We start from the raw sequence: 115,682 nt of genomic DNA on the forward strand, positions 1-115,682 counted from the left end.
AAAAGATGTTTTTTCTCATCATCGGCCGAGTGTCCAGACCTTTACAAGGCCTAATGGTGACTCCTACAGTGGTTAACACCGACTACCATGGGGAGATAAAAATCTTAGTCTCCGCCATGCAGGGACAACTTACCCTTAGGGCTAGAGAGCGCATAGCCCAAGCCTTACCACCCCCACTATTCAGCCATTTCCCTTATTTGAAAGAGGAGCAAGGACCATCCTCCCTGGGATCCTCAGAAGTCTACTGGGCACAGAAAATAACTGATTCATGGTCCATGCCGACTTTGTTTCTAGAGGACAGTTTCAAGGGCTCCTGGATACCGGGGCAGATGTGACAGTAATTCCCTCAACACATTGGCCTGCAGCCTGGCCCTTACAGCCCACTAAGGGATGGTGTAATCCACTGATCATAAAATTTACTGCTAAGAGGAGGAACTTAGAGGCTTGAAAAAGTTCTCACCCTCTCACCTGGGGCCTAAGATTGTATCAAGATAACTATGACAATGGCCTGACTTTTAAGGTTCCGCTTCTAACAATCATAAAGGATCCATAGGACTTCCAGACACCCGCCCCCCTGTTCCTGCCCCAGGGTGTGCTACGACCCTGTTTCAGCCCACTCTCCCTGCGGGGAGGCCCCCCTCTTCCACTGATTTACTGTGGTCAATATTGAATGCTTCTGCTTTAGCCTTGTTGTATAAGACACAAAGAGATAATGCGTCAGAATCTGAAGATTGTTGGATGTGCTTTTCTGCTTCCCCGCCCTTTTATGAGGGCATAGCCTTATTTGAAAATTTTACCCTGCTTTCAGACGCTAGGCAGCTTCCCCTTGAGTCAGTTCAGCTTACCTTGACAGAACTCTCTGGGGTAAGAAGTTGTGTGTTGGGCCCAGGCATGCTTCGAGGCCCTTGCTAGAGATTTGCAATAACATGTTTAGAGTAAATAAAAATGGGTTTTAAAGAGACTTTGTAAAGGTCAAAAAATTCATAGATTAGGTTTTATTGGAAGTTAAAAAATCATTTCCTAAAACATATATAATTCATTTTGTCAATGGTGTTTTTGTTGGTTGCAGAAAATAGAGAGCGTTTTTACAGATGCTATAAAATATTTAACTAAGTGTGGACTAATAATGACTTCAAAAAATATTTAGCATGGTAAACTTTTAGGCTATTTGAGACATTTAGCGTATAGAGATTGTGTGTTTTCTCAAATTCGCCCTCAGATTAAATAAATTAAAAGTTTTAGATGCTTGCCAGAAGCTGTTAGAAAATTTTGGATTTTAATCTTGGTTTGACAAGCTGCCTCTTACAAGCAGGAAAGGAAAGAAAAAAATAGAGAAATGGATTTTAAAACTCTCCCAGGGACAGAGAGAAATCGGGGGACACCCTGTTTTATTCTCTCTGGCCCCTACAGGAGAAGCTCTCTACCCTCTTTCTATTGTCTGGTTGGTGCACCAATCACGTGTCAATTCATGTATGTTTTCTGTTTCGTTGTCTAAATGATTGTTTCATTGTCTGAATGACTGGCTGTTTTATGTTTCATGTTAAAAAGAAAAGAAAAAAAAAATGGTTAAAACTTTACCTGCTGAATCACTCTCAGTTTGCACAACTGAGGCTGAGAGGCCCTTCCCTTTAGCCAAAATCAAGCACAGCAGGAGAGGTCCTGCTGAAAAACTTAGAATCTACAACCTCTTAGTTCTAAGGCAAATAAGCTGATAGTTATTTTTTCCTAAAAAATTCTCTGCAATTTTGTGATTATTGTGTTTAGCAAATGACAAAGTGTGTTTTTATCTTATAAGTATAGCTATAAAAAAGTAAAAGTCTTTAATTGATCTAAATTTATAGGATTCGTGAAGCCACTTCATTTGGTTTTTGATTGGTCTTAAAGGTATAAATATGATCTGCATATCTTGGTCATAGAGAATTGGCTTATAAGTTATTTGGGTATGATTAAAAAGGTATAACACTGGTTACAAAGTTAGCTTAAGTAATAACTCAAGGCTAGAGTCATTTTCAAACAAAAACACCTGGCATAAAACAGACCAGAAAACTAGTCCTCTAAAGATACTTCTAAATTGAGATAAAATTTTGTGTAATTCTTATCCTAAAAAATAGACTTATAGAGATAAGATTTTAAAACAATGTCTCTTTAATAGAACATTAAAATTTACACTGTCATGCATTCATAAATTAGCAGCCAAACTTCGTAACGTGATAGTGATGTTTCTAGTATTGATTTAAAAAAAAATATATTGTTTAAAATTGGGTCTTGCTTTCCAAAAGTTATAGATACATTCTAATATTACAACGAAAACTTAAAAATTATGGTTAAAATTGCTAGTGTTCCATTGACTGCAGCTTGCAGTTTGATTACAAATTTAAGATCTTTAATTCACCTGTATATTGTAATTAAGATAATTATAAGAGTAATCATCCTTAAGAAAGAGTATCAAAAATTAGAGGCATAGACAGTTAAATTGTCCCTCTAAAACTGGTCCTTATTACAGGAGGGCCAAGATGCTCAGATTTAAAAATATTCTACGTTTAAGTTAATGTAGCCCAGAGAAGATTGTGGCCTTCTTTTATTTAGCAAACAGTGCCTAAGAAAGTTTTTCCCTGTGTTCAAGAAAAGTTCTTTTTAGCTTTGTTACAGATCTATTCAAATGTTTAAAATAATGCTTAAATTCAAAGAGTTTTACTTTTAGTGAACTGGTGATCACTAGATAATTTTGCTTGTAGGTATGGCTAACATAGCTTTACAATATGTATGAAATTTTTATTGTCTGCTTCAATACAAGAAACAAAGTTTAAATCTTTCAGTGTATATTGTTTCCTAAGTGAAAAAAAAAAAAGTATTCTATTAGCTAATGCCTCCAAAGAGAAGTTTAAAGTTCTGAAAAGTAATTGTTGCTCCATAAGACTTAGAGGCAACATATTTTTAATATTTAGGATTTTAGTTACAGAAAATCTAAAAAAGAAAAATTTATTTGCTTCAAAATTTTTATTTTCAAAACCTCCAAAAGATGTTTTGTCAACAATTTAATGTTACACATGTTACTGAGATTTTATAATTCTCAAAGACAAGGTATTGTAAAACTTTAAAAACTATACCTTCTTTAAAAACAAAGAAGGGGGGAGAGAAATTATATCCCCGTGCACATTATTTGGATCACATATTTGTTTTGGAAAAACTGGATAGAATAGTGTCTAGGGCAGATAAAAAGGATCCACTTATTGGCACTTGCCATGATCCTGTTCAGATACTTAATATGGGGAAAAGGGGGAATGTTTCTGTTTTTTCCACAGAATGCTACAAGAGCATGCTAGCTTCCAATGTGACAGGCTGACCTGTGACCTGTGAGTGCCCTGACAGTGGTGACCAAAAAGCTGTGCTGAGTACACAAAAGAGGAGAAATCAGAGAGCATCCACTTACAAACAGATAAAGAAATTTCGTATCTCCACCATGGGCTGCAACAAGGAGTACCAACCTGGTGCCAACTTAAAATACAAACAACTAAAAAAGCTGACTCGTGAGGCAAAAAGACTGGTACAGAGAATGTACAAGATGCTTTCGTCAGAGACACTGTTTTTGGCCACTCAGGCCAGCTCCTTATAGCTATGAAAGTTTGTGTACCTTACCTATATGCTTATTGTTAGATAATTTTAAGAGTTAAGATCGCCAATCTTGGCAAGTCTTTTTATATTCATTGTAATTCTTGTCAATTAACTAATTGTGTAGATCCTAATTTAGATAAGGAATCTACTGTTATGTTTTTGTTAGAGACCTGCTTATGTTTTGCTGCCTATTAGAGTTAGAAAATGATCCTTGGTTTTAAAATCTGAAAATGCAAACTTTAAAAAGGTATCTACCACAGCTTTAGATCAGCAGCTACATACTGTCCATTTTGTTAATGATAAGCATAGGAATATTTCCATAGCTTTGTCAGAGCAACATATTATATAGATAAAAATTTAGAGACAAAAGATGTCTTAGAAGTAGTAGTCTTAGTAAAAAGACAGGATATAACAAAAATTAAGGCTAGAAAGGTGGAAATTTTAGACATAGCCAAGCCTTGACCGGTGTTCCACTGTCCTAGAAAGTCCTTGAACAGACCATGGGTTTAGAATTCAGGAAGAAAGTTGACTATTCAGTGACATTCAGAATTGCCTCTGGCATTACACTATCACTTTAATAAAAGCTAGGTCATTGCCTTACACAGGAACTTACCATCAACTAGGAAAAAGGAAGTTTAAGACCTAAAGAGGAACCAGAGTAGATACTTAGAACTGTAGATAGCTGAGTTACACCCATACACAAGTATTTACAATGGCCTAGAGGGAAGGTAGACTACCAAAACTGGTTTTTCAACCTCCCCCTGGCTTTCGACCTTGTTGCCCTCCCTTTTGGGACCCCTATTGGAATTCCTATTATTGATCTCCTTCGGTCCTTGGGCATTTCAGAAATTGACCTGATTTGTTAAATCTCAAGTTGATTCATCTCTTTCAAGTGCATTTGTTTCAGTTCATTACCATCGGCTAGACGTTGGTGATAACAAGCAGGTTACTGGAGAAGAGGCAGACGTGGATACCGCTTCATCACCCTCTTCTCGGGGAGAGAGACTCAATTTCCATAAAATGCTTAAGTAAGATCATTCCCCTCCCCCTAAATTCGGCCATCAGTCTCATGCCACAAATCATTTATAGATTGCCGTAGTCTGTGCTTTTCCGACATGGTAATACACATTCTCGCCACATTGAAAACTAAACAGTCATCCAAGGCTAGACACATCAAAAAATTAGAACTTGAAGCCATCGCCCGTGAGAGTTGTAAGACTAAGTACTGCACAGAGATTAGTCTGAAAGCTGTTAGACAGTCTCTGAGAGGCATGTCTGATTGCATAAAGGTTGAGTGCCCCAGGGACCTTTCTCCAGAAAAAACGGCACAGGAGCAGGTCAGGGTTACTCTGGGTAAAGATCTGTGGGCCTGAGAGTCAATCCTGTACATGGCCCCTAACATTAAACACTGGGGATCAGACCTCTACCTCTACCCACGGAGCTTGCTTCATTCCTAATTCCCTTGGCTAGCCCAGGTTATACCCAACAGACTGGGACCATTAATTCAAGCCTCATAGATGACTTGTCCTTGTGTCCTTCGTGGTTTTAGAGAATCATCCGGTGAGCAAACAGACGTTTAGGTGATCGTTAAAAACGTGGCTACAAATTTATTATACAATATGCCTTTATAAAAATATTAAAACGGGGGAGATGTTGGGAGCCATTAAGGCAACGCTATTGTCCTGATCTCTGAATTGGGCCTCTCCCCCTGAGAAGAAAAGAGGGTCAAAGGCGGGCCACCGACACATGGATTCTGAGAACTACCGGATGTTTCAGCCCTGGGTCATCACCGCTCTCCTGACCACACCCTGACACCACCAAGATCCTGCTTCCCCATGTAACTGCCTAAGAATGTGCAATTCTATTGCCCCCCCTCCCACTGATAAATACTTCTCCTTTTGCTTGTATTGCCCTACCCCTCCCACTGATAAGTATCTGTACTTCCCCCTTTGCTTGTGCATTTAAACCTTGGACCTTTCTCAATACATGGGGGTCTTGATACAACTTCAGAACGGTTTCCGTGTCGTTATTCGTACAAGACCCTCGTCTCTCTCTACCCCCCATTTGGTTATTAGGAGGAGGTCCCCTCGAGATCCTCGAATAACTGGACCTGCTGGACGGGTCACTACTCTAGTTCCAATTTTCATTACTGTTGTATGTGTAAGGGAGAGAGCAAGCACATGCATGTGCCACAGCATGTCTGTGGTGGGCTGAGGACAACTTTTGGGGAGCCAGTTCCATTTCACCGTGTGGGTCCTGGGAATCAGGCTCTGGTGATCACCTTGGCAGCAGAGGTTGGGAAGAAATACTGTAACACGGACTTTACCAGCCGAGCCATCAGGACTGGTGAGATTTAGTGATGCTGTGTTTATAGTTGTGAATTATCTTGTACTTTTTTTTTCAGACAACTCTATCACTGGAAAATAATTTTATTTTTAATCTTTATGTATTTTAAACATCCAGTCATACTACTTTAGAATATTACTGTGCTGTCAGAAGACTATTTAAGATGCATAACACAATGTTTGAATAGAAATGACAATGAAGCCGGGCGTGGTGGCACACACCTTTAATCCGAGCACAATGGAGACAAGAGGGGATAGGAGGGTTGGGTGTCTGCTTGTGAAATTGTGTCTTTTGTAATGACAGGAAAAGCATACCCCTGAAATCTCAACAACATGGCTGCCTAACCAAGCCCTGAGTGATACGATCAGTTGGCATGTCAGCAGCAATAGGGAAATCCACAAGGTCCCACCTCTAGATGAAGCACTACAAGAAACTAATGGCTGCTAAGACAGAGAGAGACAGAGAGGGATGAGCCTCCTCACTGGCTGTTCAATCCCAAGTGGTCTGTCCTACAAATAAATATATAAGAGCAACACTCAATACTAAATGGACGCAGCAGGTTGTACTTCTATATTTATTATAAGAAAAAGGGGCTAAATATGTAAGAGGGATGGGATGCGCAGGAGGGGTTGAAAGAAAGAGAGAAAAGTAGGAAATTACGTAAATACAATACATATATATGAAATTCAAATAATGAATGACTGGCACACCCCTGTCTCAGTCCTGCGCTAAGGGGAACGCCTTAGGCGTCCCAGGATTAGGGAAATGTTTGCTGTAGGCTTTGGACGATTCCCTTCATCGAATTCAAGAAATTCACTTTTCCAACTTTACTAAGAAGTTTTGTCATGAAGGGTGAACGTCTCTGAAAATACCTTATGCCTGTACCATGGTTTCTTTTGTGTTGTAATATAATTGAATAATTTACATGTTACTTTGAAATAGTCAACGGATGTTTCCTTCATTACATAATTGACATTTGGTCATGAAATGCTCTTAAAACTCACTGCCTGATTCACGGCTAAGCTTTTGCGTAGACCTTTGTAATTGAGTTTGGTTCTTAATCATCCTTTTCCATTCTGTACTAGTCCACTGAAGAAATAAAGGTTAAAACAAGGTGAGGAACACTTCCCCTTTTCTATTGCATGATATAAGGTGCCTGCATCTTGAATAACTGGTTATATATGCTAGTTGTATCAGCCAGGATTCACACAGGAAGCAAATCAGAGGATATTATATAACAGGTAATTTATTATAGAAATGAAATGCTGTATAATTTCAAGAGGCATTAGGAAAGTCAGGTCTAGGAGGAGGAGGAGAGCAAAGTCACCTCTCAGGACTTGTGAGGCAACGGGAGACATGGGCAAGTGAGAGCTGTGGGAAAACCACGGGCTAGCCCCTCACGCCCAGTGGTAGCATGTAACAGGGTAGGTTTGTGGGAGGCTGATGCATCTGGGTGTGGTGGCGGGCCTGAGCCCACTGGTTCTCATAGGATCCATAGAAGGAGAGATAGTTAAGCAAAGGACATGAGGGTGCTCACTAGATGCAGCGCTAGGGAGAGCGGGCCGAACCTCACCTGGGCAGCACAGCAGGGCTGGCCCTGGTTGTGAAGGTGTAAAAGGACCAGCCTCATGGGCATGAAAGAGGGAGAGCTGGTCCTTGTCTGGACAAAGTGAGAGTCAACTGTGGTGGCACAGGCACAGGAGAGTGGGTGGGCTGAGCAGCTTAGTTTCCTCCCAGGCCCAGATCCAGAGCCTGAGTTGGCTCACCTAAGCATCTATCTCATCTATGAACTGCTGGAGTATAGGATGGGGTCCAGCCTGTGGATCCAGAGCTGCGGGATCTCCATGACACAAGGCAACAGCAAAATATCTGAGACGCATCCCAGTGAGGATCCAGGATTGATAGAGTAGCAGACACCAGAGGCCTCGAACCAGACTAGTGGCTCATGTCAGTGAACATTTGCAGGTTAAACTGTTTGGGCGAAAGGATATATACTTTATAACACATTGCAGCTTCCACAGTGAGATTTTATTTGTCATTTTTTAAAATTTACTTATTATATGTAAGTACACTGTAGCTGTCTTCAGACACAGCAGAAGAGGGCATCCGATTTCATTACAGATGGTTGTGAGCCACCATGTGGTTGCTGGGATTTGAACTCAGGACCTCCGGAAGAGCAGTCAATGCTCTTAACCACTGAGCCATCTCTCTAGCCCCGAGATTTTGTTTGTTTGTTTGTTTGTTTATGGAGGTTGCCAGGGCAGAGGGCAGATACAAAAAAGGTGGGGAGATGAGTGGTATTGGGGTGCATGATGTGAAATTCACCAAGAATCAATGAAAAATTTCAAAGTCGTTGGGGGTGATCGACAGCCTGGCAGCAGTCACTGTGAGGCAGAGTAGGGGAGCAATTGTGCCTGCGCCCGCGCCCTTCTCAGTGACCAGCTGCGGACATAGCATGTAGGATGAGAGCTTTTACCTGACCCTGTACACCACTACTAGAGTGGGAAGCCTGCTGTTTTCCTGGTTGCCACCATAGGGCCTCTAGCTGTGAAAACTCTGCCAGTGTTCTAATAGGAAGAGTTCCACTTCGGGCGGGCCTGGACGAAAGAGCTTGGAGCTGCACAGAAGAGAATTCTTGTAAAGACATAAAAGAAACACGACAAAGCACAAAACTCATTTTGCTAAATGAGTTTTTAATTCTCCTGGTCAACTAGTTTTGCTTAGTCGTTTTGGGGCGGGTATGTGAAGGGTTCTTATAGATGACACTTGGTGGTGCTGTAACATTCTCAATGGCCATACAGTGATCATATACTTGTGTGAACAGGGCACTTTATATCCAGGCAAAACTTGGATTCTAAAATCTTGCTAAGTGCCGCAGAGGGCAGAGTGTTCCTTCCACATGGGGTAGGTGACAACAGAGACTCTCCCATCCGGTACCAGGTACATCAAGACCATGAGAGTTAGAAAATTAAATGTAGTCTCGGAAAGATATCAATCAAAGACCTTAGACGGAAATGCTTTTACATGTGTATTTTCAAACAAATGAACACATGCCTCTTTGAGAGATGAAGACAGAAGGAGGGAAGGCACATCTCCAGGGTGGCAGACTGACCTGAAGACCACCCAGCAGACCAGAGGCTGCTGGTGTGGCCTGAATAAGCATTCACAGGGGTTCCTATTTCTAAGGTTTCCTCATTAGTGCAAAGCTCAAAGGAAGTGAGGGTTTTCTGGTTCAAACACAGATATATATTTTGAGGGACTGTGGGCTCATAGTCCATTGGCTATCTTGAGATGCTAAAAGAGGTACATTCAATGGACACAAATGGAAGCCAATTTGTGAAGGCTTCAGAAAGGATGACTTATTTTTCTGGGGTCGGTTTACTTATCAGAAATAAAAAACAGGTCTTATGAGCTTTCAGGCTATCCATTGTCCACTGAAGCAAAACTAAATTCAGAAAAAAAAAAAAATTGGAAGAAAGTGTCACTGAAGAACTGGGTAAGGCCCTCAAGCCTGAAGTCACCCTGCCCTCAAATGCCCACACATGTCCACGTTGAGAACATGGGTGCCCAGGCCTTATTATTCTGATTACGTAACCCACATCCTAAGACTCGGGAATAAATGAGTGGTAAAGATAAACAGGGGCAGGAGTTAATGCCTGGCCTGCACAGCCTGAAGCCCCGGACTGCCTGGGACATAGTGTGTATACCCCGAATCTTCTGTGTTAGCCACGCCTTGAAGATGCACCATTAGAATCACAGTTAGTTCAATCTTCTTTACAGTGAAATACTTGGCTCAAACGATAACAAACGTCATCAAACTGTAATAAAATGCTGATGCTTTAGGGTGATTTTATTTAAATAATTAGGATAAAATAAATCAAGCAATTTGTTTACAATCTCATGTCTTAAAATAAATTAAAAATTCTATGGAAACAGCAGAATTGAGCGTTTTCACTGGGAAAGACTTCAAGAAGAAAAGACAATGATTAAGGTAATGTTTTTAAAGTTAAATATTTTCATTCGAAGATTTTTATAGTATAAAAAGATGATCTAATCCTGAATAAATCAGATTCTAAGTTACAGTTTTTTCACTAATTTATCACAATTCAGAAAGCACAATTATGAGCATGGGCCACACTTGGCAGTATATCATAGCAAAAGTTATAGTGTTCCAAGCGTTCCTGAGAGTGAGCTAAGACTTCTATGTAGATCACATCATTTATTCAGGGGTTGACAGAGCATGGGGTCACCTGCTTTAACCCACTCCTTCTGAGGCAAAAGGAAAAGAGGCAAACCGTCCAGTGAAGAAGACACAGCTTATATATGAATGTCTTGACTTTGGTTTCTAATGATTTTCTCCACTTCTCTTTTGAGTATCTTCAGTGGAACTGCTTAAAGCAAGAAGCAAAAGTCGCAGCTATCCCGCTGTGCAGCTCTGCAGCTGTGCAGCTATCTTCAGGACCCTGAGCGAGCAGTGATTAGCCGTGGAAACTGGAGTACCAAGTCTGTAGCATTCTACCATCATCAGCCTGGTTTGTTATTTTCCCTTCTGTACCTTCTGTCTACTCCCAGTTTCTACTGAACTGGCTCTGTCTGCCGTGGCAGGTCTGGAGCCCTTTCGTGACACGATCCATTAGCTGACTGGAGAGAATGCAGCTTCTCCGGCCCCACAGGTCTGTAGGAGGGTAGGTGGGAGTTTCCCTCTATTTCCTGGGGTCCTCTGTCACTTGATGGTGGAATCCAGCAGCTTTGCCCTGTGCCCATTCCATCTATGTGGGGCTTCTGTCTCCATGAAGTCAGATGCACTGACCCTGTTCAAAGAAGATGGGTGGGGGACAAGAGAGAAGAATGAAGGGGAAAGAGAAGATAAAGGGAGAGGAGGGGCGGAATAGATATGAAGAAGAGATGAAGGAGAGGAGGAGATTTCATTGTTCACAAAGACATCCTTGTAACAGTCATGGGATAATAGACTTAAAACATACGAAACAAAGGAACCCATTGCAACCTATCTGGGGCTCAGGGTTTTTTTGTTTGTTTGTTTGTTTGTTTTTTTAAAGATTTATTTACTTATTATATTTAAGTACACTGTCGTTGTTTTCAGACACACCAGAACCTGTTACAGATGGTTGTAAGCCACCATGTGGTTGCTGGGAATTGAACTCCTGACCTTTAGAAGAGCAATCAGTGCTCTTAACCGCTAAGCCATCTCTCCAGCCCCTGGGGTTCAGTTTTGAAAACTGGCAAAGCATCAGTTGGTTGAGATGATCCAAAGAGCTAAGAGTGCTCCCTAGCCTTTCCTGTGTACACCCCACCTCCACATCAGGACCATACATGCCTTAGAACATTGTTTAGGTTTGAAATACATTTCCTTCCTCCCAGCTCGGTCCTCTTTCCCTAACCCTCACCCACTGGTGCTGGCTGGGGTCCATGACGATGTCTCTGTGCTCAAACACTACTACTATGATTCCATGCCTTTTGTGTGTGTGTGTGTGTGTGTTTCACGACAGGGTTTCTCTGTGTAGCTCTGGCTGTCCTGGAACTCATGCTGCAGACCAGGCTCGCCTCACACTCAGAAATCTACCTGCCTCTGCCTCCTAAGTGCTGGGATTAAAGGCGTGCGCCACCACTGCCAGGCTTCTTCCACGCCTTTCTAGGAGAACCAGTTCAGAGCCAAAGCTGACCTTCAACTCCTTCCTCACTCTCCCTCCCACCCAAGCTCCGTGTGTGCTTTCTCTGTAAATACCTATGAGGTGGGAACACGATGGCTGGTCGGACTACTCACATGGGAAGCTAAGGAGTGGATCAACTCATTTGCTGCTCAGTGCATAACAGTGTTAATGTTCAAACCCCGCGCTCTCAGCCTTCCCAATGCTGCAGCCGTCCATACAGTTCCTAAAGCTCTGCTGGCCCACAACCATAGCACTGTTCCCATGGCTACTTTACAGCTGTCATTTTGCTACTGCTATGAACCTTCACTACTACTGTCCAGCAGTCTTAGGTGTATGTGACCTCCAAAGGGGTTGAGAACTGCTGCTCTAATCCATTCTGCCCTAACAATGTGAATCCCCCACCTCTGGTATAACTACATTTCTGTCAAATCTTTGAGCTTTGGGTTAAGTTGCAAAATCTTACCACATGTTTCTTCTAAGCATATTTTCTCTGAAAGGGACCCTGTGTTGTTGGCTGCTCAAGGAAAAGTAGTAACTACAAGACAGCCCTTTACCTTCTAATAGTGCTGGCAACAATACCTCGGCAACTATTGAAGATCTGAGTTTTAAGAGTATACAGACAACAGTCACCATACATAAACATTTATTACAGTTTTCAGTCAATCCCTTAATGAGCCTTATTAAACTCGTCTTGCTCAAATTATGCAATAATTTTTTTCTGAATATAGTATTTTAGGTTACAGCACAGAGCATGTTCAAAATGGAAATTTAGAATGAGTTTTCTGTAGTAAGACCCCAGGTTCTCCCTACTGGAAACCGGAAGAGGGTATTATGGCGGTGTGTGTGATGGGAACTATCAGGAAATACAAGTAGCACTGACACTTAGCCGGCTCCTGGCACTAGCAGGGAACCTGTTTTTATTGGCTCAAAGATTTCCTTTGCCTTCCCAATGGCTTAGGACACAAAGCATGTTCAGTGCTGCCCTCTGGGCTGTAAGGAGGATAATGATATCTGAGCTCCAAACCCAAGGGACAGATCACAGTACAAGTCCTGGCAGAGGGACCACAGCAAAGGACGCAGAGTACGCTCCAGGGGAGCTTGAGAACTTGGCTCGGATCTATGGTCCCTTAGTGGTCTGACTGGACTTCTCAGCCTAGAGCCTGGCTGAGGGTTAGCTCCCGGTAAGACTAGAATATGCTGAAATCCCTAGAACAAAGCCAGATCAACTTTCATCAATAAGAACACTCCCTCCAGGCCACGGAACCTGTTTGGGGAGAGCTATTTCCATCCCCGGGGGAGCTACACTCGAAGCAACGACTGAGAACCAACACTAGGGATAGCCTGCAGTCCTAAGCAGCTCAGGGGCTAAGAGAAGAGGAGATGCAATCAAATGTGTTTCTCTCGTGGTGTCAGTGCCTCCCAGGGCTCACTCAGCTTAGACAAGGCCAATGGCCTTTTGTGACTAGATGACATTTCTCAGTGGAAAACACTTTTTTTTTTTTTTTCCTTGAGACAGGGTTTCTCTGTATAGCCCTGGCTGTCCTGGAACTCACACTGTAGACCAGGCTGGCCTCAAACTCAGAAATCCACCTGCCTCTGCCTCCCAAGTGCTGGGTTTAAAGGTGTGCACTGGCACCACCACCCGGCTGGAAAACACTTTTGATCAAGGTAAAATACCGACTCACCGAGCTGCAGGGAGGGAGACAGGCCAGCATCTACTACTGCACCATTCGTACCATCCGCAGGCAGACTCCCATTCTTGGGGTCTTGGTGTTTCTCTAGGACCACAAACTGCAGAACAGAAAAGCAAAGGGTTCAGAGGATAACTGCTGTGATCTAGAAGCCACCTTGATAAACCTTCAACCGTAGTCGAGCTCACCCACACAGAAGGTGAAGCTGGAAAGAAACGCCTTGTCAACTGTCTCCAGCTAAACGTACATTTTCCTTTTTACAGTTTTACCATGTATGTGTACAGGTGTTGTGGCTGCATGTATATCTATCTGTGTATGTGTGTATGCCTGATGCCCATGGAGACCAGAAGAGGGCACTGGATCCCCTGGAACTGGAGTTACAGATGGCTGGCTATAAGCCAGCAAATGGGTGCAAGAAATCAAGCCCCAGTCCTTGGAAGAGTAGTCCGTGATCTTAGTACAGTGTACTTAGATATAATAATAAATAAATCTTTAAAAAAAAAAGAATCTTGGATCCATAGAGGGTCCTGTTTTGCTGCAAATTATACAAGTGTCCTTAGGTATCACCAGTACTTGCCCATCAGCCAGGCCATATATGTGGGTTTGGGCTACCGCTGTTTGTGTGTATGTGTGTGTATGTGTCTATATATAATTCATTTAAGCATGCTATCAAGTCCCAGGTAATTACGACCGCTAGTGAGTATGGGTAACTACTATCTTGCAGGGATCCCCAAGCTGTTCTTTCATAGGTGGCAGCTCAGAAGGCAGAGTGCTGAGAGAGGCCCAGATAAGCACAACAGCACTTCTCTTTACTCAACAAACCATTTTTGTCATTGTTTGCATGGTTCAGACTCACGGCACACTTGCAATGCAGGCTGAGCAGAGCCGACTGGCCTGCACTCAGGCCAGACAGGTTAGGTATTAAAAGAAATCAAACAGAAAGAGGAAGAACAGAAGTAGGCCATGCTCTGGGCACAGGACCCAGGCCGGCAAAGTCTTTCCTTATCAGTAAGTGACCGGGTGAAGGACTGCCCCAAGGTTTGGACTTCTGTGTAGTTCAGAAAGGAGCCCTCCACAGGGAGGACCTAGAACTCAACAGTAAAGAGCATAGAAAAAAAAAAAATCTGTACCTATCTTTCTCATCAAGGGAAGGGTAGGGAGGTTTAGTGAGTGGAGTCAATCAGGGGATAGGGACAGTGATGTTGGGGATGAGGGTGACTCTCAGGAGCTGTTTTCTCTCCCTTTCCATTCTTCACAACACTCGTCACCCTTAGTCTCCTCCTCCTCAGTGGTCTTTCTGCAATGACGTATTGCAGAGTCAATATAGCGGCCTGCTGTGTGAGGGCATAGGCTCCTTATTTCTAGCTCCAGCCAAGATGCACACTGCAAATCTTCCAACCATGTGCCTCTCTGCTAGAAAGAAGCGCCCAAGCTCCAGGGCTCTGGCTGCGGTGGACGGCAGCTGATAGGAGCAGATTTGTTTTTGCTGCTTCTCCTCCGGGTTTGGGAACTGGGTTCTCCCCAGCTCTCTCTGACGTGTGCAGCGGCAGTTGGTGTGGACGGCAGTTATGACAGCTGGGGGGGACGGGACACACAGCTCAGCAGCCCTGGCTTCTGAATGAAGTTCAGAGCCAACAAGCTGCTTGCTACTGCAGCATGGAATTTTGATTTTTTTAAAATTAAATTTTTTTTATTTAAAAGAGACACACATGCAGAAACCATTTCTCCCCTGTTATGATTTAAATGAGATTAATTAAATGTGCAATCTAATTCTCTATAGCCTGTCAAGCGCCATGAAGGGAATTTAGCTATCCACAAAGTCATGAGACCTCAAGGAACTGAGCACTGCCCGGGTCCTAAATCACATGGCGTTTATGAAGCTGGATCTTAGAGTTATACAGAAGAAGATGAGAGGCCCAGAGGTTAAACACTTGTTGAAGACTGGCTGGGCACTAAGGCTAAAAGACATTTTGAGAGCAGTTGGCAGCTGGAACAGAGTTCAGTTTCTCTGAACATCAGGAAGGAAGAAGACAATGAGTAAGAATACTTATCAAGCAATTCATAGCTCATGTACTGATAACACTACCCAAGGTTGGGGACAAGAAGCCACAGCTGCCCCGCTGCTGCTGTTGGGTCCGCTGCTGCTCACACTTCCGCTTGGCTCATCACAAGGGTTCTTTGGGGGGTTTGATAGCTGCTTCCGAGTCCTGAGATAAAGCCAAAAAAATCTGAGTCAAGCTCAAAATAAAAACAAAACACCCATCCCACTCCGGGATAACCCGGAGCAACTGTGTCGGTCGACAAGTTAGATCTACAGATGGTACAGTCAGTCAAAGCACACAGCTGAAAACCCCCAGGCCTCTAGGGGGCAGTACTGGTAAGCAAACAGCTCTAGGGATGCTCAGAGGGACTTAACGTAACTCTGGGTGCACTGCAATCACAAGAGCTCTGACAAGCCTTTTTGTCAAGCAATAGTCCTTACCAGTTGTGTGTGTGAACATGGGTTTGTGTGTGCGCACCTGTATGGGAGTGTGCCCTTGTATGCAGGTGAAAAGCCTTGCACCTCTTTCTCAATTGCTCTACGTGTTGTGTTATTTTTTGAAACAGTGTCTCCAGTAAACCCAGTGTTTGCCACGAAGCCCCAGGGATCCCCCTGTTTCTATCTCCCCAGTGTTACAGATGTAAGTGCACAGTGTGCCCTGCCGTATTGTATTGTATTGTACTGCATTGCATTGTATTGTATTGTATTGTATTATACTGCATTGTATTGTATTGTACTGCATTGTATTGTATTGTACTGCATTGTATTCTATTGTACTGCATTGTATTGTATTGCATTGTATTGTATTGTATTGTACTGTATTGTATTGTACTGCATTGTATTGTATTGCATTGTATTGTATTGTACTGCATTGTATTGTATTGTACTGCATTGTATTGTATTGCATTGTATTGTATTGTACTGCATTGTATTGTATTGTACTGCATTGTATTGTATTGTATTGTACTGCATTGTATTCTATTGTATTGTATTGCATTGTATTGTATTGTACTGTACTGTACTGCACTGTACTGTACTGTATTGTATTGTAGTGTATTGTATTGTACTGCACTGTATTGTACTGTACTGCATTGTATACATAGGTGCTGAGAGCTGAACTTGGGCCCTTAGGCTTGTACGGCAAACACTTTACCGACTGAGTTATACGTGGGCCCTTCATCATTTTTGCTATTGGGCTACAGCAGTCTGAAGCTGAAACCCACCATCCATCCACCCCTGGCTGTCAATCCCCACCCACCGCTGCTCAGGCACGCTTACTGGCGTGTCCATGAAATCAGAGCCCTGAGGCTGAGGCAAAAGAACCTTGAGTTTGAGGCTAGTCCAGGTTACATACAAAGACTTGTCTTAAAAAAAAAAAATCAAATTTCTGAAAAACATTAAGTTATGTGTTAATATATCAAAAAACCAAAAATAATTATATCATGTGCTAACTTAAAATTTTCTTTCTCTTTCCTTCTTTTGAGATATGGCCTCACTATATATGTATATATGTATGTGTGTATGTGTGTGTATATATATATATGAGCATATGTATATACGCAGCTCTGGTTATCCTGGAACTCACTCTCTACACCAGCCTGGCCTCACAGAGATTCCTCCTGCCTCTGCTCCTGAGTGCTGGGATTAAAGGCAAGCACCACTATGACTGGGGAAGGTTTTTGAGTTTCCTTGTTTTCTTGTTGTTGTTTTCTTTTGTTTGTTTTTTACATCTATCTTTCCAGGGGAACAAGCCGCCGATGACTTAAAGTTCTTTTTACGAATATACAGAATCCAAACAATAGGCTAAAAAGTGCAGTGATGGGCCACCCAATTAGAAGTTCAAGAGTTTCCCTGGGGATCTTGTCTCCCAGAAGTGATGGAGGTTTTTAAATATATACGCCTCTTATTAGGAAGATTATTATTCATATAAAACAACAGCAGTGTTTGTTATACCCACTACACCAGGCCTATGGTAAACTCCACACACTAACTCAGCCTCACAACAACTCTTGTAAGAAGCATTATCATCCCATACCTCATAACAAAGAAAACCAATGCCCACAGATGAGAAGGCGCGCCAGGGGGCTTAGGTGCTAACTTGGATCGGAGCTATACAAGCTGCTTCCAGAGCCAATGCTGTTTACTGCTAAGTGTGCTATATAGCAGGGTCTTTGGGGAGAGCACCTGGCTGATTATGCTCAACTTTGCAGGATATGAAACAGTTGTAACTTGAGTGCTTGCTCAGCTTTGGTAAATGTGGTTGGATATTTACCTTGTGATGGCAGTAGGTACCTTCCATAGCACCAGAACGCTGACACCTGGTAGCTAGGTGGGCCACTGGACAGTTTTATAAAGCCCCTTCAGCAGGAGTCTTGTGATTCCATGATTTTTGTTTTTAACAGCACAGACTATTATAACACTTCCTAAGCTGTTTCGACCGATGACAGTGTGACATCATCATTTTAAAGGAAAGGAACAGGAGCCCTGAGACGCCTGCTCCCCGACGCTAAGGTAGTGCTTTTACATAAAATGTACGCTACCGTCTCACGGTTTGAAAACCCCTAACTTTAAATTACTGAAAACAAAACCCAATGACCAGAATTTCTTTCCAAGTTAGAGAAGATCATGATTTCTCTCTAGCAATAAGTAGGTATTGTGGGTAATTATCAGCAGGCAACCATGAAAAATGATAGTTATGCCGGTTGATGTGGGCATGCGATGCTAAAAGAAGAGTCTGGACTGCAGTAGTGCATTGTGGGAGATAAGCACATCTGATGTGAGGATGCAGCACACGTGCAAGGTCCTGGGCTCAGTCCTCAGCATCACCAAAACGGAGGACCACAGATCTTACACATGTGTAATGACTGGAAAGGAAAAGTAGGAACACTGATGTTTTTGTACAGCCAAGTCCAGGCTTGTGAAAAGAGCTCACTCCTCCTTTTAAATGCAGTATTTTGCTCAAGTTCATCCCAAGGAAGTATGCATTTCCTGGGGGAGCTTAGAGAAAGGCTGTCAAGTTTCATGGTAAAGAAGAGTTACCTGTAGTAGTAAGTCCCCCACATCCCCAAGACGAGCAGCAGGACCAGTGCCACCATGCAGACAGCCACCACCATGATGTCATGCTTCTGCCCGTAGCCAGCATGACGCAGTTCCCACCATCGTAGGTCTCGAGTCTGGCATCGATCCCCAGAATAGCCAATAACACAGCTGTCAAGGATACAGGAACAGAGGTCAAGCAGAGGCCCCCAGTGCCCGATTCTTACAAACTCAATGTGCATTGTCTCTAACCCTGTGCCTTTCCAGATGCAGCTTTGTGAGCCTGTGATGTCAGCTGACAGTACAGATTTACCATCAACACTCACAATATTACCACTCACGGGCTTTCCCCTTTTCTCAGCCGGCCTTTGGGACGACGGGAGCTATCCGATGACAGATGAACTCTGGGGCTAAGGTCCCACGGAGGCTCCCTTTCTTTTTTTTTTTTTTTTTTGGTTTTTTTCGAGACAGGGTTTCTCTGTGTAGCCCTGGCTGTCCTGGAACTCACTCTGTAGACCAGGCTGGTCTCGAACTCAGAAATCCGCCTGCCTCTGCCTCCCAAGTGCTGGGATTAAAGGCGGAGGCTCCCTTTCTAAACCAACACAAACCAGGAGACACCTGGAGACAGGTGTCTGGCCAGACCGCAGCAGTCCCAGGTCAGAGGAGAGAACTAGGAAACAGCGACCCTTGTGGAGCCCCAGGCTGTAATAGAAGCACACACACAGGCCCGGCACTGGAAGCAGGGCCTTGGCTAAGGAGGGGCTGTTTGCTTCTGTAAAACTCACCACTAGCCAGAGAGAAAATGTGGAAAAAACAAAACAAAACAAACAATAACAACAAAAACCAACCAGAGACATAAAAGGTGGGGAGCTCTCCTGAAGGCAAAGGGCCATTTGCCTATAAATTCCTCACTGTCCAATGAGCTGGTTACTCTAATTATCAGACACCAGTTTGCTAGCAATGCTCAAAAAGTAAGCGAAGCAATGCTGCCATCTACTGGAAGTGCTTGTTTCTAGAAACTAGATGCTGAGAAACAACTGCATTTTCTTCACACCAAAATTAACTTGGAAAAAAAAAATCCCATTAAAATTCCCTTCTCCTGACTCCACCAACCCATCCACTTCTCCACTTCATTCTAAAAGGACCCGAGGTGGGAAGCATGGAAGAACACTGTTGAACGTTCCAGAAGATCTGGAGTCTCTTCCCTAGTTCTATCCATCGTAAGAAAGTGGAAACTCACTTCCTCCGGAGGAAAGTAAAGGAGCAACACTTATTAGTCACCATGACTGACACCACACTACACATGGTTTTTACTCGCTATTTTTTTAACTTTTTTTTTTAGATGCCCCCTATTATACAGGTAAGGAAACAGACTCAGCATTAAACAATTTGTATGCGGTCACACAGTTAATGACTGGCAGGCCTGACTCGCGTGGTTCTCAGATGTCAAAACATCTATGCGGTCTGCTGCACTGTTGCTTCTCACAGGGCATCCTGCTCTCCTCACCTCTGAGCAGACCATGGAAGAGAGGCAGGAGCTGAGGTGGGGCCTAAAGGCTGCCCAGGCTTCCTGGGGTCTATTTTTAATTCTAGCTCATTTTGGTTATAGCTATTTATTGACAATCCCTAACAGTCATTTGAAAAACAACTGCTGCATGCTAATGGGCTCCACTTGCAAACCCAAGTGATGGGGTCTTGAGCACCGTGCCCAGGGCAGTCAAATGGCCAGTGCTCCTTCAGAGCATGGGGCACGGCCATGAGTCTTTTGGATTATTCAACTTATTAATTAGTTTCGCTAAACCAAACAGAAGGTTCCCTGGATAAATGCATTTGAGTTTCCATGGTCAAACAATATGATGTCACTCTAGACCAAGTAAGGGTAAAGCAGCCTTTTAAGTGAGTTGTGGTCACAAAGCCGCGAGGAGTGGCAGAGCTGAAAGTGTTCTCCAACCTCTCCTGTCCTCAAGAAACCTCACAACCTGCTTGCTGTGGGGGTCGCAGCTTTGACAAAGGCGCATCAGAGGGATGTCTGGCCAAAGCCAAATCAGAAAGAATGAAGACCTCTGAGCTCAAGAGTTAGAATGTCCCAAGAATCCAGACCAGCAAAGTTATAGGGAACCAGTGGGCGTGTGTGGGTGCTTCAGGAGGGTCCCTGATGAACCCGCACTGGCAGGAACCCCCTGAGGTCTGTGGCTGTGGAATTCATAGCCGTGAGGGAGGCTGAAGGGACAAATGGAGGGAAGCTGAAAATTGTTAAACCACATTTTTATCAAATCAATTCAAAATAAAGTAACGCTCCATTGACTGTGGATACCAGCGACTTTAAACACTGCTTTTGGTTAAAGGTCCTTAAATGCGAGGGACGCCTTCAGCTGTAGCCTGTTAATTAAAGACAGGGCCTCCTGTGACCCAGGCTGGCCTTGAGTGGAAAGACCTAGAACTCCTGATTCCCCCACTACTACCTCCTGAGCACTGGGGCTGCAGGTGCTCCTATGTCTCTGCCCAGCTCCAGTTCAGCGTGTTTAAAACACAACGGAAGAAGATGCAGCTGCATAGGGGCATAACAATAAATTCCGGCAGAGTCAGACTGGAGGGAAAACTGCACTATGACAAAATGCAAACCCTTCATACTGCAACAGTAATCTAGGGACCTAAAGCTAACTACCATGAAGGAAATAAGCCATAGACAATCAATGACACATCCCAGTTTTGTAATTTTTGTGTTTGGTATAGTAGGATTAAGTGTGTAGATAAAAACTATTTGATTGCTAACATTAATTAACTATTCATTAAAAGTGAATTATTATCTTATACTTGAAAGCATCTTGAGTTACAAAATCATGGTATGGTAATATAAACTCAAAAGCAGAGTTCTACTAGAATTGAGTCCTTTTTACTAGTATTTCCAAACATCTCCACAATTTTTGTCAAGCTGATGTGATTTTTAATGTAAGACCATACTCAGTCAAAGAATATAGCTTCTTCTTCCTCTAACAACTTACTTTCTTTTCATTATTATTAACAAAAATCACAAAATTGTTTAAGTCCATAACATCCATTCCTGAGGTCCACAGGTCCAGGCATGTGAGACCTACATGTCTGCGCACACCGGCGCAGCCCCTCGCATTGCCTTGAACATGTGAAATTAGTTAACAGTAGGATGTAGCCCTGAATTAAACCCTGCCCACTTGGGTTGAGTGTGGCTATCCGTGTGTAGGTGTGCATGCAGTGCACCTGGAAACCAGAATTTGATACCAGGTGTCTGAGTCCTCTGTTCTCCACCTCTTAAAAGTCCTTGTTTATTTCTTTTTTTTTTAAAGATTTATTTATTTATTATATGTACGTACACTGTAGCTGTCTTCAGACATTCCAGAAGAGGGAGTCAGATCTCATTACAGATGGTTGTGAGGCACCATGTGGTTGCTGGGATTTGAACTCTGGACCTTCAGAAGAGCAGTCGGGTGCTCTTACCCACTGAGCCATCTCACCAGCCCCCTTGTTTATTTCTTTCTGAGTGTAAGTGTATAGATGCCCCAGAGCCTGTGTGCAGGTCAGAGGACAGCATGCACGAGTCTGTCCTCTCCTTCTGCCATGTAGATCTCAGGGACTGAACTTGGGTCCCCAACATGGTGGAAAGAGTATTTATTTGTCCAAGGGGCCTACTGGCCAAACCTTCCACCTCATAATTAGGGTCACAGTCTCTCACTGATCAGCAAGCGCCAGGGATTCTCCTGTCTCCGCCTCTCCGGTGCTGGGGTAAAAGCATTCCCTGCCCGACCTGGGTTTTTATATGGGAGCTAGAGCTCTGAACCCAGGTTCCCTTCCTTTGCTGGAAGCACTTTGCTGACGCTCCCTTCTCCCTAGCCCTGTGTGTAGCTTTTATTATACAGGGAAGGCTTTCATGGTGAGCACCGTGGAGTATCTTAAAGCTCTCGGTCCTCAGAATCATTTCAGGTGAGAGCTTGGCCTGTCACATCACTCAGAGAGCTGAAAGGGGGGCAAACAGCAGCCATGTCTTCCCTCAGCAGCGGTTGCCAAGACAACAGCTATGTCATCCCTCAAAAGTGGGTGCCAAGACAACAATGAAAAGTGAACTACTAAGCCAGGCGTGGTGGTGCACGCCTTTAATCCCAGCACTCAGGAGGCAGAGGCAGGTGGATTTCTGAGTTCAAGGCCAGCCTGGCCTACAAAGTGAGTTCCAGGACAGTCAGGGCTATACAGAGAAACCCTGTCTCAAAACACAAAAATAAAAAACAAACAAACAAACAAAAAAGTGAACTACTAGAAAGAAAACCTTTTTTAAAAAAGCTTTAAATATCAGAGGCAATAAGTTCAGGGTGAATATAGGTGCAACATTTTTATAAACCTAGAATCTGGCTGAAACCAAATTGGTTTGAGTAAATTTCCTACAAAGCTGCCTTCATGTTGAATGCAGAACTGAATTTCTAGACTATGTTCATCCAATTATTTATGTAAAAAGAAAGTCATCAGTGCCCCTAGAAAAATCTCCTCTGTATAAATTTTACAAACTTCCTGAAAGTCATGGACCACACTTTTACCTTGGGCTATCAGAAAGATGCTCAACTCACTTGCATGTGTAGCTGTCCAGTGATTCAATATGCATGCACACGCCACCATTGAGGCAGTATCCATCATATGAGGATGGGCATCCTGGATAACTATTTCGGTCCAAATGGTGGCCATCTTCCCCAAGGAGAGAGGGTGCGGTAGAGTCTGGAATAGTCAAAGATACTACTTTCATTTTTGAGTTTCTGTGAACAACTTTCGACGTGGTCTCTTGATGACAGTGGAAGTCTCAGGAGTGCTGAGTTTCACCCTCCTAAGCAAGCCTGTGTCACCCACCAAAAGCTAAACCCTTCTCTCTCTTGGATTATCATACTGGAGGCAAAGAAGAATGGACAACCCTAAATCTGAAATGAACAACTGGGGTCTTTGTACAGCTCACAAGCTACTCAGCAACACGTAGCTCACTGCCCTCCTAATCTAAGGAGTCACAAACATTTATCCCACAAAATACTTTCTTCTAAAACCAATTCAACTTTTAGGAGGCCCCCCTCAGACATGAGACTATAGCCACTCATGGGAAGTCGATGTTACAGTAATGGAGAAAAGTCAAGATGCCAAGCCTCTTGGTTTTGAATAGTTTCCTATGCCTTAAAGGGAAGGCACTGCTGCTTGCAACTGACTAAGAAGGTTTTCAGCCTGTCCCCAAACTCATGGCAATCCCTCTGCCTCAGCCTCCCAACTCCTGGGATTATAGGCACCAACTACCACATCTATCTTCAATACCTTTTAAAATTATTTATTTATTTATTTATTTATTTATTTATTTATTTATTTATTTATTATATGTAAGTACACTGTAGCTGTCCTCAGACACTCCAGAAGAGGGAGTCAGATCTCGTTACGAGATGGTTGTGAGCCACCATGTGGTTGCTGGGATTTGAACTCCTGACCTTCAGAAGAGCAGTCGGGTGCTCTTAACCACTGAGCCATCTCACCAGCCCTCTTCAATACCTTTTAAGTGGAGAAAAAATTACCCGAGAAAAACAAAACAGTTCACTATAAAACCCAGAGAGCAGGCAAGTATGAGCTTTTCTGTCTGCAGAACTGAGAGGGCAAGCCCTGGCCTGGCTGTCAGGGTCTTTTGTGGGGTGCTGCCTGGGCTGTGTGGGTGATGAAGTCAGTACTGGGGACTGTTTTAAGAGAAACAAAAGCTGGCTGGGTTGCTAATTCATGTCAAGACATGCGGACTTTAAGGAATCAATTTTAAAGCAACCTTGAAAGTAAGCCGGGCACGGTGGCACACACCATTAATGCCAGCACTTGAGAGGCAGAGGCAGGTGGATTTCTGAGTTCCAGGCCAGCCAGGACCACACAGAGAAACCCCATCTCAAAGAATTAACAACAATAATAACAACAATCCTTGAAAGTGGCTCTTCTCCCATCACAGGCCACACTGCTGACAAGCTGCCAGAGGCTCCCTGTCGCCACTCCCCGTGCTCGGCAACCTGGTGCCACAGCCTGCAGTCCAGACTCAGGTTTGCTGCATGTGTAAAATACATACCAGAGGCGTAAGACTCAGTATCAAAATCTAAGCAGATTTTATACAGATTAGCTCTCGTTTTGTTTTTTGGGTTTTAAAATTTTTTTTTTTTTTGGTTTAATTTTGGTTTTTTGAGACAGCGTTTCTCTGTCTAGCCCTAGCTGTCCTCTATAGACCTGGCTGGCCTTGAATTCAGGGGTCTCCCTGTTTCTACCTCCCAAGTACTGGGATTGAAGGCACTTACCACCATGCCCAGCTAGTCTTAAATTTGTATATATGGAAATAAACAAAATATACTATTACAAGTCTAGACATAGTTTTGACCTGTCTAGCCCAGCTAAGTTTTTCCACAGCCTCTGAAAACAACCAACCAGTGGAAAAGGAGTCACAGAGTTAAGAAGAAACCCCTATACTGAACCGTTAGGAGGAGGAAGAAGGGGAGGAGTTAATCATCATCATCATCAGCATCAGCATCATCAGCATCTTATCGCTGATGCTGTGAAATGAACAAAACCAGAATGACCACAAACTCCGCAGTCCACCACCAATCCGGTGGTGAAATCTAGTCTCCAGCCAGATTAAAGAATCCGCAAGGCAAACAAAAGCAGCCTAAGATTTCTTGAACCAAGTTAGTTCCTCACGGTTGATCTGGACCTCGCATCCACCTACCAGGGCAACTCAGTCCGGGCGAGGATGGGCGGCCTGCGCAGGTGCAGTTGTAGCCTCCCTCCGTGTTGGTGCAGGCGGCATTCTCACCGCAGTTGTGCGCCCCCCGCTGGCACTCGTCAATATCTGTCCCAGGAGTCCGTGGGAAGAGAAAGGGGTGCAGGGAAGGGAAGGAAGGGTTACGAATCCACAGAGTCCAGCCGTATAGAAGGTTTCTTCACCTGTGTGGTGCTTCATGTTCAGGGCCCTATGCATGCTGGGGGGGGGGGGGGCTGTCATGAATGCTAGAAATAAAAGATTGCTAGGTCCATGGCTGCACACCTATTGCTGGACTCCCGGGCTCCTGAAAGGCTTTCTTTTCACTTGTAAGGAAAGACATCGAGACTTCTCCAGACCGAAGATCGGTAAAGCACCTCCAGCAAATGGCATTTTATATCCTAAAACTCGGACTTCACTTTTGCAACTAGAAGCTTATTCATTGACATAAATGGCATGTCAGGACAGGCATGGCAGTGCACGCCTTTAATCCCAGCACTAGGGAGAGAAAGGCAAACAGATCTCTGAGTTTGAGGCCAGCCTGGTCTGCAGAGTGAGCTCCAGGACATCCAAGGCTACACAGAGAAACTCTATCTCTATATAGTATGAGCTATATAAAGAACTAGGCCCCTCCTTTAGCCCTGCTGCCAACCCATGTCTGTCTCAGCTGTTATTGCCCAAACAAATAGGTCTTCCCATTGTCTGCACTGAGTTACCTTCAGGAGAGCTGCCTCGGTCTATTCCAACATCTCAGATCTCCTCTGGGCCGCTCCCAAACACCAGAGCCTCTCCTGTTCCCTAGGCCACACAGTGATGAGCCCGTGACTGTGCCACTCAGGGGCAGGCCAGAGGCTTTTCTGTTGCCGACAGCTGTGCTGTCCAGTATGGAGAGACTTGCCCTCTGGGAGTATTAGGCTCTCTAAACTGCATCAAGTCTTATGGTCCAGATGGTGCTGTCAGTTCAAAATACACACCAGAGTTTTAAGTCTTAGTGTGCAAGTTAAAATATAAACATTTAAAATACCAATTAATGGTAAAATGCTAATATTTTAGACATAAAATGCACTAATAAATTAATATCAACTGTTTCCTTTGAATGTTCATAAAATAGCAGCTAGCACGATTAAGAGAGGGAGGTAAAAACAATAGCTGACCCTCAGACTTCATTTCCTGCGAATATAAGACGATTCATCTGCTAATAGAAGGCACTGAGATGCCTCTCCGTACATGCAGACCTCGACAACCAACCACCCAGTGACTGATCCGAGACAGGCTTTGTGAGGAGCTAACTAAGGTTAGACAAGAACAGGAGGGCACCCTGATGGAGCTGCGTCTTTAACAGATGAAGGAGCACCAGGCTAATCACAGAGGAGAGACTGAGGATGCAGTGAGAACGTGGCTTCCAGAGTCAGAAATGGCGCATTCACCAGACCACACCATCCATCACATGGGGCGTAGCCCCAAGAGCTGTGGGGAAGGAGGCTCCTGTGACCTGAGCCGCCCTGTCTGTGCACTGTGTGGTTTCTCTGCTCACACGCAGCCTGTACTCAGCACTGCTTCCCACCACTTCACAGATCCACGACTTGCTCATACCTGGATGCTCCCTGCCCCTTCACATCTCTGTTTAATTAATATGGATTCATTCTCTACAGTCCCACCCAAATGACACTTCCTTTAGGAAACCTTGCCCAAGGCCTCAAGCAGACATTCCCCCCAGTTCTTGGCTTTGTTGTGTTTCTGCTCCTCATGCCGCACATCTGCCTGTGTTTCTCTCTTATCAAAGCTGCCTTTCTCCCAGACCATGGTCTATTGGTCAGCAAGAACTGGCTTCTTCATCTTGATAGTTCACAGTTCCTAAGGCACAGTTCCTTTGTGCCTAATGGAGGCGAAGGCTTTGAACGGCTGTCCTGAATGAATCAAAGGAACTTCTGTTCTTTGTTTCCTACAGTTTTTAATTCTTTCATTTTCTGCAAGTCCTGAGATTGAACCTCTGGCTTCACATGTGTTACACAAGCACCTCTGAGCCACGCCTCTAGCTCTCGAGACAAACCAGAACACCTGCTGTAATCTTGTTAGAAATCCTCTCTCACATTTTTGGTTACGAGCCTATTCTTTTAACAGCTAAGCCATCTCTCCGTGCAGCCAACACCTTTTAGCCCAACACTCAGGGGGCAGAGGCAGGAGGATGTCTGTGAGTTAGAGGCCAGCTTGTTCTACAGAGAGAGTTCCAGGAAAGCCAAGGCTACACAAAGAAATCGTGTCTGGAAAAACCAAACCCATCTAAACCAAAACAACAACAACATCAAGAGAGAAAGAAAGAAAGAAAGAAAGAAAGAAAGGAAGGAAGGAAGGAAGGAAGGAAGGAAGGAAGGAAAAAGAAATCCTCTCTCAACTTGAGCGAACTCATTCGCTCCAAAGCAAAGCCAACGCTGTACTGTTGAAACACTCATGTTTGAGTGTATTTATGTCTATACTTGCAGAAGTTGATCTTTTCCACCTTTATGTGAGTCCTAGGGACTGAACTCGGGCCACTGGGCTTGGCAGCTTTACCCACTAAGCTGTCTTACCAGCACAACGATAGGATGCATATATGTATCATGGATTGAAGCCAATCACCTAGTGTGCTGGCTTGTTTTTTGTCAACTTGACACAGGCCAGAGTCATTTGAGAGGAGACAACCCCAATTAAGAAAATGTCTCCTGCTTACTGAGGTCCAATGGTAGAACATACAAGCATACCCGTGGCTTCTATGATCCTGAAGACCTCATGGACCCAGGCAGGGCAGGGCCATGACCTCCTTTGGCATATTTAATATTAGGAGGTAGGTTAGTAAGAGTGGGAGTCTAAGAGCTTAAGTCTCTGAGAAAATATACCTTCTTCTCTTCAAAAGAAATGAAATATGAAGTCTGTTTGCCCAAAATATCTGTGAGCCTGCTTAATTAGTGCAGTGACATTTTCCTGACTGACTGCCAAATCTGTGCTTAAAAGTGTGTTTTCAGAGGTCTGTGGACTGCACAGAACTAATCTGATAAAGTCTGTCTTAAGCCAGCCAGACCCACAAGTGGGTAGCCATGACCTTCACACGGGAGAGAAAACACCAGCTTGAGTTTACCAGGCATCTGCCCTTTATCGTTTGCTTTTGGAAGAAGGGTAAGAAACCGCGTAGAAGAGGAGCCGGGAATCTCTGGGAACGCAGCTAAGCTGCACGAGGTGAGGGTAGGTAGGGCAGGCCTCCACTTGTGCGGTGCTACTGGGCTCCTGACACCCAGGGCAGCAGAAGACATCCACAGAGTGAACTCCCAGCCCACAGCCCCACCCAGCCCTTAGTGGAGGAGGATGGTTATGAAAAGGCTTTCAATCATTCTGAGCTTGCAATGAAATGTCAGTGCTGGAAGTTCTCATCCACTGAGCCATCAGAAACACCCTACGCCTGCCCGGGAGCCTCCTGTCCCTGTCTTCTTGTACACAGTGGTTACAACACACCCACTCCAGCTTTGCCCTTCACCGCGGTCCGGTGGCTAAACTCAGTAGCAAAGAGGAGCAGACCAACCGATGGCTTACAACATAGAACACTGATGAGCCTTCATCCTCCAGAATGAACTAGAAAGGCAAAGAGGTAGACTTAACCTCAGCAGCTCAGCTTGTACAGTTATGGCCAGGAGATTGTTTCCTAAGACTGATACTACATCTGCCCACACCGGTGACACGACTGGTCTTGACACGTGTTTCACTCCAATGCTATCCTGCCTTCCCTCAGCCCTCAGGAACTACAACTTTTGACAACTTTCTTTAGCTTGCCTCCTCCCCCTCCCTTGCCCACTGGCACCTGGGCTCTCTCACCGAAACAGGAGATCCCGTCTCCTTCGTAGCCTTCTGAGCATCTGCAGACGTAGCCACCTTCAGTGTTGATGCACCTGGACGAGGTGCTGGGGCAGTCCGATCTAGCCAGCACACACTCATCTATATCTGTCAGGGAGATTATGGGCATGTGAAACGTTTTCCAACCTTGGGTCTCGACCCACACAGGGCTCACATCTCACATATCCTGCATATCAGATATTTACATTACAATTCACAACAGTAGCAAGATTACAGGAGCAATGGGATAATTTTGTGGCATTAGGAAGGTTGAGAACCACTGGAAAGAAATAACAAGCATAGTAAGAAAGACTGAGCCTTTGTATAGCCAGCCACTCAGATGCTTCTTGTGAATAAAACGCAAACCCTGCATCTTGGGTTTGAAATTCATTTCTCAGTTAATTTTCATGAAATTACCACCTGTCCAAACAGCTAAGTATGTGTAAGTAAATTACTTTCCTCCAGAGTTTCAGACAAGAAGGACTGACATTTTCTCAGTAATCATTAACTTACTATCAGTATAAAACAGCTATCAATATAAAATCAAAACCTGTCTATCATAATCTATTTGTTTCACTAAAGCATATATACTAGGTTTCTCGGAGGAAAATATCCTATTTATAGGAATCCATAAGTTTGACTTGAGGTCAAATTCAGGTCTCTTTTAGTGTCAACTTCAAATTTTGCTTAATTTTAATACAATTTTAGTATAATATGAGGCAATATATGTAAATATGCCCATGTGTCTCATTTCCTATGCATACAATTCCTTTTTTCCCCACTCTAACATCAAATTATTTAAACCTACTAATTACTTACATCCTTGTGGAGACTTTTAGTTAGTAAAAGTAAAAGGAATGCTTTTGGTTCACGAATTTTCAGATTTGTGCATTTGGCCTTCGCTCTTACCAGAACACAGGTTTCCATCCCTGGCAAACCCTTTCAGACACTGACACTCAGCAGTCTCTCCGTCTGAAACGCATCGAGCATGGCTTCCACACCCCCCGGGACCACAGTCATCTTCATCTGCAAGCAGCCAGAACACATGCAGTTATTTCCAGTCTTCAGAGGAGGAAGTGGACCCCAAGGTCATGGACCAACCGTCCTAGCACCTCCTTCCTGAAGTTGGCGTGTGGGCTAGCCTCCAAACAGAAAGAACTGGTTCGGTCTGTCTGCTCGGTCTGCTCTGCTAGATTTCAAAGACACGGCTCACAGATTGCATGTGCCTTCAGTTGCAGGGTTTTGTGTGCTTGCTGGTTTTGCTTTGCTTTGGTTGTGGTTCTGTTGCTGTTCTAGCTTTTTGACATAGTAAGTAGCCAAGGCTGGCTCTAATGTGAGAACCTCCCACCTTTTTCTCTCACATGTGGAGGTAAACCTCAACCTTAAAGAACTGTTTGATGGCCAGAGAGCTCAGTGCGGACTTGTTTGTCATCTGCACATTTGAACTTCTAATAGAGCTTAAAATGGACTCCGACTTCATCTTACGTGGTATCAATCTATAACTCTAGCCAGCCTTTATAAAAGACACACAACACAGGTATTTTATTTACAAACTGTAAGCCTAGATTGGGTAGGTTTGGAGTTATTCTAACTTCTCAGCCATTTTATGTCCCTTGTTACTTGCTGGTTTTCCTGGCCGTGGTCCATCTCCCCTCAAGGCGGCCTCCTCCACCCCTGTCCTTTCTTCTTTTTCTCTCTCTCCCTGTAACCCTCTCACTTGATCCTTAAGTCCCACCTTTCTCCCTCCACTGCCCAATCACAGGCTCTGACCTTTTATTGACCAGTTAAATTGAGGAACAAGGTTTCCGTAGCATCGCTTGGTGTGCGTGAGGACCTGCTCGTGGGGGACAAGCAGAACTGGAGAGCCAGTATTTACCCTTTGAATACAAGTAACCCACAAGCAATTTTACTCAAAAATCCCTAACCATTGTGACACACAAAAAGCCTATCTAGTCTCCTCTCGAAACACAGACTTGTACGTAGCAAGCAGATCTGTCTCTGACAGAGAGACTGGCTCGCAGAAAGACTTATTGTCAATTTACTAATATCATGTTTCATATCTAATAGGATATATGTCACAGTGTGTGCTTATTATCAAGATTTATGCACTGACTTGTAAGCCTCCTGGCACTTCTGCAAAGTCACGAACCTTACAAGTCAAATGCTGTAAAGATCACTTCATTTCATCCTCCATTGAAGTGCGACTGCCCCGGGGGACAGAGTTGCATGTCAAGTCACAGGCGTGAGCAAGTTTTTCTTTGTTTCTTGCTTTCCTGCTTTAACTCCCTGTGCATATAGTCACTCCCTAAATGCCACCCAGCACCTCCTTTTTTGAGTTGGAATATGTGACATACCACAGCCGGCTATGCACCACTGTCTCTCTAGTCTCTTCACGGGATGTAGGAGAGATGAAAGGAAGCCTTCGGAGCGCCTTTGTAAAAGTTATACATTTTAAGGTGGATCTGGGGGGTAGGGGTGGGGGTGGGCTGGGGCAGGGCGTGACTGCAGACATTAGGACAATTGTGGTTTGGGGATTTGTTTTGTTTTTGATTTTCTTTCTTTCTTTCTTTTTTTCTTTCTTTCTTTCTTTCTTCTCTCTTCTTTCTTCCTTCCTTCCTTCCTTTCTTTCTTTCTTTCTTTCTTTCTTTCTTTGGTTTTTAAAGACAGGGTTTCTCTGTGTAGCCTTGGCTGTTATAGAACTCACTCTGTAGGCCTGACCTCGAACTCAGAAATCTGCCTGCCTCTGCCTCCTCAGTGCTGGGATTAAAGGCGTGCGCCACCACTGTCCAGTGGTAATTGTGTTTTTTGTGTTTCATATGTTTAGCTACTTAACCAAGATTTCTCTTGGGTGAACACAATACCTTCCATGCTTGCTTGGCTACCCCTTATTACTCACAGCTCAGGATGGGTACATTCAAATTATTTAGTTCCCAGATCACAAGGCTGCTGAGAGTACGACTGGACAGTATTTGAGCGCAGCAAACATTGGACAGCACTGTACAACTCTCCTAGCTTAGAACATGATGCAGGACGGTTGCGAACCTGAGTCAGCACTGCATGATGGGAAGCAGCAGCCATACAGTAGGAGGTGCAGGCTGTGACCGCACTGGCAACACTCGCCTGCTTCTCTTTCCCGAGCAGGGATTTCTAAGAGGACCGCTGCTTTGCATGACTGTTCTTGGAAACCAAAGAAAACATGACTGTTTTAAAAAAGCCCTCTGCCAACTAAAATCTGCTATACATAGCTAAATAAAGATGACAAAGAAGGGCATAGTCAGGGCTGTAGACTTGGCTCGGTGGCTAAGAGCACCTGCTCTTTCAGCGGTCCACAGTTCGATTCCCAGTACCCACACGGCTGCACACAGATATCTGTAACTCCAGTCTCAGGGGATTTGACAGGATCAGAAAACCCACGTCACACACAAACACATGTAGACAAAACATTCATATATATATATAATAACTAAAACATTTTAATAATTAAAAAGAAGGGCATAGTGATATCTTAATAATGAGGATTGAGGGTGTAGCTCAGCGGCTCTAGCATGGGCAAAAGCCTGGGTTTGAGCACCAACACTTAAAAGACAAAGCCCCAAATACCAGAAGCAACTCTGGGAACTAAAGTATAAAATTCACTCAGAAGTACCTAATGTGTGCCCAGGTCCTACTAAGTGGTAAAAGTACAGTAATGCAGGATGCAGGCAAAGGCTCTGCTGTCTTATATTGTCTTTGGGGCTAAGTGAATACAAAACCAAACGCAGACGATGATGTAAGTCATCTCTCCCTCACTCCTTGACCCCCTACACCATCAATGTACTCTCTGTCATGTTTCTTCGTCTGCCAATCTCTCTTCACTATGATAGAATCTGCCCTGTGAGCCCGTAGGGGGTCCCTGCTGAGACTGAAAGTGGTCTCTAGCCCACTAACCCTGATGCCTTATTTGATTAAACTTCTGGTTCTCACATTAAGCTGTGACTATGCAGGCTGCAGCTGTATTTAGCATGTCCTGGTATCCCCAGTACTTAATACGACAAGATATGACCAAAAATTAGCCAAATAAATATATTTTTATTTGTGGCAAATTTTTCTGGAACTTCTTAAACAGGAATTAGTTGTTTGGGCATAGTTCTTTGCTTGTGTGTGTGTGTGTGTGTGTGTGTGTGTGTGTAAGTGCTCATGTGTGTGTGCACATGCAGGTGTGTGCAGGCCAGAAGCCAATGCTGGGTTTCTTCCTCACTCACTTTCACCTGATTCTTGTGAGTGAATGTCTCTCACAGTTCATGAGCTCGCTAATTGAAACTGGCTGGCTAGAAGTCCCAGGTATCTTCCTATATCCACATCCCCGCCACTTGGATTACAATGGCAAACTGCCATGCCTGTTTTGTTTTTGTTTTTGTTTTTGTTTTTGTTTGAATGTGGCCTCTGAGGATCCTAACTCAGGTCCCCATGGTTTGTAGAAGCACCTCACCAACTGAATCATCTCTCCAGTCGTATATGATCATCATTTTCAAAATCATTAGTCAAGTCACTAATTAATACACCCCAGTCTTAGTTTTTACATCTATAAAATAATGGGATATGACAGGCATCAAAATACAATTTAAAAATGGCAAATGCTAAAAGTTCATACAAATCTTAGTTATCACCATTACTAAAAACATGTAAAAAATTCTTTACATTATGCACGACGGGTGGGGCTTGCGGCCCTTGAGCCCTAAAATCTGCTCTTTAGAGCACAGAAGTCAGAGGAAGACTTCTGTAACTGTTCTTGCATGGAGGTTTCAAACAGCTTAAAGCCACAGACAGTATGCTACTTAGGGGCCTGAGGATAAAGTTGGGACCCTCAGCTTTCAGGCAAAGAGCAGCGTGTGGAGGCCTCCCTACAATCGCAGTACTTGGAAAATGGAGATGGGATTCTCTGGAGCAATCTGTAAGGAATATATATATATATATATACACATATACATATATATACATATACACACATATGTATATATAGATATACACACACGTATATATACATATATGTAAATATAAATATATGGATTCATAACATAGTACATATAGTTCATATACATATATGACTAAATGTTTTGGAGTCACAGTGAGCCACCCTGAGTGAAGGGCAATGAGCCTTGAGGACAGGGTGGATTTGTAGCCGCTCTAGGGCTCATTAAAATTACTTGCCATACACAGAACAGAACAGACTCTATTATGAACCAAATTACTCTGCTGATAAATGAGCAACATAGACTAAGAATTCTAACTTTTCTGTCTATAGAGTTTCTTCAGTAATTAAAGCAACCAATTGATATGGCTCATCAATTCCTATCAACTTTGCACGACAGCTAGACAGAGCAAGTGCCCACCAGAGTAGGTAGGGTGGGGAATACTTAAGTCTCTTTTAGCCTGCTTGTCACCCATTTCGAATTATCCCTCAAATGGTTCAGCCTAGAGTCTCTCAGCATGTATGATCCATGCCTGGCCCAACGGAGCTTTACAGCACAGGCTTTTCAAAAGAGAAGGACCCAAGTCCGAGGTTAGGCTGCAGTATAGTTACCTAACATTATACCAGGGAAAGAGCATACAGAATTTCCTACTGGTGGAGTGGAAGCTGTTGGAACAAAAGCTATCTGGGAGAACTCACAGTTCATGCCTGACACCATGATTTCAGCCACTAGTGTGGAAGATTCTGTCCCATCATCGTCTGGTACTTCAGCCTGAGTGGAGTTGCTCAGTGATGTCACCTCTTTACTAAGATCAGCATTTTCACCTGTGGGACAAAAGATAAAAGGCTTATTAGTTAAGCCTTTCCATCTCAAGGAAAGTTTGATTTAATGGATATTGATGGTCATTGATTGGTTATGAGTTCATTTTAGTACGAAGATGGAGGGAAACGGGCAGAGTTTGGTGGGTCCAAAGTGGGAAAGAAGGGGACTCTTCTAGATAAAGAACACCACTCCTCCTGAATATAATCAGCTCAGAATTGCAGACCTTGAAAAGAAAAAGTTGTGGGGCTGGAGAGATGGCTCAGTGGTTAAGAGCACTGACTGCTCTTCCGAAGGTCCTGCGTTCAAATCCCAGCACCACATGGTGCTCATGGCCATCCCTAATGAGATCTGATGCCTTCTTCTGGTGTGTCTGAAGACAGCTACAGTGTACTTACATATAATAATAAATAAATCTTAAAAAAAAAAAAGAAGAAGAAGTTGTGGTGGCCACCTTTCCCCAACCTTTCTTATGCTACCTCCTCCCTTTGTCTGGCTTCCATGTTTATAGTACCCTGAGTTAGCCATGCTTCCATGTTTATAGTACCCTGAGTTAACTGTGCTTCCGGTTTATAGTACCCTGAGTTAGCCATGCTTCCATGTTTATTGTACCCTGAGTTGACCGTGCTTTTAAAGCGGCTGTGTATAAACAGCCGTATAGAAACCCAAGCTCACTGCTCCTGGAGAAGAGGCGGTGGATCCCTCAAGGCGCTCTTGGCTCAGCTGTGCTACACAGGGTCCCACTGCATCACAGTTGAAAGCTACTGTTCGTTCACATGTTCACGTTACTATTGATACAGGGAGGCAGTGTAGGAAAGACTGGGGTGCACGGCATGGCACAGTGCAGTACAAATGGGCAGCCCACACAATGGGAAAAGGTCGTCAACAACAATTCATCTGACAGAGGAATAATATCCAAATTTTACAAAGAACTCAGGAAACTAGACATCAACAAACCAAATAACCCAATTTAAAAATGTGGTACAGAGATAAACAGAGAATTCTCAACAGCGGAATCTTGAATGGCTGGGAAGCACCTCACACCAATCAGGGTGGCTAAGATAAAAAACTCAGGTGACAGCACATGTTGGCAAGGATGTGGAGAAAGAGGAACACTTTCCTCCATTGCTGGTGGGATTGCAAACTGGTAAAACCACTCTGGAAATCAATCTGGAGGTTTCTCAGAAAATTGGAAATAGATCTACCTGAAGTTCTAGCTATATCACTCTTGGGAATATATCTAAAAGATGCCCCACCATGCCACAGGGGTACCTATTCCACTATGTTCATAGCAGCCTTATTTGTGATAGCCAGAAGCTAGAAACAATCCAGATGTCCCACAACAGAAGAATGGATACAGAAAATGTGGTTCATTTACACAATGGAATACTACTCAGATATTAAGAATGATGACATCATGAGTTTTGCAGGCAAATGGATGGAACTGAGGTAACTCAGACCCAAAAGGACATGCATGGTATGCACTCACTAATAAGTGGATATTAGCCAAAAAAAAAAAAAAGTACAGAATACCCAAGATACAGTCCACAGAACTCAAAAAAGATCAACAAGCTGAAGGGCCCAAGTGAAGGGCTCAGTCCTACTTGGGAGAGAAAAGAAACAATCACAAGTGGGGAGGGAAGGAGGGAGGGAGGAAGGGACCTGGGAGGGAAAGGGGATAAGGGGAGGGAGAGGGAGAGGGAAACATGATCTGGGGAAAGGACTGAAGCCCTGAGGCCCAGCAGAAAGAATGAAAACAGGCAACCTCAGTGCTGTGGGGGGAGGGGGGAGTGTAGGAGGTGGAGGGACCTTCTAGAATGTACCAGAGAGCAGGGAGGTGAGAGACACTCAGGACTCAAAGGGAGGGACCTTAGATGAAATGCCCATCAGTGGGGAGAGGAAACTTGTAGAGTCCACCTCCAGTAGAAAGACAGGGCATCAAGTGAGGGATGGGGTTGCCATCCCACAGTCAAAAACTCTGATCCAGAATTGTTCCTGTCTAAAAGAAATGCAGGGACAAAAATGGAGAAGAGATTGAGGGAAAGGAGGTCCAGTGACAGGCCCAAATTGGGATACATCTCAAGGGGAGACTCCAAGGCCTGACACTTTTACTGATGTTATGGTGTGCTTACAAACAGGAGCCTAGCATGACTGCCCTCTGAGAAGCCCAACAAGAACTAAAAGAGTCAGATGCAGATACTTACACCTAACCAATGGGCAGAAGCTGGGAACCCCCGTGGTTGAATGAGGGAAAAGCTGGAAGAAGCTGAAGAGGAGGACAACCCCATAGGAAGACCAGCTGTCTCAACTAACCTGGACCCCCGGGATCTACCACTGAGCCACAAACCACATACACTAGCTGATATGAGGTCCCTAGCACATATACAACAGAGAACTGCCAGGTTTGGCCTGAGTGAGCGAGCAAAGATGCACCTAACCCCTGAGAGACTTAAGTGGGGAGGTCTGGTGGGGTGGGAGTGGAGGGGTGGGGACATCTTGGAGATGGGGGAGGAGGAACAGGTTGAGGAACAGTCAGAGGATGGACTAGGAGGGGGATAACAACTGAACTGTAAAAAAAGATTAAATATAATAATAATAATAATAATAATAATAATAATAAAAGTTAAAAATTTTTCAATATCCTAAGACCTGATAAATATAATCCACATATGCAAAAACCCTTTAGGGGTCTTAATAAGTCTTCAAGAGCAAAACAGAGTTCTGAGTCTAAGAAGTATGAAACTATTATCCTAGGGCAAAATAATAATAATAATAATAATAATAATAATAGGGAAAAAAAGCCATGTCTGAAAACCCAATATACAACTCCATTCTATGGACAGGGCCATCCATTCACTGTTATCCACCTGCCACTTAGCTTATATTTATAACATGCCTACCAGGTCATTATGCACTTTTAAAAGAGGCTTAACAAGTATAAATTATCTTTGGCACATTTTTGGTAGGAAGACACCAGAAGATGACTCCAGATCCGCCTTGTTTGGGCATGCACTGCAGGCAAGAAGGCCATCCATCAGGCAAGGCCCATCCTCCCACCCTCTCTCAGCTACCGCTGTAAAGAGACGGATCCTGACCTCCTCAGAACCCACTTCCTATGCTTGTTTGATAGTTATTTCTATGAAGGACTCAAGTTTTCCTATTAAGACCAATAGTGTGGGGAAGAGGTTGTCTTTCATGATCCCTGAAATTAAGAACATAACATTTTAAAACAAAATGTCTTTAAACACTGTCACAAGGTGGCATTTATTTCTAAGCCTTGGTACACCCAACTACAAATAGGGGAGAAGCTTAAAGCTTTTACAATTAGAGATCAGTTGAACTCAGATTGTGGTAAGGAACTAAAAATCTCACAGGGGAGGGGTACAGAAACCCAAACACACTCAGCATTCTTGAAGGCACAGGAGCACTTAAGAACACAAAGCACTACAATGGTCAAAAGCAGACCATGGATGCCCCCGAGTGAGGGCCCAGGCAAGGGAATCCAGCTGTGCAGGATGCTATGTTACCTGACAGGATTGGATAATCCTGAGGGAGACACATTTTCCCATCCCAGGCCTTCACAAAACCTTCACGACACAAACACCGAGCTGTGCCCAGGCTCTCTTGGCAGATGTGTTCACAGCCTCCATTCCTGTATAAGCAGGGATCTGCACCTAGGAGAGACCAGAGAGAATATGCAGATGGGTCTGGAGAGGTCAAGGATGTTGCTGATGCAAATCAAAGACATCTTTGAGTGAGGACTCAGCCATTCTAAATAGAAGGTGTGTCTAGAACTCTCTTCCTTGGAGGAGGCCCTGACTCTGAGCCAGCTCAGAGTGCTGTGACCGTATGCGACTTTGCTGAGCATAGCTGGTAGTTTAGTTTGTAAGGCTCCTTTGTCTGCGTGATTCCTATGTCCTGACCCAGGATCTAGACAAATGCACAGAGATCTTCAATGAGGAGATGGTGGAGGAAGCTGAATGACTTCCTTGGGTTGCTCCCGGCTGCTGCTCACTATCTGGCAAGTGGGGGTAAGGGGAGCCAAGGGTGAGTGGAAGGTCCACTGCAAAAATCTGAGTTGCCTGAATCAATAACTTTTAACATATCAAATAATTCTACTTGGTGCTAAGAATTCCAGGTGGGACCTTTTTCTATTCTGTTGTTTAGACTTGGTGATAATCTCTATCTATCTATCTATCTATCTATCTATCTATCTATCTATCTATCTCTTATCTACCTACCTATCTATCTATCTATCTATCATCTATCTATCTATCTATCTAGTCACTATGAACACATTCTAACTTGCTTATCCTGACTTCCCATAACCCGAGTCTTTTGAAATGTAGCAAGCAAGCGATGGGGAGCAGGGAGGAGTGTGGCTGAAGAGGTAAAACCCAGATTATTAAAATCACCATATCAGAGATAAAGCACAAATTACCAAACCACCAAGCTTGTCTGGGTTGTGATTCAATCAATGTCCAAATCTTGGAAAAATCTTAACATTTATGCAGACAGGTGAAAAATAAAAATCAGAAAATCCCCACCCCCAGCCCCCCACGGCCAGCTACCATTGATTAACACAGCCACAGTCTCCAGAGCAGGAGGGCCTGCGGGGCCTCTCCAGTGTACCTGGTTTTGCCAATGGATGGACCACAACCAGTGACGAGGGCTTCAGCATGCTGCCTTGAAGACGTACCCTGTTTTGGCCAGTCCTCTTGTTCACCCTTATTACCGATGGGATAGCCCAATCCGAGACCCACAGGTGATCCTCAAACACGGCTAGAGAGAAGGGGTGACCTGGAATCAAGTAAAAGATCGTTCATTACAGACAGGTCCTCTTCACAAGGGGCAAGGCTTAGCACCACTACACGGTCACCAGTGCTGCTGACGTACATGGGTCTAAACAGCACCAAGGGTGTCAAGATGGACATGCTCTGTGCTCATGTGCCACAGACAGGACTAGAGTGAGTTTCTTGCTGCTCTTTGGTCTGGGTCCCCTGTCATTTAGATGGCTGTTGTAAGCAGTAGAATGAACTCACAGGTAACTAGGATTTCTCTCTCTCTCTCTCTCTCTCTCTCTCTCTCTCTCTCTCTCTCTCTCTTTTGTTTTGTTTTTTTGAGACAGGGTTTCTCTGTGTAGCCCTGGCTGTCCTGGAACTCACTCTGTAGATCAGGCTGTTCTCAAACTCAGAAATCCACCTGCCTCTGCCTCCCAAGTGCTGGGATTAAAGGCGTGCACCACCACACCCGGCTTTTTTTTTTTTTTTCCTCTCTTAATTTAGGTGACTGAACAGTGATCTTTCAAAGATGTCAGTCATCTCTCTCACTGTATTCCCGAGTTAGCCTCTCCTGTCTGCTCTCTCTTCTTATACATTAGTCCGGGGTTGTCCTCCTGGCATGGCTACTTCTCCCGTGCTCACACTGCCAAGAATGACCCATCATATTCACCGTCCTCACCAAGCTCAGTTACCGGCCTCCTAACCTTCCTTACCAATGGCCTCCTTCCCTATCCCCTTAGACTCTCTGACTCTTCCCTGACATACAGAAGGGAGGTTTTCTTAAAACACATTTATCTGCTGCCTCTGTTTCTACATCTCCTACTGCTGCCTCCTGAGCCCTCCTCAATCAAAACCACCTCTGCAGGCCTCTGGAACTGCTGTGAGCTGATTCAAGTACCACTACTCAGGAGAATGCCATACGGTCTCAAGCCCTCAAGCCGCTAGAGCCCAGGGTGGAGGGGACATGTGCTTGGAGGCTTTCCTCATGCCTCTCCACATTCGCCAGGTCGATGGATTTGGAGCTGGGAGATGAATGTCTCCCCCGTGTGGTGGAAAACTCAAATGACTTGTCCTGGCTACAGCAAGCCTCCTCCACTTCCCCACTGTTGACCAGGGTGTTTGACTTTCTTCTCAGTCTCCAGTCCTTTGTCCCAAGGTAAAACTACAAATACATCATGGAAGTTTGTTTTACTTGACTACTGTTCTTTTTTAAATCTTGGTTAGAAAACATACAACACACAATCTACTGCCTTAGTCTCTATGTGCAGTTCAGAGGGGCTGAGTACACTCACATACTGCTGCGCAACCAATCTCTAGAACTTTTGCACTTTTGAAAATCTGAAATTCTCTGCCAACTTTCCTCCAGCCCCAGAGAAATACTATTCCACCCTGTGCGTGAGGCTGCCACGCTGCACTGCCACGAGCAAGTGGCAAGTCCAGCGTTTGTCTTTTTATTCACTTAGCAGAATGTCCTCAAGGTCTGTCCATCTGAAGTGCTAGAATTAGCCATGATGCTCAACAGAAACATTAGACACATCTTCCTTAAGGCAACGAACCACAACTAATTGTACTCTAATTAAAGATAAATTCATCCAATCTTTTCATTAAGTCTTGAACAGTTGGCACTCAGAAGGTGGCTCAGTGGTTAAGAGCACTGACTGCTCTCACAGAGGACTTGGGTTAGAGTCCCAAAGCCAACATAGTGTCTCACAACTACCATTCTAGTTCCAGGGGACACAACACCATCTTCTGGCTCTCCGTGGCCCCAGGCATCCATGTAGCAGACAAAACAGCCATACCCATAAGAGAAGAAGAAAAAAAAAAAAAACCCTGGAGCTGTCAATTGAGAACACACCACATGTATTGCGGTGGATGGCACTCTAGCATAGGAGACAACCAAACACCACATTATGTATTACTGCTCTCCAGGAGAGTTGCACTACTCTGATTGTAGTAGCACTTGCAATTAAAAAGTCTCCGCTAAAGGGCTCTGGGTCTACCTCAGCTGGTGAGGGGCTTCCTATCATGCACAAAACCCCATTTAATCTCCAGCATCATCTAAATTGGGTTTGAGAAAGAGGCCCTATCATCTCAGCATTCTGGAGGCAAAGGCAGGAGGATCAGAAATTCAAGGTAATCCTCCACTATACAGAAAGTTCAAACTCAGCCTGGAATGCATGAGACTCTGTCCCAAAATAAATAAAACAGAAAATTACACACAGTGCTTTTGGATCCAGAATGCGACGGTTCCCTCTGGTTAGGAATGTTCATATAGCTACCTCAGAAACCAATGCATTTCTGCCAAGCACATGGATAGATATGGTCCAACTATGTATGCAAGCTTATCACTGTTTATGGAGAATAAGGTTGTTTTAAAGAATCTTAGAAATATATACAATTTAAGTATACTGCTTGCTCTATTTCATGTTATATTATCTAGAAAGTTATTGTCTCTAAACTAAAGAGAATTAGCAAGATCTATTTTATTAGTTCCTTGCTAATGAGACTGATTTTTGATCTTCCCAACCAGTGTCTATATCCCTAAAGCCCTTCGTCCCAACACTCCCAGTTTCTCAGTCTTCCTTCCATCAACTTGCTATCAGACCCTCTCTGAGTTTTATTCATAGTAAGTTTTAATACCCTAACTTCCTATTTCTCCATTTAATAACAAAGTAGTTTGGGTCTCCATGACCTAATGCGTAGACTAGCACTGAGCTAAACGCTGGTTTCCTTCTCTCTAGACTTCAGTCTGACCTCTGTGCTGATCTCAATGCTTACCTCGACAGGCGGCCTTGTCCCAGATATCTCTTGCTCAAGAACATCTACTGGTTCCTGAGTAAATTCAAAATTAGGTTCTGTCACTTTATCCTGGCAGTTCTTCCTATCACATGGCTGAGTTCAAAAGGTCAAAAGGGTCCTTGTAGACTCCCACTGCCTTTGTGCTTCTCCTTTGTGTGTGTGTGTGTGTGTGTGTGTGTGTGTGTGTTCTGTGTAGATCTCTGTGTGAGTGTGTGTCGAGGCTAGAGGATAGTGTCAGAACTCGAGCTGAAGTTATAGATGGTCGTGAGCTACCCCCAAATGGCTGCTGGGAGCTGAACTCAGGTCCTCCCAAAGACTAGTGAGTGCTCTTAACCACTAAACCATCTCTCCAGCGCCTGGCTCAGTGTTTTCAAGATACTTATAAAAATTCATGATCTCCCTTGAAGAGTCTTAAAAAGCAACAGGGGAGAAAACTTCCTTGATTAATCTTTTCCATGTTATTAACTGACATTCATCAGTGCCTAAAAGTGATATTATCACTGTTACGGAATGGCAGACAAAAAATAAACAAACAAACAAACAAAAAAGAAGAAAAAAGAAAAAAAGAAAAGAAAAGAAAAACCCCAGAAGAAATAAGTTTTTTATTCTTAAATACATTTGGACAAAAATAAGGAGTTTTCACTTTCATTTGGGGAAATCTGGAGGAAAAGAGATTATACAATACTACATTTTATTCAATATTCCAGTGCTTGGGCTTGGGTAATCTTTCTGTTTTATAATTCTTGGAGAATTCTGTCTCTGTAGTCTGGTTAAATGTGGACATGTGTAAGCACATTCAGGATTTAATATTTGTCAGCACTCGGTCAAGGAAGTCAGAGGCTAGAGAGATGGCCCAGCTGTCATGAGCAAGAACTGCTCTTGCAGAGAACCCATGTTTGGCTTCCAACACCCCCATCCACCAGCTTACAATGGCCTGAAACTCCAGCGCCAGAGGACCTGACACAATCTCTGGGCATTGTGGCTACATGTACCCATATGCATATATTCCCAAACACATACATATGTGCACACGATTTAAGAAATAATAGTACGACTAAACTAGAGATGAAAAAAGTCATGCAGCCTGAAGCCTCACCTACGTCGTTCTGGATAAGTCTTCGGCGTTTGGAGCCATCCAGATTGGCCATTTCAATCACAGACCTCTTGGTGTCACACCAGTACAAAGTGTCTGTTAAGTAGTCAATCGTGATTCCACTGGGTTCCAGTAGATTGGAGCTGGCTATCAGCACCCGGTCGGAACCTTGAAGGGAAGCGCTTTCAATCCGTGGAGACATCCCTACGTCCGTCCAGAACAGTCTCCTTCAGTCAAGAAAACTCACATGTCAAATTTGCATGAAAAAATTCTTATATTCTTTCAAGACATAGAAATCCAATAGAAATCACTTTAAAGAGTGGTACACCAAGAAATATGTAAGGAGAAAATGCAGCAACTCACGTTAAACAATTAAAAACAAGAACAAAGAAACCCCTGAGTCATCTGGTCTATTCAAAGCATCTAGAACAAAAAGGAAAACTGGTGGCAGCCATCAGATGGGGAAGGAATTGATTTTCGAATTTGTAGAATATTACTTCATCGAATTTGTACTTGAATGAACAGTAGTAAATTAGCAGCAAAATGCATACAATTTGGTAGCTTGTTTTTATATCATGCACATATGAAGTTACAATCTAAAAGGAGTAGTGTGTTTACCTGTTTCCTAGAGTTATGCAAGGTTCTGTGCCTGCTAAGATAATTTTAACTTCACATTTTAAAAAAATATCAATCTGGTTGATTATTTTGTTGGCTTGTGTAAAGATAGGTTCACCTTGTTTTAGCCATTTGATCAAGTCCAAATCAATTATCAGTTACTACTAACATATCATCCAGAGACTACTATAACATTTCCACCAAAAATAAAACCTTCAAGGTTCTGGCCGGACGCTAAGAGCCAGCTCTAACCCATTGGAACCCAATCTAATCAATAGGAATTGCAATTAACTACTTCACAATCACGTTGTATTGGTGTGACAATAAAACAACAAAGAAAGTTATTTCTTTTTCTCTTTGCTTTTGAACAACTCTGAAGAAACTCTCTATTCTCCTTAATTCTCTACTCTCAAACCAAAACGTGAAATGTTAATTCATAGTTTGTAACATAGAATCTATTAATCTTTCACAACTTTTATTTCTGCTTACCTGATTCTAAAAACAACCTATCATTTGAAGCCATCCTAAGATTTTTCTAAATAGTGTTGATAAGTCAACACTCCTAATTTCATTTTCCACTCAAGAAACAATGTAGATTTTTAAATCTTTTCTGTAAATAAAGGATTTTTAAATTTCTATGTAGAGTGTTTTGCTCGCCTGTATATCTATGCATAACATTTTATGCCTAGTACCTGTGAAGGCAAGAGAGGTTACTGGATCTCCTGGAACTGGAGTTACAGATGGTTGTGAGCTGTTAAGTGGGCTAGCTGGGAACAAACCAAACCTAGGTCCTCTGGAAGAGCAGTCAGTGCCCTTAACCACTGAGCCATCTTTCTAGTCCCGACAACATTATAAAAAGTCGATTCATGGGATTAAGCATAGTTCGTTAATGGGAACCAAGAGACGAGGAAGGGATGTAAGTTGTTAGACATGCTGGTTCTGAAGATCTGAACCAAATTCACAGATTTGCTTGCCTTCTGACTGCACTGCCCACCTGAAGTCTTAGCACAAACTCTGGTCATGAGCATGGCAGACATGAACAACTGCGTAAGCTCAGATAAACGGAACCCTCTTTTCATAAGCATCTACCTGGCCCTTGGATGCACAGCTATTCCTCGCGGCCTCGAGATTCTCTCCTGGATGATTATTCGATGATGCTTCCCGCTCAGATCGCTCCCTCCAACAACAGACTTCCTAGAAGGTAAATATAAGTAGGGAGGTGTTAACTCATCATTTTCAAATAAAAAGTTTCCTTTTCTCATGCCGACATATGCACATTCTCTTTCCCTCTGTCTGTCTGTCTCTGTCTGTCTGTCTGTCTCTCTCTCTCTCTCTCTCTCTCTCTCTCTCTCTCACACACACACACACACACACACACACACATCACGTTAGTACCAGCAAGTTCTCTACATAAAAACTACAGCTAGCCAATGGTGGCACTCACCTTTAATCCCAGCACTTGGGAGGCAGAGGCAGGCAGATCTCTGAGTTCGAGGCCAGCCTGGTCTACAGAGTGAGTTCCAGGACAGTCAGGGAGACACAGAGAAACCATATCTTGAAAAACCAAAACCAACCAGCCAAACAAATGAAACACCAGTTAACTAGCACCCCCTTTTGATCCCGGGCACAGGACAGGATAAAGGGGGATTGTCAGCAGCCTGGCAGAGACAAGGCTAGGAGGCAAATGTTTATTTAGTCTCTTTCTCTTCACAACCTTCCATTTCCTGATGGAAATTATGGAAGCCAGAGACTAGGAGGTCAGAACAGTCATAGGAGGCCAGGTCACAGAGCATGGGAAGAAGGCACAAGCCAGCACAAGGCTAGCAGGGGGAGATTTACATGGGTTTCAATTTTCTCCCACCTGGCTTCAGGGCAGATGCAGGGCTGTGGTCAGCCCTTATCCCTCACTTCATTTCCCATGGTTCCAGTTCCTTTGTAGCCATATTTGTCTCCTTCTGAACTGTGTAACCAGTGGCAATAAAACCACCCTCTCTGATCTCACTGTTACAGCACTAATAAGTTTCAGCTGCTCGGAGCAGGAGTTAGGCAATGGGAGAGAATCGAGCTCCCCATGGTGCAGTTCAGGTCAGGCCAAAGGCAAAGCAGAGACGCCAGGGCTGGCGATAGGAAAGCAAAGACCCAGGGGCAGTTTATGTCTGTTGTAGCTCTCCATGGAAGACGTAAGTGTAAAGATATAAGGGAAAGTTTGTGTCTGTGGTAGCTCTCCATGGAAGACATAAGTATAAAGATATAAGGGAAAGTTTGTGTCTGTGGTAGCTCTCCATGGAAGACATAAGTATAAAGATATAAGGGACAGTTGGTGTTTGTTATAGCTCTCCATAGAAGACATAAGTATAAAGATATAAGGGGCAGTTTATGTCTGTTGTAGCTCTCCATGGAAGACATATGTGTAAAGATATAAGCACACAGGTATCTTTACCTTTATGGCTCAACTAGCTTTAGAAGTCAGGATATCTTAATGTTAATTAATAATCCCATAGAATCATCAATGTGTCCTGCTCACATGAATGCCTTTTTTCTCAACCAACGCAGCCATCCCTCTTTGGTTTTCACTGACTTAGAGATGCCACATAATCTAATACCTAGGATTAAAGTCTTGGTTATTTAAATCAAATTTCTAGCTAATATCAAGGTTTTAAAGCTACAAGCCTCTCATTTCCAGACAAATTAAAGGTTCTGCTTAAGCAGCTGTCTTTCCGGGCGGAGAGGGCTTGAGAGGGGTTTGTTATTGCTGAAGTCTATGGGCTGGGGGCTGTGAGGCCTGGTTCTGCAGGCTCCAGCTGTGCCCATCTGAAGGCAGTGCCTGGGCAGTAGGCACTAATCACACGCTGGTAAAATTAGAGGTGCCTCCTGACTGTGTGGAAGTGGGAAGAGAACTGCCCCGAGGAGCCGAGAGCTGTTGACATCTGTAACCCTGATAAACGTTTACACTTGGAAAACAACCACGTACTAGCTCTGTTATTACCCACAGCTGACAGGGAGAACGTCCTTTTAAGTCAGTTCAACACGGAGAAGGCTGTCATTATGACAGTTATAGTCGTTTTGGCAGGAGTTGATTTGAATCTGTTCTGTGACTCTGGGTCTCACCCATTCTGACGCTGAGTGATGCTCACCCGTACTGTCTCCCGGCGGCACCCCTCTATGAAGGTTTGTGAGGTCCTAGGGCTTGAATTCAAGCCTTCACATGCTAAGGGCATTTCTACCCCAAGTAGCACCCCAAGCTCATATCTGCGATGAGTCAGGGAGTACTGCCTCTGGAAATGGCTAACCTTGAGTTCCCTGGTTAATCCTGGAAAAACTATTTTAGCAGTGATTATAAATTCTCTTGATCTTCAGAGATATGAAAGCATACCTATTTAGGACTTAATAGTATCGTGGATGGGACACTCTTAGCGCAGTATCTGGCACGCTGCAATTAGTTAATAGACAGATGTACACAGTAAAAGAATGAAGGTGAAGGCTAACTAAGCAACTGAGTAGAAAGCCATGCTCAGGCTGGCCACGGAGAGCGCATCTCATGGGTGACTGCACACCATTTCACACCTCTGGCTCACTGTGAAGAACCTGGTTCTTTTCTATAACCAGAGACTTTCTGTACACAGAATAGCTGTGCACACGCCCATGTGCCTGGTCCCTGGGACTCCACTTTCTGAGTTGACACTACCGCTCTCCCAGATGTGAAACCCTAGTTTATTTTCTTCTCCTTTTATGTGGCTGCATAAGTCCCAGATGCTCAGCTTGGTCATCATTTACTCGATGCTTTTCAGTGACTTGGAAGACACAGAGCACATGGCATCTCTCACGTCGTCTTGTGAGGGAGTCTGGTTCGTGTTTCTCTGCCAGCAGCAGGGAAGTGGGCTTTCTTCAGCATCATGCAGGAGGGAGGGAGCCCCTTTCCTTGTCCTCCTTCCTTCCTCCTCCTGTCCAGCCCTGTTCGTTCTCAGGCTCACAGAGGCCACAGGCCACCAGAATTGAAGGGGCTGAGAGGACAGAATTGCCCCAATTTTGCCTGTCTTGTCACCCACAAAGGGAAGAAGCCCACCCTACCCAGCCTCTAAAAATGTCTTCCCATCCCCGGGGAGTCTTCCAATCTTTCTCTCACCCCTGTTCAGCAGGAGCCAGGGCAAGGATTTTTGTGCAAGACTTGCCACTCACAAGCTTGTAAATGACCCAGGACAACCTCAGCCTCTCTGGGCTGTGAGATGAAGGGGTGGGGCCCACTGGTCCCTCTGCCCACCTGTACCTTTCTGTCCCTTTGGTGAGTGTTCACACATGGCCTGACACTTCCCTTACCCCTGTTTACACCACACACCTGTACTCATTTGTTAAATGGGGAAATCTGTCTTTTCTTCTCAGCTAACCTGAGAGCTGACCACAAAGACAGATCCCATCGCCTTCCCTATTGTGTATTCTGGAAGATACCTAGGAGAGAGCCTTATGCAAGCAAATGATTCCTGATGGTGATCAGACAGGTTTGAGGCTGCACTGTTGACAGTGGTCTGAACTGCAAAGCACTTGTCATTTTCTTGGTCCTGGAAATCACTATGGACCCTGCCCTGTGAAAGGAGCGGCCTGCTTGTTGGTTGGGGAGAGTGAGGAGTACGGACACCCGTGGAGTCACCTCTTGTCCTCACCAAGTGGCCAGCCGTACTTCTCTATGTTCATAGTAGAGGATAAAGCCAGTAGGATCACCTGTTCCCTCACCCCTGTTTCCTGTAACAGAAATTTATAGCAAGAAACATACCCACTGTCTGTCCAGTAGATTCTCCGGCCAATCCAGTCCAGGGCAAGACCTTCAAGCGTATCTACTCCTTCTGTGATCAGTCTTTCTCGCTGGGACCCATCCATATTAGCCCTCTCTATCCACTTCAGGGCTGTCTGTGCAAAATATATCTGCAAGAGAGAACTAGGCATTTCTGGTTTGTATTCTAAATATTAGTGTAGAATATGCATGAAGGATTAACAGCTCTTCAGGTCATGCAATGTAATTATTATCAGAGATAGACATACATAGCTACAATAAGCCGCAACTCTGCTACTCCTGAAAATGTGTAACCTTGAGCAATTTAATCTCTGTGTGGTGGTTTCAATAAGCATGGTCCCCATAAGCTCATAGAATTGAACACTTAGATACAAGGAATGGCACTATTAGGAGGTGTGGCCTTGTTAGAGTCGGTGTGGCCTGGCTGAAGTAGGTGTGGTTTTATTGGAGGAAGTGTGTCACTGGGGGGTGGGCTTGGAGGTTTCAGATGCCAGGCCCACCATCTCTCCCTGTTGATCTGGATATATCTCAGCTACCTCTGCAGTACCCTGTCTACCTGCATGTATGCCATGCTTTCTGCCATAATGACAATGGAATAAACCTCTGAACTGTAAGCCAGCCCTAGTGACATGTTTTTCTTTATAAGAGTTGCTATTGTAGGGCTGATGAGATGGCTCAGTAGGTAAGAGCACCCGACTGCTCTTCCGAAGGTCTGGAGTTCAAATCCCAGCAACCACATGGTGACTCACAACCATCTCACAACCATCCGTAATGAGATCTGACTCCCTCTTCTGGAGTGTCTGAAGACAACTACAGTGTACTTACATAAAAGAAAAAAGAAAAAAAAAAGAGTTGCTATTGTCATGGTGTGTCTTCACAGCAAGAGAAACCTTAAGACTCTGCCTCTCTGTCTCTGTCTCTGCCTCTGTCCCCACCCCCACCCAACCATGCCCCAAGCCCAATCCTCCCTCTTCTCATACTAGCAAACAATCCAAGCCCTCCTGATGGGCAAGCATGATGCTGGTTTCCCTTCTGCTCCCCCAGAGAGGCAAATGAAAGGAGAATGATGCGCGCAATCTCCCCAAGAAGGAGGCTAACAAGGAACAAGGCTAACAAGTGTACAGGTGTTCTTAACATTCCTCGAGTGCATATAGTTAACTTGTTCTGGGTCTAACACTGTGAGTGTGGGAGAGCATTTTTAAGGAGGCCAGGTCATCAGTGAAGCTAAAATCCTCCACTTTCATAACCTATTCATGCATTAAAAAAAAAAGTGTACCTTGCTTTCCACAGGGTCATAATCCAAGGCAAAAACCATTCCCATCTGCCGGCTGAGCAGAACTTTGTAGTCTGTTCCATCAAAATGCATGTGTCGGATGTCCTGGGAATTTGCAAACAGTAAAAGTGGCTGTGGTCCTGTTAACAAAAATTTCAAATAAGGTTGAATGCAAAATGCTTTAAACCCACAGTATTTGTGACTCTTGCTTTTTCACTGCACAATCTTCTTTACCTCCTGCAATACTAGTCTGCTCAACCTCCCACCAGAGTTACATAGGCAAAGACAGGTGGAAAGACCTTCCCCTCTTGCAAGATTTCATCTCTGGGCCCTTACTTATAGAAAGGGTGACATTAACCCAAAGCACAGACAAATCACTCTGATCTTTTGGCTGTAAACCTCCTTCACTCACATAGGATGAATTAATTCATCAATTCATTTTCCATGGCTGGGTGCTCTTCCTAAAGGGGATCATATTTGAATTATAAGGCCCCATAATCATTCTTTAGGCTCATTATGTCTTATTAGCCAAGATTTATGGAGTTAAAAGTATTGAAGTTAGACTTAGGCAAGCGTCACAGAATCAGAATTGCAGCATCTCAGATTATCAGCATGATCAACCCTCAACAGACAAAATCAATTTGGCATAGATATAAGATTTCTAAGGGTCGTGAAAGACAGAAAAGATGCAATATCAGCAGATGGAAAGAAGCAATTGAAGCATAAAGCTTTACATTAAAGTTGAAGGAAAAAGAACTTGTCAAGGTGTTAGGATTACTACACTTACCAGAGAGATCAAAATCAAATCAGCCAACAAATACTTATTTAACATCAATTAACTATGATGCTCTTTAAGACCATTCCCCATGATGGTCTCCCTATCTATTAAAGTTATCAGACCCTATCATAAGTGTCTGGAAGCCCCTTAACTAAGAACTAGTTTTCATTATTTATGTTGTAGTTACTTATATCATTTGTAGGAACAAGATTTATTTCCTACTTCCAACATCTTCTTTTCAAATCATACTTTCCACCAGGAATCTGGAAGCAATTTCACTTTGCCTATTCCTAATGTAATACTATTTTTGTGTAATCTCTTTTTCAAGGAGAGACTTTCCAACAGCCATGGCACTAACCTGAAGCTGCACAGCTCTTTCGGTCTGACTGTAGGTCATACCCAGGAAAGCAATCACATTCCCAGGATCCTGGCCTGAGAGGAAGACAGATCTGGCTGCATCCACCATTGTCAGGCGATGAACAACCTACAAAAACCAGCCACGGGTAATGATGTTATATCACACAAAATGGAACTTTTTTTTTTTTCTCCAGGAAAGTACTCTGAGGAACCATGTATCCTTTAGACCCATTTTCTTAATTATTGATACTGCTGCCATCAAGTTTATCTTCAGAGTTTAGAGGAACTGTCAGTCACACTATTCTCTTCCCCATAACTCAGCATTTTGATGTTAACCCTTCACGCTCCTTGTTAACCCTGCATATTCCCTTGGTCCTCATCCTTGTGTTCCACCACTGAGTTCAGGAACACACACACAGCCACCTTTTAGTTTGTCCTAACTCTTCTGCTTGGGTAATACAATTTTTCTACCTCATACATTTTGGGCCTCTTGACTTTGGCCTTTTTGTTTGTTTGTTCTGTTTTTCAATGATCTTAACTCACTTTATTTTCAATTCTAGATTTGAATTTCACCAAATATGTGTCTTGATATTTTGCAGATTTTATTTTATTTTTTTGTTTTTTTCGAGACAGGGTTTCTCTGTGTAGCCCTGGCTGTCCTGGAACTCACTTTGTAGACCAGGCTGACCTCGAACTCAGAAATCCGCCTGTCTCTGCCTCCCAAGTGCTGGGATTAAAGGCGTATGCCACTACCGCCCAGCTGCAGATTTTATTTAAACAATTAAAAACTACTTAAAACTCTTGTGCTAATCTTGAGTTCCATGCAGACCTCTGTGTGCTTACGTCTCTAGGAAGAGAAAAGCATGAGGTTAGGTATCAGCTGCCAATGATAGGCTGAGCACTCTGCGTGCTTCTGGCAGCACTAAGGTCACATGAGGGGTTTACACCACACTGCTAGGAACTGGAAATGCTCCAGGACTAACAATGTCACAGAACATTCTAGAATCCACTCTATTGTCTCAAAAATGTCCCAAATTTACCTATTAATCTGTTACATAGATGTCTTTCAGTACGTGATCACTGGAAGACCTAGCCTGCTTTGGCAATAGAGTAATATTTTTAGTGTCTCTTAGAAGATTCATATTGTTAGGGCAACAGAGAGCCAATAAACTCACCAGTGCAAGTCTTCCCATCTCTCCCAAGCACTGAACCTGCAGGACAGATGCACCGGGGACCATCTGATGTCAGGACACAGCCATGACTGCACTTTGATACGTTGCCTGGGCAGGAAACAAGTTCTAATTAAGAAGAACAAAGTAAGATTAGTGTTAAATTGGGTTGTGAAAATTTGTTACAATCAGTTGCTACTCTGAAAGGAGAAAGTTGAATTAAAAAAAAAAAAACACCCTAACATTTATGAGATACCACAGTATTGAGAAATACCAAAACAAGGAACAATGTATCAATCTAAATAAAAAGGTAAAAAGCTAGGATTTGGGGAAACTATTTCTAATCTCCTATGAGTTTCTCCTATTTTGAATAAGATTTTGAAAGTTGTTAGACACCATACTTCCAAAATATTTTACTTAGAATTTTTTAAAGATTTATTTATTATTATATCTAAGTACACTGTAGCTATTTTCAGACACACCAGAAGAGGGCATCAGATCTTGTTACGGATGGTTGTGAGTCACCATGTGGTTGCTGGGATTTGAACTCAGGACCTTCGGAAGAGCAGTCGGTGCTCTTAACCGCTGAGCCATCTCTCCAGCCCGTTACTTAGAATTTTACCAAGTGATTCTGGAGATTACAAATATTGGAAACCATGAAGGTATTTTGTGCATGGTTAAATGTTGGAAGAGAAATGAAAGGCTCTTAATACCAAAGTTTATGATAAATGCATAGACGTGCACCGTGTCTGTGTGCTTTCGTGCAACTTCAGAACACTGGGAAATGGAACCAGGAAAAGATAACATCAGGGACGGATGGAAAATTCAGATTAGGAAAGGCTCCAACTGGGAATGATGTCACATGCCTGTAACCCCAGCCACAGAAAGATGAGGCAGGAGAACCTCAAGATCAGGGCCAACATGCACCGCCCTAAAGAGACTGTGTCAAAACAAACCTAATGAAAACGAACCCTTCAAGTGCACCCGAGCTTGTGCTAGAGAAGGTGGTTTTTTTTAATGGGTGTGCATATGAAAGTCCAGCAGCAGTACAGAAGTCACTGCATAGTGACTTAAGCAAACTTAAACACTACTCTATACCTTGCATAAAAATTAACCCCAGCAAGTTTGAACACAAATTTAGAACATCTATCATAAAAGTTCCAGAAGCCTTGAGAATGAAATAAAACTGTATGTGTTCTCGTTGGCATACGACGGGGCTTATACTCAACCCATTTGTACCCAGTGTTTTAGGGCATTCACTAATGGGTTAGAAGCAAGTCTCATATGTGCAATGATGATAAGTAATTTCCATACAGTTCGTTATTTATTATCCGTCAATTTCGATGAGTCTGGTTTCATAAACCCAGATGATATACAGACACACCTAGTCTCTATCATCTGTATCTCTATCACACATAGTAGCATGATTTCAAACACGGGTCTGTTCATCAGTCATGCTAAGAGTGAATTACAAACCAAGACTAAAGGATATCTGACTACACAATCCTAAATTTGCACTGGTGGTGGGGGGATCCACAGGAATTCACAATATTCTTTTTTCCCCCTCTTTTTAAAGTACACTCTAACATTGATGCCTCCCCAAACTAGAAACAACTAATTCACTAGCAAATTATATCCTTTAAATACAAAGTTTCATATTTGGTTTGCCTTATACTGTAAGAATTCTCTCTTGGGAAAGCAGGCAGTTAATGAGATAAAATTTCCTTCATAAAAGCTTTCTAATTAATAATTAGAAAGAAATGGAAGGACCGGAGTATTACTTCAAAACTATTGGTGAAATAATAGATCTAGGAAATATTAAAATGTCACTGGTGAGTGCTGTATCAGACAAATGGACACTAGCTAATCTCACAATACAGAGGAACAACAGGGCATATCTATATCTTGGTGGAAGTACAAATACATTTATAATGTACTCTGGCCAAGAAACATCAATGCCGAATCTAATCCAGTCCATAGTTATAACTGCAAGTTCACAGAACATTGAAGGGACATTTAGAAAATGTAATTGACAAAACCCACAAAGCAAGCAGCTCTGGAGCAAATAAAAATAGTTAACTTAATTAACACTATTTAGGGATAAGAAGAGTCTATGAGAGACAGGAGTATCAAGTTAAAACACATTATTCAAACAAATCCGTTATGTATAGGACTTTTTTTTACATTTATTTATTTATTATATGTAAGTTCACTGTAGCTGTCTTCAGACACCCCAGAAAAGGGCATCAGATCTCATTACGGATGATTGTGAGCCATCATGTGGTTGATGGAATTTGAACTCATGACCTTCAGAAGAGCAGTTAGGTGCTCTTAACCGCTGAGCCATCTCTCCAGCCCCCAGGACTTTTTAAAAGATGATGTAAACTAGTCACACCCTCTGCAGCACAGGCTATGTACACTTGAAGGCTTTGGTTTTTGTTAGTTTTTTTTTATAGAGTTGCATAATAGAAAAAATTGATATTTGACGCTTTTAAGAATTACTGTCAATGTTAGGGGTATAACAGTAACATTGTGATTGTACCTAAAAACTGACAGATATTACACTAGGGGGTGATAGTTCCTTTTGAGGTGTAATAATATATCACCACTGGCTATTATATGCCTCCCTTTTAAAGATACACAGTGAAATATTAGCTCATATAGATTAAAATAGAAATATATGTGTTTAATTGTTTATATAATTTTATTTCCCTTGCCCTGAAGTTTTTCTCTTCTTTTTTTTCAATAGGCTTGTAATAGAACCTAGTTATACATGTGGTTGTTGGTTTTTAAGACAAAGTTCTTCTCTGTAGCCCAAGCTGGTCTTGACCTTGGGATTCTCCTACCTCTACCTTCAGAGTGCTGGAACGACAACTCATACCACAATGTCCAGCTTCAACTAGCTGTATTATAAAGCAAAGTGAAATATAACCCCCAGTTAAGTTTGATGCACACTGCTAACCGAAGACCACCCACTCAGATCATAGCCACTTTAGGGACATTAGTGAAAATAAAAGAACGCAGTACTGACTTGCTGCGGCTTACCGTGACATTGTTTCCCATCAGGAAGCAGAACAAATCCTGTGGGGCATGTGCAGTGATAGGATCCAGGGGTGTTTTCACACCCAAGAGTACAGCCGTGATTCTGAGTGGCACATTCATTGACATCTGCACAAGGACAACAGCCACCCATGAGTACCCTTGAAAATGAATTGTGAGATCCCGAACTGACACACAGTAGGGCATCTCATGCTTGCTTCCACTGCAGATCGCCATGGGAGGGTTCTCTCTCCAACCCTCAGAGAGGGCGACAGAAATCAGTTCAGTGCTCACAGGAGTCCTTTCTATCAGCCCAGAGTTACCTAGAGACCACTTTCTCACAGTTTTAGACAGGATTTATCCTTTGCTAAAAAGTTAAGACAGGGACTGGAGAGATGGCTCAGCAGTTTAAGAACACTAACTGTTCCTCCAAAGGCCTGAGTTCAATTCCCAGAAACCACATGGTGGCTCACAACCATCTCTAATGGGATCTGATGCCCTCTTCTGGTGTGCCTGACACATACATAAAATAAATCTTAAAAAAAAAAAGTTAAGATGAAATCCTCTAGAAAGCTAGGAACTCCTTTTTGTGACTCTGAGAATTGATCTGAGGGTCTTATGTGTGTTAAGCAAGCACTCTATCATCTGTCACTGAGCTACCTGTCTCTCTCCCCCTTCTCTGTTGGAGAAAGGGTCTCCCTATGCCTCCACAGCTGGCTTGAACTCACTAGGAAGCCCAGGCTGCCCTTGAACTGCAGTCCTACCATTGAAGCTGGGGTTAGAATATTTTAGCCACTTTAGGATATTTCCTGTTTTGCTTTTGGTCTTTCCCCTCCTCAGGAGGGACACTTCTCAACAACTCTGCTCTGACTGACATGTCAGGCTTCAGTCCTCTGCTTCCTCAGCATCAGCTGACTGGGCATAAGCAAGGGACTGTTGAATGTGTATACCACTGCGCCTTCTAAAAAGCAAGTTACTTCTCCAGGGCTCCAGAGCTGATTACAGTGGACCAGGAATTTCCAAACAGGAGGAGGTCTAGATAAGCTGGATTCCGTTTCCTGGGGTTCTCTCTAGATCTCATGTGTGGTTAGATAAGTATGGAATACTCTCAAATCTGGTGAAAATTTAAGAAAAGAAATTGCTCATCCTGATATTTTGCACAGTCAAAATAAAAGAGAGAAGGGGAAGAGAGGGAGGGGGAGGGGGAAAGAGGGAGAAGGGAAGGAGGGAGGAAGGGAGAGAGAGAGAGGTGTTGACTGCCCACTCAGAAACCCAGAAACCAATGGCTCAGTTGAAGAGATGGCTCAGAGGTTAAAAAGCAATTGCTGCTCTTACAGAGGACCTGAGTTCGGTTCCTAGTACCCACACTGTGTGAGTATCCACATTGTGTGGCTCACATTCTTAATTACAAGTCCAGGGGATTCCATGCTCTCTTCTAGGCTCCACGGGCACCAGGCATGCACGTGATGCACAAACATGCATGCAGGCTCTCGTACAAACAATATAAAAAAAATAATAAATCTTTTAAAAAAACTAAAGAAAATCTTGGCCTGTTATCAGCCCCTCAGCAACTGCCTAATGGTTTGCATCTAGCAACAAAAGTCTACAAAACAAAAACAAAACTCGAGAGTATAATAGAAATTAAAACAGAAGAAAAAGTTCTCTTCTGGGGAAAGAAGGAAGGGAGGGAGGGAGCGAGCAAAGGAGGGAGAAGATTGAAGTCTGTTCTTCTTGGAGGCCCTGGACACCCCCCAGCCCCCACAATACAGGCCACAGACAGACACACGCACTTCTCTAGCGGACCTCCTGCCACTTGTCAAAAGGACAGCTTCTGGCGCATGCGCACATTACCTTCGCAGTACTTCCGGTCTCGGCTTAACGTGTAGCCCTCAGCGCATGCGCTCGAGTGGGACTTGGGGTCTCGCTCACAGAGACCGAAGCGGCATGGTCTTCCCCTCTGTTTGAGAAGTTCGGGGTCTAAAACAGAAGAGTGTTTACTTCAGAGCAAATGGAAATGCGGTTTGTTTTTTTTTTGACAGAGGGCCATGAGAGAACTCACTGATTACAGCGGAGCTGGGGGTGGGGCTAACCTCGCAGTGACGTCACAGCGGTGCCGCTACAGCCTCGCTCTGCTCCAATCAGGATCTCCCTCCCTCCCACCCAATAGTGGTCAAGCCTCTTATTTGCCTAATCGTAAGGCTCCTGCTGTCGCTCAGGGGCAGGGCAGGGCATCCTAATTAGCTGGAGATGGTATTTAGTTTGCAAAATGAGCATAGCTTATCAGAGCCTTCATTTTGCTTTACATTTATATATTAAAACTATGCATACTATATCTTTAAGAGTTTAAAAACCTCAAACCTAACAATGTGTTTTTCTTGACTGAAATACACCTCAGGTCTGATACTTGACTGGTTTTATGGTCATTATTTAAAGAAGCAGGTTTCATACTTCATACTATTGGCATATGCCTCACTTCTGAATATTGCATTTTACTGCTGCTGGCATCCAATGTGTCATGACATATCCCAGGGGAAGTGTAAAGTATACTCACTGAACCGGATGCTTGGGGCAAATTAGCCAGAGTTGGGTTAAGTCACGTTTAACTGAGTACTACTGTTACGTGTGCTTATTACCCATAAACTGAGGCTTAGGTTAAATTCACTGTGATGAATCGTGGCTTGTATGGTAATTTGACTTTTCAGACCCAAATGTCAAGAATGAACAACGGTATCATGCAACCTTTTCAAAAGGTTAACAAGAACTTTGTCCATCTTGCTCCCTCCAACATTTGACCAATTTTAATCGTAGACCCTTTGTAAAGAGCTTCAGAACTTCTGTAAAGTGCTTTAGAAGTACAGAAGTAAGCCTATGGGTGAGTGAATTTTTTTTTCCAGAATGCTAGAGACCTGGGAAGAGATGAAGGTAAAGACTGAAGATTGGGGGTGGGTGTGGAGACATGGACCTTTAACCCCAGCACGCTGGAGTCGGAAGCAAAGATAAGAGTGTGTCTAGCGAGACCCTATCTTTCAAAAAAAAAAAAAAATTCGGCATTGTCAAAAGATCAAATTTGAATGAATTTAGCTAAATGACTTCTTCGTCTTTTATTATCAATCCATAAATCGAGCAGCAGTGAATCTAAGCCTCCAGAGGTACTGTGCTGCGGGAGGCCCAACAACTGGCCTTAGTGGAAGGGGGAAATGGCAATGTGAAGAACAGCTTGGGTGGCATCAGGGACTCCCCTTGTCGGAGTTAAAACAGCGCGACTGCTGGGGAAATTGAACTGTGGGGGACTTGGCTATCTCTGGTCTCTCTCCTGATTGCTCAGGTTAGATAAACAATCGGTCACGTGGAACATCATTTACAGTTGGGTCTGTCCAGGATCTAGGGCAGGTTTGCACTCAGCCTAAGCCAGTGACCTCCTGTGCATTCATACATCTTTATTCAAAGACACATAGAAAAGGGAACCCCAGGTGTCTACCTATTACAGAATCTAGAGGGATTCTGATGCCACAGTATTCAAAATATACTTTTAGAAACTCTAGCCTAGTGTACCACATGTCAGTTGCAGGTAACTACTTTTAACTAATCTGTCTTATATTCTTAAATATTTCTAATTTATTCTTTCAAATAATTAAATGCACAATCTTGCCAACAAGCAATACAATTTCAACAACACTTATTGGATATGTTGAGTTGCAGTGGGTGCTATTTTGGAGATTAATTCTAAAATTTTGTTTATTCTCTGTGGTTTTATGTCAGTTATACACACATATTATTCATATTTCTGTGCTTCACTTAAGCTTTCAAAAATTAGGATACAAGCAAAATTAGGGGGCTGAGGGTGTAGATCGCTGGTGGCGTTCTTGCCTAACTTGCAGAAAGCCCTGGGCTTAATCCCCAGCACAGCACAACACTGGGCACAGCACACAGCAGTATACGCTTATAATCTGTACCCAGAAGGCAGAGGCAGAAGGAGAATAGTTGCAGTTCATCTTCAGCTATGTAGTAAGTTTAAAACCAGTCTGGGGTACAAGTCCTTGTCAAAAGGAAAGAGAGAGGGGGAGAAGGAGGAGGATTGTGAGGAGGAGGAAGAGGAGGAGGAAGAAGAAGAGGAGGAGGAGGAGGAAATTAACTGTCAAGCAAAGTTAAAAATAAAAGGCCTCTAATAAAAGTGAAGGAAGAAAATTAGAAATGTATAGTTATTGGCAACAAAATATAGTCATTCCAACTTTAAAAAAATCAAAGCATAAAGCATGTGTAAGTTTTGTAACTTTACAAGTGAACACTATAGTCCAGAGGAGTCTGCATCGGCCTCTTAATGGCACCAAAACGCCACCACTTCCCTAAGGTAGAAAGAAGACAATGCTCCCTATAAATAACTCCTTATAAACATCTTTTCAAGTCCAGCGTGGTAGATAATTATAGGATTAAGAACCATGAAAACCAAGTTCTGTTTCTGTCTTTTACAACAAATCACTTCATATCTTTGACCTTCGATTCCAATCCATGAAATAGAATCATTGAAATAGATACTCTCTGACACACCGATCTCTCTATTTTAAATCTATTTCTGGAATGGCAAGGATCAGACTCAGGGCTTTGTAACACTAGACACGCGCTCTACCACTGAACTACACCCCCAGGTCATTTCCCCCCTTCCCAAACAGGGTCTTGCTCGATAATCCAACCTGGCCTCAAATGTTCCGTCCTCATGCTTTGTCTCTTGAGTGTTGGGATGATTGGTGTGAACCACAACACCCAGCTCTTCTTTTAGAAAAAGATATGATTTTACAAAGAATTGTTTATAGTAATTCCTCTACATTTAAACCTCAAAGACGTCAAACTTAATGACTGCTTAATATATGGTAATAAAAAAATCAAACTGATTGATGAAGAAAACATTGCAAAAAAAAAAAGAAGAAAAAGAAAACATTGCTCTGTCGGGTAGAAGAGGCATGCTGGATTTTATTCTAGTTCCCTATTGTCTATCATACTTTTAATTTCTATTCTATTGGACCATCATCTGGACCATCATCACCATCGTTACAGTTACATACACATACACACACACATTAAAATTTATCTTAGCTACCTGTTTATAATTGATAAGCGTCTGGGAGTAAGTCATACACTCTATTCATATTTACTGTTTCAATAGAACCTAGAGTAATGCCTTTCACAGTGTGTGTCCAGCAGGTGGTCATTGTACTTGCACCCCTGTTTGGTTGGTCCTTGAATTCCCACTCAACCTTACTGATAAAACTGAGAACCTGATAGCTCTCCTCTGCCCACTGCTGGTGGTTTCCAATGATATTCAGTATTAATATAATCCACTCCCCGATGCTGAACACAGGCGGGGAAAATGATCACTGTTCTGTGACTGTGCTGATCGTGCAACATGAATTCAGATGTTAAACACCTGAAAAGTCATTGCAGGAAGCCGCCCAACACAGGGCTGAGAGCTGTATTTTTGCTAATCTCCTTAAGCTGCCATTCTTTAGCTTCCAAATCAGCCAAAGCTAACACTCAAAATGCCGCTGCTGTCCTCAGGTAACACCCCTCGCAGCCCGTCAGAGGGCTTACTACCCTCCAGATCAACGGAAGCTCCCAATGGTGGAGTTTAATGTCCACAGCCTTCAGCAACTACTAGATACCTGCCAAGCACACAGGCCGAGGTGAGCTGTTCTCCAGTTTAGTAAGTCACATTGTTCCTGGCCCATGGGATTCCCTAGCCTTGTGCCCCCCACCCTATGTGCTTCATGCTCTGTTTGTATCTTAAATTCTGAATTCCGTGTAACATTCACCCCATCGAGAAAACTTTTCTTCTCTTTGTTCAGTCCATTTACCCCAAATGAGGCTTTTTTTTTTTTTTTTTTTTTTTTAGTTTTTGGAAGGAGGGTTTCTCTGTGTAGCCACCACCACCCAACCCCAATGATTCTTACAACTAAGTATTTGGCAGTCCCTAAATATTTAGCACATATCAATAAAAATTAAGAGTACCATTTTTATAAATTAAATTATGATACTTAATGTTTAGAACAAACCCTCAGAATGTTTACAACAAATAGTATTTTATAGATTAAGAATTTTGTCAAGGATCAAATAAGTGTAGAATTGTGACTCAATCTCACACCTTCTGAGTGCTTTTTATATATGGACTCTGTGTGTGCGCTCATGCACGCCTGTGTGCCTGTGTACATACGTACTTAGAATGTTACAGTGTGTTAACCTCTGTAAAACCTACGATCACATTTTGATTCACTTGCTTATTGCCTTTCTTACGTGTAAGTTCTCATAAATAACTGCCTGAGCCTCCTCAAAGGTTCTGCAAAGTATGTAGTATAGATTTGGGGAATGGGCAAGGGGGTTCTCTGTGAATACACACACAGACACACACATACAAAATAAAGACTTGCCGTTTTGTGCTACTGGAATTTTAAACTGTGGTTTAAAAACAAAACAAAACAAAAAGCAATCACCCGAACAGGATTTGGCTACTTGCTATTTTTATCCTTCTGGATTCCTTTTAAGAATTAGAATGGAAAGCAACCAGTGGCTTTGAAGGAGTTGAAAAATAGGTGTTTTGGGGCCGAGGATGAATGGAGCATTTGCTGGTGTGTACTAGTTCCTGTGAGCAGCTGGGAGAACTAGCATTTATGACACCCTCCCTTTCTTATTTTATGCCCATTACTGACAAGCCTGGCCATCCCATACAGTGAAGGTGGGGAAACTGAGGTGTGCATGAGCCTGCTCCCCTGTCCCCTGTGTCCCCAGTCGCACAGTGGCCTTGCATCCCAGGCCTTCAGCGGCAGCATCACCCCAGAAAGAGGAACCTAGTGTTCATCTTTCCTATGCAGACAAGCCTCAGATGAGCTCCTCTGGTGAGAGATACTGCAGGGCAAGTATCAAGAGGCTAGTCACAACCGATAGAAGCATGCCAATCACTTAGAAAGGAAAAGCCATAAAAGATGCTTTGGGTGGTTCTGGGAAACAAACTCTTTCTTCTTCAAACATGCACGTCTGGGAGAGCATCAAGTTTCGAATTTTCATTTCCTATACTAGCTCCTTGGAGCAACGCTATATTTGATATGGAAAGATTCCTCTGTGTATAGGAATTCAAGCAGATAAATGGTAGATAGTGATAGAGGGGATGGCTTCACTCTGAGCTCTTAATTAAAAAAAAAAAATGATGTTAGTGACATAGGCACTAATCAGCAGCGTCTAAAGCCATTGTGCAAAGGGCAGAAGGGAAGTTTATAGATGGTAGACCGAGCTGGCAACTTCTGACCTGCTGGTTAGCCAAAACCTGACCGGGAGCTGGCCCCTGTGTGTCTGTCAATTGGTACAATCGGAGGGGTGCAGTGCCGCCTGCAGGCTTATCCAGGAAGTGTTCCTAAAAAAATACTGGCTCTTAGGCTTCTGGGGCCAATGCTCCAATTCTGAGAACGACAAGGGAGACAAACATGTTAAGCAACACCAAAGGTGTGGAAAATTCAGAAAGTGGACAGCGATCCAGGACAAATGAATTGTTTTCTCGAACAAACACAGGACAAGGAAAAGCTACAGGTTAAATAATCTGAGACCCCATCAGCAGGCATGCGGGAAAAAGCAATGTATGAGCCCTCACAGCAAACAAGGAGCCATAAAGACATAAAGAGCATCTTCAAGTATTTAAAAAGGCATTTCAAATGGCAGCCACTTGGCAACAGGAGAGTCCTGTACTGTGAGGCTGGCTTTGCTTGAGCCAGGGCTTTCTCGCCAGTGGCATGGATCTGTGACACTTGTTAAGATGTGACAGTAGCTATGAGTGACTGAACAATCCATATTTTATTTTAAATGTCTACAAGTAGTAGCTTACAGAATTAAAGAAAGTCAGTGGTGTTTTGTGCATGAAGTCATTGTCAAATCTTTCACACCATTTGGAAGACTGGTTCCCCTACTGGCCAATGAATATGCTTTTGAGACTCATAATCTTAAACCTCAGATCTACATCTAAGGAAAACAGAAGAAAGAAGAAGAACAATAATAAAATTAGACCCTTTGCTAAATAACGCCTGTAAGCAGTCAAAACATAAAGTCTTTAGAAGTTCACCATTAACACACCATAAATAGTGTGCACACAGAAGTTCATTAATACTCCATTGATAGTGTGCACATAGAAGTTCATTAATGCACCATTAATGATGTGCACAAGGAAGTTCATTAATACATCATTGAGAATGTGCACATAGAATTTCATTAGTACACCACTGATAATGTGCACATAGAAGTTCATTAATACACCACTGACAGTGTGCACATAGAAGTTCATTAATGCACCATTGACAGTGTGCACATAGAAGTTCATTAATACACCACTGACAGTGTGCACATAGACGTTCCCACACTGGGTTTAGTGTAATCCTATAAGATCAGGGCAGCAGGGAGAGACCAACTTACCTGGGCTGACACAAATGTGAGTTAAAGTCTTTGTTTGGAATCAGCTAGAAGGAGCTCAGAGTGGGTAGGGCATGGGAAGGCTTTTCTGTGTTTAAAGTGCCTGAAAGGGGAAGTGTGAACTCCGTGGTCTCTTTAACCAGCAGGAGGAGTAAATGGGTAGATGACAGGTTTTCCCAAAACAGTTCACAGAAATCTGTGCTATGACATAAATGACCAATGGAGTGAGAGTCCATGTGGTCAGGGGGGGAGATGCATAGCGTCAATCACCCGCGTCAATCACCCTGAGTTCCAATCCCAACCCCACCACACTGGAAAGCACCCGAGATGTGTTTTTAGTTTCTAAAACAGAACTCAAAGCCCACCCTTGTCCATAAAGTTATCACGAAGTTAGACGACATAATCTAGGGAAAGGCCCCAAGTAGAAAACTCTGGGGACAGTCAATGAGTAGGCCTGCTGCTCTTAGACACAAAGGCAGTGTTCTGAGATATCACCTATCTTGCAAACTGGTTCCTTCTAATTTAGGGGGGAGCACGCCAAGGGTGGAGTCGGGGTGGGGCAGCGTCCACATTTGTTTTTTCCATCACTAGTTAAAATCCTCTTGGCTTTGGAGTAGAGTGGAGAGCTGTATTCCCTGTCTCCATTGCTAAGGAAGTTTAGAGAGACTGGCAGTGACAGCTAAGCATGCTGGGTGCCATGTGATTGGAGAACTTCTCCAAGAACACACTCTCTGCAAATATGTTCTCAGAACTCTGGGGTGCAACCACTAAGTTGGTCAGGAAAGGTGTTCTCGAAGGCAGTGGTGTGGAGCTGTTTCTTGGAGGATAAGAAGAGGGCCAAGGAAGAAAAGGGGAGCGAGTGGAAGGGAAGAGAGGAGAGGAGGGGGGGAGGGGAGGGGAGGGTAGAGTTTGGTTCTGGAGTGTGCTGACTAGCCTGGCAGAAAGGAAGCCCTTCTTGGGAAGAATGTCAAACCTCTGAGGCTATCTGGGACAGGGAATGGAAGACACCATGGTACAAAATGAAACACAGACCCCCGTGACGTACAAAGCCATGAAATGCACAGAGGGGCCAGTGAGGAGACTGTGCATTCATTGCTGAAAGCTGTCAAAGGTTTTAACTAAGATGGGACAAGGTCAGATTCTCACCTGTGGAGGCTGTTGGTCCCTGCAGCCTAGGAAATGGAGGTAGGGTATCTAACTTCCTAGGGAGCAGTGGGGGAGGGGGAGCTCTGGGAGGGAGCACAAGGAGGTTTGCTTACAGGTGAGGAGTTGTTAGAATCTGGAGGTTGGGGCATTAAACAGGGAGGAAGGGGCAACGCCTGGATTTCTAGTCTGAGAGATGGGATAAGTACTGATCCCTTTCACTGAGCTAGAGAGACTAGGTCAAAGTTCACAGGTCCATTGTTTCCTTTGGAGCAAAGACATCCAGGGAGGATGCTAAGAAGGTGGAAATGACAGCCTCAGTGAAGATTTCCTGCATCCGCTGTCTATGATGTCCTTGGAGGATGCACAGAGCAAGTGAGGAAAGAGCTCAGAAACTCTCCAGCCAGCTCATCAGAAGCTGCAGGCTTCTCCACCTCCTACCCAGAATGAGAAGGCAGTAGCATGAAGCGTCTGCAAGTAAAGTCAGCCTGTCTTAGCGAAGGAACGAAGGATGCATGCGCATAGATCAGCACACCAATCTTCCCCGAAGAGCTAAATTGGCTTTGCTTCCGTGAGTGGCATCTCTGCCAGGGTCAGATAGAGTCTTCACAGGGTTGCTCCCTTTGGGATGTTATGGGTAAGTCCCAAGTGGTTTGACTCTATCCTCTCTGCATCTTTCCTTTACAAAACATCTTCGCAGCTTAAGATGTGTCTAAGAGCTCAAAATTGGGTGTGCACTAGAAAGGACAAATTGAAGTCATGGACTGATACATAAGAAATCTAGTGGGAAACTGCTCCAAGCTCATTGGTCCTTAGTACATCTAACCGTATGTACCATCCCACTCAGGGAAACTCAGCCTGCTTAAACAACTTGTTGACCCCTGCGTCTCAGTTATTTGACCTCGGAAGGATCTTTCCAGAGCTCACATACAAATAGTTCATTAGATTCCACAGAACTAGAATCTTATAGCGCATCCTTGATAAGGAACGGCTTAGCCATTGTCAAGAAGAAATAAGTTCATGAGCCCCTTTCTTTGCATCAAGTACTTGTGTTTCATTAAAAAATGACACCAGCCAGGTTACTTAATTTTTTTTTCTCACTGAAGTAGCTTCACAACCAAATGCCTTCTAAACCCAGCTGGTACTGACCACTCTCAGGGAAGCTCTAATTACAGACAAACCTGAAAACGGAACCCAGCAGTCTCCAGAGACGTGTGTCTTTACAGTTAAAAGGTATCTGGCACACTGAGGACCTGATAAATATGGTTATTTTTTCCCTAGAGGAAACAATGATATATTTCATATGTTTCCTCTAACACATAAAATCAATAAGTGTGTTGGTCTTCCCATGTCCCAGATGAAAAATTCTTGCTTTCTAATGCATTTAAAACAGTTTAAACATGTTAATGATGGCCAATGTGGCAATGCTCTTGAAATCCAAAGGTGCCTTGCACACGGAGTATGAATGAAGGTCACACCTACGTCAAAGACGGGAGCTAACTCCCAGTGCCAGCAGCACCCCAGAACCAGGTTTTGCTGGTTTTGCACTGGCCTTGGCTTTCCAGTCATGTGGTTTGAGGCTGCCCTCAGTAAATTCTAATTTTTTTCTCCTGAAGTTCATGCTTTCAGTGACCTTACTTGAATCCTTATCAAAAAAGCTGGACAAGAATCAGGGATTCTGGAGAGAGGCTTTGCTTACGGTAGAGAGAATATAATCTGAAGTACTGAGCAGGAGTTCCCCCCAAATCCATTATCTCTCGAGCTAAGAGCTGAGAAAAGGCCAGTAGGCATTGACTAGCCGTCTAGTCATGGAAAAGCCACTCCAGGTCTTCAACACATGAGCTAGGACATAAATACAATTATTCCAAGTGTCGTGTCTCACAGTGCTACGTGATGGGCCAGGACAGTAACATACATGGAAGCACACTGGAAGGTAGAAAGGCTCCATGGAACACGGAAGAAGATGGCGGCGATGGCCGACATCCATAGCTGTTACGTAGTAAATGAGAACAGTTAGCTGAAACCACTGAGACTAACGAACACCTCCTCAACACTGGGTTTCCTGCATATCATCAGTGAGCTACAGCCAAAGGCCATGAGCCGGCTTTCCCCGGGGAAGAATCTGAGTGTGGGGGTTCACATCCTTCCCCTGGGGGCCAGTTTTTATTTTACGAAGTCACTGCCAGGTTGTTGCCATTCAGTGCACCACTCACTATAGCTCCCAAATAATTCCTTTCTCCGACCTCTGCTTTATGAACTGAGATCAGTGGTTAAAAATCAGAGCCCTTCACTAGTAGCGACGTATTTTCACTCTTTGCCCACCACTGATTTTCCTACCCACGGAGGCCACCAGTGGGGACTCAAAGGAGGTTTTCTGTCACGTCACTTCTCTAAAAACTCGTCCTTGAAGATGTTCTCTAAGCGGCCACGTGCTCAGATGGGTCTTTTTCCATCAACCGATCAAATAGCACCTCACACCCCATCTTTGCTCTCAGTGTGTCTTTCCTTGAACTCATTACAAGGTGTTACTAGGTCTCTCTACCTGCTCTTTTTAAAAACTCTGTTTCCCATCTCTTAATACAGAACATGCAAGCACATCATGGCAAACCATCTTATTTTGTTTTATTATTTGGGTTTTAACTACCACGCATACAATGCTTATTCAGAAGAAAGCAAATCTTAAGTAGTAAATGTTAGCCAAATAAATGAATCATTGTCTAAATCTAGTCACTGCCCAGCTTTAATTTCCTTAGGAATCCTGTACGTCTCCCTCATATAGATGAAGGCAAATGCTAATAAATGTGTTTTTCTCTCTTTAATCTGCCTTATTACAGGACTACATTTTAGCTAAGAGCTGATGGAGGTTGAAAAAAAAAATCCCCTCCTACACACCACACTTCCTGGTCGTGCTTGAGCCAGTTCATAAGAAGTGAATATGTGCAGGTACCTAGTGACTCACCAGGATCCTTAGCAGCGTCCTCTGTCCTGGGCTGTGCACGAGGGTGTACTACCATCAGTTTTCCAGGTGTCACAAAGGATGGATGGAGGTTAATCCTGACCGTGTCCTTCCCCGTGTGTTTGTTGGCTATCCAAATCGCCTTGCTTTTCAACACTGAGTAGAAGATCCGATCACCAAAAAAGGCCATTGAAGACAAACTGTGCCTAAAAACAACCAGAGAGAAAAAGGGGGTGGAGTGGGGGAGGGTTAAATAACAGGATACGTATTACTTGTATTTTTAAAGCCGAATCCCCCACTTGAATTTTCTTTTGTTTGTTTGTTACTTTTTTGTTTGTTTTCTTGTTTTTTGTTTGTTTGTTACTTTGCCTTTATTTCTCTCTTTGGTTTAGGAAAACATATTCCGTTTAAAAATCTGACTTATGTCATTGTATCCAGAACTACTAGGATAAAATGTTTACTTCCACTTGACCTGTTCCTCTGTCACTGGAGTGTGATGAAAACGGAGATGAAACCTGGAATCGGCTGTGAGTGGAGTGCTGGATTTGATAGCTTCACACCAGGCTAGGTTTCGCTTTCTCCACAAGCTGGCTCCAGAGCAAGTCTCACGAGAGACAGTGCTTCCCAAATAAATTGGGAAGTGAAGGAGAAGGACAAAGATGATCAACCGGTGGGAGCTTATCCTAGGCTACACACGTTGCTAAGTATTATTTGCGTATGTCCCCAAGTATTATTTGTGTATGTCCCTCTAATCGTTACAAAGACACCAACAAACGGGGACTGTTGCCAGAACCCCATTAAAGAAAACCTAAAACAGGAACCATTAAGGACCAAATCCAAAGTCACTCACCTGGTGACTGTGTGTAAGCAAGCACACCCCGTAAGTTGACAAGAGTCAAGTTAATTTGTCACTCTAGCTTCAAATGCTCCTTTGCTGCATAGCAAAAGCAAAACCTACCGTGCTTGATGCCTGATAAGACGGACGGAGCCACCCTCATAATCACAGGAATGAATGTAAGCGTGGCTTCCTTCGCCACTGTCCTGAACCCAGAAGAGCCGTTTGTCCAGGACATCCAGAGTCAGCACCGATATTCCCCCTGTCTCCAGCAGTGTTTTTACATCAACACCTTTGAGGTGTGCTCTGTGAAGGCTGCCGGTCACCTCTGAAGACCAAAACATCAACCTGGAGATGAACATATCACACACAACCACAACTGAATGAACAGCCACTGAAGTGGGGGCTCTCGGGGCTCCCACCTCTGGTGTCTGCCCAGGGGAGTCTGACTGCTTTGAATGGGAATTCAATTGTGTGTATGTATCTCCTACTGGAAATGCCGTGGGATTTCAAGTGTGAAGGATAACCAAGCTTTTATAGAAGAACATCAGGCAGGGAGAACACCTAGTGTCTCCCAATCCAGCCACTTGTTTTGGGGGGGAATGGTGCCTGTGTGTTGTCAAAGAAGACCTGCATCTCACTCAGGAGTCCTGTCAAGTAACACAATGTACTAATCTTGGTGAGATTTGAAGCTCATTTCAATCTCCTTTAAAACAAAACAAAACAAAACAAAACAAAACAAAACAAAACAGATTTTTTACCTCTCTATTGGATCCACTGCTATATTTGACGGATGTTTTAAGGAACTTAGAAGAACTCGGGAATTTTTCCCTGTCATATCTGTTACGGTGATGACTCCGTTCTGTTGGTCTACCCAGAGAACTTCATCATCTATCCAGTCTATGGCCAGCCCAGACACCTTCCTCTCTACATTGCACACTTTCTGCAAAACCAAATTTAAACATTAAGAATATTTCCAATTCACAATGAAATTGCTACTTCATCACACGTTGAAAGTCTGTCATCTTAGTATTTGCCATTTTAATGTGTTCTCTGCATCTTTTAAATGATGAAATAGTCACAGAGTGAGCTTGTTTCGATTCAGCAACAGTACATCCCTCCTTGTGAATAGGCTTCCTGTATCATAGCTTTGGAACCCCACACTATCCTATATACTATTGAAATTAGAAGATCAGCCACGATAAATTTTTCACAGATTTTTTTTTAATGCTTAAAACAGTTCTTTTAAATTCCATTTGTTGATGGAATCCTAACATTAATTCAATTTTAGGTCTTTCCAAACTCTGGTAAAATTCCACTGCGGTTTGAGCAGGGTCATAGAGTGAGTGGATGTCTCACCTGCCCCCTTTTAAAGAGGATTTCGAGCACTCCAGCCTGGCCTCGAACTGTTTAAGTTTGAGGATGGCTTTGATCTCCAGGTCCTCCTGCCTCTGTCTCTTGAGTGCTGCAATTACAGGCCGACCCAGGGTTTTATGTGTGCCAGGCAAACATTCTATTGACTGAGCTATAGCCACCACCTCTGGAAACAGTTTTGTTATGAAACCCTGTTTTGCTCTGCCCACTCTTCTACCATCAAGACCCGTTCTTCCTCTAGTTCTCAATGACACCAGAGAAGCAGTGTTTCTCTTTATGTCTCAGGCTGTCCCTTGCCTGTTCTCGAAAGAACCAAACCAAGGAATCTGTATTCTTGAGTCCAACCCGAACAAATCAATGAGTCCTCTTGGGGCTTGGGTTGACAAGGCAGGAGGAAGCCGTGGGTTTTACCCTCACAGGTTCCTGTGGTGTCTTAGCCCTGCCACTGTGGTTCCCACTCCCTTTAGGACGTTGGTGAGTTTGGAGCTGGGTAGTGACAGCACAGGCTCAGAGCTGTGCTAGAGCTTTTGTAGAGCTGTCCAGCCGAAACCTTAAACAATTCTGTGTTCCCTCGTTAGCGCTTCCCTTTAAATTGCTTTCACGTTCAGTGTGAACAGCTCAGCGTGTGCTATTTTCTAAGTTTTAACGACGGAAGGGGTGATGGTGGTGTACTGGTGAGTTATTAGGCACCAGGCCAATCCTTTCCTAAGGACTTGACATAAACCCACAACTGCTTATTCTCTTTTCCTTGGTCGGTGACAGGGAGTCTCTAAATTCTCAGATTTCCATGCCGTTCTAGCAGATGTCTGGAGAGTATGGAACAGGCGAACTTGTTAAAGTGAGGCTAGCTAGTATTAGAGATGCGCTAAAACAGATTAGCACCTAATTGAAGCTTTTAGAAATAATTGGAAGGAGAGAGGTTTAGTTTGGAAGGGGGGGGGACCCAAACACTGAGCACTTTGTGTTGGGAATAAGTGCTACAGGGTTCCGTTAATCACCTGCTCTCTGTAATCCATCCCTGGGACATTCTCCTGGGACTCACTGCTGAGCTCTACCAGTTGAAGAGAAAGATTAAGGATCTTTTGTATGTACTTGAAATACAACACTTTTTATCTGTCCTTGGCTTCATTTTTCCCCCCCAGAGTACAAATACTTTGAGAATACAAAGCCAACTTCTTTTTTTCATTACTGTCAGGTATTTCTCCAGCTATATGAGAAGAAAAATGTATACAGATAAAACAGACTTTCTTGACTCAGGCACTATCAACTCGAGGTTAGACAGTGCTTCACTTTGGGGCCAGTGCTTCACCATGGGGCTGTGCCACACAGCCCAGGATGTTGATTGGCAACCTTCCTTGCCCTGGGCCCATTGGATACCCATAGCATCTTCATCCTCTTATTGTAGTTACTTGTGACAACCAGAAAGGACAGCTGTCAAATATTCATAGAGGGACAAAAACATCTGAGGTACAAAATGCAAAATTATGTCTTCATGGCGACCGACTTAACAAAATCAGATGTTTTCAAAATTATATTCACTTTCTCATGACCTCCTGTTAGAGGCTTACAAACGTTGATTTGTACACTGGATCAGTGGTGTGCACCACAGGTGCATATTAAATGCCTGCAGTTAACACCTGCACCTTTGAACCATGCTGGATTTTCACGTATCTCCCTGTCCAAGTTCTAGGTGCTGGTTAGCTTCTGAGATCAGGCCCATTCAGAGAACTCTGACCTTACACAAATTATCTACACATTAGAAATTCAGTACGCCACATTTGTCAGAATTTGTATAAATTCTTCACATACCATGGGGGGAATAATGGTACTTTACCTCTAGTCCTGTCCCGTTAAGGAAAACTCTTAGCAAAACTTGTCTTTCTACATCCACCCAATAGAGTCTCTCTTTTTTATAATGAATATCCATGTCTGCTGAGATGCCAGCATCCACCACCAATTGCTGGTGATTTGTTCCATCTGGGTCAATCCGAGAGATGCTCTTTCCTTGTGAGAAAACTAGGAAGGGGGCAGGACCTGATGGGGGAGGAGAGAAAGAAACCAACGTATAGATTTTCAGTGATATTTAATCTGTTCCACATAAAATACTTCCCATGACAATCAATATATGTAGAAGTGACTTAAATTTTTAGTCTTATATTTTAAATAAAAACTATTCTGTACAGAATAAGGGACTCCTGCCTATTTCTACAAACCATTGTCTTTATAGGTGGCTTATAAAAATGTGCATTGCCAATTATGAAAAATTAATTAATTTAAGGGAAATATATGTTCTACTAAGGTACATTTGATATATATTATCAAGAAACAAGGTAATGTTTTCTAACACAGGGGGGGGAAAAAGTCTGCATGAATGTTGGATTTAGTTGTGTAAACTGGGAGTAAAATTACTGCATTAATTACTTTGGATTTCTATGACCAAAACACTTGATAGATTTGCTTTGAATCAGAGTTTAAGAGCATCAAAGATATTGTGGTGGGGAGGGGAGCCTGGTATATCATGGCAGCAAGAGTCGTGGAGAAGGAGATTCACATCATAGTGGATCAGAAAGCAGAAAGAGTGACAGGAACAAGATACTGATTCTAACCCTGGTTATCTGCTGTGGACAGCTAGGCCATACCTCCTAAAGGTTCCACCACTCCGCAAACACCACAGCACTTGTGGACCAAGTGCTCAAAGCGTGAGCCTAAGAAGAACACTTCAGATTCAAACCATAACAATTACAAGTACTATTGTGGAAATAGAAGCTCTTTCTCCCAGCTTCACTGTATGGCCAAAGTCACCAGGTACGGACACAGAATAGGGTGGAGAGTCGGGGGTGGTCTTAAGTGGAAGCAGAGAGTTTTGAACACTGGCTTCCAAATGTCAGGAAACATTTCGACAGTGGAGAACGTGAGTATGCAGGAGATATGAGCAACGTAAGAGACATGAGTACGTAAGAGATGTAAGTATGGGTACGTAAGAGATGTGGGTGTGTAAGATACGTGAGGGAAATTCCTGAGACGATGGCTTCTTGTTCTCAGAAAACACCATGAGGAGAAACAGCGGGCACTAGGCGGGTATCCAGACAGGGGAAAGAGGAGGACTCGGGGGCCCTATAAAATACCCAAGCCAACATCTGTTTAATAAACTTCCAGCATTAGGCTCCTCCCACTCTGAGTGTCTGAAGCTGCTGTGTGCACTTTCTCTCAGTTTTCCGTCTCTCCCTGACATTCAATTGTTCATGTCAAGGAGCAAACTCAGCATTCCCATAGACAACTGCCGATATCTCCGCTACAGATAGGCTACATTATCCATAAAATACAGGATAGCAAGCTAAACTTGAAGTCCGTATACAGATTGAAATTCTCTAATCTAAAATTCTGACATTCCACATGTTTTAAAAACCCAAACACTGATTATTGACATGACATCACAAGTAGAAAGTGCCATACCTGGTCACATAGGTAGATGAAAAACTTTGTATCACACATATATGTGTGTGTATGTATATGTGTATATGTGTACAGGTGAATATGTGTATATATGTATGCAAATATTTCAAAATTCGAAAGAAACTAAAATACTTCCAGCCCCCAGGCACTTTGGGTGTAAGCTATCTAAATGTTACACATACTCACACTCAAAAGATTATTCTCTATTTATCTGGAATGAATTTCAGCAGGCTTCTTGAATTTTCATTTACTAAACCTTAGAGCTGCCTGGTTTTAGCAGTGCCTTGCTGAGCCCTAACCATTGCCTGGAGTCCTTTCCTAGTTAGATCATGGCCACCTTCTTCTCTGACCTCCCACATCTCACTACCTGAATGGGAACCCAGCCCCGTCTTCAGAAGCCTCAGCATCAGTTACTGGATGAGTTTTTCTCTCACCCTGTGAAGTGATCAGGGGGTGGTCTCATTCCCTAGAGTGAGGCTGGGTTCCCCGCTCTCTTCTGACTAGAAGGGAAAAGGTTGCTTCCATCTTGCATGTAGAAAACAATGGAACTCCTGAGGAGACCCAGAGAGCAACTCTTGACACCTTTCTTGTTGACCCTAGTCTATTCTCTTTGCATATTAAGCTTTTATCCTGTAATGGAATTTAATAAATGACTTCATTGTTCTAAGGATTAAACCTGATGGATTAGCAGGCTCTAACTTTGGAGCCGGGGGTCCAAAGCTAGAAAGCATTAACCCCATTTCAGTGGATACATAACAGGAGAGATAAAGGAGTAATCAACAAGTATCGATCAGGAGAATTTTAATAGGCGTCACTACAGATGTCTAATAAAGTGGACAAAGCCTCTTCCCACATCTTTGTGTCCACACCAGCCCCCTGAACAGAGGGGAACGGTCCATGCTTGGTTACCACTGAAGCCTGTAAAAGCTCGGAGACGCCATCAAAGACATGGAAAGGGCCCTGACTGACAGACAAGTGGCTTTGTATAATGGTGAGTTTTTGTTATCATCTTAGTTGGGTTAAGAAATACCCCAGAGGTAAGTGAACTACACTCCTGGCTGAGCCTGTGGGGCCATTTACTGAGACAGTGAGCGCAGCCATCTCTAACAATCCATGGGTTAGACCCAAAATGGAAAACTCGTTGTTAGGAGGTAGAGAAAGCAGAAAGTGGCGGAAGTGGGTCAGTAGGGGTGCATCACAGAGAACTGTGGAACCCAGGCCTCTTCCTCTATTGCTATTTCTGCTTTCTGACAGCTGAGAGGTGGAAAATGTTCCTGCTGCCATGATGTTCTGCCTCATAGTGGATCTTAAAGCACACAGCCAAGCAAGTACAGACCGAAAACTCTGAACCTATGACTGGAATAATTCCTTTCTCCTGAAGAGCTCTTCTGGACACAGCAACACAAAACCTCGCTGGCATACCTGTCTTCCCATGCTCGCTAGCCATTTTCTAGAATTTCTCCTGCTAGGGGACTATTAGAGTAAGGAAAAGTGAAACCACCTGTGAGAAGGTGCCTCATTAATGATGGAGGGCCACATGTCAGGAACTTCCTGCTGTGCCCTCCAACAGCCCACGCTGTGCTACAGAGATTTGTGCCACTGTTCAATCAGAAGCCAACGACTAGAATGCACACATAACTTGTTCCATAGAGGAGAGGCAACCTAAGCTTAGAGCTACTAACCTGTGGACGACAAAGGGATACAGGACCCTGGATTTATTGACAAGAGTCTTCTCATTCATGTATAGCATGCCTTTTCTAGAAATAATGATTTATCAAACACACCTGATTAATTTTGTTGCATTGGTATATTGATGTAATCAATACAACCTTTTGTTTACGTCACTACATAGAGAGTTTACAGGTTAAAAAGCAGAGAGGGTGTTCTAACCATTTTAATATTCATCACTCCAGATTACAGTCTGATTCTTTGTACATAATAGGCACTTAAAAACTCTTTGAGTGAATTAATTAATTAATTAATCAATCAATCAAGAAAGAGGGGCTGGAGTAGTGGCTCCGTGGTTAAGAGCACTGGTTGCTCCACCAGAGGACCTGGGTTCAGTTCCAAGCACGCACATGGCAGCTCACAACAGTCTGTAACTCCAGTTTGGGGGGACCTCTTCTGGCCTCTGTGGACACAGAGAATGTGATACATAGACATACATCCAGGCAAAATATACTCACACACACACACACACACACACACACACACACATAAAATAAAATAAAATTTAAAATAAAAAAATCTAGGGGCTGGAGAGATGGCTCAGTAGTTAAGAGCACTGACTGTTCTTCCAAAGGTCCTGAGTTCAATTCCCAGCAGCCACATGGTGGCTCACAACCATCTGTAACAAGATTTGATTCTGGTGTCTGAAGACAGCAACAGTGTATTCACATAAAATAAATAAAATAAATCTTAAAAAAAAAGAAAATAAAAAAAATCAAGAAATTATTGATTTTGTTTATCTGCCTGTAATTTTACCAGTAGACACAGAGAATAATAGATCTACTAAATTCACACAAGCACGGTTCAGGCTATGACAGTTATTTTAATGACAATATAATCACAGCAGATTTTCACATCATGGTCTTATTTATCTCCATGTGATACCATGAACCAGACAGATTAGATATTGTGGTTAGTTTTGTCAACCTGAGACCAGCTAGGGTCTCCTGGGAAGAAAGAACCTCAATTGAGCATTGCTTCCGTTGGATTACCCTATGGGCTTGTCTGTGGGAATTTTCTTAATTGAAGATCTGTGAGGGAGGGCTCAACCCGCTGTGGGCAGGTGGAACTTCGTCATGCAAGAAAGCCATCTGAAAGCCAGTGGTGGTGGCGCACACCTTTGATCCCAGCACTCAGGAGGCAGAGGCAAAGGCAGGGGGAATCTTTGTTTCAGGCAATCCTGGTCTACAAAGCAAGTTCCAGGACAGCCAGGGCTGTGTTACCCATCTTAGGAAAAAACAAACAACAAACAAAAACAAAACAAAACATCAAAAAAAAAAAAAAAAAAAAAAAAAAAAACCCAACCCAACCAAACCAAACCACCACCAAAAAACACAGCGCAATACAACAAAAGTGCATAGAAAAATTGAACCACTTTTCTAAGGAACAAAACCAAAGAGAACCCCCGATTTCTCAACCTTTGGGTTGACAGAGTAACTTTAGGGACCAGAGTGGAGTCCCAGAGGCATGGAGCATTTTGAAGGGTTTCCATTAGAACAGAGGCCCTGTGGCACAGCTGAGAGACGCGAGGCCAACTAGGACCGACGAAAAGACGAACCCTCTTACATCCTTCGTGCATCTGTGGGACTGACACATGGCTGAGTGGGAGGAGGCCTTGATCCTTTTCTGCTCACCTTGGGGGTTTTAAAGCATCAGTGTGAATCAAAGATTAACACAAAAAGTGTCTGATGCTGCCCCCTGTGACCACCACAGGGTTCTTGGGTCAAAGGAACTATCTTGTGGACTTTTAGGGTTCAGCTTACACAAGTAAGAACTTGGCTCTAAATCGTAGGCGGCAGCAAAAAAGCCTGCCACCTGCTGGAGAAGCGGAGCCTAGCAACCACCCAAATCCCCACACATGGTCACTGACCACCCCTCCTAGGGGACCGGCTTAAAGGAGAGCCTAGCTTGGCTTGTACGGAGTGCAGAACAGTTTTATTTTATGCTGCGATCACCCCGTCTCTTTTCACAGCGACAGTACTTAAGTGGGCACCAAGTGACTTTGATAATCACTGTTATGGCCTTCCCCCCTGTTGCTCATAAGACACTGATGTTTGGAGCAGCTGCCTGGCCCATAGATCCCAAGGCCAAGACCCAGCTGATTCAACAGACTAAGGTAAGTCTTTCTCATTACAGATCCTAGCTTCTACCCACCCGGTTGCATTGCTGACCCCAAATCGAATGCACCAGGAACCGTTAGTGTCGGGCATGCTGTAGTTCAGAAGCGCCAAGAACTCACGGCAGGAAATGCTGTTTCAAGCATATTCCTTGTAAGGCTGCCTTCCTCACCCCCATGTCCCAGGAGCTACTGATGAAGGAGGACCCTTTAAGTAAGTTCCTGTAATTGCATCCCTTGGGAACTGTCTACTTAATTCTAGGATAGACTGCAGCTCACGTGGAATTCACGTGGAAGGCTCCCTGCTCCTTTCCCCACCTTGAAAACTGCAGTGAAGCACCTTAACCCCCCCCCACCCCCCTCCTCCTATGCTGTCCTCAGGACCCAGGATTGCCCTCTTACCCTGGAAGAGGCCATGCAGGAAGAGCTGCAGTGGGAGAGTGAGCTCCCTGGAGACAGCCCACTATCTTGTTCTGGTGAGGCACAGCCTCAGAGTCTTTGTCCTAGGACTCCTTTTTGCTGCTGCTGTGCTTTCTCTTCTTTGTAGTTGCCATACTTGTTAGTGTTGCTCCTAGGCTCCGCCCACCAATTACCTGGCAACACCCAGGCTTGCTATAAAAGGGGCTGCTTGGCCTCTCCTCCATCTCTCTGCCCCTTCCCTTTTCTCTGACTCTCTTCTCTCCCTGACTCCTTTCTCCCTCTCTCTCCTTTCTCCTCTCGCTCTTGCTCTTGCTCTCTCTCCCCCTCTACCCCCCTCCTTGTCGTTCTCTGTCTTGTCTCCGTTCTCAACTCCCCTTCCCATGTCCTAAATAAACTCTATTCTACACTATACCCATCATGTGTCTGGTACCTCAGGGGGAAGGGGTGCCTCAACATGGGCCCGCTGAAACACCCCCATATCTCACCATACCTGGCTCTATAAAACATATGCTGGTCTTTTTATAAAACATAACAATAGCCCTCATTTATTTGGCTTAGTGTGAGTGGACATCAGAAGACCCTCACTGCTAATAGCTGGGTGTGATTACTTCCTGTATGACAGCCTACTCTATTGGACAAATTTTCTGCAGATCAACATGAAGGTGAATTTTCATGAATTAATGCTATTTAGATGAATTAATGACTTTAAAGAATTCCCAATTTGATTAAAATAATTTTAGGAAGAAGTTTAAGGAAATTGTTTTAGTTGTTTTGCCAGAAAGATATAATAAAGTTAGAATCAAGAATAGAGTGGGCCCATCCTCATAGAATAGTTAAGTAAAAGCAGCATTATAAAGAATACAATGAGCTGTCATAAATTGCACTGAGAAGAGAAATAGGCTTGGGACAGATTTGTGATAAAGGGAAAACATTCATTCTAGGTCAGGTCCAAGGACGAAGCCACAGGCGTGTACTAAGATAAAGCAAGGCCTCGTGAAACTGTAGCTTTGAACTTATAATGAGCTTAGAGAATGAAACACTGCTTTGAATTTACTATCAGCATCCTTCTTTAACTCCCCCTTCGTGTAACATTTTTTTCTATGAGGTAATTTTTTTCTTACATAGAGAATATTTTTGTCTGAAAAGTTGAAAGCAATAATAAAGTTTTGGGTATAGCCCTTTCTGCTTCACCCAGTGGCATGTGTCTGTCTGTCTGTCTGTCTGTCTGTCTATCTGTCTGTCTGTCTGTCTCTCTCTCTCTCTCTCATCAGTCCTTCTTTCCTTCTTTCTTTTTTTTTCTCTCTAATGAACTCTTAGCCTCTCACCTAGCCAGAGAGGGGTGTGAGTCAAAGAGAAAAGAGCCAGAGTAACTAAGTTTCTTTTCTTATTCCTCTGCTGCTATCAGCAGGATTGCTAGAGCCACAGGGTTGTATGTGTTTGTGTGCCAGAATTCGTCAGCTTCTGGCCCCCAGAAGAGTAAGAGAAAGTTAAAGTCTAGAGGTCAGCCTTTGGCCTCCTCAGGACCTGACCCTGTCGGGGCTGGCACCTAGCATCACCTTGGGATCACATCTAGAAAGTCCCCATTGGAGTCACGGATGGTGAGGCACACCTATAATCCCAGAACTTGTGGGGGCTAAGGAAGAGGGATTGTCCAAGAGTTCAAGTCCAGTCAAGGCTGCATAACAAAAAAAGGAGGAAAGAGAAATAAGGAAAGGAGCCTGGCAGTGGTGGCGCATGCCTTTAATCCCAGCACTTGGGAGGCAGAGGCAGGCCAATTTCTGAGTTCTAGGCCAGCCTGGTCTACAAAGGGAGTTCCAGGACAGCCAGGGCTACACAGAGAAACCCTGTCTTGAAAAACCAAAGAGATATGGAGAGAAAGAGAGAGAGAGAGAGAGAGACAGGTGGAAGAAGGGAGGGAAAGAGAGAGAGGGAGAGAGGCCAGCTCATTTTCTGTGTGAAGGTAACACTCACATACTCCAGGAATTAACCCATGAATTGAAGTTTAGCTCAGTGAGAGGCCAATGTTTAAAGCTCACCAGACTCCCCCAAGTGATAAGACCAACTTGCAGTTGATCCTGCCAAGTATCCAAACTGAGGCTTGAACGAAGCCATAATTTCTCCCTCAAGGACCAAACCATTCCTCCTCAAAACAGGAGACTCTAGTCTACCAATGTCAATAGGAAGTGCCTCCCCCACCCCATGCCGTAATCCTTGTGAAAACACCATGAAGAGGCTCAGCAGTTAAAGGCATGCACTGCTCTTCTCACAGACCCGTATGTGATTACCAGCACCTGGATCAGGTGACTTATATTGTCCTGTAGCTCCAGCTCACGAGGAATCTGTCTCTGGCATCCGTGTGTAGCTGCGCTCACATGCACACATATAGGCATGTGCACACACACACACCCACATGCACACACACATGCACCCGCACACACAAGTGCACACACACAATTTTAAAGCTTAAAAGTAAATCTTAACGTGATATAAAGCAATGCTGCTCACCAGTCATTTATTCCTGTCCTATAAAACCCACCACTCTCCTGACACTACCCCATGGGAAATCTCATTTTATTAAGGTGAATGGAGACTGCATAATTTTCTCTCTGACATAATGTTTGTTGAGCACCTGTTCATGGACTAACCTGCCACCCTTGTGTCTTTTCTGTTAAGTGTCTAAGTCCTTTGCTGGTTTTTAAGTTGTTGATTACTATTGGAGTTTTAAAAATACCTTTCAAGATGCGCCTTCTGTTGGATAGCTGACTGCAGTTGCTCTCCAGCAGGACTTTCACCAGCACCTTCTACAGAGAAACTTCTACATTTTGATGAAGTACAACTCATCAATTTTTCTTTTATAAATTCCGTTCTTGGTATCACTTCTCAGAACTCCCCGCTTAACGCCAGGGACAAAGATGTTCCCTTTTCAAAGCTTTATAGTTTTATATTTTGAATTCAGGTCTACAATACATTTTGAGTCCTCTTTTGTATAGAGTGTGCAGTTAGGACCCAGGTTCAGTGTGTTGTTTGCAGACCCTTGAGCATCCAGTCATCTAGCTGTCTAAACGGCGCAACACTGTTTGGTAAAAAGACTCATTCGTCATAAAATGGCTTTTGTAGCTTAATGAAGGATCAAATGACATGCTTGTGAATTCATATCTGGATTTTACTGTCTGCTCCATTAAGTCATGTGCCCGTCTCTTGGCCAGTTCCATCATCAAGATAACCTGAAAAGCTCTTTCAAAAATGCAGTTTTGAGAAACAATGAACTCTACTGTGATGTTCTTGCTGTAAGGAATTTTTCATTTTAAGTGAGTGGTTTAAATACCTCTCTGCTTTTCAACATAAATTATGCTCAACTTTATTTAAAGACCCCTATAACTAGTCTCAACTGGATTTGTCAACACAAAGAATTAGAAAACTTTTTTCAGGCCTAAGGAGGTGGCTCAGTGGATAAAGTACTTGCCCGACAAGCATGAGGGACTGAGTTCAAACCCACAGACTCCCACATTGTCAGAGGCAGTCGTACACATTTTTAATGTCAGTCCTCCTACAGCGAGATGGGAAGTGGAGATGAGGTCGGCTAGTGTGAGAACCAATATCCTAGGCTGTGTTCTGACATGAGCCACGTGTGTGCCACGTGTGTGTTCCTCACCCCTACACACACACACACACACACACACACACACACACATAATTCACACACAAAGACAATTCACATACACACATGATTCACGCACTCATACCATTCACTCACACGATTCACACACATACACACACTCACAGGGTTAACACACATATACATACGATTCACATACATACATACATACATACATACATACATACCACAAAGACAGATCCCAGTAGAGCATCCCAGATTTGAACATTTCACCCCCAAGTCATCAAACATCTCCCATGCCCCAAGAAAGTTTTCTTCATTCGAGTTATAATTTGGAATACTTTTTGGCAAGGAGAAGCAGTTACATCGTCACATGGATGGGCGTCTAACAGGTTATTTCGGGAAGTCTCAGTGTGCATTATACCTTTGTAGGACATGAGCCTGGAGTCCTAGGTGGTGACAGTAGAGGTCCTTTCTGAGCTGCTGCCTCTGTGTGGACCTCCGCTCTGCCTGCAGTGGCAGATGCCAGCTACGTGATCCCCAAAGGACTTTCTACCATGATATCCGTCGCCTCAGTTCCTAACTGCCTGCATTCTAGAATCCAGTGGTTTCTGTGCTTGAGGCAGTTTTGTGAAGAAGCTTAAACCTGTGCTAAATTCTTGAATAAATATCTTTACTGTCAACCTCTACTTCTGGGAAATATGCCCTTCCCTTTGCTTTTCTAAGCTTTAAATACCAAATGAAATGTGTCTTACGATCTCTATTTTTATCTCTATTAAAGAAATCGTTTTTAAATGACCCGAAATAAACAACTTTCACCAAGTGACATTTAATGTTCAACACCCCAAAGAAGATCTATAAGATTAATCGATTGCTTAAAATCTTTAAAGAAAAATTTTAAGATATAAAATTTGATGTGGGTCTTATTTATAACTAATGCAATTGCTTTTGTTTTGGTTGTTTTTAAGTAACAAAAATGTAAGTTTCTCAAATTGCAAGGCTAAACATATATACACTTGCCAGTAGATCACTTGTTACATGAGTGTTCTTAGAAAGTTTTTTTTTTATATATATATATTTTGTGACAGGATCTCACTGTGTAGATGGAACTGGTCTTGAACTCACAGAGATTCACTTGCCTCTGCCTCATGAAAGCTGAGACTTAAAGGCATGTGCAGCTAAGCTTTACCCAGACAAAAAGATGGCTGAAGACAGAGAAGAAAAGTACTCAGAGGTGTCAAGCCTACTCCTCAGCAAAAACTCCATTGAAAAATACTTTAAACAAGACTTTTACGGAAATGCTGAAAGCAAATGTGATCACAGGAACAATAAAAATATTAAACTATGGCTCTATCAAGGAAGGGAAAAATGATGAATAACACCCTAGATCTGGCTCATTCAGGGAGCTAACTGCAGCCTCTGAGTACATTATTACAATAACACAAAGCAAAGGCACTGCTAATATGTGAATGAAGTGAAACACCACTTCTTAACTGAGGTACCACATGGAAGATCAAGGCAGCTGCTGGGATGCTCTTCTGAGTCTCTGTATCCTAGCATCTGCCCACCCACAGAAAGAGCTACCCCCTGAATGAATTGGGACATCCCATAGAGCTTGTCGGGGAGAAGGGAGACAGAGTACAAGAAGGTCATGCTTTCCTGCGAAAGGCCATTTCTAGTGTGTCACTGGGGCTTTGCAAATAAATAAATCCATGGTTATCATGAATCTCTACCATGGTAGCAAGCTGGGTCCGAAATGCCTGCACATTCACACAATTCCACAACATGAAGTATCCTAGGGAGAGGTTGGGAAATCCAAACACTGACAGACATGAGAATGCTTGGAAGAGTCAGACAATCAAGGAGATGTGCAAATTCAAACTCTAGGCTTGGAAGGGTCAAGGTGTGTACAAGAAGAGTACAGAGTCCTGGCCTGTGCCGGGCTAAGAGAAATGAGTTCCTCTACGTTCCCCAACGCCCAACTCTGAAAGTCAATGCTAAGGAGCGAACCTACTAAAGCAGACACGGTTGTATGCACCAACCCGTAATTGTCCCATCGTGATTGCCTGCTTGTAGCTCGGCTACAGAAGAGAATGCATTTTCAGAGTGCCAAGAGGCCCGTCAGGAAACAGAAAGATCCCTTGGTTTCCTTTAACAAACAAACAAACAAACAAACAAAATTTAAAGAAATTCCTTCTTCCATACCTGGCAAAAATGGCAGTCATCTGCACAGGCCTGACTCTTGAGTTCTCTTTTTATCTTGGTGCCTAGCAAATGGGACAGCTGGGAAGACATGGACTGACAGCAGACACGGTTCATCCCCAGGACTCCCAGTAAAACTCTAGTGTTCAAAACTACAGCCTAAAGAAGCTACCAGTCCGCTCTCTTGTGGTAGCATTGTTCAGGTTGGCAGTAATAATTGAAGCTAAAGTAAACAGTAGGCTGCTTCACAAGATTGGAAATTTTCTCGCAAACCTTTAGGAGTCCCATGGGAGAAAGTGTATTGTTTCTGTGGGTGACTCTGGGCGACCAAGGAACAGGACCACGTTACAGTGTTCAACAGTAATCCCAGGGAGAGGGCATAACCAGCTTTCTTTTCTGGTATAGAAAATAAGATACACCTGTCACACGTAGTAGGAGACTGAGCAAGGCTGGTTGTCTGTCTCCAGAGTTTATATTTAAAGGCAGAACACAGGTGAAACATGGTCCCGCGGTTTCTCTGCAGTCAGATGTCAAAGGAAACTTTCCTAAAACCGAGTGAAAATATAACGAAACTTTTATCTGAAAACGGCTCTGCACTGCACATGACTGGGAAGCCAACCAAACTTCAGCCCTCTCTAAAATCAGTGACTTCATTGTCTACTGTTAAAAGCACTCTCTCCAGTGAGCTGATCCCCTCCCACAATCAGTTCTCCGAGGCTGGGCTTCTTCTGAGATGTCATTTACCAAGAACAAATAACACAGGTTTAGAGGCCAGGCGGGAGCAGTTCCCTGTCCAACTGTCCTCCAGGGCAAAGAGCTCTAAAAGTTCAGAAGCCACTAGCTAACAGTGTTCCTCGACACTGATCTCAACTGCTTTTGCTTAAATAAAAGACAAGAAAGTGTTCGATTTCAAATCTGGTGAATGGAAGGAAAACCAAATCCTGTCTTTATCCCTTGCTTTGGCCGATTGGCATTTTTACACGAACAGCAACCTCAAGACTTTTTACCTGGATTTTGTTAGGCCACAAAGCATTGTTCTTGCCAGGTCAGGTTGGCCACGTAGGTGAACAGTCTCGATAACGAAGGCAAGAGGTACAAGCAGAATTTAAGTGGTGGAAAAAATAGACGATGTCACCATTATCTATTTACAGAGGAGAAAGAAATGCTATCTGCTGGAATGCAGGGGTGACAGGGTGTGACCTAGGCAGTTCTCCACTAACCCAAGATGCAGTGTGAATTAGAGGGCTTAAAGCAGTGACCTGCAGCAATGGGGAGCAATGAGGCTGAGGCACACTCTGAAGTCCACACCATGCCACTGCAGCATTCAAAATAAGGCAATTCAAGGAACTTTAGCCAAGGCACGGAATCAACCATTGGGCAAGAGATATTTCACGCTACTGCAGTCATCCCAATCATGATCCTGAGAAACAGGTATCGCTTCTCAGGGAGATTGTAAAATAACCCAACTATTAAGAAGACAACACAAACTTGAAACCGAGCTTTCTTGCTTCTAAAATCTAGTTCTTCCACACTGTGACACAATCTCCCCAAGTCATTATTTCTGTCAGAGCTTCCTGTGGATCTGATGCAAACTATCTCTGAAAAGCACTCAAGCCACCAGCCTGAGTGGGTAGAAACACAAGCCAGAGGAATTATACACTATTCCCAAGGACCAAGAACCATGCACACATCATCGTTGCTCCAGTTTCTTCCTCTTTTTAAGTTCTGCTCATGGGTCCATCTCTTCTAGCTACCAACTGTGTGATAGGCTCCCACCATTACCCCTCGCTAACCACACAGGTAGCAGGACCTGACTCTGATCACTCCCCAACTATTCCAGGGGCTCCTCCATCCAAGTAACATTCCAGTCCATGTGACACAACTGTGCCCAAAAGTTTTCTCTTCTGTCTCCAATAGCTAATGGCTCACAGGGGGGTCAGTTCTGTCTTGTTAACCCTTTTCTGACATTATTTTCTGAGTCTAAGCAAAGTGGAAGTGCCCTAGGTCCTGGGGATAGACATGGAATTAGTAGTCACTTCTTCAAATCTGGAGTTTTGCTCTGCGGTTGCAACTGATAGTTCCTGGTACCACTCCGAGCCTATGGGCATGCACACCCGATTTCCTTATGCGCAGCTCCTCTGAACGACTCTGGTTGGAGGTCCCCATAGCAGCTGCAGAGCTCTGGCACTCTCATTCCCATGATTCTCTTCTGTCTACCCTGCAGAGATTTCTCTTCTGAAAACACAGTATGTCCTTGTCAATCTACTTTATTGATTTGTTTGCTTGCTTGCTTGCTTGCTTGTTTGTTTGTTTAGGAACTCAGACCCTATCTTAACTGAGCAGGAGGATAAGAAATGAGTGAACCGTGGTGGTACGCACAGGTAATCCCAGCCCTGGGGGAAGCACAGCATGTCCCCGGACAGTCTGAGCTGCAGAGGGAGACGCTGTCTCAAACACACGAGTGAAAAAATGACAAGAAAGGATTTCCAGGACAGTGTGGACCCTTGCACAAATGAAGTAGCTTCCTCGCCAAAGCAGCAGGTTAGGGACTATCCCCTACCCCCAACCCCCAGCCCCGCCCCCACCCCACCCCCGCCCCCGCCCCACCAGGTTAAGAATCAACAGTGAGAAAATGTTTCCAAGTGTTAGGTGCCCTAGTGTGCAATCAGAACAATTCCTGATTCCTCTTGGAGAAAACGCTGTTTGTAGGAGCCCAGTGGAGGCTCATTTACTCCTTGTCACTTCTCAGCTTGCAGAGTCACGGTGCACCTGTTACTAAGAACCCAAGAGCGGGGTCAACGCTTCAGAGTAGGGAAGATCAGAGGCTGAACTTGACACTGGGCTTTGTTGGTTTTGTTTTTGTTTTGTTTAAAAAAAAAAAAACCCATTCATTGACTTTTGCCATTTTCTGCTATGAAGTAACCAGAAGGAAGACTTTTCAACAACAAGATCGGCTGCCACCATATGTTCCCCCAGTTTCTAATACAGAGCAGATCAGCTAGGTGTTACTATCTCCCCAGAATCAAGACTGAGGTTAAACAAACATTCAGCTGGTTTTAAGTGAGGCTTTGTCATGCACAGAACAGTGGAGAACGGTGACATTTCGTAATTGGTAGCATCAACCAACACACACACTTCAGAACACACAACTTAAGCAAACACGCACACCCAACGACAAACCAGGGGGGAAAGGCGCAGGTGTACAAGGTAGAGCGAGCAGACACCTAGAGGCATTGTCCCGGACAGGGTGGGCTCCTGTTCTTGGATTACTTACCGGCACAAGTCCCGCTTCTCTCGCTTCTCTCGAGAGGACCTGGCTGACAGTTCCCGGTCTGCCATGCTGTGACGCTGAGTATGCTAATCTTTAAAAACACCAGCAGGAAGGCGAGCAACAGCCAGGTTGGCCTTCGGCCCCAGGGCATCTTTTATTTAGCTGCCTTTCCAGGTCCTTCTGCACCTCTCGAGAGCCTCTGAGTGCAGCCGGAAAGGCTCCGGGAGAGTTCTTTGTCTCACTTTTTTTTTCCCTTTGGACAGCAATAAGAAGTACCTGACACCCGTATGACAAATTTCCCAGAGCCTAAGAGCCCTGCAAGGCCTGCAGGTGACTGATTTCTCCCTGAGACAGGCACAACCAGGCAAAGGATGAAAGAGAAACGAGACAGGAAAGAATTGATGGAAAGTTCCAAGCCCCACCGGGATGAGGGATGGTGCTAACAACGAAATATGCAGATAGGATTCCTTCCCTATATACAGATAGGAATCCCTTCTCCTTTTGGAACCCAGAGAGACTCTGCTCTCCTTTTTAAAGCTCTTCTGGCTCCACCTCCTCTTCTTTAGTGACACTTGAGCAAGCAGACAAGCCTCTTTGCAAACACCATGAGAGCAATTCCACCAGAGCAAGCAGGAAGGCAGGGCAGGGTGCCAGAGAGGAGATAGCTGCTACTCACTAAAAATATTCAGGGTAGAGAAGGGGGAAAGAGCAATTTGGGGGTGTGGCACAGCTAATGGTTCCAGGGACCTGCTGAGTACTGCTTATGTCTGAGGATCTTGAAGAACAGAGACAAAATTAAACCACACTTTTTAAATCAAAGGTGAGTAACACCATCAACAATTCAGACAATTTATCATCATTGATCATGAATGTGAGCGATGTCAAGGAGAGCTCGCTTTCAGCTCATTATTTGAAGGAAGTGTCAAGGGCGGCTCGCATGCCTGGAGCTTAATCTTAGTTCTCTCTCCTGTATATTTTATAGTGGAATTTGTAAGATTATTCTTTCCATACCAAAGGGAAATCCCTGTAGCCAAGTGAAGAGATACAATGTAGACAGATACTTTTTCTTTCAGCACTCCTGTAATAAAACATCACCGTGGGTCAGGAGAACAGGGAAAGGGGTGGAGTGTTATGACTGAGCTGTACTGGAAAAAGAATACAAGGGAATTGTGTCAAAGCTGGGAGCCCCAGGAAGCACAGTAGAGTGGAAATCCTCAGACAACTCGGGCCATCTATCACATCTCAGTGATAGAAAACAATTAAGTTGGCTCTCCACTGGCTGTCTCCTTCAGCACCTCTACACAGACCAAACCACTGCTCCTTCAGGAATATACATAGAATCCCCAAATACTCAGCTCTGGTCAGCCATTTCAGCAGACTTGATGAACAATGGGAATTCTGGTGGCTTACTTGGCTCTGGAGATGGGCTTTTCCTGAAGATGCCCTGAGGGTTCCGAATTCAAGTCAAGATGTGGCTCTAGCAATTAATTATCTCAAAAGCAAGACATGCACTAGTATAAAACCTTTGTAGAGAACAGAACAGCTTTGCCCACATTTAACTGGGTTCTGACTAATTTTCAAAGACAGAAGATTAAAATCATGCTTCTCAAATTCCAGTTCTTTATCTAGGCAGCTCTGACCCTGTGGAAGGAGAAACAAGCCCTAAAGGAGCAGCGGAAGACATGCAGATGAGTGTACACAACGTTTTATTGCTCTCTGGACTCACAGAGACTCAAGACTAAGAATGGAGGTTCTACAAATAACCTGTGCTGAGTGGTTTGTCACTAACATGGTCCGTGAACTTCCCCTTCAGCAAAACGCATTGGCTGGTATTGATGATGGTGACCAGTAAGGATGCTGGTTAGCAAGGGGAGATGGAACACAGTACAGCATGAAAGCAATTTAACGCGTTTGTAGAAACATATCCAGGATATAATCCAGAACCACGTTCTATTTGGATTTGGAAATAGTTATGTCATTTTTGGTTAGAACACATTTGTTTTAAGGATGGTGAGGTGGCTCAGGCAGGTCAAAGGAAGGGCTGCCAAGGCCAATGACCTGAGTTTAATTACTGGGACCTACATGGTGGAAGGAGAAGACGGACTCCTGTAAGTTGTCCTCTGATTTCCATTCACGCACAGGAAACATTCACCCACACACAGAGTACACACACACAATAATAGATAATTGCAACAAAAAAATTTAAACGTTTGTTTCCCCCATTACAAGTCACCTGCACTAATGTCATTGGTGTTGAACACAATAGAATTGCCTAAGAGATATGGAATCAACAAGAGATAGAGTTGATGCTTTAACTGATGGCTGATAGTAAAAATCAATCCACTGAATTGTCTCACTATCCTCAATTACCCAAATAGCAAAATCACCAAACTGAGCTATCCCACAACAATGGGCATCCGGAGGAACTCCTTATTCTTACTTCCATCTCTACTCAGAAGGCACTCCAGTGAGAAACAGGAGTCATGGTGCTTAGCATCAAGGGCTTGCTGTAGTTGACTTTCCAATAACAAGAAAGAAGAGTGTGAAAGCTTGAGCTAGCAAATCCCAGTCACCAAGTGTTCTGGGGAGCAGAAGACGGCAGAACAAAAGAACTGGAAACACAGCCAGCTGAAATAGGGTGACCCTCGATTAGGTTGTCAGAACAACCCAAGACAGGCTCAGCCTTGTTTATGAATTAAGAGGGGGGAGATATGGAGAGCCTTTGGGGGTGCTTGGCAGGAATCTGACATTGGCCAAGGACAAGGAAATGGGCAGGAATATGACATTGGCCAAGGACAAGGAAATGGGCCCCTTGGCAGCAATCTGACATTAGGGCATGACAAAGAAGTAAGCTCAGGCAGGGACCTGACATTGGCCAAGGACAAGGAAGTAAGAATTTGGTTTTAGGGTAGAACAAAGAAGTAGGCTCAGATATCTTGGTCATCCTTAGAAACAGTGATCACCAGAGTGATCATGGGGCTTTGTGTTTATTGTCTTGCTTGTCCTTAACTATTGTCTTGCTTGAGCCCTCATTGTACTACTACTCCTCCTTAACACTTGCATGTAATTAAAATGGTATAAAAGCAGATTGGGAAAATTAAATTTGCCTTCAATCTCAGACTTAACTGGGGTCACGCTGCAGCACTAATTCTCTCTCTCTCTCTCTCTCTCTCTTTTCAATCCTCACTCTTGTGCAGGAGAACCTATTGACTGACTGAATTGGCTCAGTCAGGTGGTGCCCCAACATTGGAGCTCCAATAAACAGGATACAGCGAAGGACACCATGGGAAGAGGATGCGCTCACAGAGGAAAATTTGGGCCAGTGGTGAGTAAACCCCATAAAAATGGGGCAAGGGCATGGTAGAATGTCTTTTGTATATCTGCTTAAAAATATGCCAATGGTCAGAGAAGCGAAAATAAGTCAGAAGCAGATCACCCAGTTTCTGATTTTTATAGAAGTCTGTCCTTGGTTCCCTGAGGAGGGTACGATAAATTTACAGACATGGGAGAAAGTGGGAGAAGGGATAAAAAGGGTACTATACAAAACGTGGCCCTAAAAAAATTCCCATAGATGCCTTTAGCCTTTGGGCCCTAGTTAGAGATACTTTAGATCCTAGACATGGACGTATAAAATTAGGTAAGATATTGGAAGATGCAGATAGTGAAAGCAAGAAGAAAGATGAAATAGATGCAAATTATACCAGGGAAATTAAAATTATGACCTCTTCTCCTACCCATATTTCTATCATTTAACTGAGACAGAGAATTGCTCAATTACTCCTTATACCATTGGTTATGACAAAAAATAAGGTTAAATCTAATGTTTGAGGGCCAAAAGGATTTGGTTCTTCAGATTCTTATTGAGTCTAAGCGATAAAAGACCTGAAGTAGTCTTAAGAATAAATGGAACAACTAGAGGGCTGCTAGATACAGGAGCAGATGTATTTGTAATAACCTCTGTTCATTGGCCTGGATATTGGGTCTAAAACAACTACCATTACTCAATTGCAAGGGACAGGGCAAAGTCAGAGTCCTGAGTAAAGCAGTGATCTCTTACATTGGGAGGACGAGAAAGGTCACCAAGGATATTTTCAACCTTATATTGTTTCAAATTTGCCTGTTAATTTGTCGGGGAGAGATATAATGAAGGACATGGGAGTCCTTTGATACAGTCCAAATAATAGTTACACAACAAATGTTTGATTGTGGTTGTTTACCTAACCAAGGGTTAGGGAAGCAAAATCAGGGAAAATTAGAGCCCGTTATAGTTATCCCTAGAAAAGGAAGAACAGGTCTAGGGTATTTTTTATATAGACCATTGACAAGTCTGCATTCCATACAGATAAAATCACTTGGAAAAGTGATGTTCCTGTATGGGTTGATCAGTGGTGTCTTCAGAAAAAATCCTGGCTGCTCAATAGCTAGTGCAGGAGCAGTTGCAAGCTGGCCACGTTGAACCTTCCAGTTCCCCCTGGAACTCACTGATATTTGTAATTAAGGAAAAAAAATCAGGCAAGTGGAGATTATTGCAAGATTTACAAAAGGTTAATGAAATTATGGAACTTTTTGGGGCACTACAACCTGGTCTACCAAGCCCAGCTGCCATTCCAAAAAATACACATAAAATTATTATAGATTTAAAAGATTGTTTTTATACTATTCCTTTGCATTCTGATGATTGCAAAAGGTTTGCATTTAGTGTCCCTGTTTGTAATTTTAAAGAACCCATGAAGTGATATCATTTACCTCAAGTTTTGAAAGTGTTACCTCAAGGAATGGCTAATAGCCCTATTTTAATGTCAAAATTTTGTTGCTGCTTCGATACAAGAGGTCAGGATCTTGTTATCTTTTTGTGTATGTTGTTCATTATATGGATGATATTTTATTAGCTGATCCTTCTTGGGGGGGTGGGTGGTTATTACAAGCTTTTGCTCTTATACAACAAGCTTTAAAATCTTGGGGATTAGTTGTTGCTCCAGAAAAAAATTCAGAGACAATATCCTTCTCAGTGTTTAGGACATCAGTTATATCCTAAACAAATTGTAGCACAGAAAATTCAAATTAAAAAAAAGATGGTTACTTACTCTAAAAATGATTTTCAAAAGTTGTTAGGAGATAATTAATTGGCTAAGACCTCATCATAAGCTTACTCCGGGAGAACTTAAACCTCTGTGTGATACCCTCAAGGGGGATTGAAATCCTAATTCCCCTTGACAATTAACTGATGAGGGACAAATAGCTATGCAGAAAGTGGAGGAAGCTATCAGCCAACAACAGATATATTATATAGACTATGATCAATTGTTGGCTGCTTACATTATTTGCTACAACTCATGTGCCCACAGTAGTCCTTTAGCAAAAGGGACCATTAATGTAGATTCATTTTTCTTCATCTCCAAAGAAAGTTTTAACACGTTATTATAAGCTGATGCTCTGTTAGTACAGAATTGTAGAACAGAATCATGGAAATATTTTGAGAAAGAACCTGACGAATTATTTATTCCTTATTCCAAACAGCAATTACGTTAGTTATTACAAAATACTGATATTTGGCCTATTGCATGTGCAATTTTTTAAGATAAAATTGATAATCATGATCCAAAAGACATGTTGTTACAATTTGCCTCTATGCATGCTTTTGTATTCCTAGTAAACTTACACATGCAGCCCATAGACAATGTACTTACTGTATTTACAGATGGCTCATCTAATGGGAAGGCAGCATATGTGATTGGATAACATGTTCATTCTCTTGAGTCTCCCCTGCTTCAGCACAAATAATTGAACTATGTGCTGCAGCTGCTGTTTTTGAAATGCTGAAAAAAATCAATCTTTTAATTTGTATACTGATAGCCAATATATAGCTTATGGTTTACAACTACTTGAAACGGTTCCCTTTTGAGATACTGCTAATTCTCAAATTTTACAATTATTTATGCAAATACAACTCAATTTAAGAGAACGTACAGTTCCTTATTTTTTAGTTCATTTAAGATCTCATAATGGATTGCCTGGACCCCTTAGTGAGGGCAAGGCCACAGCAGATTTGTACACAAGGAAGGTTATAGACCTTACACAAGAACAATTAGCCAAACAATCTCATTCTTTACATCATCAAAACAGTAATAGCTTGAGACAACAATTTGGGATTTTTAGAGAATGTGCAAGTCAAATTGTAAAGATTTGTCTTGAATGTCCTCAATTTCTACCTGTACCACATAATGGTGTTAATCCTCGAGGACTTATACCTAATCAATTATGGCAAATGGATATTACTCATATTTCTGATTTTGGAAAATTAAAATATGTACATGTGACTATTGACACCTTTTCAGGTTTTCTAGTAGCAACTGCTTTAACAGGAGAAGCAACTAAAAATGTAATTAGTCATTGTCTACATTGTTTTTCTTTACTGGGTGTTCTCAGTCAGCTTAAAACAGATAATGGAACTGGCTATTGCAGTCAAGCATTTGAGGCTTTCTGTCAACAATTTAATATTACTCATACTACTGGGATTCCTTACAATCCTCAAGGACAAGGCATTGTGGAACAGGCCCATGGAACTTTAAAACAATATCTTCATAAAATAAAAAAAAAGGAGAGTTATACACCCATATATCACAAAACTATTTAAATCATGTTCTTTTTATTTTAAATTTTTAAAATTTGGATGTGCATGGACATTCAGCAGCTGAGCGTTTTTGGCACCCTCACACTTCCACTACATATGCTTCAGTTAAGTGGAAGGATCCTATGACAGGCCAACGGCATAAATCCAACCCTATATTCATATGGGGACTAGGTCACATTTGTGTTTTTTCACAGGAAGAAAATGGGGCTCGGTGGTTGCCAGAAAGGCTGGTGCGACAATGGAACAACCTCATGCTCCTGCTGATTCCCCTACTGATGACGATGACCCCTGCACAGACTGAAGTCCACTGGGCCTATGTTCCTGACCGGCCACTGATATATCCAGCAGTGTGGTCCAGACTGGAGAGTCTCATAACCAGTAATAATACTCAACTTCTTGGACGCCCCCCCCCAACCAATTTATAATAAAACTGTGCCTTTCAATTCATTGGGTAATGGGATCCCTGTTTGCTTTGTGAAGAATAGTACAAATGATGGTTGTATTTGAGTGTTTCCTCAAACTTGGAAGATAAACGTTTCACAAACAGTAACTCAAGGCATAGATATAGGCATGCCTAAACATTATAAGGGATTTGCCCCTTATCCTCATGAGCTACGACCTTGTGGATCTGTACCCACAGAGAGTGTGGAACAGGGATTTAACAAAAGAATGTTTTAATCAACCCCCAATGTGGTTTAATGTTTCCAAGAGAATTCGAATTATTGATTGGGCAGGAAATCAGTCAGACATTGGGCAAAAGGAGATGTCCATAGGCCTTTGGCAATCAGAAGCAGGCCATTTCCAACGGCATATCTGAAAGCTAGCTGCAGCTCTCTATGAAGTTACATTGGCTACAAACAAAATTGGGACAGGATTTGGATTTCGAACAAGTGTTAGTGCATGTTTTAAAGCTCCCAACCTTTCATTAATTGGTCATGATAAAATTACTTTTGTTTCTTCTACAGTATTTAATGTAAGTTGTATTGATTGTACACTTTCTAATTGTGTTAGTGTGTTGAAACCTGGCATGTCTGTTATGGTGGTCTGTCAACCAGCTTTTGTTTTATTGCCTGTGAATATTATAGGACCTTGATATTTTGAGAAAAGCTTGCAGGTACTAGAAGAAGTGAGTCAGGCTTTAAGGAGAAGAAAAGAGAGTAGTGGGCTTGGTTATTGCTTGTATAGAAGCTGTAATTACATTGATAGCTAGTAACACTGCCTTTGCAATTGCTTTGATACAAGAAGTTAAGACAGCTCGTTTTTGTTAATCATTTAGCAAAAATGTTACTAATGTTCTGAGTATTCAAGAGGATTTAGATAGGCATCTAGAACAATGGATTGATACTTTTTATGATACTACTCAAATTATTAGAGAGGAGGTTCAGAGTCTAAAAGTAAGGAGCCATCTCAAATGCCATGCCAAATACCAATGGATTTGTGTTACTTCTAAAGTTTACAATGGCAGTCACTATAGTTGGGAAATTTTTCAAAGACACTTGCAGGGTATTTGGCATAATTCCAACACCTCTCTGGATATTTTAGCTTTTCATAGTGAGTTTATGAATTTAAAGAATGCTGCTCTGCTGAGCTTTGATGCTGCTGATATTACTGGTAAAATTATCCATGGCCTGAAGTCAGTATTTCCATCTTGGTCAAGTTTCAAGAATGACATATATGGCTTGATCATGTTAGCCCTCCTTGTCTTGGGAATATCTTATTCCTGTACATCATGTTAAAGCTTGTCTTTAACAATATCAACTTGTCGGCAGCCAAAGTACATGACTTGAAACTAAAAGCAAACTCCCAGACAGAGTTATTAATTTAACAGGTTGGCAAGCCAGGGACAGGTAAGATTCTGCACAGAACCTTACCAACCTAAGACAGAGGCATGCCTGGAAAGGCCATGTTTGTTTATAACAAACACTAAAAGGCCATGTTTGCTCTTATAACACAAACAAGCTGTGCATATCTTGAAGACGGGTAAGGAAGGCATTCTTGTCAGAACAACCTAAGACAGGCTCAGCCTTGTTTATGAATTAAGAGTGGGAGATATGGAGAGCCTTTTGGGGGTGCTTGGCAGGAATCTGACATTGGCCAAGGACAAGGAAATGGGCAGGAATATGACATTGGCCAAGGACAAGGAAATGGGCCCCTTGGCAGCAATCTGACATTAGGGCATGACAAAGAAGTAAGCTCAGGCAGGGACCTGACATTGGCCAAGGACAAGGAAGTAAGAATCTGGTTTTAGGGTAGAACAAAGAAGTAGGCTCAGATATCTTGGTCATCCTTAGAAACAGCTATCACCAGAGTGATCATGGGGCTTTGTGTTTATTGTCTTGCTTGTCCTTAACTATTATCTTGCTTGAGCCCTCATTGTACTTGCATGTAACTAAAATGGTATAAAAGCAGATTGGGAAAATTAAATTTGTCTTCAGACTTGACACTGCAGCACTGTCTAATTCTCTCTGTCTATTTTTTTTTTCAATTCTTGCTCGTATACTGGAGAATCTGTTGACTGACCGAGCTGGCTTGGTCAAATCCTGTAGGCAAATTTGGGAGGAACTGACAATCCTGAGTCTCCTGTGAACATAGCATGCTTCTCTGCATCTATGGATCTTAAGTTTTTCTCACCAATAGTTTTGACTGAACATAGAGTCTTTTTTTGGTCTAATTATGATTCTGAATCTTGTATAAATGGGTTGCTTCTATTAATTTTATTTTTCAGTGTTCTTCTGGTCTTTTATAGAAATTTACAAAAAATTAGATTTTATATAGAAAATTTTTAGCTTTTCTCCTTGATATGTATTTTATTACGTCTAGAGTTTGGTGAGTCTGAAGCCTAATATTTCTTCCACAATATCAGGGATAAAATATGATAACAGATTCCACTACATTTTCCCAAACATCAGCCACCTCCACTTACAATCTTTCAGGACCCACTACTCGGGAGACTAAGGAAAGAGAGTTTCTGTCTAGGCTCTATGGAAATAGACATTAATTCTGTTTGATAGAAGATAATCTTGGAGTCAGAAAAGCCAAACATCTTGTCCCAAATATTCATCACTAATAAGCCATAGGATGATTTTATTTATAGCCCAAGTCTGTCACAAGAACATCATCTACTTTGTAGCACACTCTCCTGCCCTGTTTATTTGGGCACAGGGAAATGTTAAGACAGAATCTTGCTAGGTAACCCAGGTTGAGCTTTAACTAGCAATCCTCCTGCCTTTGCTTTCCTAAGATCATAGACATTTTGGTTCTTTTCTTTTTAATACTGGAATGAGCATGCATCCTCTACATCTGCCTGGGAAACTGAGACAACAGAAAGATAATATGTATCCCCACACCCAAACATAGACTATCCTTTCTTCTACTTTCTACCAACTTCTTTTATGTCTTTTCCACAATCAAAATCTCATCTTTAGTGTTTCTCTGGCTGCTCGTGAATTCCATAATTCGCCCTGTTGGCAAAAATGAAGCAGTTTTTTTTTCAATGATCCATAAAGCTGTGTCTAGAGATAATAAGAACAAGAGTCAGCATTCAATTTGATGGACAGCTGTGTTGCTCTTCAGGAATGCTTAGATAGGCACTCAAGACAAGGAAATGAAATATGAATATATGAAAACAACTGTAAGAGTTAATGCAGGGGAATGTCCTGTCTGGGACGTAACCACGAGATGGTGGGACTCCAAGTTCTACCCAAAGATTTTAAGTGTCCTGAGAAGGACACGGGGGGAAGAAATGGAGCCCTTTTAGCTGAGACTAAAAGACTAGCCCAGCCAATTTTAAAAAACACAGGAGCTAAGATCATATGAGAGCTTACCTGATTTAAATCCACACCATTGAAAGAGATGATTCTCTCTCAGGATTACTGGGGCTCTCATTCCCTGCAAGCATCTGCACTTTCATCTCAGTCCTTTTAGGACCATATCCTGGCGACACTGAACCAAGAATACAAATCAAGGCCACTCAGAAGCTGAACAAATGAAGCTGCTCTTGTGCAGTAGCTGTCTAAACTGTAGGTCAGACTCTGCTTATGCTACTAAAGAGGTTTGTTGTTGTTGTTGGTTTCACAGAATAAGCCAGTGTTAACCTTCTTTTCTAGTCCCTCAAAGGTGAGAGATGTGAGATAAAATGAGATACTGTGTGATGGCACAGACACAGTTGTAGCCTCCATCCTACCCGCATGCTGTGGCAGAAATAATATGGGTTATTGTTCCCAAGCCTTAAGCCACAGCTTGTTCAAAACTTAACTTCCAGAAAAGATCATTTACTCCATAATTATGTCCAAAAAGAACAGGACAGAGGGTTGTGACTGCCTGGCCTGTTGACATAACAAATGTTGTCCCTACCCTAGAATATACTCTTATACAGTATGCTAGCAAGTGATGTTTTGTGTCTCAGTTGATAAATGGTTACTTTGACACAAGTCCTCCAGTTCTCTCCATTTTTCTAAAAAATGACAGAATTTTACTTGTTGCAGTTGAACAATTTCCCATTACACATATGGGAACAAATATATTTTGAATCCCCCCGTTTTTACATAGAAGATTGTAAAAAGCATGAAATGAAATTGCAAATTAAGAGTTTTCAATTTTATTATTGGTTACTCATGTCTGATGCTTACAGGGTATTCTTTATTGGAAAGACATGTAAAACAGCATTGGCGTCTACCTGAAAGCTTTGGTGTAGTTGCAAACTCCTTCATTTTGAGGCAAATAATAACTGCATTCATGACTTCCCGTTGAGTGATCATAAACTTCACTCCACTTCTTCCCTGAGGTCCCTAAAATACCTTACTCTTGGCAGATGGCTCCTTTCTATTTTAAGGTTAATTATCTCAGTGGAGGTTCCTCCAAAATGCTCCTGCCAGGTTCATAAGTCACAGGACCAGCCATGCCTCTTCTCCATGCAGTGTGTGTAGAGCAGAGGAGACCCTCAGTAAATATATATTTTTTTAAAGATTTATTTATTTATTATATGTAAGTACACTGTAGCTGTCTTCAGACACTCCAGAAGAGGGAGTCAGATCTTGTTACGGACGGTTGTGAGCCACCATGTGGTTGCTGGGATTTGAACTCCTGACCTTCGGAAGAGCAGTCGGGTGCTCTTACCCACTGAGCCATCTCACCAGCCCAGTAAATATATTTTTAAGTAAATGAATAAATGGCTATTAGGTTAAAGTGGGGAAAAAAAAGCAGAGAAAAAATATTTTTCAGTGTGTGCACATATAGACCTAAGTACAAATATTCTCAAAAGACAGACCCACCAACTCTCCATAATGCTGGCCATTATATAAAGGCCATCTTGTAGAGGGGACCCCCCCCCATATACAGCATCAGTCCACAGGAAGACCCCACTGACAATTTGGAAATGTCCGAAGAATCCCCAAGGAGACTGTGTCATTTCTACCATAGAAGGAAATAAAACCACTTGGGAAGAGAAACAAGAGGCCCTGCAAACCTCACGCCACCTCTTGGCTGCCCAGGGAGTAAAGCCAAGGCATGGTTCTCAAAATGCCACCATGAGAGAAAGATTCTGGAGTGTGGCATCTGTGTCCCACAGTAGGTGACACACCCTGTTTTTGATCACAGCTGTCCCTGCTGTTCTTGGATGGCAGGGACCAGGAAGAGGCCAACTGGGCACAAAGTTGCCCAGGGAGCTTTGGCTAAGGTCATGCGAGTGAAGTTGACAGCTGGACTCACTAGCTGAACAAACTGACCTTCGCTGGAATGGACCCATTTTAACCTGTGTTAGCTGGTGGCTCTGTGTTCTCACTTTCTCCAACATACCGGAGCAGAGGTAGCTTGCAGCAGTTCACACTTACTGACCCTGCATTAACATTCACCTGGAAATACTGGTTACAAAGTACCCAAAGTCCAGCAATGGGCCTTTCCCTTAATTGGCTGAAACCAGCTATGTTTTCTGAAGAGCATAAAGAGTGTTTTGCAGCACATTAGTCTACTCTGTGTTTTTAAAATTTATATTCCAAGAGCACCATTTAATTGCATTCCTGAAAAGGGTGACTTTTCTGGGGACAGAAAGAATAGGACTCGCAGCTATTTTCCTAGTCACATTTCGGCTCTGGTGCCAAGAATGTCCAGGTGATGTTCGAGGGAACATGTCTCCCCTGAAGTCCTCTTGGGTTACCTGAATTGACTTTTAAGCTCATTGAGCAAAAGCAAATTCTATTGCACACTTGATCCTGAAACGTCCAAGCAGACCTCCAAAACCTGGTTTAAGTCGGCACCAAGTAATTCGCCTGCATGAAGTTGGCAAGCCAAGGTGCCCACAGAGGTGCTAATGTCCACAGTTGGTGAGTTTTCTCGTGGCTGTGTGAAAAAGAAAAACTTTGAAGATTTTTTTTATAAAGCCTTTACATCAGGTCTTCATCTTGAATCTGCAAAGAAAACATAGTTTAAGCCAGTAGTTCTTAACCTGTGGATTGAAACCCCTTCGGAGGATGAAGGACCCTTTCACAGGGGTTGCCTAAGACCATCCATCGGAAAACACAGATATTTACATTGTGATTCATAACAACAGGAACATTACAGTTTATGAGGTAGTAATGGAAATTATTTTATGGTTGAGGGTCACCACAACATGAGGAACTGTATTAAGAAGTCACAGTCTTAGGAAGGTTAAAAACCACTGGGTTAAAGGGTTAGTTCTGGTTCATTCACAGAAGAAATCACTTTGAAATTTATTAGTTACAGCTGTTCCAATTCTCTTAAATCCATTATGTATATTCAAGTGTATCTGTAGGGATGTGCAGGTTTTCTGAACCCAAGACCAAGGTCCTAGTGGTTTTTATAGGAAAGGCAGTGTCCTGGCTGGTTTTGTGTCAACTTGACACAAGCCGGAGTTATCACAAAGAAAGGAGCTTCAGTTGAGAAAATGGCTCTATGAGATCCAGCTGTAAGGTATTTTCTCAATTAGTGAGCAAGGGTAGGAGGGTCCCTTGTGGGTGTTACCATCCCTAGGCTAGTACCATCCCTATAGCTGGGTTCTATAAGAAAGTCAGCTGAGCAAGCCAGAGGAAGCAAGCCAGTAAATAACATCCCTCCATGGCCTCTGCATTAGCTCCTGCTTCCTGCCCTGCTTAAGTTCCCATCCTGACTTCCTTTGATGATGAACAGCAGTATGGAAGTGTAAGCTGAATCCTCCCCAACTTGCTTCTTGGTCATAATATTTGTGCAGAATTAAAATCCCGACTAAGACAGGCAGTGACATCCCAGGAATAGGAACTTTGAACCAAAGTTTAAGCGTGGATCATGTCTCAGTGTGTAGTATGTAGCATGGGATAGGCTTCATGATGCCCCCACCCCAATACACACACACAGAGAACAGAGGCTCTCAGCATCTCCATGCGCTGTGTTCTTCTGTGCACAGCATCAGCATCAGCTGTGCCCAGGAACTTCTGTAACCCCCGCACACCGAGAGCACGTCTGATGCAGGCAGGATCTCTAGCAGCTGGGTCCAGTGGAGCAGTCAGGTCTGGGAACTTAGAGAAAAAGCTTTCCACTTCTCTCTCCATCTCCTTAAAATAGGCAGAATGTCTCCCAGGTGACCATTTTTCTCCTTGACACAGATCACCTGGGTGAGCTGGGAACCTCCCTATGGCATGGGCCCCAACTCATAACTCCGGTCATCAATTCAGAGACCACTGAGATACCCAGACAAGCGTGTTTCCCCCCTTCTTCTTCTTTTAATCATAAATGTATGACATTTCAAATGTAAACAGTCTGACTGATTGTATAGTTACAAGAATTACCGTTAATTTAAGAACACTGTGCTTACTTTTATTTCACTCAAATTCGATATTGTATCTGCCTTCGACTTCATATCATATATAAATTAGAAGTGCAGATAGACTTAACATTTCAAAGTGAAGTACAACTCTAAAAGGCACAGAGACCTTAAAGAATACATATGTGAAGAGGAGGCCTTTCCAGGCATACTGAAGACCGAAACTGTTAGAGAGAATGTCTTCTTATTTGATGACACAGGAAGCAAAACTCTAGAAATGATACTAGAAGATAAAACAAGGTAAGAATAAGCTCTCCCGCCCCATACACACACAGTGAGTAACTGGTATTCTTAATAATTAAATGTGCGTGTATCTTACAGATGCAAAATCTTCATCAACCAGAAAATGTGTGGAATTCAAGCTATCCACAAAACAAACAAACAAAACCCGACTAAGCAATTTGAACAGATGTTCGATCTCAGCAAAGAAAACACAAATTTAAGCCGGAATTTAAAAGGGGTTATTTGGCCACGCATTGAGTAAGCAGTTTATGTGGATAGTGCCTAGTGCTTTCAATGGTGTGTGGAAAACAAACACTCTGAACAAAATGAGCCTAATACCCCAGGTGAGGGCAGCTTGGAAATACACATCACAGCGGTGGGAGGCGATGTGTCTCAGTGCTGCTTTTGATAGCTAACATCAGAGAAGGGTTAGACACATTGGCAAAGAGGTGTGAATTAGGGCACTAGCTCAGACATTTTGTGCAATACAGCAACAGTAAGGGGCAGCTCTCTTTTGCCTAAGAATGTATAGTTAACTACTTTCTGATTGGATTCACAGCCTACAACACAAAGGACTAGTACCATAGATAAGAGCCTATGATTCCGGAGCTCACAGACCCCAGGGATGAACATCCTATCCAGCTGCCTCTAAGTTCTCTCTCTCTGCCCTTAGGTCACCTGCACTCAGGTTCATCAGAGACGCCTCTTTGTGCTGTGAATGGTGATTCATGCGGAGCCCCACAACTGATCAAAGTATAAAGAATGAGTGCCAGTGGATTGCTCTGCTACAAACGGGGCATCTATGTCTCGTCCCCTGTTCAAGGTTCAGAAACCACCTTCAAAGAAGGTGTGGAGAGGTTGTGAGGGTTTGGGAGGGAGAGCCGCACCCCAAACAGCGGGGCTTCAGTTGGACTATGGTGAGAGAGTCGGTCCCTGGTAGGTCCACCACACTCCAGGAGTATGTGGGCAGCACCAATTGGAGTCAGTGGGTTACAGAAAGAAAAGAATAGTATGAAAGAAGTCGGGGAACAGGAAGTGAAGGTGGGCCTGGAAGAAGTTCATGGGAAAAGAGGAAAGTATGATCAAAATAACTTGTACAAAAGTCTCAAACAATTAATAAAACTACTATCTTTAAAAAGTGGTTCATCTTAGAAAAAAATTTATGTATAAATAAAAGTTAATATTTTTTTTAAAAGGATAAGGCTGGGCTAGCCATTGATATGGAACACAACTCATAACATGTTGCTAGGTTTTAAAAGATGGTTCTGAAAGTGGAATAAATGAACTATATAGTCTTGTGGTAATGTCTTCCCACAGGCGCAAATGAAACAAATTCTCACAAATCAAACTACCTTCACAAGACCTACGTGCACCAGATAAGAGATTGCAGTGCCTGTGTATAGTAAAACAAAATGAAGAAGAAACATATCGAAGCAATGCAGGAGGCAGCGTGTCCTTATTCTTACCATGCAAGCGCTAAGGTCTGAGTTCAAGTCCAGATCCCACATAAAACAGCCCAGCACTGTTCGAGGCAGTATCCCAGCACTCGGTGTGTGGAGGTGAGTAGATTACCCACAATTCTCTAGCTAGCCAGTCTAGTCTGCTTGGTGAGCACCAAGCCAATTAGAAAGCCTGTCTTAAAAACCAAGCCGCATAGCTCCCGAGGAACGACACTTGGCATTGAGAAGTACGGGAGAGCTTTCAGAGAGTTTAAAGCAGCTGTTTAAGGAAAGATAGCAAATTTTCTACTAGCCTCGACTGATTGGAATTGTTAAAAGAATTTTTCAAAGCAAAACATTAGTGACTGAAAGACAATATAAGATGGTCCAAAACGGTGGTTCTCAGCCTGTGGATTGAGACTCCTTTGGGGTCAAACCCGCCCCTCCCCACCAGGGGTCACCTAAGGCCATCGGAAAACACAGATATTTACATCTGTGACTCATAACAGTAGAGCATTACAGTTTCGAAGTAGCAATGAAAATCGTTTTATGATTGGGAGGTCACCTTAACATGGGGAGCTGTACCAAAGGGTTGCAGCCATACCAGAAGAGGGTATCAGATCCCATTACAGATGGTTGTGAGCTACCATGTGGTTGCTGGGAATTGAACTCAGGACCTCTGGAAGAGCAGCCAGTGCTCTTAACCACTGAGCCATCTCTCCAACCCAGATGTCAAGTTCTCTGTCCTTGGCTCGAAGATCATGCTGGGTCCCTGTCATTCTATGTCATTCCATGGGGAGGCAGGTGGGTGAAGGAAGGATGCTCCAGTCAGCTGGGCATGACCTTCTGAGGTACTACAGCACAGAGGGACAAAGAGGGACAAACCTAGATGGCAGTAACAAACTTTACATTTCAAAAAGCTGGACAGATCATCATAATGAAGTACGTGTTTAATGAGGTTAGTGGCTCAATTTATTTAAGTACTTCTCAGTGTTTAGAAACATTGCACAGTATACCGTTAATAGGTACTACTTAATACTTTTATGTGCTAACATTAAATTTAAAAATACGTTATCAAAGAAAGTTTCAGAAATAATGTGTATAGTTTCTTCTCATTGGTGAAACGTTTATGTTTAAATTAAAAGTCTGAAAAGCAATATGCTATGTACAACTGCTGCTTCTTTTGAGACACCATCTCTCCATGAAGTTCATAGGCTCTGGTTTTAAACTTACTATGCAGTCCAGGATGGTCTAAAAGTCATAAACTTCTTACCTCTGCCTTCCAAGTACTGAATTGGAGTCACACGGAAAACCAACACACTGCCTTTCTTCTTTCTTTCTTTTTTATTTATTTATTTTTATTTGTTTGTTTTTTCGAGACAGGGTTTCTCTGTATAGTCCTGGCTGTCCTGGAACTCACTCTGTAGACCAGGCTGGCCTCGAACTCAGAAATCTGCCTGCCTCTGCCTCCGAAGGGCTGGGATTAAAGGTGTGCGCTACCACCACCTGGCAATATACTGACTTTTAACAGTTATTATCTTTAAGCATTTATGTATTTGTTTATTTTATATGTGTGTGTGTGTGTGAGTGTTTCACCTGCATGTATGCACCACATGTGTACCTGGTACCTGGGGATGTCAGAAGAGGGTGTCAGATTCCCTGAAACTGAAGGCTGTGTGTAGCCTCCTGAGCCTTGAGCAGGCTGGTTCAGATCTATGCTGCCACTGCGAATGAGACCACCTGGGGTGGAGTCTTCCTTTCTATTGCTCTGTCACGGCTGCCCACTGAGAGGCTGAACCTGTCTTACTGACATATTCCTGAGATAGCTGACAACCTGTGGAATTGACGACCTAATGCTAACAGCTCTGACAGACTAGTGATAACAACTTGGCAACAAAGCACCAAGAAGCCTGGCATGGCAGGGGATGGGCCTCCCCCCTTTATAAGCATAGACTCTTAATAAACATTGGTCCTTGATCAGAAATCTGTCTTGGTCAAATCTGTCTTGGTTGCTGTTTCCTCCCTTATGGCTCCGGCTTCCCACTTAGGAACCCAGTTCATGTGGCTGCGGGTGGCTACAGCTGTGAGTCACTGTGTGGGTCCTGGGAATTGAACCTGGGTCTTCTGCAAGAGCAGTCAGTGCTCTGAACCACAGAGCCATCTCTTCAGTCTCAACAGCTATTATCCTTGAGGGCAGATAGAACAAATATGAGCTTTCACTTTATTTTAGGCACATTTTTTAAGCTGCTTGAAAAAAAACCATTATGTTTTTATATTAATCCAAATAAAATTTACTGAAAACCAGAATACACCTCACACAAAAGACGTTAGAACAGAGAAAAGATGGAATAGCCCTAATCAGCGCTATGTGAACAATGAGTAAGCTGAAAGCTGTTTTGTGTTTCTTTGTAGAAAGGTCAGATACTAGTGGAAGCTGAATGGCTGATTCTAAGGTTCACACATAAGGTAAGCGGAAGAGCCAGGCTTCTCTGAGAAGGGAGCACGCGGTGTCTGCTCTAACAGATCCCAGAGGACGAGCCAGCATGATTGATAGACAGAACAGAGCTGTGGACCAGAGACAGAATGGCTGGAGAAACCGATTTCTTACATGAAAGTGAAAGAAAATACACTGAGTGTTCAATAACAGAATTAAGAAAACATTTAGTGGCGGGAAGACAAACATCTTTCTCCCATAACTATGAAAACTAAAAAAAAAAAAATCTCTACATGACTTAAAGAATTAAAAACAATGTTATAAATGTTAGGATGAGAATATATATGGAAGGATATTTTATACACTTTAGCTGGGAATAGAGTTGGGTTTTTTGTTTGTTTGTTTTTCATTTGAAAAAATTTTTTATTTTTTTATTGATGTAAGTTTTATTGCATTATGATGAGAAAAGATACATAATTTCAATTTTTCTGAATTTGTTAACATTTAAAAATGTATTTTAAGTAAATAGACTTACATCACATTCTTCTTTCCCTTTTGTACCCTAACTCCTCCCAAAAACCTGCAATATCTTTCTTTTTTAAATTTTATCATATTCTTTAAAATTTATAAAATATTGTAACAATAAAAATGAGTATTATAAAAGTTGTTTGATATAAAACAACAATCAATTGAACAGTCTTATGTAGATGCTTGTTTACAGCAATACTGAAAATACATACATTTTTCTCAATATAAATTTTAAATAACTCCAAATATATTAACTGTATGATATTTTAAAATAAGATATCATTATTAGTTTTTTTAAATGAACATACAGCCTGTTTGTTTGTTAGTTAGTTTGTTTTGTTTTTAGTAGAGCTTAAAATCTTGTTTCTTACTGTGTTACAAACCCAAAATAAGAACAATTTTTAGACACTGGGAGTCATTATAATAAGGCTGTACTTCAATGTCCCTCATATCACCAAAGGACTTTACCTCCATAGTAGATAAGCTAAGAGTTGACAGTTCTGCTGTGCCAAGGAATGAATTGTAGGCACTATTTCTGGATACAGATTTCCTGCTACAGTCAAAGCTATTTGACTTGAGTGACTGTCATCATTCTCAGCCCACAGAGAACAGGTTACATTCGTTTAAGAAATGGTGTGTGTATTAAGATGATCTATCCATGAAGTCATTCATCAACTGTTTCAGTGAGCAATGGTTCTGCTTGGAGGGAGGCACAGACATTAGGAGAGGGTAAGATTCTGGTTCATTGGCTGTGATGATTTTGAAAAGCATACATCTCAGAATAAGAGTAACTTATAAGGTCCTCTTCTTCAAAACTGATACAATAATTATGAATATCAAGCAAAGTCTTCAGTCTCACTCTTTGCTGTTCTCTTACAAGCCACCTCCAAATTAATTGTCTACACTTCTTTTGGCTGTATAAATAATTTTGGAATATGTAAGCTGTTCTGAAAACCATAGTATAGTGTAAAAACATCAAATAAACAATCCTACTGATGAGAGGCTGAGATAGGAGAAGCATGATTTCTAGACCATTATATGGTACCCAGCAAGACCCTGTCATGTACAAACAAGTAGAAAGGGTATATGGATTGTACAATATTGGGCCTATTTCTCTCATTACCAAATTAGAGAGACCACTGGATAACAGTCAACAAATTTCTAATTTCTCATATTTTTGAATTTCAATTAATTAGGATATGTTGGTAATATTAATTTTCATATTAAGAGATATTAAGGAAAAGTGATTGTTACTTCCTGTTATTTTTGTTGTTAGAGGTGGAATTATGTTTGTGTGGGTTTGTTGAAAGATTATTTTATTGCTTCTTCTAGGATGTAGTTTCCCTCCTTGTGTTGGTGTTTTCCATCTATTATCCTTTGTAGGGCTGGATTTATGGAAAGATATTGTGTAAATTTGGTTTTGTCATGGAATACTTTGTTTTCTCCATCTATGGTAATTGAAAGTTTTGTTCTCCTAGGGTCTGTATGACGTCTGCCCATACAGGATCTTCTAGCTTTCATAGTCTCTGGTGAAAAGTCTCGTGTAATTCTGATAGTCCTGCCTTTATATGTTACTTGACCTTTTTCCCTTACTGCTTTTAAAATTCTTTCTTTGCTTAGTGCATTTGGTGTTTTGATTATTAAGTGACAGGAGGAATTTCTTTTCTGGTACAGTCTATTTGGAGTTCTGTAGGCTTCTTGTATGTTCATGGGCATCTCTTTCTTTAGGTTAGGGAAGTTTTCTTCTATAATTTTGTTGAAGATATTTACTGTCCCTTTAACTTGGGAATCTTCACTCACTTCTATACCTATCATCCTTAGGTTTGGTCTTCTCATTGTGTCCTGGATTTCCTGGATGTTTTGGGTTAGGAGCTTTTTGCTTTGTGCATTTTCTTTGACTGTTGTGTCCATGTTTTCTATGGTATCTTCTGCACCTGAGATTCTCTCTTCTAATTCTTGTATTCTGTTGGTGATGCTTGCATCTATGACTCCTGATCTCTTTCCCTGGTTTTCTAACTCCAGTGTGGTCTCCCTTTGTGATTTCTTTATTGTTTCTAGTTCCAGTTTTAGATCCTGGATAGTTTTGTTCCTTTCCTTCACCTGTTTGATTGTGTTTTCCTGTAACTCTTTAAGGGATTTTTGTGTTTCCTCTTTAAGGGCTTCTAGCTGTTTACCTATGTTCTCCTGTATTTCTTTAAGGGAGCTATTTATGCCCTTCTTAAAGTCCTCTATTATCATCATGAAAAGTGATTTTAGATCCGAGTCCTGCTTCTCTGGTGTGATTGTGTGTTCAGGACTTGTTATGGTGGGAGAATTGGGTTCTGATGATGCCAAGTAACCTTGGTTTCTGTTGCTTATGTTCTTACTCTTACCTCCTGCCATCTGGTTATCTCTAGTGCTACCTGCTCTGACTATATCTGACTGGAGCTCGTCCTTCCTGTGATCCTGGGTGTGTCCGAACTCCTGGGAGTCAAGCTGCCTCTGGGACCCTGAGATCCTGGTGTGTTAGAGTGCCTGGGCATAGAGCCTCTGGGCATTATGGGACTGGCTGCGGAGTTTGCGCCCAAGGTGTGCTCAGGGCACTGGCCCAGAGAGACCAGAAGGAACCTATGCCACTGGTCTGGCAGAGTTCCTGTGTGCCTGGGTCCCACTCGTCCCAGTTACTCCCGGTGTTGGCTATTACTTTTATAATAATTAAACATAGTAAAGCTGTTTCCATTTTTAGAAAGAACAATACCTGTCCTCTGTAATAGCCTGGTCCATGAAGCTACAGCTGCTGCAAAGGAAGGAGACATTGCCACCAGTCTCCTGAGCAGCCCCAAGCTCAATAGCTGATTAAACGCTGACAAACTATTATAGACTTAAGTCAATCAATTGTTTTTTGAGCTCCAACAGTGAATTAGAACATATGACTCTCAAGATTTCTATTATGAAGCAAAAAGTAGTTTCTTTAAATGAGTCCACTGTTACCTTTTTTTGTATTCCACACACAGTAGTCGTAAGTAAATAAAGTGTCTTAGTCAGGGTTTTTATTCCTGCACAAACATCATGACCAAGAAGCAAGTTGGGGAGGAAAGGGTTTATTCAGCTTACACTTCCATACTGCTGTTCATCACCAAAGGAAGTCAGAACTGGAACTCAAGCAGGTCAGGAAGCAGGAGCTGATGCAGAGGCCATCGAGGGATGATACTTACTGGCTTGCTCAGCTTTGCTTTCTTATAGAACCCAAGATTTTCAGCCCAGGGATGTCACAACCCACAATGGGCCCTCCCCCCTTGATCATCAACTGAGAAAATGCCCACAGCTGGATCTCATGGAGGCACTTCCCCAACTGAAGCTCCTTTCTCTGTGATAACTCCAGCCTATGTCAAGTTGACACACATAACCAGCCAGTACATAAAGTAAGTGAATGAGCCCAGGGATACAATGTATCCTATAGTCAAACAGGATTCTTGTGGTGGGAAATAGCTAATTCATATTAACCTTTTATTACCCATTGTAAAGATTTGTTTTTTGCAAGTGAATTAGAGGATAACAATTGGATTAAATATACTAGTCAGTATGGGAACCACAGACCTATATTTTCCATAAGAGTTTCTGTGCTCACCACCATAACACATGTTTAACAATCATACCTAGTTTCAGCAAACTGACAGATGTAGTTAATCCTTCTGCAGGAATGGCCTCTAAATCCTGTCCACAGTCAGTATACATAGCCACAGATCAAGAAGTCTGTGTGAACTCCAAAAGCACACTGAAAGACAAGTTTAGAAGGAGTAGACTATCCAGGGCATGCAAGAATGCACACACGTGCACGTCTAATGAAGCCAGGAAACTGGGACACACCCTTGAAAAAAAATCCTGGGTGTCCAATTTTGCAAATGTGCAAATTGCTGGGGGTGGGAGTAAGATAGAGAGTAAAGGGAACGCAGATAGATCTCTAGGGCTGTGTGGGAAGGAGGAAGGAGTAGGCAGGAAAGGGCATCCAGCAAGTGTTCCATTTCTATTTCCCAGAGTTAAGGAAGCTACTCCATCAATGCAGAGGAAAGAGAAACAGCTGCCATTTGAACACTGGCTGGTAAGTGCCATAGATCATGTTTAAACAAATACCAAAAATGCCAGCCCACACAGTCATGTTCTAATAGTGCATGTGCTGCTCCGCGTCCTGTCTAAAGAGTCACTTCAGTCACATCGGTGTCCATGTGCGACCTCCAAGTCTTCACCGCAGATTTAGCATCCATCTGTCTTTAAGAAGCATTGGAACCAGGTCGGTTATGTTCATAGAGGTGCTTTGTTTCTTGTAGCATTTGTTGAACATACACATACATACATACATACATACATACATACATGCATACATGGACTCCAAACCGCAATCCAATCCACAAGGCTCTTCCTTGCCTTTCTCTTTTCCCATCTCTGTGTTCCTCTACCCCAGGAAAATCCCCGTCCTGAGGCTCATTTGTTTTAGCTTCAGGATCATGGCACCAGTAGTACATACTCCACAGGAAAAAAAAAAAAAAAACCTACCAAAGACATTCAAGTTGCATTCTTTTGGTTACCTCAAATCAGGCGGTGAGGCTAGTGGCTTTGGGTTCTTTTAGTTTGCTTCTTTTTCTTTAAGTTATACTCAAAATATATTTGAGGATAACTAGAGAGATGGAGTAGACATATTCACCCCGGCTTTCTAAACTGGGGAGATCGAAATTCCCTTCTATAATTTTAGTTTAATTAAAATCACCAAGCTTCAAATATAAAACAAATACAGAGGTATAGAAAGAAGAGAAGACACAACAGATTTTGATACCTGAGAAGAGCTCACTCCTGAATTCCCACTGCCTCATTTGTTGTTGCTGTTGCTGCTGCTGTTGCTGCTGCTGCTGCTGCTGCTGCTGCTGCTGCTGCTGCTGCTGCTGCTGCTGGGTTTTTGACTTTAGGTGTTCCAACACTGAACTCAATCAGCCAATCCAGCAATAGCTGCACAATGGATGACAACGATGACTGCCATTATGCCCTCTAGCCCAACAGGGCTGGAGAGAAGCATTATTTGACAATAACTACTCTACTTCAGTCAGATACCACAAGGAAGAGGATGTCAACAGACCCATGCCTGCAAAAACCAAGGAAGAAGCCAAGGCACTGACCTCTGCCAGGTTGTACAAAGCCACCCTAACCCCTCCTCAACAGCAACTTTATGTGGAATCTCAATTAGTGCAAACTAAAGATTATAATTTAAGGAAACAAAAACAAGGGCCAGGGAGATAACACAGTGTATGAACCACTCGCTATACAAAGGTGAAGACTGGAGTCTGAGTCCCCAGCACACGTGTCAAAGGTGATGAAAGGATGGCCTACCTGTAATCTCAGCAATTGGGACATGGAGACGGAATACCCCAGGGACAAGCTGGCTAGCTACCTTGGTAGAATTGGCAGTCTCTGGGTTTAGCCTTGGTGAATAAAGTGGGGGTTGCCAAGGAAGGCATACAATGACTGTCTCTGCCAACCCCGCAGCTATGCATGTGTGCACATACACAAACATACATGCAAACATGTGCACCACATACACGCCAACACATGCACAGCCCATAATTCCAGCACTAGCAAAGCCAAGGAAGGAGAACTGTCAGTTTCATGCCAATCTAGACAGCACAATGAGACCCTGCTTCAGAACACAGAAACAAGAAAATAAATAAAAATAAGTAAATTAATTAAAATATAAATAAATAAATAAATAAATAAAATGAAGTTATTTGTATTTTTTTCTTCCTTACTTCCATTTAAATGTTATGTCTTGGAAATACAAGTGATGTTCATTTGTTTCTGTTTATATTTATTATTAGTTTTTATTTACCCTTCCTAGTTTCAGTTTTGAGTTCCTAATGCATTGTACAGCACTAATAAGCTCTGAAGGGGGGAAACAGTAAGGACAGATTCTCAGAGGCGTAGGTGCCTTTCCCCCACCCCTGACCATGCCCTCACGAAGCTCACTGTTTCCAAGACACAGTGTTCCTTGTCGGTAACCTGTTTTTCTGCTTTCTCTTGTACCTTCCCTTGACTCCTTTTACAAGCGTGCAGACCCATCCAAGCATATTTTATTATTTCCCTGTCTCTACTCAGAAGCTGCGCTCCTTTAGATAGCTGTGTGGGTGATGGAAATGCACCTTTCCAGGATATTTTCATTTAGCGATACAGCCGGCAAGCCTCTGTGTATCAGCTCACGGGCATCTTCTTTCAGCTTTAGAGTGGCAGAGGGTTCGCTCCATTATGTCAGTGTTTCTAGGTTTTATTTTCAACTACTTTTCAATACTTGGGATTTAGGTAACATTTTTTTCAATAACAACTGATATTGGAAAGTATTCATATTTTGCTCAAGGCAGAGCTTGAGAATAAATTTCGAGAACTTCAATTGCTCCATGCATATGAAGTCTCAGTAGACACTCCCAGGTTCTCCACCCTAGTGGTACACTCTGCATTCATCCCCACAGGGCATAAGAGAATCTAGCTGCATCTCAACAATGGAATAAATTGTAAAGATTATGAACTGTTGCCAAGCACACAGAAGGGAAACAGTATCCCACATCCATTCTCTCAGTACAGTGCATTTCTCTTACTGCAAGTGAAACTCAAAATATATTAATGCCTTTAGACACATCTGCGAACTACCTGTGTTCCGCCCTCCCCATCCTACCATTTGAAAGATTTTTATATATTAGAGAGACTGGTAGCTTGTGACAGTTTTGGAATATTAGGACCAATCCAGTGTTTGTCTTGTGCTTATGTTTTTTGCTAGGTGAAGACTGTTTCGCCTTTATGTATAAACAAACACGCCAATTCTTATTACACTGACATTTTGCATCATATAGAGTGGCCTTCTAAAGCCAGTTCCTTCTGTTTTGTGCAAAGCACGCTCGTTCTGTTCTTCTGCACACTCTGAGAACTTAGCCTAGCGTTACCTTTTCCCGAACGACTGGCAAATGGCAGTTTTGTCACCATCTAACTAAAGCTGGCCACTGTCTCCAGTGGGTTCAGAGGTCTTCCTTACCATGTGCTAAATCTCCACATGTTGCTAAGGCTGTTTCTAGTCTTTCCTGGTATCCCATTTTAGTATTTGTCTCCGTGCTCAAGATGAAAAGGTTTAATATCTGGTAGCGATGGCCCCCTTCCCCTGCTTTTCAGTGGTTGGTTTGTTTCTTCCTTATGAACTTTAGTAAGGCCTTAGCCTTGCATTTTATTTTAACAGCTCAACCATGCAACCACAAAGACTACCCAGAGGCTCTGCAGTAATCCAGAGAAGAAAAGAGATCTAGCTGAATCTAGCCTCTTTCTATGTCCACAAGGACACCAGACATGTCGGGAAAGAGGTCAGCCTGGAAGCTTATCCCATGGCCCCAGCCACCCCTGCTGTTATGTAGATCATGTGGGTGAGCAATGAACACCTCACCTCTAAACTCCTTTCCATCATGTGCAAATGTAACGCTGTGACATTGAGATCCTTAAGAGGAAAATCTCTGTTCTCTGTGGCATTGTAAAGAACAGCTTAGCTTTCTAGAAAATCCTGGCTTTGAAGAGTGCGCGGTTGGGCAGCTCACAGGCCCAGGGGTAAACTTAACCACTATCAGTTTGCTAAATGGACATAGTACCAAACTGCTCTCTAATAAATTAGCAGAGCTCTCTGACACCGTCGGCAGACGTTGGTTAATGAAGAAACTCAAAATTGATCAAAGCGCAGAGACTGTGAAGAGCTGCAGGCTGAGCCTCGCATCGGAGGGGGATGGAGCCTCGCATCGGAGGGGGATGGAGCAGGGGAGGGCCCTTCCTTACTCTTCCTACTGAAAAGGCTTTGTCTTTTTCCTTTTTCCTTTTTCCTTTTTCTCAGTTTACCCATAGTCTTTCTGACACTTTGACAACAGCTCTGCTCTATTGCTACAGTAATCTCTGTCCCTCCCTTTTCTGTCTTGTACGCATATCATTTAATCTTGGAGATGACGAAATAGTCACTAAATGCTCCAGAGCGATTGCCTAGAGTCTTTTAATTCCTTCATGGTCATTCAGTTAAAAGGCTTTGCGTTTAAGATGTTGTTTTCTTTGCCCGTGGTAGCAATGAAATCTGAGCACCTGTGATCCTGGTACCCAGAAAGCTGACGCAGGAGGATTGTGAGTTCAAGGTCATCCTGAGCTTCAACGAAGAGAGCTTGTCTCAAAAACAAAAAAAAAAACAAAAAACAAACAACAATAATAAAATGATATTTCTGCAGTTATTTATTTAGAAAGACACCTGATTTTTTGGATTGTGAGTCTATAAAAACTCATAGTAAATTCCCTACCCATAAGAAAATATTAGCATTTTTTATTTACTTAAATCTCAGTTTTTACAATCTATTATGAATAAACACATGTCAGTGACATTGATCAGCTTTGTTTCTTTCTTTAAATTTTTTTCTCTGCTTTACCTACATTCTCTTTGTTTTTGTGGTGTGTGTGTGTGTGCGCACGTGTGTGCATGCATGTGTGGTGCATGACCATGAACATAAGATGCGCATGATCATGTGAGTGCGTGTGGAGGTCAGAGTTCGGCCTTACTCTCTGTAGATAGAGTTTCTCACTGACCTGAAAGCACCTCATTCTGAGTAGCCTGGCTGGCGGGCAAGCTCCTGGGATCTCCCCGCCTCTGCGGGAGATGTAGGCCAACAACATGGATTTACACACTCATGCCTAGCTTTAGACGTCCTGGGCATATAGGTGCAGGAACCTGTGCTTGCACATCACTCTTCCTACAGAACCATTTGCTTATCTTTCCATCTGTTTTCTTTTTAAACCCAATTCCAGGGGTTGAAATTTATTTTTCTTTGAACTTGTGTAAAATTTTTTTTTTTCAAATTCCGGGACACACTTGCTTGTCTCTACTCAGTGCTATCTTTTTGAACATCTTAAGAATCTGGATATTTAACGCTGGAGAGATAGCTTAGCAGTTGAGAGACTTGCCTGCTCTTCCAGAGAACCAGAGTTCCATTCCTGACACCAACATGGTGGCTTACATCTCCAGTCCCGGGGGATCTGATGCCCTCTTCTGGCCTCCACAGGCACTGCACACACATTGTGCAGAGACATACATTCAGGCAAGAGTCATACATGTAAAATGAAAATTGATAAAATCTCAAAAAAAAAGGAATCTAGATATTTCAATGTTTCATGTTAGAGCAAATAAATAAACAAAATAAAATGTTTTTGTCCTAAATGTAAAATATTATAATCATTGTGGGGGGAGAGGAGGTAATTTTAGTGTGTGTGTGTGTGTGTGTGTGTGTGTGTGTGTGTGTGTAGGGGGGAGCACATGTACCATGGTGCGTCTCTGATGGACACAGAGCAACTGGGTTGAGTCAGTTCTCCCTTCTGTCTTTACAGGGTCCTGGGGATCCAGTCCATGTCACCAGACTGTCATCCTCAGGCAGTAAGGACCTTTATGTGCTGGACCATCTTGCCTCATAGTTGCTTTTAATTGGCACACCCATTAGCTATTGGACATCTAGTCTTGCTGAGCACACTGTCTCCATGAACACTATTAAGATATTAGTTGTATGTACTTCATGTTGC

General features: G+C 42.9%; 1 protein-coding gene and 1 long non-coding RNA gene across 8 annotated transcripts; one reads left to right on the forward strand and one right to left on the reverse strand.

Annotated features, from left to right (window-relative positions):
• Positions 1-9,787: 9,787 nt before the first annotated feature.
• Positions 9,788-87,536, reverse strand: Egf (epidermal growth factor). Of its 7 annotated transcripts, none has more exons than XM_011240010.3 (24): positions 87,031-87,312; positions 72,056-72,255; positions 69,609-69,790; positions 68,971-69,195; positions 68,004-68,218; positions 57,329-57,454; positions 55,484-55,606; positions 52,445-52,567; positions 51,271-51,396; positions 50,138-50,274; positions 48,844-48,992; positions 45,168-45,272; positions 43,467-43,690; positions 39,423-39,590; positions 38,318-38,464; positions 34,670-34,795; positions 29,932-30,048; positions 29,005-29,130; positions 25,132-25,254; positions 22,985-23,129; positions 18,399-18,566; positions 15,405-15,525; positions 13,313-13,418; positions 9,788-10,769 (listed from the first exon to the last, which is right to left on the reverse strand). In XM_011240010.3, the coding sequence occupies exons 1-24, from the start codon at positions 87,176-87,178 to the stop codon at positions 10,534-10,536; spliced, it is 3,666 nt and encodes a 1,221-aa protein (XP_011238312.1). In that variant the 5' UTR covers positions 87,179-87,312; the 3' UTR covers positions 9,788-10,533. The 7 variants fall into 7 exon arrangements, 6 of the variants coding, with proteins under 6 accessions (XP_011238312.1, XP_006501053.1, XP_011238313.1 ...); NM_010113.4 differs by having other exon boundaries at positions 9,791-10,769; positions 68,016-68,218; positions 87,031-87,536; XM_006500990.4 differs by lacking the exon at positions 25,132-25,254 and having other exon boundaries at positions 68,016-68,218.
• Positions 85,972-96,096, forward strand: 6330410L21Rik (RIKEN cDNA 6330410L21 gene). Its single transcript, NR_040589.1, has 5 exons — positions 85,972-86,137; positions 86,676-87,847; positions 88,645-88,803; positions 90,225-90,352; positions 93,853-96,096. It is a non-coding gene; the product is annotated as an RIKEN cDNA 6330410L21 gene (long non-coding RNA).
• The last annotated feature ends 19,586 nt before the right edge of the window (positions 96,097-115,682 follow it).

This window comes from Mus musculus, chromosome 3 (genome assembly GCF_000001635.26).
Source record: "Mus musculus strain C57BL/6J chromosome 3, GRCm38.p6 C57BL/6J".
NCBI lineage: Eukaryota > Metazoa > Chordata > Mammalia > Rodentia > Muridae > Mus > Mus musculus.

Coding starts and splice junctions, on each gene's coding strand:
- Egf (XM_011240010.3), bottom strand. CDS start 87,178: ATGCCCTGGGGCCGAAGGCCAACCTGGCTGTTGCTCGCCTTCCTGCTG. Junction 69,791..72,055: donor TTAACGGGACAGGACTAGAG/GTAAAGTACCAT, acceptor TTGGTTTTGCAG/AAAGTGTGCAATGTAGAGAG. Junction 57,455..68,003: donor GGATCCTGGTGAGTCACTAG/GTACCTGCACAT, acceptor CTTCTGTTTTAG/ACCCCGAACTTCTCAAACAG.